This window comes from Lepidochelys olivacea (assembly GCF_965140295.1).
Source record: "Lepidochelys olivacea isolate rLepOli2 genome assembly, chromosome: 1".
NCBI classification, from domain to species: domain Eukaryota; kingdom Metazoa; phylum Chordata; order Testudines; family Cheloniidae; genus Lepidochelys; species Lepidochelys olivacea.
The window spans coordinates 149235637-149379815 of NC_140411.1; the positions used below are offsets into that span (position 1 = coordinate 149235637).

Genomic DNA, 144179 nt, shown 5'->3' on the forward strand with positions numbered 1-144179 from the left:
ACTGATAATTTATTTTTTGTATTTTTAATGTGTGTTTGTATGTAACTTATTTATAAAATAATACACAGACTGATTTGAAATAAATGGATGGTTATCTATACAAGAATATGCAAATGGACTAGATCGTAGTGTATCTTGTACTGTGCTGATTTCAGTATCAGTTTCTTTCACTCTCCTTCCACCTCCTTGTATTGCTCACTCTTTTTTTCCCGCTATTGTGTTCTCCACCTTTTCCGTTATATCTTGTATTGTTAACATCAGTAGGCGTTTACCTGAATGCTCAATATTTAGAAAGACACCAAGAACCAAAAAACCCAATAATTAAGTTTTCCCTATTGCTTTACAACAGCTCTTAGTCAATTCTCTTCAGTATTTTACTTGAATAGGCAGTAGCATTGTTAAACTGTGATAAATAGCTGCAGATGCTTTTATTTAAAAGAACATTTTTGTTAATGCTCTGTTGGGAGCAGTAAAAGGAAGTAGACTTTACTTATTTGCCCAGTCAGTTCTGCTTCCAGATGGCCTCATCAACATCTGTTGAAATTGGGACATTTCTTCTGAGTAAAGATTAAATAGCTTTGTTGAATAAATGGTCAGTCTCTGAACAGTTTTGAGTATAAACCTCCCGCATTTCTGCTAAATCTCATATGAAATGTGACACAACAATTGAGATTATTCAGAACGTGGTAAGAAAGCTCTATGTTGTACTAAGCTAAAACCATAAGAGTGCATGAATGTACCTTACTAGGTATTGCAAAACCCTCCCACTCAAGTTGAAGTAAGGCAATTGCTATGCAGGATTTGTGAATTAATTTCTTTTTATCTTGAGAGGTATGAGACTTGACTAAAAGCAAGTCCCTCACAGGTAGTTTCGCTCCCCACTTTGTTTCCCTTTTACTATTAAAAGTACTTTAAAAATATCAGATAACTGGATAACATACCACAAAGACAGTTATAGAAAAGTATATGGGAAAATATTAGTTTTATTTTGTTGGTTTGTTTTTATAGAAGTCACAGAATGGTAGTATAGCTACATGAGTTTCAGTCATTCAGCAAACACAAGAAGTTAGCTTGAAATAAACACACAGCCATGCAGGCCATCATAGACAAATAATATAAGAGACAAATATAATGGCAATCATTAAGAGTGTTTCTGAACACAGTAAACGTTAACCAATATTTTCAAAAGTTACCAGTGATTTTCAGAAAGTAAAATCATACTCCTTTCTGAAAATCAGACCCTGTCAAGGTACCTCAGAAGTTGGGTACCCAAAAACTGACAACCTAAGACACTTGTTATTCTTAAAAATCTTGGCCATATTGTCAAAAAAATTAACTTTAATAAGCAGAAAACTTCTGCAAAGATAGCTTCTTAGCTCAATAGTATTTATAGCATCCACAATGAAAATGATCCACATATTCAAAAATGTGTTGTACGAATCTCTGATTTAGGCTAGTCATTATTTCCAGGCTAAGCACTATCTCTAAGGAGAGAAATAGGACCACCACAAACCACAGTTTTCTCTATCCTTAGAATTTTTCCTATATTAGCAATAGGGTAGAATATCCTGAAGTGTTGGGGAGCCAACCTCAATGTAAACCATCATTAAACATTTGGATGAAAAATTACTATTTTTTTTTTTTTTTTGAAAACACAAGTCAATAGAAAAACCACTTGCTCTAGGAGCTTCATTACAAGAACATAAATGAATTACACTTGGAACTTCCTCTCTCGGTATAGGATTATCTAATTGTCTTGGTACTTGAGTGCCTTGTCTAATAATTCTTTAATGTTTTTTAATTAACTGCTTATAGGAATAAAGAGTTTTACAGTAAATTTCAAATTCAGCTACAACAGCTTTTAGTCTTCCTGTACTTTAATTTCAGTTTTGGAGTTTTTATCCACTTTTTGTTTTGAAAAGCAAGTCATTTGCCCCTTTCCCTTTTTTTCCAATGAGAGAACTGTTTACTACATTGCATGAGCTTATCATTTTTTTCCCCACAGAGAGAAGAATTTAATTGTACAAATTAATATCTTATGAATCTTCGAGGATCCACTCTTTATCTACTTAAAAAAAATAATAATAAAGAGATTCCTTACTGGAAGACCTAACTAGGTAATTATTTTCTGATTTGAAGAAGGGGCAAATAAAGGCACTTTAAACTCCTGCTTTGACAGCATCCCATTTTGTTCTATATAAAGTGTTGTTATGCTTATTAAGTAAAATAATATTCAACTTTCCTTGGCATAAAGTTTTGCTATTAAGATGGGGTTACTGTTATTATTGCTAGGAACTGTTTACACAGGCCCTTTACCAAAGAGTTTACAATCTGAATACACAAGACAGACAAAAAACGGAGAGAAAGGAGATGCAGGAAGTCTCTAGAAGAGCTGGGAATGAAAACCAGATCTCCTGAGACCGAGCTCAAAGGCCTAACCACTGGTTATCAAATCAGAGCAGGGCAACCATATTTCCCAAAAGGAAAATGGGACACCGCAAGGGGTAGCGTGAGGGCTCCATCCCCCCGCACAGGGCTGGCCCTAGCCACTTGCCCAAGGCCTGCTTGGGGCCCCCCCTCCATGAGGCTGGAGCTGGCATCACTGCTAACTCAAGCCATTTCTGCCCCTCACTTGAGCCCTGCCTCTCTCACAGCCCCCACACCATGTGGGGCAGGCATGGCCACTCGCTTGCCCTCCTCTGCACTCCACTTTAACTTGACTAGTTGGCAAGAGCAAACGGGACAAATCCACTTTTGCAAGTAAAGTCGGCAACTATGTGTTACAGTCTAATAGGTCTTCATTCTCCATTATATAAAACTCTCATTAATTGCTTTAATTTACAGTAGGATTCCCAAATGCCCATTCAAGCCAGGCTGAAGTTATTGCACTGACATAAAATACGCTTTTAAAGTTTATGAAGAAGTAATTGCTGTAGACTCAGATCAGTAACAGTTAATTCTCAATAAATGTTGTAATACTCATATGGTATGTTAATTTGCACTAACGTATCAAATTGAAATAGTTACATTTAATATGACAGCTAATATGTGTTCAAATACCACCAGATTATGAAGAAGATGGAAAATAAAGATCAAGCTGAACAGCAACTGAACGACCCCGTTAAGGAGTGCACTGGCTGCAGTGTTTTGCTTCCCTCAATGGATTCTCTTACTATCAAGGGCCCAATCTTAGTAAGTGTTGAGGCCCCTCAATGCCCATAGAAATCATTGAAGTTGAGGGAACTCAGCACCTTCCAGACTTGGACTCAGAGATAAAAAGGAATAGAAAATATTTTTCTTTGAGACGTAGAATAAAACAGTTGTACTTGTACTCTGTGTGAATCACAAAGGCTTAATTTAAATTCTATTGTTGCTAGGTGATAGGTTTCCAAGGTTCTGATTCAGGAAGGCACGTGAGCAAGAGGTTAACTTTAAACATCCAGCTAGTCCCATTGAAGTCAAAGGGAATACACACACACACTCACACATGCTAAGTATCTTGTTTAACTGGGGCCCAAATGTCTACACTTAATGAGCTTGTGCAGTGGCTGTGCTCTCCTTGCTCTATGGGCAGCACCATGCCTGCCTATTACATGGTTTTTCTAGAGCCTTCTCATTCTTGGATTGCAAGACTGTAGTATAGCTCACAATATCTCAGGAGTGGAATGGTGTTTTGTTTTTTAGTACAGAATTTATTAAAACCGAATTTTAAAAGTTCAAATATTTGTATCCAAGCTATTTTACTGAAGTATTTTGATGATTGTTTTCTTTATAAAGCCATTAGGCGGCACTATTTCATAAATATATCAGAACTACTTACATCAGAAGTTTTCAGCTTGTTCATCCTCAATAGCAATTTTCCAGAAGTCGTTCTGGCTATGTTAATATCTGTGATTATTTCCTTCTGGAGAGTTGTGTATCAGGGGGTCATGTCAGAAAGTGTGTGTCTGTTACAAGCTGTGGTTATTTAGGGCCAGATTCGGACACCCTTCCTACTGGTGAATAGTACCTTACTCTGAGTATTCTCATTGAAATCAATGGGACTATGCTCATGGAGCAAGCTGTTCTCAGGGTGAGCATTGCTATCAAATGACCAGGGAGGAGTATAAAATTATTGCTCAAGCATGCAGGAGTGAAATCAGGAAGGCCAAATCACACTTGGAGTTGCAGCTAGCAAGAAATGTTAAGAGTAACAAGAAGGGTTTCTTCAGGTATGTTAGCAACAAGAAGAAAGTCAAGGGAAGTGTGGGCCCCTTACTGAATGAGGGAGGCAACCTAGTGACCCCAACCTAGTTTTGGGCCCCACACTGCAAGAAGGATGTGGAAAAATTGGAAAGCATCCAGCGGAGGGCAACAAAAATGATTAAGGGACTGGAACACATGACTTATGAGGAGAGGCTGAGGGAACTGGGATTGTTTAGTCTGCAAAAGAGAAGAATAAGGGGGGGATTTGATAGCTGCTTTCAACTACCTGAAAGGGGGTTTCAAAGAGGATGGATCTAGACTGTTCTCAGTGGTAGCAGATGACAGAACAAGGAGTAATTGTCTCAAGTTGCAGTGGGGGAGGTTTAGGTTGGCTATTAGGAAAAAAAAATTTCACTAGGAGGGTGGTGAAGCACTGGAATGCTTTACCTAGGGAGGTGGTGGAATCTCCTTCCTTTGAAGTTTTTAAGGTCAGGCTTGACAAAGCCCTGGCTGGGATGATTTAGTTGGGGATTGGTCCTTAATATTTATGATTAACCACCTGGATTTGGTTCTCAAGCCTGCCACATACATCCTTTTCAAGCTACTTAATCTTTCCATGCCTCAGTTCCCGCTCTGTAAAATGATAATCCTTCCCTCCCTCTCAAGAATGTTGTGTGGATATATTTGTTAATGTTGTAAAATGTTCAGATACCATAGCGATGAGGGCCATAAAAATACCTATAACACATTATCTGTGAGGGAAGTAAATATGTTCATATCCTGGCTCATGGCTGCTGAAAAGAGTTGTGTGATAAGACTACGAGGACCTGATTCTGAAAGAGAATGATCACCCTCCTCCCGCATCTCAGCATCTCCAAGAAGCTCAACACTTCACAGAATGCAGCCCTACATCTGTGTTGATTTCAAAGGAAAATGTTTCAAAGGCACGTAACGTGCATTTATTCTTTTCGATGAGTCTCAAGATTTGTCATGCCTCAAAGTAAACACCAATTTTGCTTCACTTTGGATTGGTAAATCTTGATTTTCACCTCAAGACAAGTCAAGGGCTAAACTCACCAATGGCATCTGAGTTGTCTTCTCTCATACAATGATGGGGAATTTCCCATATCTATAGACTACAGCCATTTAACACATAAATGAACTGGAGAACAGAAGTCTTGTGAGACTTGCTGAAGGTCAAATAAGAGGTCAGTGGGAAAAGCAGGAACCAAATCTAAGTATTCTGACTCCCTGTCACTTTCTCTAGCTGCTACATCCATTGCTTTTCCTCACATTTGTATTATACTTGTATATTGAAAATATGACATGGCTGAGATGCACCATGGCACATTCCAGCACTTTAACAAAATTATATTTGTTTTTGTCAGGATTCTGAGCAGAGTGTTGTTGCTGATTGGTCACTTTGATACTGCAAGTTCATAATAAACCTCGTGGAATTAAACAAGTATGAATAACATAATGCCCAGCGCAGCATTGGATGCAACCTCAAGGAATGCTGAAGGAGCTCAGCTTCAGGATGACAACATGATGACTTCTCCAGACTGGAGCAGAGATGCCCAGGAAAATGATACTGCTCTGAAGGAAAAAGAGCAATCTGGCATGGCTGCTGGAACCAGGGAGCCAAGACTGAGGGAGCCACTGGGGCAGATAACTAGCTGGAGTTCGCAGACTTTCCTCAGTAAGGAGAATGAGGACGAATCCTTAAAATATTCCAGATATAGATTAGGAGGGTCAGCTGACAGTGTATGGTCTCTTGCTTCTTCTGAGCCTTTTGACCCACTTGAAAGAAAGCCATTGAGATCTAGCCAGAGTGTGCTTTGGCACATTCCTCAAGCATAGCTCAAGGCAGCACATATGGAAGACATAAACCAACACCAGATACTACTCAGGACATTGTGGATGATATAAATAGGTGATGAAGTTGCTTTAAAAATATCTGTTCAGCTGATTAGTAATAATAATAATAATAATAGTCCAGGTGCTACTCACAGCATGGCTTCCAGAGACATTTACCCCCAGATACACACTGGACCAGCAAGTCAGGGTGAAGCTGCCTACTTAGAACATTCTCCAGATACTGCACCTTGTTCGCTTGCACCCTGCTCAAGGTCAGAGGGGCTTCCAGAAGATGGGATGCCAGATGGACAAGCACTCAGCTTGGTTAATCCGCAGAATTTGCTTGATTCACGTGAAATGCTGATGTTGTCGGAGACAGAAACAGCAGCATCGCAATGCTCCTGTAATGGATCCTTTGCCGAAATGAGTCAGGAAAGTCCTGGCTTTATCCACGGGATTAAGGTGATTGCAGCATTATCAAAGAGCGCATATGGCAGTGGCACATTATCAGCTGCAGACAGAGTGTCTGACACTCATAAGGTAAAAAGCATCTATGTATGTGAGAGTGCTGAGAAGCAGTGTGTTTTCTACTGAATACAGGAACATAGAAAACAAAGTAGGGTTTTCATGGTTTGGGGGACTAGAAGTGGAATATAATGCTTTATTGTTAAAATTCAGATCACGTTGCTAGTGGGTGGAATTTCCAAAATCATCTCAAGGAGTTAAGTGAAGAGCTCCTATTGAGTTTCAGTGGGAGTTGGGCCCCTAACTCCTTTGACACTTGAAAACCCCACCCAATGATTGAATGTTTTTTCACGTGACTATTCCGTGGCCTCTGTGGTCCCCGCTCCTTGTGCACAGGGGAGCTCAAGAAGCCAATAACAACTGGCATTGGTTGACTGTCACAGCTAAGAGGCCAAGAATTGAACTAACCTCTTGTACCTAGTGGTAAGGTGAAAGGTGATCTCACCCAAACAGCCTGGACCAAATTCACGGGGATAGTTGCATTCTGTGCTGTTCCCTCTCACGGGAATAGACAAAGAACCTGAGACTCCAGCACTGCCATTTGTCAGCCCTAAATTCACATAAACATTTTAAAGTAATGGAACCATATATAAATCTTGCTATCACCTCCCCCTGCTGCCTCTGCCTAACTAGCTAAAATGGGTGTTTGTTTTTTTCTTATTTCTGGGTTTTTTTTATTTAAATGCATACATATATCCTCTTAAGTTGAGAAAATCCACTCATTAAAAAGAAAAGGGAAGGGAAAAAACAGCTTCTGTTCATCTCCATTTCTAAAGCACACAGCAGGAGGGCTCGAAAGAGAGAATGGGCCTTTACAAAGAGCCCTGCTGTCTCCCACACCAGAAGTGAAGGAGGATGGAGGTTGGGAGTGTGCGGGGAAAGCCAAGGATAGGAGAGGCACAAGGACAGATGTGGGAGCAATGCTCAACACACTTAGAATGAGGGGGAACAGGAGAGGGGAAAGCAGCTTTATAGTAGCTACTAATCGTATTGCTGGGGTCAGGTAAGGCTGCGGAATTTTCTTTGGAGTTAATAGATGCTTCATGGGGTAAAAATTGCAGATACTCTTGTTTAGGGCTATATGTGGAGTGGGTTTATTGTGTGGCTGTTGATGGGCATAAGGAAGGAGGAGCTGCTTTATAAAAGCAGTTCAGGGCTGCACTTGGGGTTAAGAAGCACTGCAGCATGTCTTCTTGTTCGGAGATCAAAGTAGGAATCAGGGCTTCTAATCTGCCAAGTCCTACTGCCTGCCTCATCATCCACCGCCTGTGCAAAGTTGGGCTCAGGGAGAAAATTAAACCGACGCTGATCGTACCAAAACAAAGCAACGTCAATCTATTTTTTACTTGACTATTTTTAGCAATGCTTACGTTAGCATGTGGTAACTGGTAGATTTTAAAACAATACTGTTATCAAGGGGTACAATACCATTGACAACCAGCTTCGTTATAGTTATTAGTACATGAAAAAAGGAACAAAAAGAGTTACCTTCAGCTTCACTCTGGCAGGAAAAAGATAGTTTACTAAACAAAAAGAGGCAACAGTGGAAAAGAAATGCGGGGCCTGATTTTCTCATTTACACTAAGATTCCTTTACATTCGTCTGGCAGTGCAAAGGGGTCTTCAGATGTGCTTTATTTACATTCAAGGCTACTTCAAGCCTCAGTGTACGTGAGAATCAGGCCCCTAAATTTCAAGTTAAAGATTTATTGAGAGTAAGGCTGTCAAGTGATTAAAAAAATGCATCGTGATTATTTACGTGCCAGATGCGCTAAAGATTCATATGTCCCTTCATGCTTCAACCACCATTCCAGAGGATATGCCTCCACGTTAACGATGGGCTCTGCTCGATAACAATCCAAAGCAGTGTGGATCAACGCATGTTCATTTTCATCATCTGAGTCAGATGCCACCAGCCGAAGGTTGATTTTCTTTTTTGGTAGTTCGGGTTCTGTAGCTTCCGCATCGGAGTGTTGCACTTTTAAGACTTCTGAAAAGTCATGCTCCCCACCTCATCCCTCTCAGATTTTGGAAGGCACTTCAGATTCTTAAATCTTGGGTCGAGTACTGTAGCTATCTTTAGAAATCTCACATTGGTACCTTCTTTGCGTTTTGTCAAATCTGCAGCAAAAGTGTTCTTAAAATGAGCAACATGTGCTGATTCATCATCCAAGACTGCTATAACATGAAATATATGGCAGAATGAGGGTAAAACAGAGCAGGAGACATACAATTCTCCCCCAAGGAGTTCAGTCACAAATTTAATTAACACTTTATTTATTTATTTTAAACAAGCATCATTAATATGGAAGCATGTCCTCTGGAATGGTGGCCAAAGCATGAAGGAGCATATGAATGTTTAGCATATCTGGCACATAAATACCTAGCAATGCGGTCTACAAAAGTCTCGTGCGAACTCCTGTTCTCACTTTGTGGTGACATTGTAAGTAAGAAGAGGGCAGCATTATTTCCTGTAAATATAAAGAAACTTGTTTGTCTTAGTGAGTGGCTGAACAAGAAGTAGAACTGAGTGGACTTGTAGGCTCTAAAGTTTTGAATTGTTTTGTTTTTGAGTGCAGTTATGTAACAAAAAAAATCTACATTTATAATTTGCACTTTCACAATAAAGAGACTGCATTACAGTACTTGTATGAGGTGAATTGAAAAATACTGTTTCTTTTGTTTATCACTTTTACAATGCAAATATTTGTAATAAAAACGATAAAGTGAGCAGTGTACATTGTATATTCTGTGTTGTAATTGAAATCCATATATTTGAAAATTTAGAAAAACATCCAAAAATATTTAATACATTTCAATTGGTATTCTATTGTTAAAGAATGTGATTAAAACTGTGATTAATCTCAATAATTTTTTTAATCGTGATTAATTTTTTTAAGTTAATCGTGTGAGTTAACTGCATTAATCAACAGCCCTAATTGAAAGTGATGGCAGGTATTGTAATTACCTGTGTACAATTAACTCAAAAGAAAACCAGTGGAGAGCACATACAACCCAGAGACATACTGTATATTAATAGAGTAAATTTGCCAAGCACCAAATGTTGCTGTTTCAGACAATACTGAACCTTTCACAATAGGCTGGATTTCCTATCATCCCAAACAATGTGGGCAGAAATTCTCCTATGCTGTAGGCTGACAATTACCCTGCACAGTGTCCTTTTAAATAGCTGGATAGTACACAAGTTAGAATTATAAATGTTGGAGCTGGTCAAAATTAAAAGTGGCTTTCACAGTTTAATGAGTCCTGCCCCTTCTCTGTGCACTGAAGTGATGTTCTGAGCTGATCAGATTTTGCACGAAGCAAGTGTTCAGACCCTCTGATCCCCCTGATATTGACTGACATTTTGAATGGCAGGCCACAACTGCAGCTGCTCCAGCAGTCTTGCTGGCTGGAGCCTCATCTCTTGTGCTCTGTATTGTTTAAAGCCTAACACAAAGGGTGACATGGATGTAAATGGAAGGCAATGCCCTCGCACAAGGAGCTTTGGGGATGCTGAATTTGGGATGCATGAGCACAGAGTGACTAACTAAAGACAATGAAGGTAAAATGAAAGAAACAGCTGTTAAGTTTGGACAGGGATTTAAAACAAAAAACCTGAAATACAGCCTTTGTGCACAAAACAATTAAAGAAAGGGACCTTCTTGATGGCAGCTTGTCTAAAATAAGCCTTGTGTGTGTAAAAACCAGATAAATCATTCCACTTGCTACTGAGAGTCTGACGTGGTATGATGTTTGTGTGATTATATGCTGATGCCTAGAAGATGTTTTTGCAGCATATAGTATTTACATACCCTGAATACTGATTATCTGCCAGAAAAATACATTTATAATTTGATCTGCTTAACAGTCATTACCTTCAGGGACATTTTTGGCTCAACAAAGCTTAAACGACTGCAGAAATTTCATTTGACCAGTTCCTTTTCTCATCTTGAATGCACTGTGTTGCTCCAAGATCCCACTTCTATCTGTTGAGTCTTTTATCAATATTTATAATTTAGTCTTTGATGAGATCTAATTTTAATGGCTCTCTGCTTGTGTAACTGTTTATTCAACTTTAAAAGTTTACCCTATACAGATATAGGTGACTGAAAAAGAAAATGTAAGCCGTATCATAAGGATATAAATGTTCTAAAATTATACTTCTGGTTTAGGTGTTCATTCAAATACATAACCATCCACAAATTATGATGTATATATTATAGAGGTAACAAGCTATTTGCCTGACAAATTGTTTGCCTGACATTTAAAATACCATATTTAACTGGGTCTAATGGTAAATGGTTCTTCTATTTCAGCTACATGGTATATTTTTAATATATAATTTAATATGTGAACTCATTCATTGTATCTGTGGTCTCAGCTGCTTTAGAGCTCTCACTTTGCTGCCAACAGCAGACTGTTAATAACTAAAATACCCTTTGTTATACTTTAAATACTAGGCAACAGAGACAGAAGAATCTCAGGATATATCCGTGCATCTGCTGCAATCCCTGGCTGAGAGAGCAGAGGAAATTAATCAGCTCATGAAGAAAGTGCAGATTGAAAACCAGCAGCAGTTGGAGAAATGGGGCCTGCTTTCTGCAGAAAATGAAAGCTTCAAAAAGGAGGTAAAGAGGATTTTACTCATTTTTTACTGTGACTTTTCTGTATCTCAAGTGTGTGATGCCTCATTCTGGTAAAAATAGCTGTGAAGTCCTGAAAAGAGAATGATGTGTTCATGCAAGGTTTGTTTTAGAATCACTGAATTGGAGAAATGTAGGGTGGGAAGGGACCTCAAAAAGTCAATAAGTCCAGCTCCCTGTGCTGAAGCAGGAGAAACTAAACCTAGACCGCCGATGACAGGTGTTTGTCCAACCTGTTCTTATAAACCTCCAGTGATGGGGATTCCACAATTCCCCCTTGGAAGCCTATTCCAGAGCTAACTACCCTTATAGTTAGAAAGTTTTCCCTAATGTCTAACCTAAATCTCCCTTGCTGCAGATTAAGATCATTACTTCTTTTCCTACCTTCAGTAGACATGGAGAACAATTGATCACAGTCCTTTTCAAACAGCCCTTAACATATCTGTAGACTGTTATCAGATCACCCTCAGTCTTCTTTTCTCAAGACTAAACATGCCCTCTTTTTTTTTTTTTAAACCTTTACTCATCATGTTTTCTAAAACTGTTTTCATTTTTGTTGCTCTCCTCTAAGGGTATGTCTATACTACCCGCTGGATTGGCAGGCAGCGATCGATCCAGTGGGGGTCGATTTATTACATCTAGTCTAGATGCGATAAATCGACCCCTGAGCGCTCTCCCGTCGACTCCTGTACTCCACTGCCGCGAGAGGTGCAGGCAGAGTCAACGGGGGAGTGCCAGCAGTCGACTCACCTCAGTGAGTAGGTCTAAGTATGTCGACTTCAGCTACGTTATTCACATAGCTGAAGTTGCGTAACTTAGATTGATCTCCCCCTCCCACCCCCCGCAGTGTAGACCAGGGCTAAACTCTCTCCTATTTGTCAACATCTTTCCTTAAGTGTGGCACCTAGAACTGCACACACTACTCCAACAGAGGCCTCACCAGTGCTGAGTAGGGCAGGACAATTACCTCCAGTGTCTTACATAGGACTGTTCTGTTACTACACCTCAGAATGATATCAGCCTTTTTCGCAACTGCACCACATTGTGGACTCTCATTCAGTTTGTGATCCACTATTACTCCAGAACTTTTTCAGCAGTACTACCATCTAGCCAGTTTCTCTCCATTTTGCAGTTGTACATTTGATTTTTCCTTCCTAAATGAAGTACATTGCACTTCATTGAATTTCATCTAGTTGATTTCATACCAATTCTCTAATTTATCAAAGTCATTTTGAATTCTAATCTTATCCTCCAGAGTGCTTGCAATTCCTCCTATGGTTGGTGTCATCAGCAAATTTTATAAGCATACTTTCCACTTCATTCTCCAATTTTGAAAATATTGAATAGGACCGGACCCAGGCCTGACCCCTATGAGATCCCCACTACATTCACCCTCCCAGTTTGAGAGTGAGCCATTGATAACTTTGAGTATGGTCTTTGAACTAGTTGTGCATCCATCCTTATAGTAATTTAATCTAGACTGAATTTCCCTAGTTTGCCTATGAGAAAGTCATGTGGTACTGTGTCAGCTGTCTTCCTAAAAATCAATATATATCACCTCTACTGCTTTTCCCTCCACCTACTAGCACAGTAACCCTGTCAAAGAAGAAAATATAGGATGATTGATATATATAATTTTTTTTAAATAAACAGCACTTTAAAAAATGAGAGAGACAAGTAGAACAGAGGGCATATTTCTTTAGTTTGATACCAGTAACGCTAGTTGATGTAGTGTCCTGATCTTGCTGCACTTTACACTTCTGCTGCTAAATGTCTGGGAAATTAGAGTCACCTGCCAATATTGCATAGAAGTGAAACCTCTGAATACATGCAGATAATTATCTGTGCTCAGGATCCCTTTCAACATGCGAAAGATATGAAATAAACGTATTGATATTGCACATGCAATTCTTTGTTACCCACATAATCCTTTGACTCGGTCTTTTGTGACCAGTACAGTTCAACTATATTTAATATTATGTCTGGGGAGAACCCAATATGACCTTAGAAATTGTAAGAGTTGGGAACAAATCTTTATAAACTACTGATGATTCCAGATATTTGTTCCCTTGTTCCTCTTTTGAAGATACCCAAAAAACAATAATAATATAATTGGAGATTTGTTGTTACTAGTCCTTTCTCTCCACTTTGCTACCCCCAGAATAGTCACAAGTAAACAGAGGGTTGCAAAACTCAAGGATGTGTCCATGTGTATATGGGAGGGGTTATATATTTGTACAATTGAAAATAAAACCATTTTTGTCTCAATAGCAGGGCAGTTAATTTTAGATTTGGTACTGTTGCATTGCATATACTTTAGTTTGATAGCTTTCCACTGGATGCTACATGTTCAGTGGGCAAATTTGATTCAATATTATGATTTTTTTTTTCTAACAAGCAGGGTGTATAATTGCACACACAAGTTTAACAATTGCACATGCAGATGAAAGACTGGCATGCAAAAGTTACTAGAATAGACCCTTTGAACTTTCAGTTACCTGATTCGTTCAGTCACTGCAAATGAATGCAACTTGAGCATGGAATGTCCCACATAAGTCCTTTGAAAAGAGAGAGAAGCTTTCAATCCTCGGTTAAACAAAAAACCTCTAGTACTACAGCATCCCCCATAACCTATGAGCAGTGTGCACCTACTACCAGGGGGTGCATTCAGACAGAAAATCCCAGTTGCACCTCACGTTGATCCACAGACACTGAACATTAAACCCCCAAGTCGTTACTCACTCACTCTGGCTGGGGAGACTGATTGTCCAAAGTCATGTTCTAATTGTCTAGTTGGGCCCTTTGGATGTGGTCAGCAACTTATTACACCATTTCCGAGTTGTGTCCCACTGAGATCTCACCAGCACAAAGACATTTTAAAAAACCCTACATCCATCATGCTTAATAAGCTAAAAAAATTTTTAAAAAAATTCTCTCCTTATCCTCTTCCCTGTCTGTGCTCAAAACAGACAGTTGAGGGGGCTGAGGAGCAAAGCAGCATCTAGATGGGGGTGAAGAAAGGCCTGGATTGGAGGACAGTGTTAAGTTGTTGTCTACTCCTGGAGTTCAGATGCCTGGCTGCCAGCAGGTTGTGGCCCACTGGTCACGGTCAACTCTGTCATAAAAAAGAGAAATTACAAAATTAGGAATTCTTCAATATCTCCAGTTTCATATTTGTGAAATGACGTGGTGAGTTGAAGGAGGCATTTGAATCAGAAACTGCTGCTGGGTAACAGCAGAAAAGAGGGACCCAAAGAGTCCAGAGAACTTCAGAAGAAAAAAATAAAAAGACAAATGTTATAAAAAACTAAGTTAACAATAAATAGATTCAAAATGGAGAAAACCAGTCTTTTACCATGAGCTGTGTTTCCATGGGAAGGATACATTGCACACACCCGCTTCACCTCACAAATAAAGGTCTTTTAGCAAGGATACCAGTGGGCAAATTCTTTCGACTCCCATTGAAGTCACTGGGAAGACTCCCATTGACTACTATGATGCAAATCAGGGCCAAAGTGCACTTTCTGGACCATTGAAGGCCATCAGTTTGTGGTCTCCTGTCTTGCAGTATACTTGTAACTGTGCCATCACCCAATCAATGCACACTCTGTTGCACAACTTATTGGCACTCTGTGCACAACTTATTGGCACACACAATGCCTGCTTCTCTAATACCCCTCCTCCTTCCCTGTTTCAAAGTAGACATGCCATTATACATTAACGTGATCACAGACATACATCCTTCAGAGCTGAGGAGACATGTTTATTTTGGCCCACCTGCTGTTGAAACTGAGAATTTGTCCTTGGTGTATATTACCCATTGACAAAGGGTTTTGATTGAGTGATACCTGGAAAAACAACTGACATAACCCCCTTTAATGACAATTTAATGCACTCAGTAACAGTAATGCTGTGCATAACATCAAGCAGGCAAAGTGAAAAAAATGTTATTTGAAGTACATTCAGTTAAGTTGATATAAGGATCAGTCCTTGAATAAAATCAAAATTATTCTTTTAGCTGCAGTATATTGTGAAGTAACATTTAAAGCAGCCGCAATAACAAAAGCTACTCTAAACGCCCCAACATACAATTAATTCATTTTTTTCATCCCATTTCCTTGCCTCTCTGTTTCGCTTATGTGAACAAATAACCAACTTCAACCGAAAAACCGGTTATAAATTGGTGGTACTCAGGATCACAATGTGCAGCCATGCAGCTAACACCAGCAAGGAGTTCCTTTAAAAGGGGCTGTAGCAAATCTGGGCCACAGAAATGAAATGCTTCGGAAACAGATAATCTGGGCTCTTCACTAGACAGATGGCAATGGCTGGAAAGGAGATAAAAATAGTTTTGAACTGTTGAGCTGCTGCAGATGCATGGTCAGAACAGAAGATGCGCTGCAATCCTGAAACTCAGGGCAGCTTCACATTTTTATTTACTAAGGAGCATAAGAATGAAGGAGAAAACTAGGGAGTGAAGAGTAAACGTATGTGTAATAGTAAGAATGAAGAGAAAACTAAAGCAAGTAATAAAGGGAAGAAAACTCCAGAAAGCTGTTAACATTTCCTTGGTAATAAATGCTATTAATGCTAAACAAATGGATTTCATTATCAGGAGGCAAGGAGTTTTAAGGAAAAGATGACAACTCCCAGTCACCTCAGCTTGGACCACAGCTCACCTTTAGTACTACAGCAGCAAATTGGTATGAAGCAATGTCATTTATCTGGGTCTGTTGTTCCTTTTCTTTGTCGGACACATTCACAAATTAGCACATCTTTCACCCAGCAATTGGAAGCTACAGTAGAACCTCAGAGTTACAAACTGACCAGTTAACCACACACCTCATTTGAACCCAGAAGTACACAATCAGGCAGCATCTGAGACCAAAAACAAACAAAAAAAAAGCGCAAATACAGGACAGTAATGTGTTAAATGTAAACTACTAAAAAATAAACGGAAAGCAGCATTTTTCTTCTGCATAGTAAAGTTTTAAAGCTGTATTAAGTCAATGTTCAGTTGGAAACCTTTGAAAGGACCATAACATATTGTTCAAAGTACGAACAACCTCCATTCCCAAGATGTTCATAACTCTGGGTTCCACTGTAGCTTAAAACAAGGAGCTCAGGTAGAATTTGCTAAATGACATATGGGTATAAAATATCACTAAAGAGTTTTAGCAAGACTAAAAAAAAAACAAGAACATTTAAGGTTGATCTGAACAAACTAGGATTATTATTTGTATTATGGTAGCACCTAGGTCCCCAACTGAGATCAGGGCCTTGTGATTCAGATTAAGAAATGATCCATGTTCCAAAGAGCAGACAAAGGATTTGGGAGGAAAGGGCTATGACATATAAGCAGAGTTAACGAAGGGATGATTGGGAAGTGTCATGTAGTTCCATGATTTATTGTTGCTGTGTTTCCCTTTCTTTCTCCCTCACGTTTTGGGTGGAGTGTTGGTTGGAGGACTTTGGAGGGAGGAGATAAGGTTTTTATGAGCCCTTGTGTCCGTAGAAGGGGGCTCTCCCTGCACAGTTCTTGGTCCAGGGACAATGTGGGGAAGGATAATCTCTATAGAGTCTAAAACTAGGCACAATAATGCTAAGGAAAAGGGAGGATCCCCACTGTACCTGTAACCTAGGTAATAGAGAGATTATTAATGATATGGAACAAGTTAATAGGAAAGATGGACATGTGGACTGGAGACATATGTTCAGTTTCTGGCTCCTTTGCAAACTTTCTGTATGAGCTTGGGCACAAAATCATAAACAACCCTGTGTCATTTTCCTCATCTCTTGTAAACCCTCGTGTAGGGGGTGTGCTGGTGGCAGGCTTCCATGATGCTGTGGGATTCTAGGCCATGCTACAGCCCAGGACAGGATGTTCAGGCACTGCTCTGACTTACCACAAGGGCTTGTTCAACCCTGGAGCAGCGTAGAATCTGAAGGACACAATGGTGGCATTTCTGTACTCCATATCCCTTCTGCCACGCCCTCCCTCCCGCACTGTTTCCCTGGTCTGTGCAGCTCAGATTTGCCAGGCTCTTCCTGGAGTTCCTGAGCTTTTCCTCTGCATAATCCAAAGAGCTTTAGGGCATTTTTGAAAAACAAATTCAACCAAGCTGTAGAAAATAAGAGCTTGTTACTTCCTTGTTGGGGTTTGTTCTGAAGTCATGAATCGTGGTTCCTGAGAGCATTTTAAAATTAATCTCTCCTTGTTCTGTCTGTTAAATGAAAATATTAAACTAAACATTTCCATTAAATTCTCATATCTTCTTAAGGTTCATATGCTGGCTAACACAAAATCTCTGGTACTGTAAGCAAGTTCTCTGGCCACCTATATCAGAGTTACTGCACCTTTATATTTACCTCAGGTGAAAACTTCTATAAAAACATTAACAAAAGAGAAGTCACATGAAGAGGGAGAAAAATCAGCCTCTGTTTTTAGATGTTACACTTTGAAACAGTCTCCATTTTGTAGGCTTTTAAAATGTCAACAAATTGACAGGTCATGTTGCATTACAAAACTGCTTCTAGGAAATCATGGTACTCCGCTATATTAGCTAAGGGCTTGTAAAGACTGGCTGATGTCCAGAGGCCAGGTGAAAAATTAAGACGTTATTCTTGGTTTCTGACAGACCTCATGACTGTCATGTTAATATATTTTTAAAACACATTTCTTTTTGCACTCTGGGGTCCAATCCGGCACTGGGCACTGCTGCAGTGCCACTCCCCACATGCACAAAACTTCCTGCTAGTAGATCTCAGTGCAGGGTCTAGGCCGGGGGTTCTCACACTGGGGGTCATGTGAGGGGTGGGGGGTTGCCAGAGGGCACGAGGTTATCATGTGGGGGGGTGGGTCATGAGCTATTAGCCTCCACCCTCAAACCCCGCTTCACCTCCATCATTTACAATAGTGTTAAACATAAACAAGGTTTTTAAGTTTATAAGTGGGGGGGTTGCACTCAGAGGCTTGCTGTGTGAAAGGGGTCACCAGTACAAAAGTTTGAGGACCACTGGTCTAGGCATACACGTACAGAAAATATATGTAGTTCTTTATCCAAGTACTATCTGAGAACTTACTCAGACCTCATCACCATTGTACCACACAATCATTGGACGGCATTCCCCCTCATAACTCTCTTCATGGTGTAACAAAACATTTTCCCCAGTTTATAGTTTATGCAAAGCCATACAAGGAGCCTGTGGCTTGTACGTGAACTCAGGTCTTCTGAGTCCCAGTCTAGTGTCCTATTCACTAAACCATGTATTTTGCTTTATATTGCCATATTAAATGCTATGGGTGGAGTAACGTGAGTCATGGAATTTAGTTGCAACTCTTACTAACATTAAAGGGAGCCACACATCAAAACTCTTAGCTTATCACATTGATCATTTATTCCTGGTACTCCACTTTGCCCTCCACTAACAAGCTGATCCAATATTTGTAAAATAACTGTACAAACAAAAAATGACTATTTAGAAACTTAATGGATTTTTTTCCCTTGAGCTTTCTTTTCATTATGTCTCTCCTCTAATACACAAATAAGGAATCATATGAGCAAAAATAGGGTACCAATTCCACATGGGAATGGGCAATTTTAATCAATAGAACTTCTTACTAACTAAGACCCTGATCCCCTAAACACAGACTTACTAAACTCTAGGCACATTAATAGTTCCATTGACCTCAATGGGACTGCTCATGTGCCAGAAATTAAGCACCAAGAGGAGCGTACACAGGATCGGGCCTCAAAAAAACTTCTCCGTATTCAGCTTCATGTTGTCTTTCATTCCATCTATATTGCATTGGAAAGACACTTTATGGTTGTTCAGTATTTATTAATCATAAGATTCAGCACTTGCTAAACATTAAGCGTTTCTCAAACTTCATTGCACCGCAACCTCCTTTTGATAACAAAAATTAGTACATGACCCTGAGAAAAGAAACCAAAGCCTGAGCCCAAGCTCCGCCGCCCCGGGGTGTGAGTGTGTGTGAGAGAGAGAGAGATAGAAGCGCCAACGCTGAAGTCCCAGATGCAGGGGGTTGTAACCTGAGCCCCACCGCCCAGGGCTGAAGTCTTTGGGCTTCGGCTTCAGTCCTGGGCAAGTCTAATGACAGCCCTGGTGACCCCATTAAAATGGGGTCATGACCCACTTTGGGGGCCCGACCTACAGTTTGAGACCCACTAACCTCTAATCCCTTTGCCAGAGATGCAGCTACATTTTAGCTGGATTTGGTGTCAGAGTTATTAAGACTTAGGAGTTCCCAATTCCTAATTAGATGCTCGGAGCACTAGCCCACAGCTCTTTCTCCTTAGGAGTGCATTGTCAAAGAACGAATGCAAGGTATGTTTCCCTTTTGACATATCCAAGTCACACACGCTGATACGTTTGTTTTACAGCAAGTCTTAAGAATCAGGTTGGTGATCTTCTGGGGGCCAGAGAGGCTGCTGTTCTGGAGCTGGCAAATGCAGACGAAGAGATTTCACAATTGAAAAATGAAATGGCTCAATTAAAATCTGAATATCTGCAGAAGATAAAAGAATGCAAAGAAGAAAATCTTCTTCTCGAGGAAATGGTAAGGAATCTCCCAGGCCAGAGAAAGCCTAGCTCAGGGGTGGCTCTGAGCCACATACGATAATCTTCAGAAGTTTGAGAGCCGGGACGCGCCTGCCTTGTGGGGAGGGAGGTCTTGGGGCTTCTGCCCTGTGGGGATGGGGGTCTTCTGCCCCACAGCTAACACCTTCTGGGGGTCAGGGCTTTAGCTCTGCTCCTACTGAAGCCCCGAGACTCCCCATCCTGCTAGGCAGAAGCCTGAGGCGACATGGGGGGGCACCTAGGGTCATGTTCCGCCCCCCCATCTTTGCAGAGTTTGCTGGCCCACTTGGTCACATGCTGCTGCCGGGCCCCCGCCGTGCATGGCAGCTTCTGAAGCTGGCAACCTGGGAGCTACAGCTGTGGGGAGAGGCAGCAGCAAACACCTGAGAGCTGCAGGGAGGGGCCACTGAGGGTAAAGAGCGTAAAGTTTGGGCTTGGGGGGCATAACTCAAGCTGTTGGGGGGGGAACCTTTAAATTGTGCCCCCCCCACTCTCAGCAGGTACCAGTTATCTCTGGCAGAAGCCCTTAGCCCCATCACCCTGCTGCAGGGCAGAAACCCCAAGCTCACCCCACCCCAGTTGGTATGTGGAGAATGGGGAGGTGTAAGAAGAACTTGCACTGGCTGTGCTAGCTCTGTAGTACAATGCGAACATAAAGCCGAGGGGAATTTGAATTTGGAGGCCTTGAGTTTCTCCAGCTTTCCCTTCTGGCTGATGGACAGCGTGTTACTGGCAAACTCAGGAGAAAGCCACAGCCAGCCCAGTGTGTGACCTTCTGGAAAGGGGAAGGGGGGGGGGGGGAAATGAGCAGAGCTGTAAGGGGACTCAGTCTCACAGGTCTGTCCCTTCTCACAAGAGTCATTTACATTTTACGCATTAAAATGCATACAAGTCTCCGTTTGGTTGGCCAAAAAAAGCAACACAATGAATGTAAACGGCTGTCTTGTATTATAGCAAAATGAACCAAGGAGAATATCTGGTTTATCAAACAGACTCAGGCCTGTGCATTCTCTTTCCTCCCACTCCCACCATGCTGGCTTTGCACTGCGTTTTTACCAACTTGCTGTTTTTTATACAGTACCTCTAGTCTTTACAACAGGACATCAAGCTCCATCTCATTGAACAAAACAAAAGTGATCTGCTTCACGTACAGTAATTAGGCCCTGATCCGTCAAGTCCTTACTCCCGAGAGCAGTCCAACTGAAGTCAATTCCTTCCTCGCATGGGATTGTCCCTGTGCGTAAGGTTTCTAGGATTGGGCCCCTAACTGAAAGTAATGTCTCAATATTGACAAAGTAGCTTCTTTAATAAAACAAACTTGTTTTTAGTAGTATTTATGAGCAATTGAGGAAAGGGCAATATGGTTATTTCAATTCCAGTTTTAAAGAACAGCACCGAAAGCTACTGGGAAGCATCTACACACACTGCTTTTATGGCTATAATAAAATTTGCTTTCAGTTTTAAAGGTAGGCAACGTAGTATGGGGATTTCATGATACACTTGGTGATCTGTATGGCTCATGAACACATGTACATTTCACTCCTTGGCTGATAGATTATTAGAGTCACAGCCTGCGCTTAAATGGCTTAACCATATTTTGCATAATGCCCTGCTATTACTCTATTAGCATCATTGTTGTTATTATATTTCTCCCGTTTTTTTATCTTATAGGCTTTCCTATACTACTGCAACTTCCCAAGCAATTATTCTTGCTGTGGAAAGCATGCAGGTAGAATTCAAAGCAATTCTATGCATTATTTTAACTCAGATCTGTATTTAAATGAGCATTACAAGAGCTCAGAGAAGATGTATTTGACTTCAAAAGCACATTTAAGAAGTTAGCTTCTGCTTTCTTATGTCTGTACTTTATATAATCTCAATCTCTCTCTCTCTCTCTCACACACAAATTTCTCTCTCCAAAATGTAAAATCTCTCCGCAGCTACTCTCCAGGCATTATCTAAATGCTATAGGCAATGAAATAATGTCATGCCTTTTTTATTTTAAAGATGAACAGGGTGAGCAAGAGACACGCTCCACTAGCAACCTACGAGCAGGACCTGCATGAAGAGATTTTTCAAATAAGACGCGAGTCCAGGAGGTTGAGAGAACTCTGTCACCAACTAAATGAGGAAAACCACAGACTGAAAGAAGAGCTATGGGATGTTAAGAGGGAATACGAATGGCTAGCGCAGATGGCAACAGCCAGAAAGAAGGGTAAAGCAGGCAGCCCAAAAATGTCATTTTACAGTTTATTTCTCAGGCTCTTTAGAGGCCTAGGAAAAGACAAGCAATGAAATGCATGACACTGATGCACGGCATTTAAAACATTTTAATGGTTCTACTTGAAATGGTTAGAGTTTAAATAAAATACTTCATGAAAAACATGTAGCTCCCCTCTACAGCATGTGATATCCCATCATTTTGGAAGTAAAATACAGAGCAGGGTGTTCTAAACTCGGTTCTGTATTTTCTGCCACCGTGAAGTACACCATCTTACCCCAGGCTCTAATAAGAACAAGAGCTATAAAAGAGTGTCTTGGTGAAACGTAATGCACACTTGTTTTGTTTCTAAGACTCCAGCTTTTACTGGAAAAACCAACTAGTCAATTTGTTTCAATTTCAGTCATTACTCTTCTTCCATATATTGTACCATGAATGTGGTGCCTTGCATAAGTACACAATTTACAACCAGGGCTGTACACTTCAGAACAATTTTTCTTGTTATGATTGGAACTCTGTGCCATACCGATCACACTTGAAACTGGGCAAGCATGCCTTTACAGGATGGATGTTATTCACAGTTTGAATTCTATTATGTACACTCAACCCCAAGGGCTCAGGATAGCCAACAGGCTCTCTCAAGACAGGTTTCGGGCCTATAGAATGGTCCCTAAATCTTACTCGGTTAACTTTCTGCTGCTCTCATTTTAAACATTCCACCTTTTCGAAGCAACAGTTCCCCTTTAGCAAAGTTTTGAGCCCCAGTCTGAATGATCTTTGACAAATGAGAGACTGATTGAAACCAACTGGAAAACTTGTACGTGTAAAAAGGGCAAAGCAGGACCAATCAATGGTCCTGCTTGAAAAGTCATTGGGATGGGAGAATGAAGGACACAGCTATGGAAGAATGAATAGACAAAGCAATGGCACCATTCTGTGCATATAGAAGCTGGTTCAAATGCTCATTAGAAAGCACTAAAAAGTTATAAATGAATTAGATACACTTTTTTTTAAAGATGAATTGTATCCCTTCTGTCATTTACTGAGGGGACACATTTGAGCTACTGGAGCCCTTATTCATAAGAGAACAGCTACTGAGCATTGCAGCATGCACACATTCCAAAGAGTCCACATATTTGTTGCATTGAAAGCCCTGATTCAGCAAAAGCCTTAAACATATCCTTAAGTACAGGGCTGAAGCCCCATTGGCAAATGAAGGCCAAGGAAAAGGTTGGAAGAAGGAAATGAAGGATGGAGAGCAACAGGAAGAGCAAGGCTTATATTGAAGGGATAAAAGGAAGGAACAAGACAAAGCAAACAACCAAATCAGCACAGTGCACCTGAGTGAAAATGGTGGGAATTTAGATAGATTTTTAGCAATTAGAGGTGTTTCAAATCCTTCAAAGATCAAAACCTCCTTCCTTTACAAAGTTTAAACTTGAATGTTCAGAAATCAGCCTATTTATTTTTTCATTTCAGTTTTATTTGAAAAATGGTCTTGTTAATGTAAAAATTGCCATCTTTCGCCAGCGCTTTTTGAATCTCTAAAAACTACCCTGAGAAAAACTGAGAAGTGAAAGGCAGGTAATTTGACAATAGACATATCAATAGACAGTAGGCAAAAAAATAAACTCTGCATTCAACTACCCTTTTTTAGGCCAGACCACAACATTAATTCCTTGGACTGATCTTTGCAAGAAAGACTCTCAGACTAGAAGTCTATCATCGCAATATGGGTAAGTCATGGGAGAAATGCATGTAATCTTTTTCTATTAACCTTACGCTAGCCAGGGAATGACACTATAAGCCAGCAGTACACATTAAGAAGAAATGAGTCAAACTGGACATCATGGAAAAAGCTGCATGAAGTGTAAAATAATGGTATTACCATAATCAACACTTTACTCCCCTCTTACCAGAACAGCAAGTTGCACTCCAGCCTTTACAAGCCCCCTTTGTATTTTGTTTTTGTACTCAATGCCCATCTATGCTGAGCAATTCTATAGGCAGAGTTTTTACTACCTAAACAAGTAGTGGAAATACATAATAGATGTATCTTATTCAGTTTCCCACCCACAGAATGTGATAAATTGTACCTTCTTGTCAAAAATCTGTTTTAACCAACCAGTATGTCAGACTCTGTTTTGGATATGATGTGCTAAGATTTGAGCAATTCTGATAAGATGGTATAATTCTCTCCAAGCTCCCATCTGCTTTCACCAGCTTTGGAAATCTTTGTTTTGATATGAGTTGTATACCTCCTCCCCCCAAAAATAAATCTAATGATCATGGTCATGATCCCTCATGTTCTTTAAAGAGCAATAAACAATCAGTGGTAGTGTCTTCCCATATCTTTGCTCTTAGCAGGAAAGAAGGTTTACAAACAGATGAGATGAATGGCATTCCCAGCAGCAGAATGGTGTCTGTACTCGAAGTTTTCAGCCCCCGTGCGTGTGATGGTAAGTGATGTTGAGTTCGGAAATTGCCATGCTGGGATTCAAATTTAAAAATGGGCCTTCAGTGGCTTGTGCTTCAGTAATAAAGGTGTGATACTGGGATTCTTCGCTGTATTTCCAAAAACTTGCCAATTGAAGTCTTACTGGATTAACACGCACATGCAATGAGCTCTGTGCGGGCTCCTTATGCACAGCTCATTACAGGGCTATGGTGTGAACAAGTTAAATGAGGATCCAACATAAAGGATCCAGATAGAGTGGCTATCATTTTATCTTTCTGATGAAGAACAACTTTACTACTATTAGTGTTTTCCTTACCAGCTGCATAAGCACTAAGTTTCCCCCATTTTTTAATTTAACACCACAAAGTCCAGGGGTTCTCAAACAGGGGGTCACGAGGTCATTACATGGCGGGGGGGGTCGCAAGCTGTCAGCCTCCACCCCAAACCCAGCTTTGCATCCAGCATTTATAATGATATTAAATATATTAAAAAGTTATTTTAATTTATGGGGGGGTCACACTCAGAGGCTTGCTCTGTGAAAGGGGTCCCCAGTACAAAAGTTTGAGAACCACTGATGTAGCCTAACGCCTACATTTTTAAGCCAGCCACACTGCAGTTAAGGTTAAATGATCCATAACCAGTGCTTCTGAGATGCCTTGGTCTATAAGAGGTGATAAGAAAGAACTTCTCTTTTGTCTTCTTACCTTCATCACTTTTATGTGCTGTTCCTGATAGCTGAAATATTGCTTAAGATCCATAGTCCTGTACACCAGTTTAGAAAACTTTGATATACAAGTGATTTATGACATGAGTTTAAGGATGATGTTTTTTTATTGTTTACTGCTTTCTGCATTAGAGTGTTCAAATGTAAATAAATAATAAAATCACATTTATAGGCAAAAATGATGTGTAACTGTGTCAGAGAATGGAAAAAATAGCCTTTTAAACAAATTGCTTAGCTAGTATATTCCTTTATTAATAAATAGAATAGTAATTTTACTATTAAGCCTCAGGTTCGTCATAATAAGCTTAGCTTTGCTTTTCTTAATGTGGTATCAAATTCCGCTTTCTGTTTAAAACTAAGATCTGCTCCACCATCCATGATGGTGGCTGCTAGGTGCTACACCATTACAAACAACATAATAATACAAGACTATTAACCCGTAGTGAATTTTTACTGCTCAAAACAGTAATTGCATCTTTGCAGTAATATCAAGAGCTGGTGAAGTTGATATGAGCAAACCTTTTTCTTTCTTTAGAAAGGCAACAAGAACGTTCTAAAAGCAATGCCTCCTCAGTGTCTATGAACAGCGAGTCTACGGAGATTCTGATCACTGGATACCATGATACAGGCTTAAAGAAAGAATCTAAGAGAAACTCAAAAGGTACATTGTTTTAACTACATACTGATTAGAGTTGTTCATTAAAACTCTCTCCAGGTCAATTGATGCTTTTTTCTATTGCATTACATAGAATTTTTATTTCCAATACCTTTTATATCAGTATATATTCTACCTGAACGGAAGAGTTAATTCTGTGGTCAGAACCCTGCTGGTGGTTAAATAATCTTGCCATATTTTCACATGCAATCTACTGTTGTATAAATATTCAAACAAAGCATTGTGACTGACCTTTATTCATACTTTTGGGAAATATTTGTATCAGAATGATCACTGCTTCTCAGCTGGGATTACAATAGTACTTCTTTTTGAAAAAGCTGAATATTCACAATAGCAGTCAAACATGTTCTCTGATATATACAGTAGGCCCTGGGGTTCAGATACTGCACTGATAGGTACCCTGAAAGTACTTTAGATATGGAAGTGTGTTGTACAAATAATATCAAGGAAGCTTTTAAAGTAAATTCTAATCATTTAACTCTTGTAAGTATTGTATTTATTTAGTTCTATTTTCCCTAAGAAAAACCCACAAGAGGGGTCTCACCCTGTGAGGACCCTCTTAGACATACCATCTTTGTCTACCCATAGAAGAGGCCAGAGACCATACATGGCTTGGGATCTTGTAGATCACAGTGGGGTGCTGCAGGAGGCCGTTCCCATCTGCATGGAAGTTTTGCAACCCTGCACCAGCCCTGGTTTGGTGGCTCCTTGGCAGCACAGCCCCAGATTGATTTATTTTTTTGATCAACTTCCTCATGGTTGTGGAGCTCAGTCCCTGCCCTTCCCCCAAGCCTTCAAGGGGGGGGGGGTGCAGTGGCTTATCCTTCCTGGAAAACTAACACACAGACGTTCCCCTACATGCATTGATCCCTGGGAGATGAGCTGTTAGGTAAGAAAGAATCTGTGATTAATAGGGATTGCACACCTGCTGTTAGAGATTACTTAGCTTTAAAGTGTCATCTGGAATTTCCAAATTCATAGATCACTAGCTTCTTTTTTCTTTTAATTATGCAAAGTTAGGGCTTGTGAAATGCGCTGGCTCTTGGGTTCGGGAGTCTGAATCTGCTGAATCTATATCACTAGTAGACAGGAGCAGTGGCTATTCAAGTTCCCTGCACTGTCTTGAAGTACTTCAGCAAGGTGCTAGAATCATAGACTTTAAGGTTAGAAGGCACCATTATGATAGTCTAGTCTGACCTCCTGCACAACACAGGCCACAGAATCTCACCCACCCACTCCTGTAACAAACCCCTAACCTATGTCTGAGCTATTGAAGTCCTCAAATCGTGGTTTAAAGACTTCAAAGTGAAGAGAATCCTCCAGGGAGTGACCCGTGCCCCACAATGCAGAGAAAAGGCGAAAACCCCCCAGGGCCTCTGCCAATCTGCCTGGGAGGAAAATTCCTTCCTGACCCCAAATATGGCGATTAGCTAAACCCTGAGCATGTGGGCAAGACTCAACAGCCAGACACACAGGAAAGAATTCTCTGTAGTAACTCAGATCCCACCCCATCTAACATCCCATCACAGGCCATTGGGCATATCTACCACTAGTAGTTGAAGATCAATGAATTGCCAAAATTAGGCTATCCCATCATATCATCCATTCCATAAACATATCAGGCTTAGTCTTGAAGCCAGAAACGGACTACTCTCTGTGTATGCGCACAGTTCCAGTTCATGGCCAGTTAGTCTTTGGACCCACCTTTGAGACTACCTGTAACTCTGCCACTTTTGATGATAGGATATTTAGTTTATTTAGACAAATCAAACATATGACCATTAGAAATTGAATTGTGTCCGCAGTTAAGTTCACATGGGTCAGCTGATAACCACTTTTGCCCTAAGCGGAATTGAACCAGGGACTGGTATTGAAGAACTTCATCTATCATTATGAGCCATTCTGTTGATGCATCAATGTATTACTTCCAGACAGATAAGGCTAAGTTGCCGTTTGTAACCAAGTTTGGTAAAAATTTCTGAGGATACCTTTCTAGTCTTCGGTTTAGAAAATCCATGAACTATGTACAACTTCAGTGCACCCTCTGACCATGCTGATTTTATTGCTGCTTTCAAGATGGTGCATGTGAGGAGATCCCAGAACCATGTGATGATGATGTGTCTGCAATCAGCCAGCACAATAGGACACGTCATCGGAACTCTCTACAGCATGATGCAGATGTAACAGGCAGACTCTCTGCAACGAATACCTGCAGTAAACATGCCATGAGCAGGTAATTTAGAATTAAGCATTAAGTTAAATAATTAATTGTGATTAAGGCAAGACAGTTTTGCTAGACATTTTAAAGGTTTCTAATCCGATTAAAAATCTATTCTAAAATAAACCCTACCCAAGCAGAGCTTTCTATTATGTGGAAAGGCAGAGACTTCATGAAGTCTACTACAGACTCAGCTAGTGCTAATCTGCTTTCCCAGAAAATGCTCAGCAGCTTTGGCGATGGGCTGTAGTATAAAACCTTAACATAGAGATGCTGATGAGCATATCCAGAAACATTTCAGCTGTTCAGGGACTGGTAGAATTAAAGTCTCCCTCTCAATTTAATTTTCTGTGAAAAGAAGTGTGTGTAAATCTGCTTAGCTTCCCACCCTTGCCCTCACTTCCTGAGGAATTCGGAATGTTGTGTGAGGTTGAGGGGCTGCTTGTATCGCCACTTTCGTAAGTCACTATATTGTTAAAAGCACTTAGTCTCCTGACACACATGCCAGTGGCCTCCCGTGTACAACAGCCATTGTTAAAACGTCAGCTAAAATCTTCAAGTCACTGTCCTCAAGCAAAGATCCAGCTGCAATGGTAATGATATGCCGTCCAGAATTCCCTGACGGGCCACACTTTGTGGCCTTGTCAAACCAGTGGGTGAAGTGGATTCAAGGGTTCAACACACGCTGCTTCTAGTTTCTCAACAGACAAGTTAATTTCAATCACTGTGGTGGAGCATGAGGAAAGAAGCAGCCATCACTCAAAACTGTAGGGCTTTGGTAGATCAAAACCAACACTATGAATTGCTTCTGGAAACTATAACTAGTACAAGACTACAAAGGACCTGTGTAAAACATACCATGCTAGAAGCCCTTTAAAGGAAGCACGCACCCACTTACTAAAGTTCTCAAATGGGCAACCCTGTATAAGGAACCACTGCTGTATGGCAGAGCATCAGCCGGCGGCAAAAGCTTGGATCAATGCAGTGAGGTCCACCTCTGACAGGAAATGTCACAACTTCCAAGCTAACTGTAGGTGAAAAGACCCTCGGCTACTGTGGAACCCAGGGGTAGTGGGGAATCCAAATATGAAGCTCACTTATAAGATAGGCATCCCCTTACAGTAGATGTTTCTTCACACCCATCAGTATCATCTTGATTCTCATCCACAAGGTGTTTCTGCAAATTTGCTCCTCTGCCCTCCTTCTAAGATAGGACCCCCTCAATGTTTATAACTTAGGTTTTTCAAACAAAGAAAAAACTAAATTGTATCTCACTTGCTTTGTGTGCTGTGCCCTTATCATACATCAAAATGTTCTTGTTTAACTAAAGAGTATGGCTGGTTTCACAACAGCCAGCGTGACTTAGCCTTGACCAAGAGGAAGAGTATCCAGGGCCATTCAGTCATTGGACGGAGGATATGGGACAAAGGGGGTCCTTTTTCTTGTTCTTGTTGTGAGGTGGACAGCTGTTCATTAGGAACGGAACAGTTATTTCACATAGGCCAGGAATAAAGAATCAGACGATGATATATTTGGTTACTACCAATCAGGGCTGGGATTGAAGTCATGGCCTCATAATAGATCGTGTTATCTAACAATTCTTTATGAGACATTTTTAGATATACTTTTGGTTTTAAAATATAGAAAAACCACTCAGCCTAATTTAATTTAGTGATTAGGACGGGTGCCGGGTTGGCTGCCAACGTCAGCGAAGTACTATAGACCAAAACCAGGATGGCACCGGCTACGCCAGGGAATGCTGACTTGTATCACTGTGCCAGTGCACACACTCCTTGTTCTCTGAGGACCACCTCAAAGGGCAAGAGGGTAGTACCATTTTCATGCTTATTCAGTCTGGTAGGACGAACAAGGTATTGGCGATCTTGTAAACAGCACAAAATTAAGGTAATATTTGACAAGTTATTACTGTTAGAGAAAAATAAGCAGTGTTCATGATACTTGTCGACTTCAGCTGAATCTTAGGCCAGTGACTTTAGCCCATTGCCAATTAAATGGCTGTATATTTGGGGGCAAACGTTTGTACATGGATGGAATTGGCATGATTGAGTACAAATGCTTCCAAATTTATAGGGAGCAAAACACACAAGCCACTAATCATTTCCACCTTCCCCTCCATCTTACAGCCTCTTAAATCAGCAAGCTTCCCATTCGGAACTCCAGAATATTAATTTCCTATCCATGAGCAATCGGCCCAGGACCATTCACTCAGGAAGTCTGTCATTTTAGGCATGAAGCTTGGAGGGGCTGAAAAAGAGTGGCACCTACAGAACCAAAGAACTTGTGCAGCTAGAGTTCTGATGTCGGATACAAAGCTATCAGTAGCTCTTAGGAGATGAGAGTTAGCTCCTGTTGGTCCAGGGATCACAGAGCGGCCACACATCCCTGCAAGAGTTCCATAGCCATCTCATTTTGCAATAGCAGAACTGGACAGAATGCCCATTGGGGAGCTAGCTGGGGCCAGCACTGGCTGAGGAAGCAGCCTGGCTAAGGGATGTGTAGCCTCACAGTTTCCTTTAGCAGGGTTCCTATGAAGACCCTGGCACAATTTAAAACTGGTCTTCTCTGATACAGCCCCAAAGGAGGAGCCAGTTCTGCTGTGTTGTCGGTATTCATGCATCAGTGAATGTAAATCCTGCCTCTGGCATTTGTACTGAATGATGGCCAAAAAAAAAACAAAAAAAACGTTGCCAGCCCTATGTAACAAGAATTCCATCTTCAGTGTTGGCTCAGGCTTGCAGCCCTTGTGAACTGCTGCTAGAAAAAACATCCGAGGACTTTGCCCAGGAAAGCTTTTGTAGGGTCAGTTTTCTTCACCTTGTGCCATGCAGATCATTTTAGCCTGTTACGGTTCAGGTGGCCCATGGAGTACCTATTCCCTGAGTACAATATCCAGTTTGCTGGCACTCCTCAGTGTATTATTTATACCCTAGGTGGCACTTACAGGGTGCATCAGATTTTACAAGCTGTTCAAACATGCACTATTGGTCCAATCCTTTGCCCACTTAAGTCTATGACAAAGCTCCCATTGACTTAGATGGTGCAGGATCAGGCCCAAGTCCTCATAACACCCCCTTGATAGGAAGAGTAATCACCTCCATTTCAGAGGAGAAAACAGAAACTTGTGGACTTGCCCAAGGTCACACAAAGTCAGTGGCAGAACCAGGATTATAACTCCAGACCTGACAGACTAAACAGGGGACTGAGAGCTATTACCCAGCACTGCCTCTGCACTCTGGCATGCAGTGAAAGGCGGCAGGCATTCATCCGAGCCCAGCCCATAACACAGAGAAGGCGTCAGTCATTAAATTTCTGGAGTGTCATGAGTAATAAAGGAGACTCTCTGTTGGGCTTCGTGGAGAGATCCAACTCTTTGAATAGCCCCAGTCACAAAAATAGGAAATTAATCACAAAACTGACACCTCTCCTGGGAGCCACATCTGTTCTGCTCAGGTCAGCAGCTCCCTCACTCAGGCTGATAAAGATGTACAGCATAGTGTATTCTGATTATTGCTTCTCATCTAGACTGGTGTCTTTTGGTCCCTTCCTGCAGACATGTAAGACACTGGCTGTGCAGATACCACATTACACTATGATCATTTGGGTTTTCAGGGCTGGTATAAGTTTCTTCATGGTGTGAACTGCCTGCTTTAAACGCCAATACGTTTTTGAAGGACCTAGAAAGAAAAATCTTTTTGCAGTCAGTAGATTTAGCTTTGTGCAAGCTGTCGATTTCTTTGCTCGAGGCTGAGTAAGGTTTGTCTGTGTGTAACAAAGTCAAAGCAGTTGATAAATCACAATCTCAGCTAAAGGCCTCTTCCATTCTTTTACTTAACATATATAAAGGGAATTCAGACCTGCACAGGAATCCAAATCTGTCAGGACTGGAATAGATGCATGCACTTTGAGTTTGAAGAACTGTATTGGTTCTTTATCTCTGACCTTATGACCTTTTACACATTCTCTCTTCCCCTCAGTCATGGTTTCTCACTACTCCACTTTTCTCCAGAGATTCTGAATTTGGGAATGAGGCCTCAATCCTAGTTTTAGAGAATTCTTGAACTACGAACAGTTAGTTCAGAATCTTGTCCAATAAAGTGTGCTAAGGGATTTGTTAATCCTCTGCTTTGGTGTAAACCAGACTCCAAAGCTGTTCCCCAGTTCGTTTGCACACTAAGTTTTTATCAGGCACAACGAGAAATACTTAGGCTGATGCTTTATTGAGAAATGGAGGGGTCTGAAACTTTGGCCCCTTGGAGATGAGGGAAATGGGGAATATGCCGAAGGGAGGAACATACATGAATATTTCAGGATGGTGACAGGACACATTAGGCTTCTGATCCACTCATCCAGGACATTTTGGTGTACACATCCACCATAATATGCTTAGTTCAGGTCCTCTCATCTGGAATGCCTTGCTAGGCTCCTGCTGCCTAAGGAGAAGGCAGGTGAAGTCAAAAGTGTTAACTTAGGATGGGAGTGACTCTGCTAGCCTTAAATTTTGCCAGATGGCAAAATCACTCATCACCACATCTGCACAGCCTTCAGAGGTCTTCCCCCTTCCCAATTCCCTAACTTTCACAATGCTTAACTCTCCTTTGATCCTTTTATGTGTCATGGTGCCTTCCACAGGGCCATTTCTATTTGGTTCACAATTCTGGGTGATCTGTTTTAAGGCATGGTGCTCCCATGAGTTTAGTGAGCTGGGTTAAGCCACAGTCTCACGAGTAAGGTAAATTCTTGACACTGCAATTGGTCCAGCAGGCACCAAAAGGAGAAAGGGAGCGAAGTGAAAGAATTGAGAGGCCTAACAATTAGTGACAAAAGATTTACTAGGTCACCTATTCCATTCCCTGACCGAACAGGATTACTCCATATAATACACTTCTAGCACTTTGTTGGATTCATTGTTAGTAAGTCCCAAGTAATGGGCTTTCCCCAACTCATTCCCAGTGGAGATGCAAATTATTATTTTTGCTATGGTTAGTAACTATGCAGGCAAGCAATGTTGCAGCAAGCAGTGATCAAGAAGTGCAGTGGGTCTGCTTATGCATTCCTATCCCTTTCTAGTGAAAGAATGTAACAGGAGAAAAATACAAAACAAATCTACCTGAGCTGCCTCTGTGCTGTGGTAGGGCAGAACAACCCTCCCTCCCCCTAGAAATCTTTGTGGATTGGCAATTGAGAATGAAGTTTTAAGAAATGTAAGAATTCTAACTGGAATTCACAGGGCATTTATCCAAGTGGATCACAAACACAAAGTTATTTGGTACTCTGAACAGAAGCCAGCAAACTGAGTTCTTCAGAATTTAAAATTAGTTTCACTCTTTTAGAAAAAGGTTTTGCTTTTAATTTTTTTCTTTTTACACCAGGACTCCTGTGGGTAAGGTGCTGTTACCAAGACGACCATTTGCACCAAGAAGTGTTACAGACTTGACAGTTGGAAATGTGGTGAAATTCTCCCGTCCAGCAGGGAAAATCAGTAAAGGAACTATCAAGTACTTGGGGCACCTGCTTGGGAGAGAGGACGTGTATCTTGGCGTAGAACTGGAGGGCAGCGAAGAGGGAAAACATGATGGAACATTTCAGGGAACACGATACTATTTCTGGTAAGATTAATCCTATAGTTACTTTAAACAAAAAAGCCTTTACTATTCCCCAGAAAAATATGTAATTTATGGTTCTATAAATATTAGGAATTATTTAATATATTTGTCACAGTATATCTGCTGATAAATAGCTTAGGTTTTATTAAATCAAAAATATGTATAACAAAGCAAATGTATTTTTAAAACTATTGATCCTGTTCTACTATAACTTTCATTTCAGTTATACCAAATAAGCAATGCAGATTTTATTTTGTCTGGCAGATGTTGGTGCACCAGAAGTGACAGTTCTTGTCTGTACCATTTACCTCTTTTCTGAATGGTCTACAGCAGGGGGTCAACAACCTATGGCATGTGTGCCAAAGACGGCACGCAAGCCGATTTTTAATGGCACGCTCCTGGCCAGACCGGCCCCGCTCAGCCCTCTGCCAAACCCAGGCTGGGACCCCGTCAGGCAGCAATGTGCCATTAAAAATCCTGCCTTTCCTGCTCTTCTCCGCCCCCCATGGGGGCAGGGTGAAGAAGCTTGGTCCTGCCAGCTGCTGCTGCAGGGCAGGCAAGCTCCCCCCCCACCCCCCCTCTTCCCCCAGCATGCTGGGTTCCTGCCCCTCCTCCTTTCCCTCCCTGCCACCGATCTGCTGATGGCCCTTGCCAGGGAGAGGCAGAGCCACAGCGCAGGAGCTGCTCCAGGGAGGAGACGAGGAGAGGTGGGAAACGGGGGTGGAATCAGGGCATATCCCCTCCAGCCCCCTGCCGTGAGCCGCTTTGGGCAGGGAGCGCCCCATGACCCCAGCCCACACCCCCAGCCTCCTGCCCTAACCCCTGCACCACCCTCACACCCCAGCCTCCTGCCCTGACCCCTGCATCCCCCCATGACCCCAGCCCTGACTCCAGCCCCCCCATGCCAACTCCTGCACCCCCTCACATGCCTCCAGTTCCCTGCCCTGACTCCTGCACCCCCTACACATACCCAGCCCCCCATGCCCTGACTCTTGCACCGCCGCCCACATTCTCACCCCCACCCTGAGCACCAAACGGGAGCTCCTGCACCACCATCCCCCATTCCCACCTGCACCCTTGCACTGAATGGGAGCTGCCCAGGTAAGCACTCCACACCCAAACCTCCTGCCCCAACTCTGAGCCCCCTCCCTCATTCTAGCTCCTGGCCAGACCCTACACCCCAACCTGCTCCTTCACCCCCAGCCCTGTGCTCAGTGCACTCCCACCCTCAGCTCAGTGCAGAGAGAGAGGAAGAGACTGGGCTAGAACCAGGGAGAAGGTAGGTACCCACTCTATGTGGGCAGGGCCGGGATCCCAGACCGGCAGCGGGCTGAGCAGGTCCAACAGCTGGGACCCTGGCTGGCAGGAGCCGGCGGACAGAACCCCAGACCGGCAGCAGGCTGAGTGGCAGCAGGCTGAACCCACTGCTGGTCTGGGGTCCTGGCCGCCGGCCCCTTGCCAGCCGGGGTCCCAGCCGCAGGGCCCGCTCAGCCTGCTGCCGGCCTAGGTGAATGGAACCCCAGGCTGGCAGGGGGCTGAGTGGGCCGGCGGCATAAGATCAGCATTTTAATTTAATTTTAAATGAAGCTCCTTAAACATTTTGAAAACCTTGTTTACTTTACATACGACAATAGTTTAGTTATATAATATATAGACTTCTAGAGAGAGACCTTCTAAAAAACGTTAAAATGTATTACTGGCACGCGAAACCTTAAATTAAAGTGAATAAATGAAGACTCGGCACACCACTTCGGAAAGGTTGCTGACCCCTGGTCTACAGAATTATTATGGAGTCAGCAAGTTACTGTCATGTTTCTCAAAACAAGCAATTTTAATAAAAGTATCCTAGATTTTTACCAATTAACTAAGAGTAGGAGGGTTCCACCGCAGTGAATAGTCACCCATTAAACAAATTGCTTAGCTAGCAAAGTTTCCATTTTGCATAATACACTGAATTACAATACAACCATATTTTAACAAGTATAGTATATGCTGGATTAACCAGTTACTGCAGCTTTAGAAATGATGACTCAAAAAAGTGGAAAACAGAAACCAAAATATGGACGACTTAATATGTCTGTGTAACAAGATTCCATCTCCAATGATCAGACAAAAATCCCCAGATAAGTTATCGGTTTCCAAGACAAAAGTTTCTTTGATAATTAAGAAGCACAAGAGATGACTATTATAGATTGTTCTTACATTTTTCTTGAACAGCAACCATTCCTGTAACAGTTAAGCCGCATCATCTCCTGTGACGGAACACACCCAAATGCCCTTCATCAACAGTATATAACATTTTTAAAAGTGAAGTTGGCCACTACTTAGAAAGCAAAGCAAACATCTCTTCTTCTGTCCTTGAGGCAGCAGTCACTCCTCAAAGTTTTCCTGACCCTAAATCACTTTATAAACTGGATTTCGATTAGCCCTAAGAACCAACAGAGAGAGAGTGCATTTGTGGGAACTTCTTCAGGGCCACCAGAATAATAAGCAGAGAGCAGGACCAGGTACAGAGTCACCCCAGGTATCCCAGTTACACAACTAACAGTGATGGGAAGCATTAATGGTAATCAGGGACACAAGACTCCTGGCTGTCCTGGATCGTCAGTGAGAATAGATGGGACCTCTACTCTGAGAGATTGTTAACATCTCCTTTGACAAGCAGGAACTGCCCCCAAACCTAAAGCATGCTATTGTCTAGTTAGTATAAACCACTATACAGACCGAAATACGTATGGCATCCAAAACACATGAAATCCATTTTTGTTCTCATTTCTCCTTGTTTGACTATTGCTGTCCCTTGTTTAGGCTTCAGTCCTTCTTTTGTAGTCTTGTTAGTGTGAGAAAATTTTGAAACCTCAAAATTCTGAGGTTTTTGTAAACAGGAAAAAAAAAATCACATTGTTCTGTGGTTTTCTCCCCCAAGAACAGTATGATTCTTGAGAGACAATGAGCCCATTTTCACTGACAGGTCATCTAGCTTTGAAGTAAAATGAATAAATTTTCAAATTTATTCAGGATAAAAATTGTAATGCATGGTCTGGCCACCTGTCCCTGCTTGTAAGGTAATAGTTGGTGCACTTACCAATCATTTAGCATTTCCGAGACAAGACCAGAAAAAAGGGGTGTCAAGCCATAATGGTCTTCCAAGTTCATAACAAACACAACATTATGCCAAATCAGCAGACTGAGTTCAATCAAAGGTGAAAAAACTGGTTTCAACTTTGGTTTAGGGCAAAGTCCTACTGTCAGTTCTGCAAATCTTGGTATCAGTTGAAATATTGCATATTTAGAAGTAACAAAAGTTTGGAATCCAGATCTTTCAGATCCAAAAGCAGAATTTTATTCTATTAGACAAACCAGATTTTGCTATACTGATTTGCATAAATGAAAAATTTTCACTTTATGTAATTAAAATACATGTGCTTTATTTGGAGAGAGGGAGGAAAGCCGCATTTTGTTCTTCACTACTGTGGGGTTTTTTACATGAGCCTTAAGATAGACCTTTTGTGAACATTAACTGAATGTTTTGTATGGGTTTTTCCCCCCTAGCAAACCTAACAAAGGAGTATTTGTGAACTTCAGCAAGATCATTATGGCATGGGAATAATGAATCCAGGACAACCTATAATAAAAAATACCCTCTCAAATGAGCCTATGGACTTTTACAGCAAGTTACTGGAATGCTATGCCCTTTGACTATCTGCACAGAAATTATATTGCTATACACAGTGCATTTGCCAAAAGTCTATCGATGTATTTCCTACACATTTTATTAGAAATGTTTATTTTAAAATGTTTTCTGGAACCTTTGTAGACCTTTTTGTAAAATAAACATGACGTATTGTCATTCCTGAAGGGAGACTCTTTAATGACTTGATTGGAATTTACTTACCTGACAACAACATAGCATAATCAGCAATTTAGCAAACCTTCTAAAGAAGGAATTACTTGTTAAAACAAACACCTGTTCCTATAAAACTTCACACAGCACATCTATAATATACCAGAAGAAAAAGATTCATGCAACTGAAAATCTGAAGTGTTTCACTGATAGGAATGTTTTATGGAAATAGCTTGCTTTTTGCCTCTGTATATAATTTAAGACCTGATCTACATTAGAAAATTTGAGTTAATTAAACTGGTTCAAACCTGTAATGTAGCTTAATTTAAACCAGGATGACCTTCACTTAAATTGGTTTAAGCTAAATCAATTGAAATAAGGGATAAGCCACTTTAAATGCATCTAGAGGTTTGCACTGGTTTAACTACACCAATTTAAAAATTAATTTAGTTAATCCAGTAAAAAATTTTTAATATAGACAAACCATAGTTATCTCAAAGTACAGGACACACACAAAACCAAAAATCAACCTTTGCAACATTTTAACAACTGCAGATATTTGCCACTAACTTCATTATTATTTTAATGTTCAAATTAAAAAAAAATCAACTATTTGTTCACGTTTATCAGCATGAAGTGTGCTCTTAAAGTAGCATAACAATGAACAGATACAATAAATGCTTTCAGGAAAAGATACTTGTTTTTTAATTTTGAGAAATTAAGGGCTTGTCAACACACAAAACCAGCATTTGTTTAACTAAAGGTTTGGTTTAAAAAACAATGTACTGAAGCCAGTGAAAATCCCACCATGGACAATCATATCAGTTTAAATCTTGTTTATATTATTTTAGCATCAAAGCTAAACCAGAGTAAACCAGATTTAAATCAATGTAAATGTCTCACACATAAAGGTCTAGTCTACACCAGGATATTTACCAACCTAGTTTAACCATTATAATTGTTTGTGTGGATGCAAACCAAAAAAAGTACAGTTATTCTAAGAGTGTTGACATGAGGTGTTATAGAAGTAATCATGGCGGTATAATTATACCAGTATAGTAATTCTGGTACATTTCCCTAGTAACAAGACCAAGTTGTACCATTTTAAATAAATTAGTTTTAAAACTGCACCTTTAGTTAAATTAGTGCAACGTTGGGTGTGCCATTGCTAAGTAATTAGAAGCGTTTGTAGCATGGAACAAATTCATATCTCATTCCATACTTCACATTCAGTACTTCAATTTCTATTTGGTGCCGATTTTCTAGCTCACATGCTAAGCTGATGCTTCATCTATTCACATTCTGTTGAAAGCAAAGTGTTAAAACTTATCTTGTTTCTTCCACCTTGCCACAACAAACACTGCAGCTGCAGTAAGGATATTAATGTTTGATTTGTAGGCTATGTGGGAGCAAAGTTTACCTGACCAGAGCTGGCTTCCTTTGACAAAACTTGATGGATGTGGGAAGTTTTGTCAATGCCACATTCTATAGGTCAGGCTCCTTGTAAGAGGTCATCTTTTTAGTGATTGTAGATGGGGGAGTAAAGCATGCAGGGAAGAGTGAGACAGCCTACAATGGAGTTATGGGGGACCGATCAGGGATATGGGAGGGGGGAAAAGGACTCAAGGTATGGGGGACCAACGATGATGGTATAGGGAGTGAGCAAAGCTCCTGAGGCAGCATCCAGAGGATGAGTGAAGGAGAAAGCAGAGGAATGTTAGTGTTTTCCAGACAGACTAGCAATGGTCCAAGTGCTCCATCAGTTCTTCTCCACAACCTAGCTAATCAGCAGCTCCTCACATACTAGACAAGGATGCAGCCCACAAACACAAACTTAACTGTGAACCCATAGCTAAGCTTGTACAGCGAGTATGAATTAGAGGACGTGAATGTGTGTGCTGCATATGTGGAAAGTAAATATAAGTTTGTCATGCAGCTAAAGAGTCTGCGTGTGGGCACTGTGTTTGAAAGTGGGGAAGACCTGTACACTGAGGTTATCCTAGTTGTTAATGTAGCCTAATTTGATGATTTCCTTGATTTTTATTGATTGCTGTAACACAAACCACACTTGAGCAACCTTAACGCTAAAGCAACCAAGTTTGTGTGTTGATATTATGTAAGGCAATCCCTTCCCTCATAGTAGGTTATCCCCCACACCTCTCCGCCCCAGTTATGCTACACTGGATTTTTAGAAGCTCAAACATTTCTTCATTTGCTACAAAACAAGAACCCAAGAAACTATAAAAACATTCATGTTGCTCCCACAGTGGAAAGTACTGCTCTCTTCACTGGCATTGGCAGCACCAGGAGGACCCATCCTTGCTCAGTTACAACATAATGGCTTACATTTTAGGCAATAGTCCCAAACTAGAGTTTTGAGCTAGGTTAAATTGGGGATCCAAAGTTAGCTTGGGATTAGTTAGCTTGACTGTTCCTACTGAAGTAAATGGTTAAACTCCCAATGAGTTCAATGGGAGAACAGTTAGGCCAACTCTGAGCACTTCTGAAAATCCTGCTCATGGAGCTTGAATAGTCCTCAAAGTATGGAAACCTTTTATTTAGAATTCAACAAACATCAACAAGCCACAATTTGAGACTGATTTTCATATAAATTAGATGAAATCAGTTGTCTAGCCTCGATACACTTAACCTGAGAAGCAACAATTAGTACCTACCTACCACCATATTTCATATAGAAGGGTTAAAAGGATCAGCTGAAAAGATTAATTCTTATAATACCTACCAGATCACATGACAAATCAATAAACTTTATAGTTTGAAGAAAGATACTGCGCTAAGGAAAGTACCTTTGCAGTGATTCAACAGTCACACCTGTCATTCTTAGGGAAAAATGACAAAAATTCTACACCATCATATACTTTTCCTCAAGAACTTGGTGGGGTGGGGGGGGGTGGAGTTTGTGGAAATCTACAATAAATGTTCAACTGCCATTAACAACAGCATCTTCTGGAATCAGAATGTTCTCTGGCTTGCTGCTGAAAGGAAGAGAGATCAAAACACTTTGTGAACATCATTTGTGCACAGTCCCAATCCTGCAATCTGATCTGCACAAACCACCTTTGACTTCAGTGGGACACCACACACTTCAAAGGTCTGCCCCATAAACCCACCTGCAAGTTTGGGGACCAATTCCAACACAGAACAGTTCAGAGGCAAATATATTGATTTACAAGGACACAAATGAAAGTTTGATATAGTTATGGGTTTATGGAGAATGCTACACTTTAACACAGAAACATGTTTAGTTGTCAAAGCAAGAAAATTTGGTATTTTGGAAATGTCTTCTACTACACATGAGAACAAATGCAGGATGTGATGTTTTCTTAGTTTATTAATTTATTTTTGCAGAAATCTGCAACTTTCCGAGTATGCACTTTCTGGAGGTACCACACATGCATAGCCTCTTAATGCTTTTGTACAATTTTATCTCTTGGTAATAATCTCATTCACAGCATATACATCTAAAATCTAGAGACATCGTATTTACAGGATTTAACAAGATCTAGTCTTGCTGTTTTAATGAAAAAATTTAACAGGGTTTCACACAGCAGGAAATATGGATTAGATACATCGGTGCCACCATAAATAAATAAATTTCAAGAACAGAGTTTTAAAAAATTCTTTAAGGTCTTGAAAATCCAAAATTATAATATTGCATTAACTCCAATGACCTCTTATTATTCAAACAAGTCAAGAAAAACCTACCTGTATTAATATTTATAGACAAGCAATGAGAATGCCCCAAACTAAAAAATATAGCAAGTTTCAATCATGGCCAACTTGAAATAATTATGTTAACATTTGGAAAGAAAATAAAATAGGTGCAGAACACAAGAAGCAATCTTGACTACAAGACGCTTTGTTTGCGTGCATGTCTTCTCTCTTTATGGGGTGGAGAGTCACAGTAGTATCACAGCATGTAAATTTTACAGTCTCAGAGAAGCAGTTAAGTATCTCTGAGTCTACCTTGAACTATGAAAGCCATTTTCACATTCCTGGGTACACCAATGAATATTAAAAAGGATCAAGATGACAATTTCATTTTTAACTTATTTGATAGTCTCATATTCTTTATTTTTTCCCCATTTTGTTTTGTCCCAATTTCAGCTCTTAAATATTTCTGAATTCAGTTTCAAAGGATTTTACAATCAATCTTAATGTCAACATGTGTTGCCATGGAAAAATTGAAATGAGAGTATAACTGGGATAGATACAGTAACTGAAAGCAAGCAATAATATACTTTTAAAGAAAACATGATTTAGTAGCACATGATTAGGAAGTACTAAGACTGAGCCCAGCTCTTTAAAAATTATTACACCTTCTCATCACACCTCCCATCTTAAGGGAAAACACACATACCACAGACACACAAATGCACAACTCAATCTGACCTTAGACTATATTTTACAAAGTATTTTCTTCTTAGCCCCTACTTGCCCTTCTTCCTCCCAAACAAGCAAGGTTGATAATTACATCAAATTTGAAGCATAGCCAAGTTTAGGATTTCTTTTGGTTTGCTATACCCTGAAATATTGTTCACAAGTCCCACTCTGACTAAAACTTTTTAAAAAACTGGTTGTAGGAATGGATAATTGATACTAATAGATGATAAATATAAAATAAGCTTTTATAAAAGTTAATTTAGATGAATCGTGAAATCCTTTTGAATACCTAAAGTCCAAGTTAAGTTACCAACCGATCTAGTCTAATAGGATGGTTGAGGGAAAGCTTATTAAAAATAAGTAGTGCATTAACAACACAACGGCATTAGCATCCTGCCATCCACATACCTATACAATCAAAAGTTTTATACAATACAGTGCATTTTATATGCCAGCTGACATTACGGTTTTGTGTGCATTAAATAAATATTACACAAAGAAACCTTTTTTGGCATAGTCTACATTTCAGCTGGAGTGTGAAAGGTGTTGCCTGCTTCCAAAAGCAAAATGAATGGATCTAATATTTAAATATAACTTATGTTCTAACAAACAAAAGATTCAAGTAGCATATATCGTTCTTTTACTGCTAATGTTTGTTCATTAATTTAAAATTTTCAATACTTCTTGTACAAACAACAAATGAACTGTAAAAAGCTCAAATAAAACTCAGCTTTGCTCTTAAAATCAACTTGCCCATTTGATGGCACTCTCTCTCACCCTCCCAACAGCATCTCCTCACAGGTTGCCTCTTTTCTGTCTTCTGCTAGCCGGTGACAGCTATAACTAAGACTAGAATGTCTTTGTAACACCAGAAACCATGCATTTCGGATTATTAGAGCTCACGGAATTAATGAGTTGCATGCATTTTTTTTTTTAATAAACAGCATCTACACTGTCTTAAAACAAAGTGGCACAACTGTTCTCCAGCATGCTACTGTTACTCTCATCTGATGACTGTCATTTTAGTTATTTTTGCTATTCCAGCAGAAACTAAAGCTGTTAAAAAGTCAACATAAATAGGATTGAAAATTGAAATCATACAAAAGAAAAGGCATCATCACTGAAGAACTATGACAGAATTGGTATTGTATTGAATACCTGAATATACATCAGATAATGATGTTGCTAATCTTTCAAGGAAGAAAAATGTTTTCGGTAAAATACTTCAGCTCATCTGTTTTCCACACTGTCCCTTCAGTTTTGCCACACTATCCATTTATACAAAACAGAATTACAAAAATTTACTCTTATTTTTAACTTCATCTGGACAGCGGGGATTTTTGTTTTCTTTCAGATATGAGCTCCTCATCATACAGTGCAAAATCATCATCAACTTAAAAAGAAATCTCAGCTCTGATGCCTTTGACTTCATTTTGCTTATTAATGATGCACACTTCAATTGATCTCAAGCAGACTTATTAAATAGATTTTAGGTTATGCTGAAGATTTTACGATTGAAGGAACATATTTCAATATCATACCAGATAAAAGGTAGTTCCTGATCTGAATCACAAGATAGCAATTTTTGCTACTATCTTTTTAAACTGCATGGAGGGAAGACACCAGAAAGGCAATACAGGCAAAAACAACAAAAACTCTCCCTTTCAAATGCCGTGAAAATGTTAGATTTCACACAACAAAGTTACAGTGTAAAAATTCAATTGCATGGTACCAGCTTCTTACCGATATGAAAAACATCCTAAATCAGTCTCACAATTTCACATCATAATCATTCAGCTGCCCAAATCCAGAAGTTCTGATTTCACAAATAATGACTGCTTTAGTACAGCAAACTGAAGCATTTAAACAAAACTGATCATTTAATATAATACAATACATTATATGCATAAAAGTACCTGCATGGTTTTTAGTTTGCAAGTGTTTTGTATTCTTCACTGTATTGCAAACATTTCCTGACCAAAATTAAAAAATGCAGCACGCAACTTTTCCAGATCTGCCATCTGCTATTTTATACAGGCTGATTTATTAACAATGTGCAAATAAACCTTTATTGAAGAGCTAACATTGATTAATTCTTTTTCAGCTAAATCAGGATTGGGGCACAAAGTACCTTCTGTGCTGTAAACATCAAGAATTCTTCACAAAATTGGAAGCAGAAAAGGCTTAAGTAACAGGGTGCAAACACTTCTCATACATAATCATGGCTGAGCTCAAATCTTCCAAACAGAATTTGGAATAGTTCTGGCATTTGGCATACATTCACTGTTCTGCTACAGGGCAGTCTTAGGAGAACGTTATTTATAAAAGCATAATTTACTTTTAGCTTTACCACACAAGGACCAAATAAAAGCATGCAGCACTCTTTTCACCAGTTATATGGTAGAATTAGTTCTTAGTTAATTACCAGTGTTGACACTGCTTGGTGAGCACTCTACAAGCAAAAGGGATCGTAGAATCACCTCCGATTCTACTTTTTGTAAGGCTCATACAGTACCTCATTTTTGCACCAGAAGTCAATCTCAAAACAGCAAATTTTTGTGTAGACTTAAATCACCCTGAAAAAAAGCAGCGATTACGAATACCCTTCTCTCTGTTTTCTATATGTTGTAAAATTTACAGTTGCATTTTCCTGTCTTCTTTTTCAGTAGTTTACAATCCAGAAGCACAGGGAGCCTTTGTTTTCCAGCTAGCTGGGACCAGGTAGGTCAGCAATGGCTTCAGTTTGTCAGGATAACTGTAAAATTTCACATCATTACTAAAAGTTCTATATTTAAAAATTAAGAGCCACTACGCAGTAACTGTAGCCACAGGATTAAACTGCAGCAATTATCTGTTTTCCTGTATACATTCTTCAAAGAGTGAATCCTTTTCTGGTTTTGGCTATCCTTTCTGCTTTGCTCACTGCAATGGCATAAGAAAAGAATATTTCCCTCCCCGCCCCCCAAATTTATTCTTTAGGGCAGTACAAGTGGAAACAGTTTCACATCTTTTCCTCCCCCCTTGTAATCTGAAAATAGTTGACTGGCAAAGGCCTGGCAGATGGACTGAAAGGTTCCCCATGTTTCCTTCTCCTATGGCTGTGGGCTCAAGAACCTGTTTTCAACCTAATGCAGACCCTTTCCAGATTCAGGTGTAATGTGGCATTTCACACTGCTCACAGCGGTTTAGCGCTGGGTGGTTCAGAAAGGTGCAGCTATCACAATTCCATGGAGCCCCTTCAAAGTCTTCATCTCTTGGCTGAGTCTGTGGAGTCTGTTTGGAGCTGGTTTGATGCTCTAAAGAAAAAATAATGTTATTTTTCAAACAAAACCTTCATAAGAAAGCATACCATGCAATTTTAGTAAATATTTAGAGTAGATTAAGTAGATTTCATCTGCTAGCTAGTAGTTTTCAGCTGTGTTTTACAGACATCTAAATGGCACTGTACAACTGGATTAGGATTTGAAATTCAGAATGTACAAAATACATACATTATGTATTTATTACCTACTGAGAAGGCAGTCCAAAGCTAATGGTTGTTAGCAGGGAACGACATGAATTCACCCCAAGGCCCATGTAAATGCTACTCATGTATGAGTCTGTACATGTATCAAAGGAAGGGAATTTTCTAAGAGAAAGTAGGTTTGAAGACTCCATGCTAAGTGCCAGGCATTCAGACCCAAAACTAGTCTGCAGTGGGCTGACAGCAAGAATCTTGACATCATGCAGGTCCATTGCAATGCACTCTTGCCCTGTGGTTGCCAGTAAATCAGTATACTAGAATTGCACGTAATACAACATATTTTGCTTTGGTTTGTACAAATATGCCACTAGTAGTGCCTACAAAACTTCCATTTAGGAAGAAGAGTTTGATGGTTCTTCCTTCTGTTGTCCTTTTACCTATTTAAACTACCTGCATCCTGCGTGTTTCATAATATTACAAAGAGATACTAACTTCAGAAGCCGGATAATTATTTTTAGTTTTTCATTTGATCAAAAACTCAAACTTCCAAAAGCTTTATATTTGTTCTTTGAGGCATGACTCCTTTTCCAATTAGATTATTCTTACCATCAACCAGAATTTAATAAAAGCCTATACTTTCACACAGCACCCAATTTACATATTAATTGTTTTACCCTAGTGACTTCTTCCAAAAGTCTTCTTTCCATATTTTTTATTAAAGGCTATCAGTAATTCATAACAAGAGATTTACCACAAACCCCCCCCAACAAATAGTCTAATTCACTTTCCTGCATCTAAAAGTTGACAGTGTAGAATGCCTCAGAGGAAGATAAATGCCACACACCTTTCCTACCCCTTCCTTTAGTCCAGGGGTGGGCAAACTACAGCCTGCAGCCCGCTTCCTGCCCATCAGACGTCTTTATCCAGCCCTCGAGCTCCCGCCAGGGAGCGGGGTCGGGGGCTTGCCCTGCTCTGCCTGCCCAGCGCTCCCCAGCCCCCGACTCTCGATTCGCTAGATGAGAACCATCTTTAGCACGCAGAGCCACACTGCGCAGGCGTGACGTCACCGCACTGTTTCCAGGATCAGAACCCCGCCCTTACATGGCTGCCCTTTCCCCACACGGCCGTGCACCCAATCCCCTCCCGGTCTTCTACGGCCCCACCTTTGAGAGCCTCGAAACCGCCCAGGGGCTGCACCTGTCTCAGCTAGGGTACCTGGTATGGCCACCTTGGTGTCACTGCCAGCAGCGCCCCCAGGTGTTCCGGTACCGCCCCTGTAGAACCCCCCCCCCCTTCACCCCACACCCCCGAGTCCTCCCTCCCCCCACCTTGGTAACATCCCTTAGAGAGTCCCCCCACGCTACATCCCATAGAGTCCCCCTCCCCCACCGGGCATTCATGGCCCGCCATATAATTTCCATACCCAGATGTGGCCCTCAGGCCAAAAAGTTTGCCCATCCCTGCTTTAGTCAGTGATAAATTCCATGGAACTAGCATCTATGAAGTTATAGGGAAGGAACTGACGAGTCTGTGTTCCTAAACAAGATAAAGAAAGAAGGCAACACCCTGACAAGCAGACAAACATGTACAATATACTTTGCTAAAAAAATGTTCATAGAGGAACGAGAGAGAGAGAGAGAGAGAGAGAGAGAGAGAGAGAGAGAGGAGTTTGTGGGAAGATCTGAGGGAGGGTATATTCCCCTGGGAATTTATTTAGGAAAATACCTGGATTTGGTTCAAGAGCAGTCTGCTCTTCAAGAAATGTCTCTTATGAAAGTCAAGGATAAAAGGCATTTCTTGCAAATGTGATTCAACAGTACCCTGAAAAGGAAAACTTTTGAGGTTGGGCAATCATTCCAACCTTCTTTCAGTCTGGTGATAGAGTTTTGAAGATATTCCTTTGCTCCCCTTCCAGCAACGCCCTGAACTGGGGCATGACCCAACTCACACTGGTGTCAAGTAGCTGAGTGTCAGCAGTTGCTCATAAAATACCCTCAACATTTATTAAATATATGTGTTTAAAACTGATCTGTGCCCTAGGTCAAATATACTTAGAAATCAAACCTTTATATTTCACCTTTTTCTGCAAAAATCTAAAACATGTCATGTTGTCAAGACATACTGGAGAAACGAATTCTCAGGTTTCATTTTTCTTAATCTCAGATCTTATCCATTTTTCAGACAATTAGTATTTTGGCCCAGGTTACTTGTTAACTGCTTCACTGTCATGTCTTTGAATTTCTTACAAATTACTTAACCTGAATTTTACCCTTATGTTGGCACTTTCTAGAACAGTAGTAAAATACATACTTAGAAGGATGTAAATATGGCCCAAGCCTATCAAAGTCTGAAAAGTTTAATGAACTACAAATTGATTGTCAGTTTTTTAAATTGCACAGCATTGTCAAAGTGCTACAAACAAAGTACTAGTCACTTACTGTATACAGTATTTGATGTACCATTTTTACCACACAGCACAAACTAATTTACTTTAGATATTGTACACATTCCATCAGACCCCTGACCAAAGAACTGATTTCTGGCACCACACTCTGCTAACTACCTATTTAACCTGTATACTTTGTCTGATAATGGCCTGACAGGTACAGTCCATTAAGAGATATGCCCTTGTCCAAAAAAACAGTTTTAACATTACTATAATTTCAGGAGCTTAATCCAGCTTCAGTTTCTATGCACTCTACTTTTCTAGTCAATACATCCCGAGAGAAGGGAGGATAGAAAAGCAAGCACTGATCAATATCCATTGTTCTCATTTCATTTCATTGTCACACACTATCTTTTGAAACACTACGCCTTGTGGAATAATTGCTTTGTGCTGTTTTCCTGCAAGGCATCAGGGTAAAAAAAAGCAAAGTTTAGGTGTACCTGTGGTAAATTTATCCAACTCTCTGCCATATCCTGACTCCTGCCCATTCTCTACTTTGTTTTCCCTCACTCCCTTCCCCACTGTTTTACTCCTGTTTAAAGCCATAAGACAATTTAGGGTTTGTCTACAAAGGCCACAGTTCAAATGTAAATACCTAAACAGGCTCCTAAATCTATATTTAGGCTCTTAAATAAGTGTCTTGATTTTTCACCCACCCTAGCATGCTGAGCAGTAACTCCCTGGTGTGGACACTGCGAGCGCAAACTAAAACATACCTAAATTTGGGTTAATTCAGTCCTCTTTTAAACAGGACTAAGTTAAAGGCTTAAAGTTAGGCTCCTAAATCTGTATTTATGATGTTAAATAAGCATTCAATTGGATTTAGGCTCCTAAGTGTCTCAATCACTTTTGAAACAGAGATAGTCTCCTTAATCAATTAGGCATTGCAATGCTGAGCACAGCAACACCAAAATACCTTTGAAAACCTGGGTCTAAACGACTTGCGGTCACTGGGAGTCTGTGACAAAAATATGAATTGAATCCAAATCTCCCAGATCTCAATTCTGCGCCTCAACCACAGGATCATCTTTCTTCTGCTAACCACCATAGTATTCTGCAATCATACTATCCACAGGACAAAAGAAGTGAAGTGTGAACAGCACAGAGCAAATAATACTGACTAGGTTAGCCATTGCAAAGTTTTCAGTTTTGGGGGAACAGCCTACAACATATGGACCACAGCACCTGTGGGACTCCTACTACTCTGAAATATTATTAATATTATGAAATTTACTCTCTGTAATTCTGTGGTGACCATTGAGCAGACAATGTTAATGAGAAAAACACAAAATACCAATTCAAATTATGAATCTGTATTACTGATTTAATTTATGTATGCCTACCACTGCAGTTATGTTTATAAAAATCCCAGTAATGAACGTTACGGGAAGACTGAGGCATCCTAATCTAAATAGGAGTTAACCCAAATTATTTATTTTAAAAAATGTGTTAATTGGAAGTTCAAGTTAATCTGAAACCAACAGTAAAATCTTATGTACTTTCAGTTTCTTTTCTATTAATGAGCAGTATTATATATAAACATATGATCAGAATATTAATTTTAAACATATTGATAGAAAATAGCTTTCAGTGCCAGTGTTATTGTTGCTGTATCAACATAGATCTGTTTAAGTGTCTTAGCTGCACAGCTTGTAAAAATGTATAAACACCACAAGTAGAATGTTTCCGGCTACTACTGACTGTATAAAAAGAATTGCTTTAACACTTACTGCAACTCATGGAAAATGTCCTTCTCAGTGTGAGAACTACTAAATAACAATGAGATATACGAATGGTTTTCTTGGCCCTCATTTAGCGACTCACCTTTTTTACATGGTTTTGGTGGCACAACAGGACCAGGTTCTATATTATCATAAAAGTTGCTCATGGCTTTCGGGTCAAAGTTACCTGGTAAGAGGAACAGAAATATAAACAATACTAAGCAAGGATATTAGAGAGCATATGCACAACAAGTCCCTTTTTACATGAAGCATGTTTACAGCTTATTGTATCTTTCATATCTTTCTGACTCATACCATATTATCCCATTGCAGCATTTACTGGGCAGGCATACTACTACACTGAAGAAACTAGCAGACTTGCCACATCTCCCTGAAATTCTGCCACTCTTCAGAACTAAGTTGATCAATAAAAGCTTCAGTATTCCACAGACTGCAATGATAACTAATAAAGGTTTAAATAAGCCAAATAATGCCTAAGAGAAAAAGGAGATAACGCTTCACCCCACCCATCTTATTTCCTATGAGGATGCCAATTGTTTAAGGAACTATATACCTAAATTGAGATCTCCTTGACCATATGGAAATGGAATCAAAATAATTGTGCCTAAAAATGGTACTGTTTTGTTAAGGATGCCATACTAAAGTTCTAACATTAACTTTTTTTTGAAAATAAAAAAATTAATAGCAGCTGCTCCAAACTGCTTCTAAAAACATCTTCTCTTGAAGTTCAACTTTCAGGGTTGTATAAAGAACTCTCCTCTGTAGTGTTTTAATTTTTCCTCTGATATTTCAGCTGCTCTCCTAAATTTTCAGTTTACTTGCTCCAGATTAGTTACACTGTGTCTCTTCCTCTTCTGTGTCACATTTCAAAAGGTGGAGCTCTTAATAAACTGGCAGAGGAACGTACTGCAAACCTACTGTAACTGCAGATGCAAGAGAGAAAGGGTTGTGAACAGGAGCTGCTTCCTGATTGTTGGTTAGAAAAGCAGATGAAAATCAGTTTGGGTTTAAGTGAAGAGTAGCACTCATTTCTGAACAGTTCTCTCTGGTCATACCCTTCTGGGTATGAATCCCAGGGTGTTTCTGTTCTTCATTTTCATTTATCCTGTGAAGTTTCACTGGTCTTTTACATTTCCTATATTCTCAGCTGGACCTGGCACACAGGTTTAATTTTGTGGTTAGCAGTGATTGTGTATATGCCTAATTGTGAATTTGACACCTGTCAATCCCATTTCAGTGTTGGTGTTCTGATATGCAATTTATTTTAAATATGCTCATTTATAAAATGGTCCCCACAGAGAATGAGTTGTCTGCATGCTGTGAGAATTCGTTTTTCAGTTTGCTCTGAAAGTTTTGCAAGTTGTGTCCTTTGCTAGAGGACATTCTCATTCCATATTCTTCTAGCCTTTTTTTTTTGCGTGTTTCTATGGATCAGGTTTGAAACATCCAGATAAACGTTTAAAAAAAGGGGGGGGGGGCGCTAAGATTCTGTTTGCTCTGCATGGACATCCAGGATCTCATGCCATTTTCTGTAAGAATTGCCACTGGAGCTCCTGATATCCTTCCCAAATTTCATCTCTGGCAGATGGGCTGGATGAATTCCAGTGGTGTTGTATAAAACCTCCTGCTATGAGTTGAGCACTTTCAGCTCCCTAGGGAGGAACTCAGCAATCCAGGAACTACTCAGCAACTTGCAGGATCAAGCTCTTAGTGAAATCTGAGTCATGTTCTATTTCTTTTAAATGAACTGATGCTAAGTCATTCGGGTATCGTTACCAGTGTTTAGACATTCGAGAGGTAGTTTATTTGCTCATGACACAAGTGTTTTGTTCTAGTCATCTGAAAGCTTTCCTCTATGTTTATTTCATGTTATGTTCTATTTCAGCTTTTACTGGATAAGAGGTTTTCTCTGCATAGCTCCAGTTTTGCTTTCTTTTCATAGGGCAGCTTCTATTTGGACAACAAAGTTTATTTCAGTGTGTTGGATTGTTTCATAGATAACTTAAAATGCAATTTCTTTTTCAGGACAGAGCTTCTAGGTGAAGGCCCCAGAGATTTACAATTTAAACTGATTTTTGTAATACATTTACCACAAATTTCCTTCAGTGTTTTTGAAAGTATCTTTTAATTAGAATTATTTGTATTTGTATAGTCACTATGGTCTTTTTTATCTTGTAAGGCTGCTCCATGTGTCTTCAAAATACAGATGTGGCAAGTGTGCTCCCAGTTTGGAAGTGGCAGATGTGACACAGCAGGCGCACACGTAGCAATTTATTTACTACAATTTATTTAGTGTCACAATAAGTCACAGCAAAGAGATACATTTGCAGCAACAATGAATATATCATGAACTAAAGAACTTGAGTATGGAACCATTATCAAGGTATGTCCATTTTTCGATTCAACTATCTTCACAAAGTCCTTTCAAATTGCTATTTACAAGTAATTACTTAATTTAATTTGGGCACACTTTTATTGAGAATTTTATTAACAAAAACCACACTATCCAACCAGCTTATAACTGACAAAGAAAAAAAGACAGGTTGTGTCTTTCATTCTGAAGTAATGATTTGATATCAGTAAAACCCAGTTTTGATAAAAAAAGGAAAAGAAAAAGCCAAAGATCTACTCACATTTAAACACACACCACATTAAAAAACTTATGTTTTACAAAAAAGAAAAAAAAAATCAAGTCTATACCTCTAGACTGAAGGAGGTCAACTTCTTTCAGAGTACAGTCAACATTTATCTGGAGCTGTCTATTCAGGCTTCTCAATCTGGTCATTTCCTCAGGCTAGTAAGAAAGGACCCAAAATAGCAATTGTAGGAAAGTCAGCATCAACTCTAATGTAGATATAACAATTATTATATATGTCTCATATGTTAACAGTTCCTATTAATAATGTGACCGGGGCAGGGTTGCCAATGATGAGTAAGTGCAGCTGAAAAAAATCCATAGCGAATGACATGATTTCAAGGGAAATGTTTAAAAGATATTTTTAAAATGAGTTCTCCATTAGGTATTTTGGTGATAAATAAATGTATACAAATTAGTTTTAATATTTACCAGAAAGCAAATTGTGCTCGACTTTTAAAATGATCAAGTTACAAAATCTATGATGGCAGTTAAAGTACTCCTATCCCTTAGGCCAGATGCATATTGCCCTGAGAATCTTTGAAAGGTCAATGACCAAATTTTGTCGTCAGTTGAACTGGTCTAACTCCTAAAAAATCAATGCAGTTGTTACCCCAGAATTTGACATTCCTGTATGAACCCCAGAATTTGACAGTACTGCAGTCAGCAATTTTGTATGTTCAGCCACTGCCAGCTGAAAACCTAACATCACATAGTTAGGAAAATCTTAGGCCCTAAGAAGCAAGGCCAAATAATGGCATGTTTGCAGTTTTGCGATCAAAATAATAAATATAAAATAAATAATAAATGTATTATTTGGACAGCCATTCTTGGTCTTAAGTGCCTCTAACACCATTGACATATAAATGTTATTGTTATAACTAAAAATGTTTTAATAATAAAAAATAAGTAGGTTTGCTAAAATTAGGGGTTATTATGGTGACCCACTGAAAGTCACTATAAATTTGTGTTTTGTTTAAAGTTGGCTGTAAAAAAAAAAATCGGTGAAAAAGTTTGCTTTGGAGCAGTCCAAAGAAGTTTTCTTTGGATAAGAATCTGGCATCTCCGGCAGTCAAACAAAAGAGGGGACCCCCTAAAGCTAATCCTTCAAAGCCATTTCTTAACTTCAGGTAAATATAAATGTTTTAAAATGCTCTAAACCTACTGCAACAGCATATGTATGTATCTGAACTTAAAATCTAATAAATAGTTTTAAATAAAAGCACTCTTGCTTGTATCAATCATTTATCAAACAAAAAAGATAAACCCACATTAATTTATTCCTAATACCACCTAAAAAAATATACAGTAAAGTTACCACTGCTTTGGGTTCCAAAAACCCTGGGTATAGTTACTCCAGATTTTTATCCTTCTAAACTGAAAGCAGCATCTGACCTCTAGTTTGTATTAATATTAACAGCTGCAGATCAGAAGTTACATTTCCCTCCTACCTCAAGATTACATGCGTTACACCAAAACTTTTAGCCCAACATTTCTCAACTGTACAGTGCTGCATAGAATGGATAGTGGGAAGTAAGGGATCAACTGATCCATTTCTGACATTTGCATATATTAATGAAAGTGATACATATGGACCTGTCCATACCAGAAACCATACCATACCATGTCCATACTAATTACTAACAGCAGGAATTAACAATGAGTACAGCTAAACTGAGGAGAGTAACTCCCATTAACACACTTGAGAATATCCAGGTGTGACCAGCCAAGTGAATCCCTAGGTGCCCTCAGAGCTTCCACACCAGAGGGTAAGAAGGGGGAGGTCTAAGAGGTACAGATATATTCCAAGCAGTGACAGCAGCCTGGCATACTGAAGCTCCTTTTCAAAAATCTCTGTCCTACATGCATAACCAAACTGTGCATGCCAAGTCTTAGGTATAAAAACTAGACTTCCTCATTAATCTCCTGGGCACTCACAGTATATTTAAAAAAAGAAAAGGAGTACTTGTGGCACCTTAGAGACTAACCAATTTATTTGAACCTAAGCTTTCGTGAGCTACAGCTCACTTCATCGGATGCATACTGTGGAGAGTACACAAGATCTTTTTATACACACAAAGCATGAAAAAATGGGTGTTTACCACTACAAAAGGTTTTCTCTCCCCCCACCCCACTCTCCTGCTGGTAATAGCTTATCTAAAGTGATCACTCTCCTTACAATGTGTATGATAATCAAGTTGGGCCATTTCCAGCACAAATCCAGTATATTTGAAAGCAGTCGTCATTCTGGGGTACAGAAAAGCAAACACATATAGGTTTCACTGTATGCAGAACAAAGTTTCTGAAAGTGTAGCCCATACGTGTTTCTTAAAGTACCAAATATCTGTTTATTCAAAGGAAGAACTGATCTTGCAGACAAATCACATAGCAAAGAGCAAAAATCACTTGCCAATTCAAAGAGTTTAATCTCCAAAACATCTTACTACATACTGTACTTTGTAAGCTGCTTGCATGAACAATAACTGAACAAGGGAGCTTAAAAAAACCCTGATGTTTACAAATACAGATTTCTTACTGTTGGGATTGAGGTTGTACAGCTTACTCTTCTAAGTCGCCTCTGCATAAGATTGTGTTCCATGCTATTGACTTCAGTTTTCAGCCGCTCAAGTTCCTCTTTCTCAAGCTTCAGTTCTTTTGCTAATCTCTCCATCCTTGCTCGCTGATGTAATAGCAAGGCTAGAGCAGTATAGGGAATAAACAGTCAATATAATGCACTTAATTAAAAAACAGAACTCTTACTTTGTGTGTAATATACACAAGTGACCTTTCCAAAATAATAGGTGAGTATAAACATGCAGCCACATATCAGTGTAAAGATGCTTCATGCCAACTGAACTATAGTTTAGGACAGTAAATTCTTCCAGAATAAAAATAATGGCTTTAGACAGTAATTTGAAGTTCATATTACCATTTTGGTCACTGCTTCTTTTTTTGTATTTGGTCTTTCTCCACTGAAAAATACAAAGGCACCTGTACAAGGAGACATCTTCTCAGGATGAAACAGCAACCTAATCATACTACCACTGCACTGTCAAGAATAAATACCAGAGGCAAGAATTAGAGTCTGAAAGACCACACCAGAACATGACCTCACAGCTGCTGTTTAATAATGTCATCTGATTCTCAGAAGACCTCACATATTAGCAAGAGCCAAGCCTGTATTGATTTTTGCAGTTCTATTAGAGACTATACAACGAAGTTTTTAAAAATTGCTTTTGCCCTTTGGAACAGTAGAAGGTTTAATTTCCAGTATTATAAATTCACTCATGTTCACAGGCAAAACTAAGGAGCAAGGAGAATCCCTTATTAAAGGAAGATAGACATAAATTAGTTACAAGAATCGTAAAGACCTTCAGGACCTTTAACTCTGTAGTTAAAGTTGAGCCATTCCTCCTAAATCTCTTTCAGTCGTTAATAACTTCCTCAAAAATGTATGCCTTTGGGATGAAATTTGTCATGTTCAGTCTCAAGCTACAAGACTTCTGTTGTCATGGGTTCCTGAGGCAGTTGCTGAGCAGGTAAAGATAATCCTACTAGCTAGGAATAAATATTCAATTTTCTCTGACAGACTAGGCAGGATTTTCCTCAATATTCTTACTTTGATGTCAAATAGGAGTAAATACAGGTCACTGGTCTGAGGTTTACCACTTTCTGATCTACTTGTTTTTACTGATGCTCAACTGAAGAGGAAAGATCCTTCTTGACAATGGCAATTGACCGGGGAAGGCAAAGGGAAGAGATTTGCTGCTGGTATGCAGATGGGTAGACTGTCCAAGTAATGGGTTTGCCAGCAGGTTATTCCTATGTTTCTACTGTGAAATAAACAGAAAAAAGGAACGCACAAGGACACACTACTGAAGCTTGCAAAGTGCTATTACATGCAAAGCACCTGCAGTGTCTCTCCTTCCTGATCTCCATTCAGTGCAAAGAGAAATTAAAAATGTTAAACAAAACACTGTATGAAAAATACAATTATATACTAATTGGAAGAAAGGAAAAAACTCCACAGATGGAGCTAAGTGCAGACATGACAGATCTTACTGAGGCAGGGTAGAAAACAGAGAGGAAGAGCCAGGAGCATAAAAATACGGTATTTTTATTGGCTGACACTTTTCTACCTGAAGCAGAAATTCTAAACTTGGATTTTGTATGGACCCTCACATTTCAGAAGCCAGTAGCAATACAGGGATTGAAAACAGGATATCTTATTAAATAACATTAAAACAACAAAACCAGCAACAACCTTTCATAAAAACAGTGTGTGTCAGTTAAGAGAAGAGTTTGAAAGATCATAATTACAGTATTAATTTTAAAAAATTCACAACAGTAATGATACATGGCTCACCAATTCCTGGCTTTATATATTCATTCATCATCCAGTTTATACCTGACATATACAATGCCCTCTCATATGTGCTGCATCTTATTAGGATATAGCATCATGCAATATAATATATCACACTAAAGAAAATCAGTAGTGATGTATATATTTCTGTAACTTTTTCACCATGGTAGAGACTGATAGAAAAGTCATACACATTAATTTGTTTCTTAAATTAGCAAAATCCGAAGATTTTAAGTATATTCCTCTTTAAATCTCAGTTGTGCTACATAAGTGTGTAATGTAAGTTTGCAGAGGCTAAATATTATTGCTGTTGATATTTATATTGCAGTAGCACACACAGTCACTATTGAAGCCCCAACATATAGGAAGATACAGTTCTCTGCCCCAAAGACCATACAAACCTAAGAAACTCAACTGTCCAAATGAAGGAAACTAATTCCCCCCCCCCCCCCAAAAAAAAAGAAGAAAAAGAAAATAGTATCTAGGGGGAAAAAACCACAGTGCAAAAAAACTGAACAGCAAATAAAACCTTATTTAGCAAGTAATTTTGCAATCCAGAACCCATTTTTTGTCTTAGTCACATGAAATCAGTTATATTTTTCCTGTACAATTGAGTTAATTTATGGAACAATAGTTACTCTGCCAGTTATTAAAGGTTGTTTGGAACTGCACGCCATGAGAGACTGTATGGCCCCGGCAGATAGGGCCAGGTTGGCAACGCTGCCTAGAGTAAATACTAACTGGCTCCACCTCACTCCTACTGATCTCTACCGTTCACAAAGTTTACTCCTGCCTGCTTTCAGTCCAGGAATCAGCAGGGGATGTTGTGTGCACGGAATGGAAACCATCTGGTACAGAGCAATTCCATGTTAAGAGGTTAAAGATAGCTCAGAGGCGACAGTGGAAATGAGGGTCAAATACTGCAGGGCAGAGTTAGAGAGGTGAAATAATGTGAAATAGGAATAAAATGAAGTGAAAAGAAAGGATAGGAGGAGGAGAGAGGAAAGGCAGATAAACTAATCTCATTAGAAATCTAAGTAAAGTATGAAGTAGACGGTTTGAATAATTGCTGCTAATTAGCATTATGACAATTAAAGCTGACTGGCTTGAATGCTTGCAGACTAAACTTTCTCTGTGCAAGTGAGTTCGAGTATATCAATCAGTTTTCAAAAGCTGCAACTCTGAAGAAAGCACTTTTCTGCTCAAATGTTTGGGTAGAGTTTCCACACAATTCTCTTTTACTTAAGCTGTAGTTACTTGGTATTTGATATTAGGGCTCTCTCAAAGTATTTGTTGCCCCCTATCCATAGAAAAACAACCTTCCTCTTTGCATCCAAATCCTGCTGAAAAACCATTTCTGCCATGTCAGTTATGATAAATTAAAGTTTTTTAAAAGTTTAAAATAACTAAATTATTCTACATTTAATCAAGATGTGGATTCGTCTTACTGTGCAATCTTAATATTTTATCCCCTGACTTCTCTTTCCTTTCCTCCTTTTTGTTTATTACCCTTGCTGGCTTGTTGGTTTTGTCTTGGTACAATGTTGTTGGTTTTGTGTAGCAATGAGAATAATTTTGCTTATTAAACAAATAAATACATCTGTTATAAGTTATTCAAATGTATTTTATTCAAAGGACAAGAAGTAATGGGCTTAATCTGCAGCAAGGGAGATTTAGGTTAGATACTAAGAAAAAAACTAAATTATACAGGTATTTAAACTCTGGCTTGCAAGGGAAGTTGTGGAATCCCCATCATTGGAGATTTTAAAGAATAGGTTAGACAAACACCTGTCTGAGATAAACTACGTTTCTTGGTCCTGCCTCAGTGCAGGGTGCTGGACTTGATTGCCTCTTGAGGTCCCTTCCAGCCCCACATTTCTATGAGTCTATGAAAATTATCTAATCCGCATTTAAATATTTGCCTCAAATTTCAACACAACTTTGTAAATGAACTATACAGAAAAGTGTTTGCCTTTGTTAGTTTTAAAATATACAACTTTTCAGTTTCTTCAAATGTTGTCTTGTTCTCTTATGGAACAAGATGGTTTGTATGGCCATTTATAAGAAATCATTAGAATTTGACAACAATCTCATCAATTCATATTTTCCATGTTACATTTTAAGAACTTCTAGTACATCAAAATCTCTTGGATCACACAGGCCGAAAGTTATCTATGTTCTTCTGAATAGGTTCAGTGTCTCTTGAGACACAGCTAGTAGAGTCCTGGACTGTAAAATGCAGTTTAATTTGCTTTTTAAAATTGCAGTAGGCAGTTCAAGAAATTTACCTTGAGTATAAGCGTAGTCATCTGATCCAGAACTGGAACTCCTCTGGTATTTATGGATTCCTTTTTCGCCTCCAGATCCTGGTATTACTGAAATGGGCTGAATAGGTTCTGGTGCTGCAGAACGTTCCTCTTGGTCCACTAAATTTAAAAGATTCTCAGTCTGCACTCGACCTACTGTGATTTTAAACACTGTTGAGTTTGGCTGAGATACCATTACCCGGGGAGACTGCGTTAGTGCACCTGTAGGTCCAGTTGGTTGTGTGTAGGTAATATATAATGGATTAACATTAAATGTTGGTTTTGGTTGACCTGACATACCTCTAGAAGGAGAGCCTGAAGGTGGAGTAGTGGCTGCATACAGCGGGTGCTGGTTTCGTTGAGATGGTTGATTATTTATTGGTGAAGGACTTCTATTCATTGCAGTCCCAGGTCTTTGTGGTGGCTCAACTGTAATTTCTATCTTGTTCATAGAACCTTTGGATAAGCTAGGTCCACCATAAGGGAGATAAGATACTGAGTGACCACCCTGTTTTTGATAACTCTGGGGCGATTGTTGATATGGATGGGGTGGAACAGTTGAAGGACTAGGAGGCATAAACACATGTGAACTCTGATGACCTATTTGGGTAGGCTGTACCTGATGCTGAGGAGAGCCAAAAGGAGAAGGACACTGAGATGCAGGTGGTGATTGATAAGTTGGCTGAGGAATCTGGGGCTGTTTAGGAGAATACTGTGAAGGTTGGTAGTTCTGTTGATGTGGATAAACAGGTAGCGGGCGTGGAGTATAATGTGGAACTGGGCCTTGTGGAGAAGAATGCCACTGTGCATTCTGAGGAGTCTGTCGTCCTGAAGAACTTTGAGACGTCTGCCTAATATATATAGAACCAGGAGTCCCATAAAGATTGCTTGGAATCTGTGGAAGAATTTGTAAAGCTCTGGGTACTGTTTGTCCAGAGGGGAGGTTTTGTGATAATGTAACAGTAATAGGATTTGTATTGTACCGAGGTATGTGCATATATGTAGGAGGATGAGGGCCTTGCATAGCAGATGTGTTCATTCCTGGTGGCATGGAAGATGGCTGTTGAGGTGGTTGCGGAGGAGGAGTAGCTGCATTTCTAGTCTGGTCATTCATGAAAAATGGATTGTAATTAGAAGAAGCTGCCACAACAGCTGGAGCAGAGTGTGGTTCTTGAACTAAGCAGATCAGCTGTTTACCCGCTGTGCATTGTGGATCAATATGTCCATCGCTTGAGCTATGTACCAGTGTACGACCACCATTAAGTTGAGCTCCTTCCCCTGCATGGTAGCTGGAAGGGGGATGAATACCCAGGTTAATGTGCAAAAGGCGATTCCTGTTCATTCTGCTGTCATCAGGGCTATGGTACTCCATATATAAGTATTTGTTGCTCTCCTGCGCAAGGACTCGACAACATGCTTCAAGGTTGTTGTTGTTCTAGAAGTAAGAATTGACACCAATTATCTTCAAATTACATTAGTAACTCCAATCAGTATATTCAACTGAAGTTCCAATTAAGCTTAGCTTGAACACATTTTAGGGATAACACTTCACAGTAGCTGGCATACCTATGACTCCCGAAATAAATTAAAGATAATCCCTGTTAGACCATGCTATATACGAAGTATGTGGCTCATGTTACTTACAGTGAAATCTTATGATAACATAAGCTACTGAGTGACCCACATAAAATCTAGCAAGTCCAAGTTAAGGGAAATAGAATTTGGTAATGGTTATAGCTTTGGCATTCATTCCTGAAATGTTTCTGTTTCTTTAGAAAAGGATGTACATATATTTAACATTATTTCAAATGAGAAAATACTACAAATTAGAACTATTTCACAGCTTGAAACTGAAGTGTTCAAAACAATATTTCAAAGAGGATTAGCATATTACAGCCATCCAGTCTCCATGATTACTGAATTTGCAATCCTAATATGCATCTTGTTTAACTTTGGTTTGTTCTTCCCATTAGCTGTAATTTAAAATAAACCCCAGTGTTAAAAATTTAATTTTAAAAGTGTGTTCACAGTTTGAATGTATTCTGTCTAACTTTCCTTGCAACTGGCCTCCCCTGATTTCTGTCCTTTATCCCTTAGCCTAAATCACTTCGATTTACTCTTTTGATCACCTTCCTCTTTCTAGAAAATAGTTTCAATGTAGTAAACAGCCACAAATACTCACCAGGACTGAGATGTTTAATACAATATACAGAGACTTGGAAGTATTTTCTAAACAGAGTTTAAAAACTACTTACAAATAGTCTGAAAATGGTGCATACTAATATTTTATCATCAGTAATGCAGATTGAAATCTGTCCTTTGTGAAGAATGTTTTTTAAAGATAAACTACCAATATTCTGTGTCAAATTTAAAAAATTAAATCTGAAATATTTTGCCCAAATTATTAACTCTTACTGGTTTGGCTGTCAAACTAGAAAAAAAGGCGCTTTTAAATACAATTAAGGATGCTAAAACAGTGTACTTACCCTATGACATAGTTTATAAAACCCAAGCACTTAAAAGCAAGGAAAAGTTAAAAATACAATAAATCTGATATTAGCCAACTGATAAATACATAATTTAGAACCTTTAAAATGTTTGGAAATTAATAGCCATTTTCCAAGACTCCTTATATTCTGACACTGCATCTTCAACTATTACATTTTCTTTAAAATAAATAAAAAAGCACGCTGAAAAAGCTTGTGCAGCCCTCAGAGGAATGAAGAATCCAAACCCCTTCAAATTTAAGGAGGGGTGTAGTTTGGACTGCACACCCTGGACCTAAAGCTACGTAAAGTTTTGGTTCTGAGTCAAAAACAAAAAGGGGCTTTTTTCCCCACTTCAGTTATGGCCAAATTCTTACAACAGCTGTTCTAACGCTATCTTGGCCATCAGAAAGTCACTCAAGATGTGGAAATGTTGTGATTTCTACTATTTTTCACAGAAATCTTACAGATTTTTTTCCACATTTTTAGAACAAAATCCAAACAAAAACTGTGGTTCAGCCTTGAATCTAAACCCTAATCTAATCTGTACCCGATTGCCTTTAGTCACATTTGACAATTTCTGACCATATACATTTTATAAAAATTGATCCCAAGATTGGTATTTTCTACAGCATACCATAGATCTCAATAGGTCAAAAATAAAACACAGTTATCAGGAAAAAAGTAAATGTATAGATTCATCAAGATCTCCTCTGCCACTGATGCTACATTTTTGAAGGGTTCCAGCACTGAGGAATCAATTCTAATTAGTAAGGAGTTTCACATTTTTGATTAACAGCCATCACTGTAGTCTCTGATGCTTACTGTCTTACGATAAATATATATATTCTATCAATAGACTTATGAGTTACAAATAGCTCTCCTACTTAGGTGATCTGCGAATGGTCTAGGCAAAGTCATCTTTATTCTAGCACTATATTTCGGATGACCTCAGTAACCAGAATAAGAAGGATGTACAGCATATTCTCAGCTAAAGATCTCCTTCTCTCTCATCTTTGGCCCTGTGAAGTCCAGCCCTGTTCACATCTTTGGCTCTGACACATCACACCATGCACCATTCTTTTAACACCAATTTCCATGTCTGTATTTTGCTGGATAACGGAGCTGTCGTAAGTGGCAGGTAGTACAGCATTAAAGCAGGGTCCCCGTGTTCCAGCCCCATAATTACAGATGCAACAGAGCAGCATCAGACACCAGAGAGCACAGCTAACTGCTGCCAGACAGCCATCTGTTACCTAAGCAGAACGCAGTAGAGTCCATGGCGCCCTCAGGTCACATAATGTGACAGACACGAGGGGGAAAGACAGCAGCTAGGAGACATTCCATGGAACACACTATCACCTGTCTAGAAATACCCCATATTATTGGTGTATCCAAGACTTATATAGTTTTAAGTATTTGGAATATGTGGTGTGATGACAGGTCAGCCAATGACTATTGGTTCATCTGCCTTTTTAATTGACATATTGCATAGCCTTGGGCCAGGTCTACATTAGGGACTTATGCTGGCACAACTATGTTGGTCAGGGCTGTGAAGACGTGTGATCCCTGACTGATACAACTGTGTAGGCAGAAGTCCCAGGGTAGGCATAGTTACATCAGCTGTGTTTTTACTAGCATAGCTTATTTCAATCATACAGAGTGGTTTTGCTATACCAGTACAAAGAGCAGCATTGCCAGATTACCTGCAACTATACCTAGAGTGCTTTGCATACCGATATTCCCATACCGGTAAAATGCTCCTAGTGTGGACATGGAAGCCTTTTATATACTTCAAAGACTACAAAATAAAATGTTGGAATACAATATGTTAAAAAGAACCCTGTATTCAGATGTCCAGAGTATGTCTGGATACTGTACTTCGGAGACACAGGGGTCCTTTAGCTTTGTCAAATTACAGACATCGGATAGTTCAACTGGTTCATCCAAGAGATCATCTACTTACCAGTACGGAAGAAATGACTATGTCAGAGTAAACGAAGTTCTGTATTACAAGAACATCCTGCACTTCTTATCTGAAAGCAGCTCAGAACTATAAAGGGTGGAGATACTGTATGCATTCGTTTCAGCAGTAATGAAATTGCTGGAGCACTTCTACGGTTAAGCTGTGTCCCCATTTTGATTCCTCCTTAATGGCACTGCTTGGGAAAAAGACTGCAATTTGACTTGGCAAAGGGGAAGTACGAAAGCCATTCTGACCATCCAGGTGGCAGACAAAAGGGGCAACTCCAAAGGAAAATGTTTAGCCTACTACATAGAACCCAACCCTCCTCTCAAAGGAAAAAGGAGGGGATATTCAGGTAAAAAGTTCAGGTAAAAAAGTTACCTCTGGTATGCCTTCAGCAGTAACTACCCCCACCTGCTACTTTCCTTGTCCCTATATACTGTCCTAGGTCAGGCGGTAGGGGGTGAAGAGCAAGGAGAAACATGTGAGTGGAGGCACTGCTTCCAAGGAAAGAAGCAGGCATATCAAAGCCACCATCTTTGGCTCTCACTAGCACAGAGATTCCCAAACTGTGGGACGCATCCTCCTAAGAATGTTTGGAGGGGTGCAGTGGGGCCCAAGTCAGCCCTCGTGGGGGGAGGGAGTGCCACCCAGTCCTGTTCCAGCCCCAGCTCTGCTCCAACCCTGCCCCCAGCCTTGGCTCGGTTGTGACAGGTAAGGATACCAAGTCCATCTCGCCCAAGTGGGAGCAGTCAGTATGAGGTGTACTCCTTGTTATTTTTACTAGGATTTTTGACAGTAGAGCCAATGGGAAAAGGCATACAGAAGGTCCTTGTACCACGGAAGGAGTGCTTCCCCATCCCTGCTCTGGAACAGTATTGTGGACATTTCTTGTTCAGGCAAGTGGTGAACAGGTCTGTGGCCAGTGTCCCCACACTGCTTGAAAAGGTCATGAAGTACTGCTGGGTACCATTCGTGGTCGTGTGGAACTTGCGACTGAGATGGTCTGCTATTGAGTTTTGTGTTCCCAGAAGGTAGGCACGAATAGCGTGATGTTGTGGGAAATGCACCAGTTCCATAGCTTTACCGCTTCTGCACAAAGGGAGGGCAACCTTGTTCCTCCCTGTCAGCATATGTAATACACACATTCTGTGTTGTCTGTTAAGACTCTAGCGTGCGTTCTCTTGATCAGCAGGAGGAAATGGACGCAGGCATTTCTGACTGCCCTGAGTTTAACGTGGAGGGACATCTCCATGGATGACCATTTGCCTTGTTTTGTAAGGTTTTTTAGATGTGCACCCCATTCTAGGAGGGATGAGTCGGAGGTGAGAAGTAACGATGGGGAAGTTTACAAAAAGGGAATCCTGTTGTAAACTTCTGCTGAATTTTTCCACTGAACCAGGGAGTTTTTGACCTTGGTGGCACAGTGACACAGATGTGTCTAGTCTGTCTCTATTTGGTCTGTAGACTGAGCTGAACTACATTTTCAGGCACCACATATGAAGCCTGGCATGAGGTATAACTGCTGCACATGCTGCCATATGTACGAGGAATTGGAAGCAGTGTCTGGCTGATATTTGAGGGCTGTTTCATACTCTCTTTAGGAGCGTGGTCCAGGAAAGGAACCTGTGCTGAGGCACAAGCGCTTTGGCCTGTAACGAGTCCAGGTCAGCCCCTATGAAAGACAGGTGCTGTACGGGGGTGAAGGTTGATCTTTGGACGCTGATCTGAAGACCCAGTTCCATGAACAATCTATTACAGTCTTGGTAACCCGGCGGGCCTCATTAAAGGAGTGGGCTCTGAGGAGACAACAGGTCAAATAGGGGTAGATCATGATCCCCCTGGGAATGTAGGTTAGCAGCCACTCCTGATTGAACCTTGGAGAATACTCTCAGAGCCAATGATAGCCCAAAGGAGAGTATTCTGTACTGATAGTGGTCTTATCCTATGGTAAATCTGAGGAACTGTCTGTGGGATGGTAGGATTGAAATATGGAAATAGGTGTTCTGAAGGTCAATTGCTGCAAATCAGTCTCCCTGTTCCAATGCTGGAATAATTATTACCAGAGTAACCATCTTGAATTTTTGAGCCTTGACAAACCTGTTGAGTGCTCTGAGGTCTAGCATGGGTCTCCAACTGTCATTCTTCTTGGGTATCAGGAAATAGCAAGAGCAAAAATCTTTGCCTCATAGATGCTGGGGTACTGATTCTATGGCTCCTAATCGGAGGAAGAGATCTATTTCTTGTTGTAGTAAACTCTCATGAGAAGGGTCCTTGAAGAGGGATGGAAAAGGGTGTTGGGGCAGGAGAGGTAAAGTTGGATGGAGTACCCATTGTGAATGATTTCCATCCATCTGATGTTATACATTCCTAGGTGCTCCGGAATGTGGCAAGGCGGTAGGCAAATGGGCAGTATAGGTTGGTCAGCTGCAGCGCTTAAAGGGAGTGGTCTGTTGACACCTCAACCAACACGTCAAAACTGCTGTTTTGAGGTGGCTGGTTGTGCTGTGGAAGACTGTGGGCTCGATGGTTTGCACCTGAAGAATCTAGATTTCTTTCTCTGAGGTTTGTAGAAGCTTTGAGTTGGGTATTGGCAGGTGTGGGATTTATGCTGGGGCTGCAGACTAAATTTTCTTTTTTGTCCAAGTATATAGATCCCTAAATGACCGGAGAATAGCCTTGGAATCTTTAAGGGTGTAGAGGTATGTGTCAGTCTTTTCAGCAAACAACTTGGTGCCTTCAAAGGGAAGGTCTTCAATGGTTGTCTGCACCTCTTTAGGGAACCCAGAGAGGCGTAATCACAACGCATTTCACATAACCACTATAGTGAAGATGGACTGGGCCGCTGTATCAGCTATATCGAGGGCTGACCAGAGTGTTGGTTTGGCTAATAGTTGCCCTTCCTGGATGACAGCTCAGAACTGGTCACACTCTGACTCTAGGATCTGATCAATAAAGGTGCTGAGCTTGGAATAATTAACACAGTTAATAATTAACATTTGCTGTTAATGCTTGATAATTTGCATTTGAAACTGCAATGTGTCAGAGGAGTAGGCCTTTCTCCTGAAGAGGTCAAGGTGTTTCCAATCCCTATCATAGGGGACAGATCTCATTTGGTGCTGGCAACCCCGGGAGTTTACGGCATCCACAACAATGGAGTTAGGGCGAGGGTGGGAAAAAAGGGGTTCTGTCTCCATAGCAGGGAGATTTTTATCAGCCCATTTACACATAGGCATCACCGATGCTGCAGTTTGCCATATAGTTTTTGTGGGGTCCAGGAGAGCCTCACTGATGGGGAGGGCTATTCTGGAGGACGAGGAAGAGTAGGATGTCAAGGAGTTTGTGGTGAGTATCTTTTACCTCCCTTAGGTGTATCTGCAGCATGTCTGTTGCACTTTAGCCAAGTCCTGGAAAAGCTGGAAATCATTGGCTAAGCATTATGGCGGGGGCATGACTGCCTCATCTAGAGAGAAGGAAGCTATGTTGGTTTTCGATGTAACCTCCTCTTTGAATCCTCCCTCTTCTTCCTCCACAATCTTCTCTGGAGGTTCAGTGACCGAAGGAGAACATCTCGGGGGCTCACGGATGTAAGCTGGAAACCCAAGAAGTGTGTGGTTGATATGATGCCCAGGAATCCCAGTAGGGCTATTGGAGCAGTGGGATAGAGCCTGGTGGTGCCCATGATTGGCTGTACAGGGGCTGATGGTATGCCTGAGGAGCCCCGAATCATAGAATATCAGGGTTGGAAGGGACCTCAGGAGGTCTTCTAGTCCAACCCCCTGCTCAAAGCAGGACCGATCCCCAATTAAATCATCCCAGCCATGGCTTTGTCAAGCCTGACCTTAAAAACTTCTGAGGAAGCAGATTCCACCACCTCCCTAGGTAATGCATTTCAGTGTTTCACCACCCTCCCAGTGAAAAAGTTTTTCCTAATATCCAACCTAAATCTCCCCCACTGCAACTTGAGACCATTACTCCTTGTTCTGTCATCCGCTACCACTGAGAACAGTCTAGATCCATCCTCTTTGGAACCCCCTTTCAGGTAGCTGAAAGCAGCTATCAAATCCCTCCTTATTCTTCTCTTCTGCAGACTAAACAATCCCAGTTCCCTCAGCCTCTCCTCATAAGTCATGTGTTCCAGTCCCCTAATCATTTTTGTTGCCCTCCGCTGGACACTTTCCAGTTTTTCCACATCCTTCTTGCAGTGTGGGGCCCAAAACTGGACACAGTACTCCAGGTGAGGCCTCACCAATGTCAAATAGAGTGGAACGATCACGTCCCTCGATCTGCTGGCAATGCTCCTACTTATCCAGCCCAAAATACCGTTAGCTCTCTTGGCAACAAGGGCACACTGTTGACTCATATCCAGCTTCTCATCCACTGTAACCCCTAGGTCCTTTTCTGCAGAACTGCTGCCTAGTCATTCAGTCCCTAGTCTGTAGCGGTGCATGGGTTTCTTCTATCCTAAGTGCAGGACTCTGCACTTGTCCTTGTTGAACCTCATCAGATTTCTTTTGGCCCAATCCTCTAATTTGTCTAGGTCTTTCTGTATCCTATCCCTACCTTCCAGTGTATCTACCACTGTGTCATCTGCAAACTTGCTGAGGGTGCAATCCACGCCATCCTCCAGATCATTAATGAAGATATTGAATAAAACCGGCCCCAGGACCGACCCTTGGGGCATACCGCTTGATACCAGCTGCCAACTAGACATGGAGCCATTGATCACCACCATTGAGCCTGACAACCTAGGCAGCTTTCTATCCACCTTATAGTCCATTCATCCAGCCCATACTTCTTTAGCTTGCTGGCAAGAATACTGTGGGAAGACAGTGACAAAAGCTTTGCTAAAGTCAAAGAACAACACGTCCACTGCTTTCCCTTCATCCACAGAACGGGTTCTCGTCATAGAAGACAATTAGATTAGTCAGGCATGACTAGACCTTGGTGACTCCATGCTGACTGTTCCTGATCACTTTTCTCTCCTCTAAGTGCTTCAGAATTGATTCCTTGAAGACCTGCTCCATGATTTTTCCAGGGACTGAGGTGAGGCTGACTGGCCTGTAGCTCCCAGGATCATCCTCCTTCCCTTTTTTAAAAGATGGGCACTACATTAGCCTTTTTCCAGTCATCCGGGACTTCCCCTGATCGCCATGAGTTTTCTAAGATAATGGCCAACGGCTCTGCAATCACATCCACCAACTCCTTTAGCACTCTCGGATGCAGCGCATCCGGCCCCATGGACTTGTGCACGTCCAACTTTTCTAAATAGTCCCGAACCACCACTTTCTCCACAGAGGGCTGGTCACCTCCTCCCCAAGCTGTGGTGCCCAGTGCAGTAGTCTGGGAGCTGACCTTGTTCGTGAAGACAGAGGCAAAAAAAGCATTGAGTACATTAGCTTTTTCCACATCCTCTGTCACTAGGTTGCCTCCCTCATTCAGTAAGGGGCCCACACTTCCCTTGACTTTCTTCTTGTTGCTAACATACCTGAAGAAACCCTTCTTGTTACTCTTAACATCTCTTGCTAGCTGCAACTCCAGGCGTGATTTGGCCTTCCTGATTTCACTCCTGCATGCCCGAGCAATATTTTTATACTCATCCCTGGTCATTTGTCCAATCTTCCACTTCTTGTAAGCTTCTTTTTTGTATTTAAGATCAGCAAGGATTTCACTGTTTAGTAAATATGGCAGGCGACCAGCTTGGCTTTTCTTTCTACACATTGGGATGGTTTGTCCCTGAAACCTCAATAAGGGTTCTTTAAAATACAGCCAGCTCTCCTGGACTCCTTTTCCCCTCATGTTATTCTCATAGGGGATCTTGCCCATCAGTTCCCTGAGGGAACAGGCTTCATAGGAAGTATAGAAGGAGGATGACTAGAAAGTAGAGGTGCCTGGCAAGGTACCGGAAAAGACTCACGTGCTTGGAGAAGACTTGATACCGAAGCTCCAGTGCCAAGAAGGGAAGACTCTGGTATATCAGATACGCTGAACTCTCTTGAGTGCCAGAACTCCTGCAGTCAGGGATCTCACCAGTGCTGGATGGCTCACCATTGACAGTGCCAACGGTACAGAGCATACCAGCAGGATCTTCTTAACCATGTGCTCCCTGCTCCTGTTTTTGTGTATTGGTACCATTGGCTCAGAGTCTATGCCCATCAGGTCTTTAGGCGCATCAATACCTGCTGCTCTAGACCCTCGTAAGCTATGGGTACCATGCTTGGATGGCCTTGGTGTCAACAGTACTGACAATACAAAGCATGCCAGAGATCTTTTATGGCTAGCTCAGGGCTCACAGCTCTCTCTTTAGATGTCTTACGAGAGGGGTCCATGGCTGATTTCTTCGACCCATAGTCCCTAGATGTCGAGGGCTGCAGAGAAGACTCATGCATTCTGGGCGACTCCTGGCACAGATCCAAAGAAGACTGGAGGGCTGCCTCCATCAGACATTATCTTCTGTTTGATTTCCCTGTCCTTTCGAGACGTGGGTTTAAGTTGTTGACAGAGACCACAATTCTGCAGCATGTAGCCTTCCCTGAAGCAGCATACGCATCAAGAGTGTTCATCTGCCACAGGGATGGCCTCTTTGCAAGAAGAGGCACTTCTTGAAGCCTGGTGAGTTGGGCATACCCTGTTGAGGGAAGGGATCCCCAACAAAAAAGGGGGGGGGGAATTAAAAGTTGTAGTTTTTCTTTATCTTCTAAAAAAGAAAAACTAAGACTGAAAAAGACGAACTAGCTACTAAAAATGCTAAAGAAAAGGAAGACGTTAACGATCTCAAATGGACTGCTGATGGCTCCGACTCTAGCCAGAGGCAGTTGAGAAGGAACTGTGGGGGTTTAGCCTGCACATACTGGTTAACCTTATGGTGGGGCACAAAGGGAGAGAGCCAGACACTGATATCAAAGTTTTCCAACCAGCAGCACAGGGACACAAGCACCCCTACAGTGGAGCACCCATAGGGGCATTACTCAAAGACAGAGACAGTTTCTTTAAGAAAAATGGCAAGGGCCTTACTGCTAATAAAAAATCTGGTCTTGTGAAAAATCCAGTAACCCACAGTTTCAATTCAGGTATGAGTGCAACACCTGCCTACATTGAATGGCAGAAGAGAAAAAAGGAGTTTTCCACTCTCACATCCTGAGATGACAGAAACTTGAATAGTGTCTTTCTGCTCAGCCACAGGGAATATCCACTCTCTTTTACCCAAAAAATAAACAAATAAATAAATAAATATTTCAATAGAATGTAAACTCAAAAAGTTTGCTGTTCTCCAAGTTCCTGTTACCTTTTAGAAACTTAAAAATCCCCAGAAGACAACTATGAAATTGAACTGATTTCTAATCAGTCTATTACAAGGGGGTTCCTTTTTATGCTACAACAATAAATGTACGGTAACTGTTACTATGCTACTGTATTCTGCTGCAGCATACCTGGAGCATACACTGAGACACCACCCCTTCTGGAATCTCAGGGAAACGTTGCCGGAGGTCATGGAGTACCTGCACATCAAGTTGCTGACTACCCTGCGCCATGCCAGACTGATGTTGTTCTGGGATTCTCAAGAATGGAAGTCAATAAGCCTTCCAGTGGATATGATCTTCTGATGCTTCAGGCATTTTCTATTGGGAAAAACAGACAACGATCATCATATTTATTAAAATACATCCTAATTCATCCAAAGTAAAAGTGAAGCTAACTACATTCTCCCTCCACCAAATGAAGTTTGCGTATAGACAACCTGAACTGTTTTTTAGATTCACAGATTGAAAGGGGCATGGAATAAACACAGAAACTGAGTCATGAATTTCTAATCCCAGATGTGCATTAGACTCCCTCAGTTTCCCCGTTGATAAAAATGGGATTAATATTAATTTACTTCTCAAAGACATTTTGAATAGTTAAAAGTTTGTGGTGTTTGAGGATATGATGAACTATACAAGGGTTCATTCATTATTTTAATAATAGAGCTATGTGCTAACAGTGACAGAATAGAAGTCCAGGTGGTACAATTACCAGTAGTATTTTAAATTATGTATTTTAGCTAATAATTAGATCTCCAACTCCCGCAGTGCACAAACACCACCACCTTTAAATGTATACCACTAACTAAAATTAGACAACAGCTGAAGACATCAGATAACAGATTTTGTAGCTCAAGTCTACAAGTTTCTAATAAAGTATCTGTTTAGACACTTCAGTAGTTCAGGCATAATATGTACCCTACCTTAAAACTGCTCAAAATACAGAGCAATGTTCTCTGGATTTAATCTCTTTCCTTCTCATATCATCTACTAATTAGAAAGAAAAAAAAAATACAGGCACCATTTTTGTGACCTATATAGGAAAATAATTCTTGCTGACTCAAGCAATTAGCCAACATTATCTAATCTTGCACACCAGGAAACAAAGCCATGTCTGCTTCTATTCCATTATGTTAAAAAAATAAAATATTTTCAAAATAGAAATAGGTGTTAGTCTCTAAGGTGCCACAAGTCCTTTTCTTTTTTCAGTAGGAAAAGAATATTTTCAAGCCTTCAAGTCATGTGAGCATCCAAGATATCTCTGGGGAAAGAAGAGTGACCAAGAACATGCAAAGTGATTTTAGGATTACAGTAAGTATTTATCTTGGGTATTCATAAAACATTTATCACCTTCATATTTAAAGGCAGAGAGAAAAGTGTCTACTTTCGTGTCAGGATTCTTTTATCTAGTAGTATTATAACAAGTAGTATTTGAACCAGAATAAAAGTGTACAAAGGACACATGCATCTTGAGTAAACAAGGTTTACCCATTTTGACTAATCAACACAATACTAGCCTGAAATACTGTCGCTGAAGTCAAAATACCAAGCCAAGGATGCCTTCTACAATTCTGGCCAGAAAGTAACTAGTAATATTAAGTACTTACTATAGCTACATTTCAACATACTTTACAAACATTAACTAACCCTCAAAACCTTCTTGTGAGGGAGTTAATATTATTCTCATCTGCCAGATGTGGAAAGGAGACAAGGGTGTTCTATAGCCTGGGTTGCTGACTTAATTCTTTGCTCAGAGTAAGATTATGCACTATCCAGCACAACAAATTCTTCTGAACGTTTCCAGACTTCATTATGAGACTATCATACTTTAGGGTGGACAGAATCTTGCATGTGATTTGTAGATTTTTTTCCAGATTTATAGATAATTTTTTCACACTTTTAGCCTTGACACTGTAAGCATGGCATTAAGAATGTTAAAAAACACCTAGATAGGAATCTTAATTGAAAGTAAATTGCATGAGCCTTTGCTACCCACCTCACCAAAGGATTCTCAAGACTGAATTAAGCTTCTCCCCATACCCCCCAAAATTTCAATATTTCAATATAGCCACTTAAGCAAGAGACTATAAATTGAATATTACACTTTATATTGCACATCAGGATATTTTTGGCAGCTATAAAGTACATGTGTTTATAAAATAATTACTTCAGTGGTAGCAATAGTATTCTCTCCAAAGGTTTGATGCTCACTGTATTGGTACATCTAATTTTGAAGCATGAACTTTTCAGCAGAATATGAGCACTTAAAAACTTGTTCTGTGAAACACTGCCACACAAACGTCAGTGTCATTCCACAGTGAAAAGCTTAGCTGAACTGGGCAGAAAAACAGACTATTCTATTTTATGACTTGTATTTGTACTGCATAAAAAATATGCATTTCAAAAAAATGCATTTAAATGCATTTCAGAAATGCTATGTGCCGAGGTAACAGATTCTTCCCAAGCACTCTGAATGGTCTTGACAACAGCTAGTTTCTTGTACCATGCAATGGTCTTCCTGGTTGCATTATATGGCTGTAACATTTGGTCTAATTTTATTAACATGTCTAATCAAAGGTGTGGAGACAGTGAATAAGGAAGTATTATTTATCCCTTCATATAACACAAGAACCAGGGGTCACCCAATGAAATTACTAGGCAGCAGATTTAAAGCAAACATAAGGAAGTACTTCTTCACACAGCACAGACTGTGGAACTCATTGCCCGGTGATGCTGAGAAGGCCAAAAATGCAGCTGGTTTCAAAAAAGGAATAGAAAACCCCATTGAGGATAGGTCCATCAATGGCTATTAGCCAAGATGGTCAGGGGCACAACCCCATGCTCTGGGTGTCCCTAAATCTGATAGCCAGCAGCTGGGACTGGATGACAAGGAGATGGATCATTCAATAAATTAGCCTGTTCTGTTCATTCCATCTGAGGCATCTGGCGACAGCCACTGTTGCAAGACAGAATACTGGGCTAGATGGACCACTGGTCTGACCCAGTATGGGCATTCTTATATTCTTATGACTACTTTATGTGGAAACTGCCACTTTTGGCAACGTACCCAGACCTGAATAAAAAAAATTATGAAAAGGCATAAAGATCTTTTCATGAACAGATGTGCCCTTCATAATCCTACAGAAACTAACACATCAAACCAACCACAGAGAAAGGAACTGTGACAACTGTAATGCTTTAACACAAATTTAATTAAAATTGCATCAGTTAACTTGGTATAAAATGTTTGAGTGGACAATGTCAAACTGTTTAAACTGAGATTTAACATATATTCTGGCCTATCCACATTTTGTTTAGACAAGCTTGTCCTGGTCCATATTGAATGGTCAATGGCCAACAGCCCTGTCTGTGAAGAGTTATCCTCAATATAGAACCATATTTCCTCGGCAGGGTTTAAACCTAGCTGTGTTCAAACTGAGTTATAACACTGTTCACTGGGCTCTGTATAGGTGTCAAGGTTCCTCCCCCACTCTGAACTCTAGGGTACAGATGTGGGGACCTGCATGAAAAACCTCCTAAGCTTATCTTTACCAGCTTAGGTCAAAACTTCCCCAAGGTACAAAATATTACACCTTGGACAGGCCGCTACCACCACCAAACTAATACTGGTTACTGGGGAAGAGCTGTTTGGAAACATCTTCCCCCCAAAATACTTCCCAAAACCTTGCACCCCACTTCCTGGACAAGGTTTGGTAAAAAGCCTCACCAATTTGCCTAGGTGACTACAGACCCAGACCCTTGGATCTTAAGAACAATGAACAATCCTCCCAACACTTGCACCCCCCCTTTCCTGGGAAATGTTGGATAAAAAGCCTCACCAATTTGCATAGGTGACCACAAACCCAAACTCTTGGATCTGAGAACAATGAAAAAGCATTCAGTGTTTTACAAGAAGACTTTTAATAAAAAATAGAAGTAAATAGAAATAAAGAAATCCCCCCTGTAAAATCAGGATGGTATATATCTTACAGGGTAATTAGATTCAAAACATAGAGAACCCCTCTAGGCAAAACCTTAAGTTACAAAAAAGATACACAGACAGAAATAGTTATTCTATTCAGCACAATTCTTTTCTCAGCCATTTAAAGAAATCATAATCTAACACATACCTAGCTAGATTACTTACTAAAAGTTCTAAGACTCCATTCCTGTTCTGTCCCCGGCCAAGACGACTACAGACAGACACAGACCCTTTGTTTCTCTCCCTCCTCCCAGCTTTTGAAAATATCTTGTCTCCTCATTGGTCATTTTGGTCAGGTGCCAGCGAGGTTACCTTTAGCTTCTTAACCCTTTACAGGTGAGAGGAGCTTTCCCCTGGCCAGGAGGGATTTCAAAGGGGTTTACCCTTCCCTTTATATTTATGACAATAGGTAACTAAACTATGTTTAAAAACAGGTTTAAAACTGTGCTTTAGTCCAGTTAGAAACTTATGCTAGAACTTTTTAACCCAGTCTGGCCAACAATGAAGACATCCAGTGATCACTAGTGTTGACCTGACAGACATTTTACCACTATCTCATCTAGGCAAACAGTAGACGAAATAGTAAAAACAGCTGTGACTGATTGCACTATCACTTCCATCAGTCCTAGAGCAAAAGTGGGACAATTTTCTGATACTCTCAGGGCAGAAACAGACTAGCAGCCAAACAGCCATACAACCCAATTCAACTGTGTTTAAGCAACATTTAAATGCAGTTGTTAAATATGGTTAAACTTTGCAGAGTTGGTCAGTTGTGTTAAAACTGAATTAAACTGAACTGTTTAAAAAGCCATGTTTACACTAGTTCAAAAACTAAGTTTGACACTAATATGCAAACTCTTCTGTAGGAACATACAGAATCAGATGAGGGATCCATTAAGTCTGCTATCCTGTACGCGACAGTGCCCACAACCAGCCCCCAAAGAAAGCTTCTTCCTAAACGCCAATAGGTAAAGAGGTTGGTTTGTGCCCCTGAAGCTTAACTGTTTAAACTCTTTCCAAAATCTTGGTGTCTATTTTGTTTATTTTTTAATATTTAATTTTGGATATTCTTCTCATCCATATAAATGGCTAATTCCTTTTTGTATGATACGAAGCTCTGGCCTCTCACTCTTTACCTCACCCCAAGAACTCTGTTCTCTAGGGCCTTTCCTACACTATTTTTTTCCCCTTTCTTTTAGTCTCTAACCACTGTCAAGATAAGATACTTCATTATTTGGAGCGTTCTGTCACTGAAATTAATATCCATTAAAGCAGAAACATCAGGTCAAAGGTTTGTTCTCCTGCCACATTTGATGCATACTATTAGTGAACGCTACCACTCACATTCCATACTACTCGTTGGGATCAATAGGACAATCTGAAGAGGTGAAATGTCTTTAAAATCATCATGATATGATGTAAGCAATACAGTCTGCCATAAAGGCACTGTACACAGCTCAGTTGCTGGATACAGAGTTCAGCTCTGTCCACAGTGGTAATGCCACAGTAACTCTATACCCTTTTGACTTCAAAAAAGTAGAGAGAACATTGTCTGAACCACTTTCTTCAAAGGTCAAGAGAGTGCTCATTGATGGGCAGTAGCTAGTTGGGAAGGGATCCTCTAAAAGTCTCCAGATCTGATCTCCAATTAGCTCTATACGACAATCACCACTTACCATACGGGAAAAAGAGTAGGGCGACTCTCAGAAAAGAGGAACTCACTGCAATCAAGCTTTGTGTTTCCATTAAATTCCTCCCTCCCCACATGTTAATACAGTGCTAGGGTTCCACTGTCATAAAACAGTGAAATTAAAACCCCTCTGTAAGATAGAGGGAAATTATCTGAAATCTAGAAAGATGATTTAAACATAAAAGTTTATGCATCAGATATGTTCTGTAAAGTTTCTGTAATCAATTGATACCAAATGTTTCTTGAAGGTGCTGCCAGGTATGCTAAATTTACTCTGTTAGCGGAGACATCAAAAAGTTACAGTACTCAGCAATAAAATGCTGATTTGTTAGCTTGACATTATTTAATCAAATTTGAAATTAATTTAAGCATTCCTTCAGCATTTAGGAAGCTCGAAAGTTACTGAGTTTAAGATAAAATGGCAACGACTGCTGCAAGGATGAATTATGTTTTGTGCATTTTTTTATTTAATTATTCAAATATGAATTCAGTAATATTGTCACTGTAAGAGACATCTGTTAAATTCTTGTGTTACTGTTCAGCAATGTCAGTTTGGTCATATTACTGAGTGCTACTTTAACAAGTGATTTAAAATGTTACTTTTACCATATACTGTATATCTGCAGGATGTTTTGTTTAAATTATAGGGGTTTTTTGTTGTTAAAATCAGTTTTCCCCGTTGCAATCCAATTCTGAACATTTTTATGTATTTATAGTAAGGATACTTAATTGCTGTCAATGTGTCAAACAATTTTGATAAAAAAAACAAAAGCAGATTTCATAGAGCACTATATATAAGGAATTGTGGATAGTCACTGATATTATGCTTTAAAGTCTGTGACCAAACAGGGAAAAGCAGGTTCTCTCCTAGACAGGAGAAAAGGTAGCTCTCTCCCTGCCTTCAATGTAAATTAAGGCAGCAGGGAATCAAAACAATAGATGCTCCATTTGCATATGAATCAGCAGGAAGATGGGAGGTCAACAGGAAGGGAAAAACAGCAGGAATCCTTCCTGCCTCTTGTAACAGGGTCAGTGAACTTTGGGAGATATAAGCAGAAACAAAAAGCCTTGTGGGAGTCAAAGGGCCAGGGCTCTTGGAATCACAGAACATTGTATCCTTCATCCGAGGCGGCTGAGGTCTCTGGGAACTGAATACAAGTGAGAAATCTTCTTAGACAAAGATTGTAACTTGCTGAAATTAAGTTTTAATCTCAGAAATGTATTTTTACTTGTTTGTATGTACTTATTTTTATCTTTGTAAATGTTTGTATGTACTTATTTTTATCTTTTGACTCATTGTACTTGGTATCATTTAAACCTATGACTATTTAATAAACTTGTTTTATTTTTAAAATAAATTAAACCAATTCAATGCCGTGAATGAAATAAGAGTGTTTGTCACAGTCTAATTAAATTAATGAGCTGCAGCATATCGTCTCTTTAAAGGAACAATGAACTTAAGGTTCTGTAAGTGTTCAGGGAGAGGGCGGAACAGTGCAAGGCAGACAGTTTTGGGGAAGTTCAGGACTCTGTGTGTGTGGGTGGCAAGTGTTGGGGTTACACTGCAACAAAACCAACTGAGTCATGGAAGCCAGAGGGTGACCTGCACGCTTGTAGGTTGGCTGCTGGTGTCAGGGTTGTCAGTCACAGCAGCACAGCACTGAAGGCACCCAGAATTGCAGGGCAGACAGTGACACAAACCCTTTTTGGTCTGGGCTGAACCCCAAGGTATCAAAAACTCCTTTGAAAACTCCAACCAAATTCTGACAGTGCACAAAAAGAAGGAGAATTCCGCTCAACATCTCTTAGCTGTGTTGGCTCTGCAGGACTAAAACGGAATAAAAGTGGTAAATGTGCATTTTTACGATGAAGTAAACAGATATAACTCAATACATACAGGGAGAAAATCTGATGTCTAAGATGTTGCTATTTTTATATAGTATCTTTACAGAGCAAAAATGACATTGATTTCAGTTGCATATTGAAACTTATTTGGAAGTTAAATAAGCTACCCCTTTCCATAATTTTTTCTGCTCTCCATTGCATTAAATGCAAGATGTAGGCACATTCAAGATGTACCAGATGTACATTTGCAAAACGCTGACTTAAACAATCTAGGTATGTTAGAACTAGGATTACTGCTATAAATGATGTTAAAACAGAATAGATCATATTTATTTGTATATGGAAATAGCTAACTATTCCAACCGTCTTTTATACACAACACACTGCTGCAATGTTAATCCTTAATTGTTTGTATGTTTCCATATCTCAAAGTCTGCCAGCTCACAACTCAGTTAACCCTGTTTACAGATCAATGACTGGCAGCAGCATGCGATGGATCTGCAAATTTTGGGTGATATTTATTCCACTGTTCCAAGTTCTTTATTCTTCCTGAAAAAACACAAATCTGAATCATACAGAAAAGTACCAAATACTAATCCCCTACCTGAACAACAAAGAAAATGCACAAAGGAAAGCCTAAATGCCTGATGTTGAGGAATGGAAAATATTTTAATAATGACTGAGAAGATTGAGATCAATGGAGTAGAAATGAAAACGTATGTTTAAGCATGTAAAATCTGATTCAATTAATCCAGAGCTATATAGTAGTCCTTCTGCCAAAAAAATGATATCTTGTGGAAAGATGAGATATTGTCCAAAAAGAAATAGCAATTCTATAAGTAAAACGAGATCACAATCAAGTCAACAAGCTACTAGCCATTAAGATCTCTCTCCTTTGTATCTGATCTACAATAGTCATTCATTTTTATCAATTCATTTGTTTTTTCATTACCTAACCTATTATGAGATTGCAACCATATCAATCTGAATGCTGTTCAAATTATGCTTGCTTGATGATGAGCTGGCTGGACAGCCAATTTTTCACCATTTTGAAGTAATGAATTGTGAGAACTTAATCTACAAACAAATGTAGGGTGGGTATCTGGATCTTCAATTTTAAATCCTAAAAGGCATACAATTAGGATTATGTTCCATGAGCAATATTTCAGCCTTCTTCCTGATATGGGTTCAACCTGTGTGTCTGGATCAGTCATGATACCTAGATAAAAATCCCACACCTTCTTAAATAATTTCCAATTTGTCCTTACGTGTTCCGTTAATTTATTTTTAGTGTGGAAATCAGGTTTGGAGACTGAGTCAGCAATGTCAGTCTCTAGCTAGTAAATCCCTCCAAAGCCTCCTTTAACTGCTTTTGTAAATTTACAGCCTTTCTGTGGAGCAGTTATGTAAAAATGTGCTATATGCCCACATATGAGAAGCTTAGAATGACTGAACTTCAGATGTTTTCCTCTACTTCCACTTTAATTTCATCACATGAAAAAATGGCACAGACCTCCTTCCTGTGCTTTTCTCAGCATTCCTAGACATCATCTTTTGCAATTTGGCTGGTGTTCTGCTTTCTTTTCAGATGTAAAATTAATAGCATTAAGTGGGATTTTATTCTTCCCTTTACAGATGATACTTGTAACCAATATCTGGTCATTTCTCATGTTCAACCAATCTTCTTGCCCTAGTATCTAATACAATTCTTTTTGTTCTTCCTTTGATTTTCTCCATTTCTTCTAACAGCATACCTGAAAAGAATGCATCAAGAGCGAAGTGCTTTGGTCATTTTTAAAAACTGCTCATCTTGTGCTACATCAAAGTCAATATTAGCATAAAAGAAAGCTGCAACTCTTTCTCTCAAGTTCATGTCTTTGTCCTCTAGCAGTTTAAAAACTGCTCAGAGGCCTAGAACAAAGACTTAAATGATCACTGCACCTACATTTTAATGATGGATCTAACTTATCACGAGTCTGTTCTTCCTTTCAATAAGTTTTATTCAGTGGCACATTAGATCATGAAGAATCCAACACAATTATTTTCTGTACTCTTCAGAGGAGTATTTTTTTCAACCCTGACCATATTTACTTTGCACTTCAGTTCATCCAGTTGCTTTTTTCCTACCCCTTTAGACTTGTGGAGTCAGAAAAAAAAATGTATTGTCTTACGTAATTACCTTAGGTAATTAAATACATTTATATTAATTAGCAGCTTTCAAATGTCCTACATTAGAATGGAATAGCAAATACCAGTGACTTCAACACTTTGAAGACTGAAAAACCCAACCAGTTTTATTCAATAAGCATGTTCTCAAATGCCCTGGTTACCTCCAGAATTTTCTAGGTTCCAACAAACCGAGCGCTCTGCCACCAACCCCCCACTCTCAATCAAAAAGAGATCACTTAACCCAGTACTCACCCATCTCTGCCTAATTAGTGGGCTCCACATTCCCCTTTCCCTCTGTGTTTCTAGATAATTCTATAACTTGTTTCCTAATAAGCACCATAACCTTGATGCTCTCATCATATCTCCCTTCAACTTTTTAGAATTGCACAAGTTTTTATTTACAGAAAAATTTCTAAACTTCTCAAATAAAAAAACTTTCCCAATATATCTTAATTTCTTGTAAATACTTCAGAATGATATATAAAGAAAGCAACTGTGTGTGTTTTTTCCCCAGAAATCAAACAAAAATGATTATAGGTTGGGGTTTTTTTTAAAATGGCCCTTGTAACTACTGATGTGAAATCATATCCAATTCTCTAAAGCTGAAAGGAGGCTAAGGCAGACTCTAGATCACATTCTCTTCACTGAAGCAGCAGCTAGCACAGTGCTCAGCATTTAGTAAAGAGCGTCACTCCACTATTATAGTGTAGAAAATGCAGCTCATTGACTCAAATATATATTGAAAATAATCTGGAATCCATTTTAAATATCAAAGTAAGTAACAATTTGAGATCCTATAAAAGGTATGTTAAATTAACTTAAAGTTACAGTAACAGTCATAAAATAAACATCCCTTAATAAAATCCACCATTAAAAGACAAGGAGTCTTCTGACTGAAACCCTATATTTAAGGATGAGTTCTTAGCTGAAACCAAGTTTCTAACCTGGACTTCACTCCTAAACTAAAATGAACACCCAGGATTAAAATGCTGGAGCAAGACTGGAGCAAGCTTCTGAGCTAAATTTAACTACCAGGCTGAAGTAAGATCCCAGGGCTGGAGACCAGTTTTTTAGTCCCTTAGCTCCGCACTTTACTGGTTTTTGCTAATCAGCTCTTTCCATACGATTTCAATAGGAAACTGCAGCACTGACATCTAACGGATTGCATTGTGAAAACTGTATAAATACCACCATTTACAAGCCCACTCCCATGACTCAAAACAGAATCCAACCACCAGCAACAAATACATTAAGTTAATCCTTTCACTGATCTACTATGCCCTGGGTTTCCACATTCTGCAACTTAATTCTTCACAGGGAGAGTTCCCCCTTGATTTTGTAAGAGCTAGTCTACTAGAAGTGCTACCTTGGTGCAGCTGTGCCGCTGTAGCGCATCTGGTGAAGATGCTCTATGCTGACGGGAGAGAGCTCTCATCAGCATAATAAATCCACCCCCATGAGAGGCAGTAGCTATGTCGACAGGAGAAGCTCTTCCACCAACATAGCATTGTCCACACCGGTGCTTTCCTCAGTGCAACCTGTGTGTCTCAGAGAAGAGGTTTTTTTCCACACCCTTAAGTAATGTAACTTATACCGACAAAAGTGCTAGTGTAGACATCGCCTTATTCATACTCCTGAGCAATGTAAGTTATACCAAAGTAAGTGGTAGTGTAGACCTGAACTTAACCCAATGGTGGGCAACCTGTGGCCCGCAGGCCGTACACGGCCTGTCGGGGTAATCCGCTAGTGAGCCGCGAGACAGTTTGTTTACATCAACTGTTCACAGGAACAGCCGCCCGCAGCTCCTGGTAGCCGCGGTTTGCCGTTCCCAGCCAATGGGAGCTGCAGGAAGTGGCGGCCAGTGAATTGAAAAATACGATTTCTTTTGTTTATCATTTTTACAGTGCAAATGTTTGTAATAAAAAATAATAATATAAAGTGAACACGGTATACTTTGTATTCTGTGTTGTAGAATAAATCAATATATTTGAAAATGTAGAAAAATATCCAAAAATATTTAATAAATTTCAACTGGCATTCTATTGTTTAACAGTGCAATTAATCACGATTAATTTTTTTTGAGTTAATCGTGATTAATCAACAGCCCTAAAAAAAGCAATAATTTCATCCCGATAACAAATTCTGACTGACATATGACAATGACCACCTTGCCATCTGTAATGCCCAATTAAGCTTACAGATCTTAACTTAAATTAGCAATAAAGAAATTCATATGTTATATGATATTGCTTTGATTTATGAATCCTCTAAGAATGCAGGTAAAGTCCTAAAATAATGTATTCTCAACCAAGTCACCCAGTAGAACACTGTACATTCTTTTCTCAGAAACACCATACATAATCAGTTCTCTGGTATTCCAGTGAAGCTGAAGAGTAAAAACAGTGATCTTAAAGATGAAGCCTAGACATTTAATCTTAGCACACATAATCTAAGCATATTTCTTGTAGTCTATGTAGCATAGGAAGTCTTCAGAAAAGGCTGCTTTAAGTGTAAGTTTTTTCCAAGCAATATCTAATCACTTTTACAGATCAGTTAAGAGGTCAGATTCAACAAGCAATCTGAAACGATACTACTATTTAAGCCAGGGGTTCTCAAACTGGGGGTCGGAATCCCTCGGGGTCACAAGGTTATTACAAGGGGGGACGTGAGTGGTCAGCTTCCACCCCAAACCATGCTTTGCCTCCAGCATTTATAGTAGTGTTAAATATGTAAAAAAGTGTTTTTAATTTATAAGAGGGGTTGCACACAGAGGCTTGCTATGTGAAAGGGGTCACCGGTACAAAAGTCTGAGAACCACTGATTTAGGCATTACAAAACACAGGATTCCCAGAAACTGCCTACTGGCAAAGAAGTGGGTTGTTCAGAGGTTTGATTTACTAGGGTAAATAAATGGGAAAATATTCTATTGCACTAGGAAGTTTGCTTGTTACAGTGTAAACCAGCAGTTCCCAACTGGGGGTCCGCGAGCTCTTTCGGGGGGGGACCCCGTAACTGAAACCAAGTGCCCCGAGTTCCAGCACCGAAGCCAGGAGCGGCATAGGGCTGAAGTCGGTGGCCCCCCCCTACCGCAGCCAGGAGCGGCGCGGGGCTGAAGCTGGCTGTTTTTATATGAAGGCTGGTGAATGGGGAGGAAAGGTTCTGCTGGCTGGGATCTGTTTTGAAGCCAGGTGTTAGGGGTGAGGAGATGAGGGAATACTGCCTGACAGCTGAGCCAGAGGTGTGGCTGTTGGGAAGAGATGGGAGTTGAAGGGAAAGAAGCTGTTCAACTCCTCCCCTAAGTTTCGCCACTGCCCAAATCATGCTCTGCTCCAGGAAAGTTCTGCTTTAAAAGATTAGGCTGATCACCGTAGGTGATTCCACATAAGTAATAGCATACCCATAAAACTCTCTCAGCTCCCTTGCTGCTTTGGTTACATACTTCTAAAAAAAAAAAAAAAAAAAAAAAAAAAAAAAAGACTACCCACCATAAACTGTATGCCAACAACAAAACATCAAAAGACAAGAAGGAAACTAGCTCAGAAGACAGAATTAGAAAGCAATGAATTTAAATACAAGTATATTACTATTTTTGGTTTGTTGCCTAACAGAGCAGAGCCCAAAAATGAGTAAGTTCTTGGTCAAATGTCTAGTCTATACTCCTAGGCAAGATGTATCATTTCCCCTCACGCTCCTCAATACTCCAGCAACCTTGTAAAGACAGTTACTACTACACATTTTACAGTGATTGTAGAAATAAGTGACCGGGAAGGAAAGGTTGCCAGGACATTAAAGCTTTTATAAATAAGTACGACACCTAGGTGACAACCTCATTCCACTCCATGAAATCTGAACATAGCTCAAGTTAAATTCTCTTTCAAGGATTAACTAGGCAAAAAAAAAAAGGGGGGGTCTTTAACATTTCATCCCAGTCATGTCTACTATCTATTCAGTAGTCATCTGCACCCAATTATAGCCTTGTAAACATGACTGGCATGTGACCTGGCTGCAGATGCAATCATGTAATCTCACACTCTAATCCTTTGAACAGGCTCTGGAACCAAGACTGGCTCAACTTCAAACTTGCCTGGAGTGCCACTATTAATTAGGTTGACTATTTAAGTAGTTTAAGTGATCTGGCTCCATTGACAATGGGAAAAATATAAAGAAGTTTTGTATGTGACATTTTTATTTATTTAACCACTCTATTTAATGATTACATTCAGTGTAACCGTAACAAAATTTCGTTTTCTCCAAAACTCATGCCAGATAAGTCTCTTTACCCTCCCTACCAAAAGGTGAAGGCAACGACAAACTTATGGAAATGTATCTATAAAAGTGTTTGCCGACTGGAACATCTTGAGACTCCAGCAACTGGATACAAACAATGTGGTTTCATGTGTACACATGTAGCAGCTTTTCTGTCATACCTACCACACCACCTAACCATGGTTATTAAGTGTATTCTGGGAAGCAATGCCATATGTCAAGGCATATGAGTATTTCTTTTCCAAGAGTCCCCAACCTGCCCTAAATTATCCATCTAGGATTAAAGGATGGCTTACACAACTCCATCTCCTGCCTCAATGATCACAGTGACCAGTTGTTGTGGAGACATTCCTAGCACTGCAGGTTGCTACATCCTCCGGATTCTGGAGTTTGCTGCTTAACAGCTTGGAAGCAGACTGGGCAGAGAGTTACACTATAAAGAACAGTCTCAATTGTAACCTGAAAACAAGGTAGAGGAACACACAGAATTGTGTCCATTTAAAATGCCAAACTAAATCACAAAGAAAGCAGACTTCCGGCAAAACAGAGCTCAGCCCACTGCTGGGAAAATACAGTAATGATCTAAACCAAGTGCAACTGGTCGAGACCCCAAAACGCAACTAATCACTTTTGACTGTATGTGTGGCATTAGCAACTACCTTACAATTGAAATTCACTCAGATGAGGAAGACTGTCCTTCTGGACATGAGTTGTCATAGCACTTTGGAGACTAGCCAAGAATGCAGACTACCACTTGAAAGCTTTGGCATGGGAAAGACAATGAGAGAAATAGTACTGCAACAAAGTAAATGTTACTGATTCATCATTAAAGTTAGCAATGCCAATCAAGTCATTGAGGGCCGTGAATGATGTGAAGACTTCTTAAAGTATGCTGGGGCTACTAATGGAATTCATGTCCCAATTCTTTGTTCATTTCCCCTCTCAATCTGCAGAGCTCTACAACCATAAAATAATGCTGTGGTGGATCACAGAAGGTGCTTCACTTGCTCACCTGTCATGATTCAGGATACCAGAATATGAAATAATTAGACAATGAGCAGGAAAGAGTAGATAAGGGTGCCACTGATGCAGTAAAACCAAGAAATGTGATATTTCTGTGCTAAATGCCTTGGGGACCTTAGCTTACATTCTGTTGCCTTGCAATACTACGATTATGAGATGCTAACAATTAGCAATTAAACTACTACCTCTCTAGTGTCAGAAAGGTGTTTGAGTGCATCCTGAGGGTCTATGTAGATGCCTATTGAAGCAAAATTATATTGACCTGACATATGTCTCTAGTCTTAGCTAAATCCTCCATAACATTTGTGAGCAGATGGAAAAATGCACAACCAACACCACAAAATGGGATATTGCCTATTATCCTAGGCAAATTACTACAATTGTTGGACACACTGTACGGTATGCATGATGAGGGATGCCACGTGCCATTATTTTTTTCATACCGACACTGCAGTAGTAGAGTGCAAAGAGGACACAGATCTCCATGTTTCTGTGCTTACGCTACATGATCTTTTATTCCTTTTATCTTTTTATAGATTAATCGGCTGTTATTTAATGACTGCTGTATGTAATAAAAGGATGATGACTGAAAAGTGTTTTCATGGATTCTATGCAGACAAATCATACTACAAAATAAGGTTGTTTTTCTTCATGAAACACTGATAAACAAGTTTTTCAAAACAGAGCCCATGTTGGAAATGGAAAAGAATGTTTAAAGCACAAACATGTTGTTTACTTACAGCTGAGATCACGTTCGGGGATAATTCTTGTTGTCCTCACAATACTCATAGAAAGCAGGGCTGCACTTCTGAGACAGGTAGGGTCCTTCATTTTAGAAGAAGGAAATGACTCACTGCCACTGAACTCATTATGACATTGATGGGAGATGGGGCTGGAGCAGTGTGGGGTCCCCATCTGTGGCCTGGGAGCAAGTTGTTTATTCGCACCACAAGAGTCATTGCCTTAAACTATTGATTCCACATCCTCTAAGAGGCATCCATCTTTTCCTGCATCTTCCTTTTTTTCCAATCTCTTCCCAGGCCTCTCTGTTCCTTTCATTTATGGCCACCAGACCAGGAGAGCGGACAATGTCATCCTCATGATCCATCAAGATCTAAATGGGATCCACAAATATCTTCTTTTATTGTTCTTCCTCTTCTGCCACAGAATATTAAAATCCTCTGAAGCTATCAAAGGGAATTTGCTACACACAGATTGTGCCTGGACAAGCATGACCTAAGAAGTGCTAGGAACAGATGCATACTCAGGTTGCCCAATATACTGGGATGTTAAGGGAAAAAAGTTGGGAGCATTTCACTAACAATATAATATCAGCTTCAAAACTGATACTCCTTTCTATGGGCCTTTTATCCCCTGATAAGAATCATGACCATGGCATATGTCTGTCCCCCTCAAAGATAGCCATTTTAAAAAGTCAACTGTATTTTTTTATTTCACTTTTTTGAAGTAACAGAAGGAGGTTTAAAATCACCAATACTAGCCTTGCATCAAGCAAGGCCTTTAGACAATGGCATTTTAAAGTTAATCATTTCAAATCTACTAAATAAGTAAGATACTAACAACATTTTCCCTTTGTTACTAATGAATGTTTCTCTGAGCACCTATGATCTCCCACCAGGCAAAGAGCGATCCCCACCTCTATGCTGTGGGACCAAATTTATAATAAAAAATAAGCTTCATTGCAATTTAACAGCCCAGATAATCCATTTGGGTTCAGAAAGACCATGTGTTGTTGCTGTCAGAAGATTTCTGCAGGGCCTCAAAAAAGATGCAAGCTAGGATAAATTTCTACATCAACCAGACAGCGAAGGAATAAAGGACTCCCCAGCAACAATATACTACCACAGAGATTGGCAACCTTTGGCACGTGGCCCGTCATGGAAACCCAGTGGCAAGCCGGGCCGGTTTATTTATCGGCAGCGTCTGCAGGTCCGGCCAATTGCAGCTCCCACTGGCTGTGGTTTGCTGTTCCAGGCCAATGGGGGCTGCGGGAAGACACATTCCTCGGCCCGCGCCACTTCCCGCAGCCCCCATTGACCTGGAATGGCAAACCGCGGCCAGGGGAGCTGCGATCGGCTAAACTTGCGGACGCCGCAGGTAAGTATACTGGCCCAGCCTGCCAGAGGATTTCCCTAACAGGCCGCATGCTAAAGGTTGCCGATTCCCGTACTACCATATAAACCAAATGCCAGAAGCCAGAAAGTTGTATGGCAATCCGGTGCGAACTGGCTTACTTGCTGGTACACACAACCTATAGCTATTGAGTAAGCAATTCATGTAATATATGATGTGGCTGGAAAAAAGAACCCCGAAGTTAACCAGGCACACTGTCAGCTTTGCCAGCTTTCAGGAACACCACAATTTTGGCCCGTTATATGCAATCTCACCGTGATGCAGATTTCACCTGTCACATTACTGGAGAACAGAACAGGAAAGTTTACAATGCTATGCAGTTTAGCAGAAGATGTACTGAACTGCAATCCCATAGAACATGAGTTCTAGTCTCAGCTCTTCCACAGGCAACTGTTACTGTTTTTGTTCTTAACGACTCTTAAAATGAGCCATGGTTTCATCCCTTGGGAAGGGGGCAGATAATGAACAATGGTTTCATGAAGCGATGGGGAAGGGGACTATGCACTAATTTTCCAGTAAGGTAAGGGAACTTGCACAATGTCACGTCAGATGGTGCTAGGAGTAGAGAATACAGAACCTAAGTCCATAATAGAACAGAAGCAACTCTTTCATTTTGCCTATAGTCTTTCAGATGAAATGTTTCAAATTGGGTACTTCTGTAATCCACAGTAACACAGCGTAGATCATACAGCTATAAGGTTCATGACTCTGCTGTTACTTCCATGCTAAGATACCTGGCTGTTTAGGTCAAGTGGTGGAGGCACCTACTTTTACTTCTGGGGATTCAGTCCCCCAAATTACACAAGCAGAGATGGTGTATTACTCCTGAGGGAATTCTGCACCATTGTGCACACGCAGAATTCATGTGTCCCATGGATTTTTTTTATTCTCCACAGAAAATATATTCTGCGAGAGATGCTCTACAGTTACACCTTCCACCCACCAGGGGCTACTGTGACACCAGAACACAGGCAGCCGACTCACTGGCTGCAGTCAGCCAGCAGCCGATAGGGAGAGAGCAGAGGCTGCATTCCTCACAACACCCAGCCTGCAGGGCCAAGTGCTGTGGCAACGGGTTATGTGGGATGGAGTGAAAAGAGAGTGGGGTACATGGGGCTGCTGGGTGGGGTGTCACAGACTGGGGGTGCAGGGACACATGGGGACAAGGAGAGGAGGGGTGACTGAGTGGGGGTGCTGGGACACAGGGAAAGGAGGAGTGGCTGAGTGGGGGTGCTAGGGCACGTGGGGACGGGGGCAGATGTGCCTGACTGACTGGGAGATGCTAGGGGTCATCTGCCAGGGTCTGCAAGGGTAGGCTTCCCAACTCCCTAACAATCCCTCCCCTCCCCAAAAATTGTTCCATACTTCTCCCACCCACACACAACAACCCTCCAGGTTCACTCCCAGGCTCCTTCCCAGCAATGACTTCCGTCTCCCTCAGCTCCTCAGTTACCCTGACTCCCCCAAGGCTTTGCACTGCTTCTGAGGGGTTAGGGAAATACATTTCTGTATTGTACTTTTAATGAATTACTACTCAAAGTTCTGTATTAATATGCCTAATAAGGAATCTATTTGTCATACAACATTTCCTGAATCTTTTTTGTTGTCTGTATTATTAGACATACTTCTTGACAGGTATTTTGAAATAAATTACCAAAATAATTAAAACTGGCATGATTATATTGTGTTATTTTGACAAATAATATATGCAGTCAATACTACCTCTATTAGCAGAACTGCTTACTATCTTAAGATGCTCAGATACTATGGTGAAGGAGAACTTGTAAAAACCTATTATTTATAGGTTTATTATAATTGTTTTTATTTAAAACCTATAAAGTTTCATTTCCCCCCACTACTGGAAGTTTAACCTAAATTAATGTGTTGGCTTTGCCTGCCCTCTTATAGATGCAGAAGACTCTACTTGTTCCATGGCACCAGCAAAGCATAGCATTTCAGAGCCCAGAGACCAACTTATTTCCTCTGGAGTTATTTGTGTAGCTCGTCACAAAGAAAACACTAAAAGCAACAGCAGTAAGTGGACAGATTAAGAGTCTCCTACTTCTGAAATGGATACTATGAAAATCCTTTCATTGAGAGAATGGCAATTTTTCTGTATTTTATAAACAAATGTTACTTATAGCATCCTTAGAAGTCGTCTTATAGCAAAAGACACATCAAGCCTTTCCATTATAACTTATCAAAAGTTTATATATAATCTCTGCCATATATAACAACTCTGGATTGAAACTTGGCAATATTTCAGTCCAGAAGCAATTAAAAACGAAATCTAAAAACCAAGAGTAGAATTAGCAGGTCAATACTCTGACTGCACTGAGTATTTCTATATAGCTTAATATATTTCTATTTAATTAAAATTGCAGGTACAAAGGAGCACTATAGTATAGATGACAATCATTAAATATGAAGGGATCTCAACACTACTAAGTAAAACATCAATCAGCACATTTTTATTAAGGAGGCAATCAAATACTTGAAGATATCAACAGATCTGTGCTAGAGGAGCTGTTAATTGATACGCATTTCAGTTTAGAATATGAATACAAGTGGGAGAATGGACATATCCCTAAGGAAATTTATAACACAGTTCAGGCAGCATCCTCAATAGTAAGGCTGCCCAACACTTTGTTATAAGACCCTATTTTCAGATACTTATCCTTTTGCCAAATTATTATGCTAGAATTTTCCATGCTGGATGTATGCCTTAGTCAACTTCACTTTTTGGGGGGTAAGTTTCACCTTTAAAAAAAAAAAAAAACAAAAAAAAACAGCCATATACAGGAACAAGATTAGGGAAAAAATAAGTTTTGCTTGTGTTAAAAAACCAATTGTTTCACTGAGAAACTATTGCCTCCAGGCTTTGGATCAAGGGCTTGAAATTTGGTTGGGGTGGGGAGGGAGTGTCACCCTGGTGTTAGAGCTGCACCCTTTGTAGTCCCCATGAATGTTCACCTAAATTTCACCAAATTAAGAGTCTCTAAAATAAGTCAATCAATCACAGCTTGCACACACTCATTAGAGGCTTACCAGAGTTTGGAAGCTAAACTCTCTGAAGATCTCATTTGCAATCAGCATGCTCCATTCCCTTAGAGCTGCTTTGTGCCAACTGGACTGCACATATGTCATTCCCACAGAGTGACTGAGCATGCTCCATACTAGCAATGCAAATGATGAGCAGGAGTTTCCCTGCAATTGCTCCTTCTGGTTTCTGTAGTACCGGGCACAGGCATTAAGAGCTGGGAGACCATCTCCTCTCCTTTCAGTGCCTCTGCTTGCTGGCACCAAGGCAGCACAGAAGAGAAGGAAGAAGCAACCACACTGGAATATGGAGTGCTGAGGAAAGTGGGGAGGGATCAGGGCATAAGATGTGGAGAAGAAGGGAACTAGAGAGGAGCACAAGGAACAGAAGAATCTAACCACTAGAGCACATTCCTTTCCAGAACCTAGAACTGAATCGGAGTCTCTACATTCGTCTGCTATGACGAAAAGCTGTGTAACCCAAAATGTGTCACACCCCTCTCTAACAGCTTGTCCACATATAGAACAACAGCCTATTAATGTTACCAGTTATTCAATTAGCTCAAAGTGGTAGAGGTCTATGCTGTGGATGTAAAGGCCCAAACCCTGAAGACGACCTAAGCTGGGGTCAATGTGGTTCCACATCACAGAATTTCTGTGGAGGGTTTTAAAGTTTTTTTAATTCAGAAATTATATAAAAACATGTTAGAAGAACATTAAGGTTGTAAAGTAAGCACTTAAAAGATAGCAAATGCCAAAATTAGGGCTATGCAATTTTTATTTGACTCTTGTACATGCATTATGATACAGACTATCACCTGATCACATACTTTTCCCCCCCAGGACCCCTGCATTATTCAATGAATGGGTAGTTATTCAATGTATAATTTTATCCTCTATTCACTGTGTGGCCGTATACCTTATTTACCACACACACATATCCTCAAACCCTGCACCGAATACAAATATATTAATTTCTATGTTTCTATGGTACTCTGACCACAGTATCATTAAAGAAACATTAAAGAATTTAGCTTCACAACACCCAGTTGTAACTGGTGGTGAGATCTCCATTTTACATATTGGGAAACTAAGGAACAGAGATTAAGATAAAAAGCATCCACTGATTTTGCGTACCTAACTTCACATACCACAGGACTGATTTTCAGAGTACTTAGAATATGTATAGCACTAGCCGCATGGCTTTCCTCTTGACAACTGAAAGGCCTGCAGCTAGCAACCCGGATTACTGAAGAGGCACACCTGAAAGATCAAGTGATTCCATTGTAAGAGCAGCAGAAAGCTGCAGAGAAGGGGTGGGGAGAACAGGAAACTGCAGGGAGTGAGAAAGACTCCTCCAGGGGAATTTGGAAGTCAGAGCCAGAAGGCTGAGCTCCAGCCAGATAAACCCTGGGAGCGGCAGCTAAATTGGAACCCAGCTCTGGGAAGGGGGCTGAGGACTCCCTACCTAAGGGGAAAGACACTGAAATGGGGGGTGAGGCCAGGAGAGCCAGACTATGTAAGGACTACATAAACTGGACACCAGGAAGGGAATGTTTTGAATTACCTTTGGACTGGGTGTGTAACAGTATAAGCAGCCCCTTGAGGAAACTGAGGCAGCCTGCCTGTAGAGTAACCCCAGGCACATGGGAAGTGGATTCCCTGATACAAGCACACATGTTCAAAGCACAGTTTCAGTTGGCTTCAGTTGCAATCACGAGCACTCAGCATTTCTGCAGATCTGATACCAGATGTCTCAGGTTGGGCACCCAGAAAATGAGAAATGTGGACTTAGTGGCAAACTGAAAACATTTTGGTTTAAGTGGCTTGCTTAGCTTCACACACAAGAACTCTGTCGCAGAGGCAGGGACAGAATCTAATTCTCTAGCATGGCATTTAACTGCAACAAATGAGGCCACAGTCTTCATGACAACAGTTTCCTTCAATATGCAACCTCCATTAATTCCCTGAGTACAGTCCATCCTTTGTGCTGAATAAGGCATAGGTGCTATGAGAAAAATAGGATAGAACTTGAAGTTTTAGGGTCCACCCAGACCAGGAAGGCAGTCTCTCACTGCCTGCCCTACTGTAACTTTGGGTCCTGACACCAATCACCAGCCTACAAGAATAAGGCCTCATCCTGGTTCTCATCAAACTTTGCAGGCTGACATCAACACTGATTCAAGTTCCAGGTCTCCCCAAATTCATCCTCTCCAAGTTCTTAATTAACAGACACTTGGACTATTCTCCTCTTGTTCATCACTCCCAAAGTCCTGAAACTAGCCCCCCAGTTATCATATCACTTTTGAACATAAAATCCACAAAGTTTACACACCAGAGATCTGCTTGGGATGAAAACAAACAAAAAAGCTTATTTAATAGAGAAATCACATATTCAAAGATGAAATAGTAAGTGGAACGTAAGCTTACACAGAAAACAAACAAAAATGCAACCTCAGACTTTACATGATCATTTTAGAAGAGGGATTTTATCTAATATGGGTTCCCCACTGACTTAAAACAGTTTCTCAGCATACCCCCTTGGCTGTAGCAGCGATCCTGCCTCAAGACTATACCCCAAGTTCTGGATGTTCTTCAGTTCAAACCTTTTCCATTTTAAAAGATTTTACTCCTGGGGGAATTCTGTGCCACTGAGCAATTCAGAATTTTGCAAAAATTAATGTTGCGTACACAGAATAGGGTGACCAGACATCCCGATAAAATCGGGACTGTCACGATATTTGGTTGTTTGTCCCACGTCCTGACCGATGTACGGCATTTGTCCTGATATTTTGCTTCAGCAGCACTGGCTTTTTTTTTTGCTTGGGGTGGCAAAAAACCTAGAGCCGGCCCTGGAAGAGCCTGTGGCTGCCCCCTCCAATATTTTGTTCTTGTCATCTGGTCACCTTACACAGAATTTCCTCTACCCCCCCACCCCCACAACATGGGCTGCAGAGATGTTGGCCGCAACTAGGGGCCGGTGGACCTGGCAGAGCACAGCTCATAAATAGGAGACAATGCCAGCGGGAAGGAGAGAGAGGGGGAACTGGAGGGTTCCCATCAGCTGCAGTTCCTGGCATTCCCTGAAGGAAGGAAGTGGCAGCATACAGTAAACTCCATGCAAGCCCAGGACCCAGCATCAGAGTGCTTCTCCCTCTGAATCCCTGGCCTCTGGGGCATAGAGGGTGAGAGTGTCTTGGCAGGGGGAGGGGTCCCACAGCTGGGCTCTGGGAGTGGAGGGGAGGGGGCAGAGAAGCAGGAACTGGGTTGTTTACCTCTACTCCTGGGGAGATTTTTGTGTGGGTCTATCATTAGACATATTTGCTGACAGGTATTTTTAAATAAATTACCAAAATAATTGAAAAAATGGCATGGTTATATACTGTTATTTTGACAAATAAAATTTTCAGAATTTTGCAAAATTTTAAAATATTGTGAACAGAATTTTTATTTTTTTGGCACAAAATTCCCCCAGGAGTAACGTTTGTATATTTCTTTCCTTTAGTCACTATAGATATTCAAAGGGTGTGGGGGGAGAGGGGGGAAAGGGGTGAAATGATCCCTCCTTTCTTAGTTTTTGAATACTGTGGTTTTCTTTTCATTTTCAAGCTCTTCCCATTTGCTTTGATGGTTTCTTATTGTTTTTTCCTGGGCTGTCAATGGCTAAGTGCTTGAAGCCATGTCTTAATTTCTAAGTGCTTGACTTTGCAACTTTAACTTTTTCAATGTAGATTTGAATACAATATGAAAACCAGATTTGCCTTTTAACATCTGCAGTTGCCATCACTATGTTGTATTAGATAGATAGCAAACAGAATTTAAACAATTAAGGATACACTTTGTTAATTATCATGATACAATGGTAACAACTCTGCACTGTGTTGTGAAAATATCAATTTTTTGTGGTCGTACACACTTCAATTCCATACAATGAGACTAATGGGGATTTTAAAGAATCAAGACTTTGAATTTCACATTTTCTATATAACATACTTCCAATTTTTTGTAATTTGTTTAACTCTTGGGTTTACAAACTAGAATATACTTACAAAGTTACAGTGATTGTTATTATAGAGTCATCTCACGAAAGGTTGACTTTTTAGTTTTGATGTATTGAAGCATCTGTCAGAAAATGCAACAGTTTTGCCAACACCTAAGTAAAAGAATCAATGACTAATTAGATGTGCAAGTGGGGCTAGTTTGTAAAATGTTAGTTTTATTAATAAAGAACACAGTCACTTAAATAAAACACTTAGTGAATGTTTGAGAGCTAAAAGACATCTAAAGTTTTGATGGCTCACCATCATTCATTCCTCTGAGTTTTTGGAGGACATATAAAATGCTTTTTGAACACTATATATATATACACACACACACACACACACACACAGACCGAAGTAGACTGATTCAATACAGGAACCAGTCAATAACAGTTACACTTCATTTCCTAAAACAAGTATATTTCCACCATACAATATTAATTCTTTATTTAAAAAAATATACGTTAAACATTCCATTATTAATGGATAGTTAAAAATTAAATGTCTTCTCCTTAGCTTTATTCTTTTTTCCCTCTTCTCCATCATAGTACAATCAATATTTTAAGAGTGCCTACACCCTTTTATATACTTAAAATGTGAATTTAATTCCTTGAATTTGTATGGTCAATTTTAGTTACTTATGTGTGCAAGTTAGATATGCAATTGCAGAAAGATTCGGAACCTGCAACTGCATAGATGGCCGGATTTTAAAATATTTTGCCCCAAGTGTAAGCTTAATATAATAGGGAAAGGTATCCAAAATTATCTAAAAAAATATTTTTTTTTTAGAATAATAGGATCCACAGATCCACTACAATAGGATTGCAGCCCTGGAGCAAAACCAGCTCCGTCAGGCACTGGCAACGGAAGACTGCACCACCTCCTTAAGTTCCTTCTACTTGAGACAACTTCCATAGCCAGGATAATTCAAATCTACTTTCCGAAATTACAGATTGTGTTAAATATACTCAGGGGTGGGGAAGGATACAAAAATTTCTCTTACTGCAGAGCATGATAAATTCCACCTATTGACAATAAACCTTAATCCTTGGATATCAATTTCTATTTCTATTCTGGATGATCCATTTGTCTCCTGAGTGGGCCAGATCTCTGAGCCTTGCTACCTGAAAAAGGAAATTTCTACATAAGCATGGATAAGTTTTCCTATTCTTCATGCTAAAGTCCACAGATCTGTTGCAACAGGATTTGCATAGCAGTGTTCCTCCAGGGCAGAAGGCAGGATCATCATGTAAATATGGACATCCAAAACAAGGTATAGTACATACAATTATCTACTCCTGCTCAGGAGTGGAGAAGACTTCTTCCAGAAGTAAAAGGGAATTGGCTGACATTGGTCATCCTATGTGCAAAATCTGGTGAACTATCTAGCAAATCTCAATACAGAAGACATGACTACTCTGCCCTGAGACTTTCAGTGATCTCAAGGACTAGACTTTGATGCTTAACCAAAGAAGGAATACTTCTTGGGAAGGAACGTTGGTGACAGTTGAAAAGATTATCTGTCTGAATTAAAAGTACAATATTTGGGTCTCATTAGATAAAGTTCCCAACTTCAAATAAAAACCTAATCTGATAGAAGGTAATAGCCATATGGAGGCCTTCTCTAATGGATAGGAAGTATAATGCATTTTATCTCGGTAGTGCTGTAAGGAACAGAATGAGGTTCCAAGGTCATACCCTATGTCTTTTTCAAGGTTTATGCACTAAGGAAGAATTTAATGTTGGGATATGTACAAAACTTCCCCTTCTTGAACATGTTGAGAACATTATGCTACACAGACTTAACCTTTTTGCTTGGACACTTATAAATCCACAATAGAGCCTTCCTAGGAGAACTCTACGGAAGTTATACTATGGACTTTGCACCAGCCCACAGAATAAATTTTATCTGTACTTCTCCACTGGGGTCCATAAAGCAAAAAAAATCTCTTCCTCCAAGTATTCATTTTAAAACCTGTCTGCTCCCAGATGGAGGACAGGTCTTGCAATATGTTAATTTGCTAGGTTAATCATACCTGAGAGCCAAAGTCTCTTCAGCAAGAAAGACATGAACACTCTCGCTGCTGCTCTTTGTATTATTCTGCAGAGGGGTGGAAAAGGAAAGACGACAGAGATCTCTCCCAGTTTTGCAAGATGTCGTTCACCACCTCATATCCGAGTTCCTTACACATAGTGAGATCTCAGAGCACTTGATTTAGGATTTCCAGATTCAAAGAGTTCCGTCAACAGCCCACCAAATTGGATTATGATGACATTTCTGGGTGCAGCAGCCACTCTGTTAATATGACTTCCGCCATTTAAATCTTGGTGTTCATCTCTTCCTCAGTGGGCAGTGCATGTTGACAGAGGTTGAAGTTTTGTTCTATACTAGACAAAATTTCAAGTTGAGGTCTTATCACAGACTTCCCAGGTATTATGAAAACGCCATCAGAAATATTGTCTATTATGACTGAAGAAGGAGCAGAGAGCCCTGAGACCTCAATGAATCACTGTGTCCCAGCAGGTGGATACTGTGTTCTCTCTTTCTGGTACCTGAACTGAATTAGAAAGACCCCTTAAAAGAAAAATCTGATTTTCTTCATTCACTAGCTGTGGGAGTAGAGAATACAGAACCCCAGCTAGATCCCTGCCACTGGATGAGATAGGGAGGAAATACCCAGATTTACTGGATAGGTATCATATGAACTATCACTGAAGCATGCTTGTGTATCAGATCAAAATTTTAAATAGGCTCTAATAAGAATTTGATTTTTGTTTTTGTGACATCTCTTGTTAACATTCTTCTGACAGGAGACCTTGTATTTGATAGTATTCTTCGTCAGCCCAGGCCTATGCCTGGGTTTCTTGGTACTATATCTGTGTTTGTCGTGAATTCAAGATATTCCAGATCATTGTGTCTTTGCTTCAAGCTTTCTCGCTGTACAGAAACCTTGAACTGAAAAATTGTCTGGGGAGAGAAATGAATTTTCTTCTCTCCTAAAGCCAATATTATTGCTACCATGATACTGGAGAGACCCCCTTGAATGACAGCCAAGATCAAATGGTAAGGATTGAAACTAGGAATGGAAAAAGGCTCCTGTTCACTTGCAAACATAAGAATGGTCTGAAAGTGTTAAAATAGGAATGCTTTGAAGACAAACCGCTACTAGGGACTTTAGAGGTTTCACATAGGGCCTTGCTCAGCTTTTCCCTGATTCTCTGAGGGTAGAAATAGGATGGGAAGTGGATTGCATTGCTCCAATCTGAAGTACACAAGGGATGAGAACATTAACATTGTGGCCTTTCCCTGGGTTGCTGAAACTTGGAACGGAACAAAAAACTGTTCCTGAAATCCTTGCATGGCTCTTTTGGGTACCCCCTCCGGACAATGTCCAGTTACCTGATTTGAGCAAAAACAAAGGTAGCCTTTTTCTTCCCAAACTGGCACGAATCAGGGGGTCTATCTCCAGATAGAGCTTGTTAGGAAACCCTCAGATAGCGCTGAGGCAACAGAAATTCTATACTGAACCTGCACTTGTTCTAACTACCACTTGCTAAGAGGTATTTTCTCCTGCTGTACCTCATGAACTGCTTCAACTTGCCATATAACCTTTATTTCTTTCTACTATGTCTGGCAGGAGTTGGGATTGTAAAGCAATACTCCAATGACTCTGAATAGTCTCAGCTTTCCCTAAAGTTTCTCATTGTAACAGGTAACTGATTTTTCCGAGTGCTGATGCCAAGGAGGACCAAACCCTCCTAATGTCTGCATGAAACAGATCTGAATCCTACTTTTTTTCTTCACTCCAGGGAGAAGGAAGCCCTTGAGGCCATGTGATCTTTAGGTGGCACTGAGCCTTGCAGCACTGGCCACCCCCTCGCTTGAGAAAACATACCGGGGCACGCAGGGTGTCACATGACCGTTTAGATTTGTTTATTTTTGTTGGCATGGTTCATGAGCTTTCATGCCCAAATGAGGGGGCTGAGATGCTGTCTGTCTGGATTTGGTTGCCTGTGAAAGGCCACTGTTTCAGGTAAAATTCTCCCCCCAGTTAAAAAACACCCAGTCCCTGACCACTTGACAAACAGCCATATTTATCTTCCGCAGTGATACCATGTTAAAACATTGATTTTTAATAACTACTCCCCCATTTCGCTACCCACTCTCACTTTGGCCAACACTGGTATAGATACACATACTATGACTCTCTCATTCTTCATGTTTTGATGAGCAGCAAAATATTTACTAATGTTGGCATTTAAAGTATTATCCCTGTTAAGTGATAATAGAAGAGGGTGAGTTCATTGCTTCAGACTCTCTGCAAACTCAGACATCATTGTAATTTATGTCATGATTTTAAGATTTTCTGTGCCATCATAACAACTACAGACTTTCATTAAAACAGCAGAAAGAAAACACTCTGGAGAACCATGAAAGCACTGTCCTTTCATCCCTGGCTAGCACTTTGTTTCCCCACACAAGAGGGCAGGTATCACACTCTGGGCAATAATACTTTAATAGGTCTTCAGTATTAGCAGTATGTTAAGCAGCTACTGAATTCATCTAAATATTAATGACTGCTGGAGAAACAAAGTATTGTTTGAGAGTTCCATAAGGTATCGGTCTTCTTTCCAATAAGTGTTATGTTCACACAGTCATTTTTAAACAACTATAATCCAAAAAGTCACTTGCAGAATTTAACCAAATGTAAACATTGTTGGCCTTCCCAACATTAACTAGAAAAGTGAAAAGGCTTTCCTAACTCAAAGTAAGGAGGTAGGTGAGAAGAGTGTTAAATGAGGCTCATAACAGCCACATGCAAAGTCACAACCAAATCATCTGTAAGTTTTCCCACATTTACACATTTTAATTCTGACCCTATAAACCCACCTGCATCAAATGGAGCCTCCATGAAGTCAGCTCGCGTGTACAGGAGCTTGCACCATCAAGGGAGCTCTTCATTATTGTGAAAATATCCTACTTTTTCAATATGATATGTGCAAAAGTTAACCTTAAAAGTATTTTAAAGATTCAACTCAGAAAAATTAATCTAAAATCTAGGGCTGTCTAATTGCAGTTAACTCACGTGATAAACTCAAAAAAATTAATCACAATTAGAAAAATTAGTCGTGATTAATCACAGTATTAATTGCACTGAAACAAAATATCAATTGAAATGTATTAAATATTTTGGATGTTTTTCTATATTTTCAAATATATTGATTTCAATTACAACACAGTACAAAGTGTACAATGCTCACTTTATATTATTTTGATCATTTTAGAGTGCAAATATTTGTAAACAAAAGAAATAGTATTTTTCAATTCACCTAATACAAGTACTGTTGTGTAATCTCTATCATGAAAGTTGCACTACAGTACTTGTATTAGATGAATTGAAAAATACTATTTTTATGTTTTACAGTGCAAATATGTGTAATCAAAATTATAAAGTGAGCACTGTACATTTTGTATTCTGTGTTACTGAAATCGATATATTTGAAAATGTAGAAAACATCCAAAATATTTAAATAAATGGTATTCTATTATTATTTAATCATGCAATTAAACAGGATTCATTATTTTAATTGCTAGACGGCCCTAGTAAAAACATTTTTCACATGGATGCTGTGACAAGAAAAAAAAAATTCAGTTGGATCTTGATTGCAGGATCAAGGCCTGTGTGTGCAGATGCTTGCTTGCTCGCTCAGAGCCCATATTGACTTTAGTGGTGCTCAGCATGGATGCCAGGATCTGCCTAGAAGAATTAGATTGCAGGAGCAGGGCCTTCATTTCTTCTCTGGTTCTAAAGCATCTACTCTGATTAGAAGAGCAATTTGCTACACATTTTTCAAAACAAAAACACAAGAATCAGTAACTATATTCCAAGTGCTGTCATTGCCCAAAAGACTGCAGTTTTCCAAATATGTATTAAAGTTTTTCCTTCTGATGTTTACAATAACAACTTCTAAGAATAACTGAGCATGAGAACCAAGAGAGACCACAAGTAAATAAGTGGTCATTTAGCTTAGGTCACAGTTTCATATTCAGAAATACAGTGTTGTCAAAGCCCATCTTTCTTATTTGTATCTTTTGTTAAGCACTATATTGTGCACGTCAAACCTGGCAATAATTGGCACACTCCACTGTGAAAGACAATTACAGCAAATATCTTAAATTGTATGCAACATGCTGTAAATTTTAATAAAACTTTTTAAAAAATTAGGAAATCCATCATCATGACAAATCCCAAAGGGACATGGTCTCACAAACTGAGCTCCACCCGGATCACTCTCTGGCAAGGTGCTTGAGGTGGTCTGGTTATATATTCAGTTTATGTCCATCACTGGCAATCTTGTCATGCCACTAAAGCTTTTGACACCCTTGCAATTGCTGGTCATGTAGGAGCATTTATTGGTATACACACTTCAGAATTTGTTGATCCTTTGTTCTATTAATGTATCCATATCAAGAAAGCCACTGAAACTAAACAACAGTTGATGGAGGCGGTTGCTGCATTTGACTTCAACTATCTCATTTCTGAGCTTGTTCTTGATACAGAATAGCTCATGAAGATGACAAGAATCAGAAACATCAATCAAGTGTTCTTCAGCCTTCCACGTTTCACTTCCATACGACGGAGTTGGTATAACTGTGGCTCTTTAGATTGACTCTCTAGATTTAGATTGATGAGATTACTGGTTCTGTGGATGAAGGGAAAGCAGTGGATGTATTGTTTCTTGACTTTAGCAAAGCTTTTGACACGGTCTCCCACAGTATTCTTGTCAGCAAGTTAAGGAAGTATGGGCTGGATGAATGCACTATAAGGTGGGTAGAAAGCTGGCTAGATTGTCGGGCTCAACGGGTAGTGATCAATGGCTCCATGTCTAGTTGGCAGCCGGTATCAAGTGGAGTGCCCCAGGGGTCGGTCCTGGGGCCGGTTTTGTTCAATATCTTCATAAATGATCTGGAAGATGGTGTGGATTGCACTCTCAGCAAATTTGCGGATGATACTAAACTGGGAGGAGTGGTAGATACGCTGGAGGGGAGGGATAGGATACAGAAGGACCTAGACAAACTGGAGGATTGGGCCAAAAGAAATCTGATAAGGTTCAATAAGGATAAGTGCAGGGTCCTGCACTTAGGACGGAAGAACCCAATGCATCGCTACAGACTAGGGACCGAATGGCTAGGCAGCAGTTCTGCGGAAAAGGACCTAGGGGTGACAGTGGACGAGAAGCTGGATATGAGTCAGCAGTGTGCCCTTGTTGCCAAGAAGGCCAATGGCATTTTGGGATGTATAAGTAGGGGCATAGCGAGCAGATCGAGGGACGTGATCGTTCCCCTCTATTCGACATTGGCGAGGCCTCATCTGGAGTACTGTGTCCAGTTTTGGGCCCCACACTACAAGAAGGATGTGGATAAATTGGAGAGAGTCCAGCGAAGGGCAACAAAAATGATTAGGGGTCTAGAACACATGACTTATGAGGAGAGGCTGAGGGAGCTGGGATTGTTTAGCCTGCAGAAGAGAAGAATGAGGGGGGATTTGATAGCTGCTTTCAACTACCTAAAAGGGGGTTCCAAAGAGGATGGCTCTAGACTGTTCTCAATGGTAGCAGATGACAGAACGAGGAGTAATGGTCTCAAGTTGCAGTGGGGGAGGTTTAGATTGGATATTAGGAAAAACTTTTTCACTAAGAGGGTGGTGAAACACTGGAATGCGTTACCTAGGGAGGTGGTAGAATCTTCTTCCTTAGAGGTTTTTAAGGTCAGGCTTGACAAAGCCCTGGCTGGGATGATTTAACTGGGAATTGGTCCTGCTTCAAGCAGGGGGTTGGACTAGATGACCTTCAGGGGTCCCTTCCAACCCTGATATTCTATGATTCCCCCAAAATATCCCCCCAAGCCCTATACCCCCTTTCCTGGGGAAGGCTTGATAAGAATCCTCACCAATTTGTACAGGTGAACACCGACCAAAACCCTTGGATCTTAAGAACAATGAAAAAATCAATCAGGTTCTTAAAAGAAGAATTTTAATTAAAGAAAAGGTAAGAGAATCAGCTCTGTAAAATCAGGATGTTAAATACCTTACAGAGTAATCAGATTCAAAACAGAGAATCCCTCCAGGCAAAACCTTAAGTTACAAAAAAACACTAAAACAGATATACACATTCCATCCAGAACAGCTTACCTTACCAGCCATTAAACAAAAAGAAATCTAACGTATTTCTAGCTAGCTTACTTACTAACTTAACAGAAGTTCTGAGGCTGCCTTCCTGATCTGTTCCCAGCAAAAGCATCACACAGACAGACAAACCCTTTGTCCCCACCTCCCCTCCAGATTTGATAGTATCTTGTCCTCTCATTGGTCATTTGGGTCAGGTGCCAGCTAGGTTACCTTAGCTTCTTAACCTTTTACAGGTGAAAGGGTTTTGCCTCTGGCCAGGATGGATTTTATAGCACTGTATACAGAAAGGTGGTTATCCTTCCCTTTATATTTATGACACTTATACACCAGAGTAACTCAAGAAAGAGAAGGAAGGATTTTTTTTTGGCCTGTTTTATACCAAAATCCAGGATACCTCTTGTGCTTTATTGCTTCTTGCTCAGATAGTGTGCCTGAACTAGACACATCCAGCTCCTTACTGAATTCTTTGGCAGAGGGCTGCAAGATTGTTTCCACTTGTGTGAGGACTTCAGTTTACTTCCCATTTCCATGCAGAGTCACAGAGATGGGGAGATTGAACAGAGACTATTCTAATAGATCCCTTTGAGAGTCAGAGGTCTGGAAGTGCCTTGATTTCTCAGAACTTGCTTTCCTTGAAGGTTTGGTTCCCTTCTTAGGTCCTGCTTGTCCAGCCTTTTGAAGAATGTCTGGATTGTAGGTGCCCCTGTTGAGGCACCGGAGGAAAAAGGATTTTTGCTCGGGGAAATAGTTCCCATACTTAGGGATGCAAGCTACTGGAGAGAGATTGCCCATAGAAAATGAAGCTTTACGCTATGAAATATTTCCCACTTCTAAATGCATGGATATGAAATTAAGGGCTTAACGGAGAGATCCCAGTTGATGGACTGATGACCTATCACTTGCACTAAGGGGAGGAAGGCCATTGGGGTGCACTACTTCAACAGGTGGAGATGAAGGCCCCTTAATAGTATTTCATGCGTCTGCTGAAGGTCCCTTAATAGTATTTCATGCATCCTTGGGGCTCCATATGGTGGTGCTCTCCCACTGTGGATAGGGAATAGGCAACAGTAGCTGTACTGTAGGCCCAGATTGCTAAAGCAGGTTTGTGCAGTTTTGGCTTTGTTTTGATAAGCCACCCAGTCAGTGTTCCAGGTCAGGGAAGCACATGGGTAAATTTTTCAAAAGTTCCTGAGCCCCATTTTCAAAATAATGAGAATTATTTAGTAGCCTACGTCCCATTGACTTTCAATAGGACTTAGATGCTCAAGTCACTTAGGGTATGTTTATGCAAGGATAAAAAACCCATGGCTGGCCGGGGTCACCTACTCAGACTCACGAGGTTCAGACTCTGGGGCTGAAAAATTGCTGTGTAGATATTTGGGCTCAGGCTGCAGCCCAAGCCCTGTGAGGCCATGTCAGTTGACAGGGGCCAGCTGCGGGTGTTTAACTGCAATATAGACATACCATAAGTTGCTTTCGAAAATTTTACACTGCTCCACCGATCCTCCTTTCTCTATTCCCACTTTATCTTTGCCACATCAGATGGGAACAAGGGACAAGGAGGCTACTCTCGTCTACTCTAGGAAGTGGCTATGGTCACTAGGCCCTGACTGCAGAAAATCTGTTCATGTGTTCTACTGGATACTTCATAAGAGTGTGTTTTAGGGGTACACAGTGCACAAGAAGAAGAATCTAAGATACTTACTCTTTAAATAAAGAATAAATCCCCTTAATATCTTCTTAGGAAGTCATATTTCCAGGAGTGCATCTCTGCTGATTCACTTGCAGCATCTGTTTGAGACAAGGTCATTTGCATGAGCTCCAGCCAGAAGCAGAAAATGTTTCCATTTTAGAGAATGGGAGGAAATAACTGAAGCAAGAAAGAATTATTATGCTGCATAATTCTGGAATGATTACAAAAGGTGGGTAATCTTTTGAACATATAAGCACCGATTTATTTTGTGTTTTAACAAGTTATATACAGAGCTAATAACTTAAATCCAGCATCATCAGAAAAGCTTTAGAATACTATTGAGTAGCATCACAAAGAAGAGGCAAGTTTACTTTCCTGATTGATGAAAAAAAATACCACCAGAAGGTTATCCACTACAGGCGGTTAGGATTCCATCAGCACTACTGCCTATAACACGGAATGCCACATCAAATTCAGCTCCGTGGCAGTAAGTTATTTCATAAAACTGAGAAGCAAATGTGTGCAGCCAGTATATGCTTAATGTTTTCCTAATTTTTCTGCAATTTTAACATTTAGTAAGATGTATACAATTAAACATTTCCCTATTATGCTTCTCATAACTCCATCAACTTCCCATTTGTTAATAAATTTAAAATTACATGTCTAGAAAGCTTAGCTAAATACCAGTAATGAATTGCAGTAACATCTTTCAATAATATACTCTATAAAACTATCTTCAGCACGCTTACTGCAAATATTATAACTCAAATATTTTGTACAGTACGTGCTTACTGTTAATACTGCAACCACCACCAAGATATCAGACAATTAACATATTCAGTTGCAAATTTCCATAGCCAAGTGATTAGTAAAATACACTTTCCAGACTAACTTCCACCTTCAAGTATTTTATTAATATTTCAGTATAACTGAAAATTGAATTACTACTTATCTATGCCACATAATTCAGTGCTGCTCCCATGCACACAGAGAGATGTTGCCATAAAAGCTGGGTCTCATATGCAGCATATGACAAAGGGTCCCAAGTACTGATATATGACATAAAATGTTATGAAGTCACTTCTATAACACAAAAAGCCCAGGAGTTGGGGGAGTGGGGAGGGAGAGCCTTAGTAAGTCCAAATATTCTCCTTCCACACGAGTTCTCATTTTCTGAACAGAGCAGGGTGAATAAAAATCAATGATATTGAAAAAAAATTAAAGTAAATTGGATTTTTTTATTTAAATTGGATTTTTTTGATAAAACGCTTTTTGAGGAAAAAACCTAACTAAAGATAGTTTTAATTAAGATATATCTGAGTTATAATGTATCATCATGGAAGACAGATTATAAATTCTAATTCTATAGTATAAACAATATATTCATATAATGTTTAAGAAAAGTTTTGTAAATGAGTTCCAATAGTTCATGGATTAGGGACCCAATTTTATGGGGTTCCAGGGGCTTCTGTATAGATTATTTAGGTTAATCTTTCTATCTACCCAATGAGACTCAGTGCTCAGTCTAGAAGATACCATCCAAGATGCTTAGTTTTGCAGTTCTTACTCAAACTGTGGATTTGTGTCTCCAGAGGTAACATGCTTGTTAACAGCAAAAATGTTTTAAAATAAATAATATATAGACGTGAGAAATAACAGACCTCAACCCTACTGTCCCTCTGAAAATGTGTGTACACAGAATCAATCTCTTACCTCTCTCTAAAGTACAAAGTTTCAAAAATGAATAGAAGATTGTTGGGGATGGAAGAGATCTGGACAAAGAGAAGAAGCCCGGAAGGAATGTCACAAGGGTTTTGAGCAGCATATTCCCAAAGTCTTGCAGTCTTTCTGAGTGAAGCCTTCATTGATTTGAGATCTACTATATCATTCTCTCACTAGAAGGGAAAAGGTATGGCAGCAGGCTGTAAAAGAGACCCAGTTTGGGAATATTTCAATTAAGTTCCTCTACCTGTGGGTAAGACAAACATGCATACAAAATGCAAACAGTGCCACAACGAAATGCAAGGCCTGGTTGCCTCAATGAAACAACATCATGAGAAGTGTTCCTTCTCAGGAGGAAGCTGTGTTGAAGAGGATGAAAGGGACATGTCTGAACATGCAGGATCTTCAGGTTGGTAAACTTTTTTTTATTTCATACTACTTTCTTAAGGACTGCCTATCTTCCTTCTGGACTATTCTTGAATTCTCATGTTTGAGCAAAAAATATAGTTGTTACTCTTTGGTACTATCATTTTAGATGCAGTTGGGATAAAAAATAAATAGCTGAAATAGGCAGATCTTCCTTTTACAATTTCACCTTTAAAGTAGTACTGAGTGTCCGTGAATGCAATGAGTAATACTAAATGAGCAGTAAGGTAATAATAATTAAATAACTGCATTGACTTATTTTGTTCAGGAGAATCCATCATCAACATACAGGATTCTGAAGACTATCCACATTCAAGATCTATAGTTTCAGAGTTATCTGACAATGATAGCATTTCAGTCATACCATGTATGTCACATGGCCATAATATATCACTTGTAGCAAAAAGAAAAAAATATCTCCATCATCCAGAAACAACCAGAGATAAGTTTGTGATAAGAACCAGAAGATTACAAAAAGAGGTAATTGATGAAAAAATTGCTCAGTTTGTTTATGTAATAAACTCTACTTTCCGTATGATTGAGAACCCACACTTCATTAACATGGTTCAGTCATTAAGACCAGGATACTAATCCTCCCAACAGAGCAGATGTCGCAGGCAAATTGCTGGATAAAGTGTATGAAAGAGAAATTTAGCAGTGTGCAAAAGGTCTAGAGGGTGAAATTGTTAACCTGAGTCTTGATGGGTGGAGCAATGTCCACAATGATCCTGTCATATGTGCTTGTGTGACAACAGAAGAAGGAAGGTCTTCCTTTCAGAAACAATTGATACATCAGGAAATGCGCACACAGCTAAATACTTACAAGTAGTACCAGTAAAAGCTATAACAAACTGTGAAAAAAAATTCAAATGTCTTGTATGCATCTTGGTCACAGACAACGCTGTAAATGTATCCAAGATGAGAAGAAATTATTTAGAAGAGAGTGAAAAGAGTCCCAAGCTAATAACATACGGTTGCGGTGCTCATTTGATGCACCTCCTAGCCAAAGACTTCAGTGTTCCAGAAATAAAGGCTAATGTTGTTGAAATTGCAAAATACTTCCGTAACAACCACTTTGCAGCAGCTGCTCTGAAAAAAGCGGGAGGAAACAAGCTAACTCTCCCACTGGATGTGTGATGGAACTCAGCAGTGGACTGTTTTGAGCACTACATCAAGGGGTGGCCTAATCTGATGACAGTTTGGGAACAAAATCATGAAAAAACAGATGGCACTGTTATAGCCAAAGTTCTCAACATTGGGCTTAAGAGACATGTTGAACACATGCTGAGTACCCTGAAGCATACTTCTGTAGCCTTGAACAAAATGCAGGGAAATAGCTGTTTTATTGCTGACACTGTTGAAGTTTGGAAGGAACTGAGTGAGATCGTAAAAAGAAAAATATGCAATGACAGAGTTAAATTACAAGCATTAAAAAAAAGAAGGGGACAAGCACCATCTCTAGCTCATTTTCTTTAAAATATTTTCCATACTCAGTACCAGGGTCAAAATGTAACTGCTGAAGAAGAGGAGTTGGCTATGACATGGACATCCAGCAATCATCCCTCCATAATGCCATCTATAATAAACTTCAGAGCTAAGAGTGAACCATTCAAGAAATAGGTGTTTGCTGATGATATTTTAAAAAAAGTCACACCAGTGAACAAGTGGAAGTCACTTAAGCACTTGGATTCAGAGACTGTTGAAGTGATAATCTCACTTTTAACAGCAGTAGCTTCTTCTGCCACTGTAGAAAGAATATTTTTTTCCTTTGGACTAATTCATTCCAAATTGGGAAATCGTTTGGGACCTGAAAAAAGCAGGAAAGCTTGTTTTTCTTTTCCAGATTATGAACAAACAGGAAAATGAAGGTGAAAACGACTGAGTTAGCTGCAGAACGCAATATTTTATGTTTCTCATGTTGACCTGGCTGAAGTAGTTGATTTAATTTTTGTGGGTTTTTAAAAATATTTCATGTAACTATTGTAACAAAAACAAACCTGATTTTAAAAAACTTGAATGTTTAACTAAATTCAAAAATTCATATGCTTGTTTTGTTAAAATCTTGTATGTTTGCTGTTGAAGAAAAAAAATCCAGAATACATTACGTTGTTTTAGTTAAATAAAACAATTTAAATGCCTGTCTGGTGATGTTCTCCTCCTAATACTGCATGGCAAGAAAATCCTCCAAATATTAATGATTAACCTTGTCATAAACCTACAGCTAAGGGTAGCATAAAATCCCTCCTTTACCTGTAAAGGGTTAAGAAGCTCAGATAACCTGGTTGGCACCTGACCAAAAGCACCAATAAGGGAAGAAAATACTTTCAAATCTGTGGGGAGAAGGTTTTTGCTTTCTCTCTTTGTGTGTGTTTTCTCTGAGACAAAGAGAGAGACCAAGCAAGTAATCTAGCTCCTACAGAATGATACATTTAACTTACAGAAAGAGTAAGTAATAGCAAGGAAATGTGTTAGAGTATCTTTTGTTTTAGCTTGTGAATTTTCCCTGTGCTAAGAGGGAAGTTTATCCCTGCTTTTTCTAACTTTAAAGTTTTGCCTAGAGAAGAATCCTCTGTGTTTTGAATCTTATTACCCTGTAAAATTACCTTCCATCCTGATTTTACAGAGGTGTTTCTTCTACGTTTTTTTTTTTCTTTATAAATGACTTCACAAATATCTGCTTCAGTTACCTTTGGTAAATGAAATAACCAAACAATCATTCATTTTCTGATATAGCTGTAAAACTAATCTGAAAAGTTTTCAAACTAAATCACTTAAAAATATATAGTGTGTACCTTCTAAAAAATGAAACCAACATCTAATACATATGAAGAATATGTATTAAGGTTATAACAACAAACAAGAATGCACTTTTATGTAGAAATCCATGATTAAGTCACGTCTTCCTGACTAGTGATTTAAATCAATTTGACTTAAATCAAATCCACCCTGCTGGGAGCCCAGCTCTGAAGCCACCGCCAGCACCAGTGCAGAAGTAAGGATGGAATAGTATGGTATTGACATCCTTACTTCTGTGCTGCTGCCTACAGAGCTGGGCCCTCAGTCAGCAGCCTCTGGTCGCCCAGCTCCAAAGGCAGCAGCGCAGAAGTAAAGGGTGGCATGGTATAATATTGCCACCCTTACTTCTGCGTTGCTGCTGGCGGGGCGCAGAAGTACGAGTGGCAATACCGTAAGCCCCCTAAAATAACTTTGTGACCCCCCTGCAACTCCTTTCGGGTCAGGAACCCCAATTTGAGAAATACTGGTCCCCATGAAATCTGGTCTTTTGTGTGCTTTTATCCTATACTATACAGATTTTAATAGGGAGAGATCAGATTTCACGGTCATAAATTTGGTAGGGCCCTAGTTATGATAAGGATGAGGACTAGAAATATCACCAGCCCTATTAAGTTTGTATAGGTATCACTGAAATGTATCATTTTGTTTTACCAGATAGTTGTTGTGATGCTTTGAGGCCACAAAAAACCAACTTTATGTCTTGAAAGCAAATATTCCGAAGTAGTCATTTTAATGTGTTGATGGTATCATTGGTTATCCCTATTTCTATAACGGCACCATGTGACTGCTCCACATCACACCTCATCTTGAAGACGACACAATCAGCCTTCAAATGATGTATGATGTGCATGTGTGTAGAGAGGATACATTAAGTCGACCAACTCAATAGTGTCTGCCACTCAGCTAACACATTTATCACAACCACTGTACAAAAAAGGGAAATGACCAGAAGTTCTTTTTAATACATGCTCATACTATTGGGAATTTATATTTCCTAGCATAATGAAAACATAAATCCACATATTTTACAGTTTTGATGTTTTTTCCTAGATCACATATTATAAAAAAGTAAATAAAAAATAAAGCAAATGGAGTGAGCCAGTTTTTTTACAGCATTTTATCTGGACTGATAAAAGCTCTGCCTCTAGGAGATGCCTGTAAACACATGTAATGGCTGGGAAACAAAATATTCAAAGCAAAGAAAGAATAAAAACTTAAAAGTCGTTTGGAGAATAAGATAGGGAGATTAAAGCACTTGTGTTTATTTTAACAGGAGGGGAAGCACAAAAAATATAGAAAGGATATAAAAAATTGCTGCAAGAGTTTTTTCCTGGACGGCATTCATAAAAAGAAAAAAGTTTGTGATTTTTTTTGGTGCTTTCCTGTCAACGATCTACTGCCACTTTCCAGGCATCTAATCCCTACAGCAACTGAGAATATGGATAGCAATCTCTAGGGTGGACTTCAAGTAGTCCACAACAATCACTATTCAGGTTTTTAATAAAGTGCTCTAAGAATCTTCTCATTCAGTCACACAACCAATCTTCCATTTTTATACTATACTGTCAAACTACTCAACTATGATTACTGTGTTACCTTGGTCATTGTAAGACAGTTCACAGGGGGAAATAAAAAAAATCCCAGCTTGTTGGATCAACTTATTTGGTAAAACTTGACACAACTTTATAAAGTCTACTTACTTTGCAAATTATATTTGCAAGCAATTGAACTTTACTGCACTAATTCTACCTTTTTTTAAAACTTGTTTTAAATTTTGGAAAAAAAAAAGTCTGCACACCTATTGGATCTGAGTCAATTAAAACATTCAGTAAACTGAAGAGCAGACATATATAGTGGGATCTATCAGGTCTAATACATGCAGAGGTGAAAGTAAGCCAGTCCAGTCCAGTGTACCGGCAAGAGCTAGTACGTTGTGCCGGACGGGCTTCCCTGGTGATGATTTAAAGGTCCCAGTGCTCCTGCCACTGTGGGGAGCCCCAAACCCTTTAAATCACCTCCGGAGCTCTCTTTAAAGCGCCACCGGAACTCTTGCAACAGGGCTCGGGCAGGGGCTCCCTGCAGTGGCCAGAGCACCGGGCCCTTTAAATCCCCGCCTTAACTTGGCAGCCGGGCTCCAGCAGGGATTTAAAATGTCCGGAGTTCTGCAGCGGCCGGAGCCCTGGGCCATTTAATTCACCCCTGAGCTCCCAGCCGCCTATGCAGCAGGTTGATTTAAAGGCCCCAGGGCTCCCAGCCAAAGCCCTGGGGCTTTTAAATTGCCTCTTCCGGTTAAGGCCATGCCCCTTCCTGTTGAGGCCACGCCCCCACTCAGGACTCCGGCATACCGGTAAGTCCTTTAAGTTACTTTTACCCCGATTATACGTACAAGAGGGGACAGGATCAATGAAAAAGATTGAGAGAAAAAGAAAGGTAAAACATCAAAGACTCAGTGCTCCAAAAATATTGGATTATAATGCCTATACCAGCATCATACAGTTCTTCTTTATCCACCATATCTACGTACTCTTCAACTTTAGCATATTTCTTGCAGCTTTCATCTTAGTGGGATAAAAAACTGAATCAGTGGCAAACTTCTGAAATCAAATTGCCTGGCATACATTAAAACAGTGGTTCTCAACCAGAAGTACATGTAGCAAATCTAGTACAAACTAAAAATTTCATATAATCACTTGCTTATACTGCTCTATATACTACACACGGAAATGCAAGTACAATATTTATATACCAATTGATTTATTTTATAATTATATGGTAAAAATAAGTAAGCAATTTTTCAGTAACAGTGTTCTGTGATACTTTTGTATTTTTATGTCTGATTTTGTAAGCAAGTAGTTTTTAAGTGAGGTGTAACTTGGGGGTAAGCAAGACACATCAGACTCCTGAACGGGGTACAGTAGTCTAGAAAGATTGAGAGCCACTGCATTAAAATGTTAACATCAGAGCCCCATCTTTTAAGTATTGATTGATACTAGAATGAGGTTACAGCCAAGATATCTATTTCATGAAGAATAAGCAGACAGAACAGGACATTCAATACCACAGAGGTTTCTGCATGTATGTCAGGCCAGAATTTGTTCAATTTAGGACACGTATGTGACAAATTTGCAGACAGTTGCTGGCATCTTCAGCATTTGCTCTCCTTTGCAAGACCTGCTTTAAATAAATTATCTGAGGTTCAGTAGAATCTATTGAGGATCTTGTTCTGAAAATAATTGAGAGAGCACTTCTGACAGTCATATAAATTTCTGCCCCAGGCTCCAAGAGAAATTTTTATTTTGCCTAACTCTCTCCTTATTTAGCTGTAATCCCTCACACATATTAATTGCATCTATTTGTATGCAATCTCAGCAAAATGGTTATCAGTCTTTCACAAGAAAGCCTCATTTCCCACATTCTTTATACAGACAAGATAGCACAAAATATATATAGTTTTTAAAATGTGGAGCATGCAGAAGATATGTACTACACAGCCATTAAAAGGGCACCCTCTACTGAAAAAAAGTTATTAACCTCTAATTTTTTGCTACTGTTTGTTGCTGAAAATAAACACCCAATATTAGTTTGGTTACACTGTGCTAGGCAGCTTTACTACTTCCGCTGTATAATTTGCCCATTTGGTTTTTGTGAGCCTTCCACATACCAAAGGGGGAGAAGAAAATATAACTGCAAAACCACAAAAATTGGCAGACATTTTTGTTTTCTACATTTGGGTCATTACCCCCAATGAAAACGTCAAAAGGTGCTCAAGAAAAAAATAATATGGAGGCTCTGATACACAAAAAGGAAACCTCTCCACAGGTTTTATTCTCCATGATGTATGTATGTTTTATTGGATTACTTGACAAAAATCAATGTCTTTCTTGATATATTAAAGTTAGACACATTACCTAGTTCAACTACAACAAGAAATTATTCCAGATTCTTATTATTAATTAAAGCTCATCTTACATTGTCGGAAAGATGTTTCTAAAAGTAAAAAGGTCATTAGACTCAACTACTGTACAGCATGAGAAAGTGTACACAACACATTTAACATACCCAAATTTTATTAAATTTGGAACTGTATTACACTCATTTGTTTTGGACATTCACTAAAACTTTTCAGTTTTATATTTCAAAAAAATCTAATCATAGCAAACACTGAGTTGGTGTTTGATTGTTGGCTGTTATGGAACTGTTGCTCTAAAAGTAAAAACTTTTTTTAAAACATGTTACCCAACTTAGAGATATAAAGGTTACAAGTACAATTTTATTCTGAACTTCTCAGTAAAAATGGCTTTAGGAAGTTCATGTTTATTATTTATTGTGTTTCCATATCAAAGGGGTCATAAAGTGACATTGACAAGCCCTAACACCACACTACAGGACTCAAAACCTTGACTGGTTTGTGTCTGGATGGTGTCCCACCACCAGAAATACAGTTTCTGCAGGCCAGACAATAATGGGGCTACTCAACCTACTTCAAGTTAAGTATTAGTGTAAATCTTTGCATGATTGGGGCAACTGTCTTGAAATCATGGCCCTCAGTTACATCCTACGCAAGTCCACTTAAAGCTACAGGGTTAGCAGAGGCAATATTGAAAGTAACGTTTGGCCTGCAGAATCTTTATTAAGTATGATAATGCAAAAGCAAGAAAGGAATCTTGCCAGATTCCAAGACAAGTTTCTGCTTATGAAAAACTGTTACTTGTAAACCGAGAAAATATGATATAAAATCACAGACAAACAAAACACTACTTGCTATTTTTACAGAATTGCTTTTCAGATTAGAACTGTGTTTTAAGCTTGAAAAAAAACAACTGAGGCAATAAAATTACTTTCTATGCACACTTAAACTGAATATTGATAGATTTTTAGGCCAAAAGAGACCATTATGACTACCTATATATGGCCTCCTGCATAACACAGGCTACAGAACTTCACCCTTTAAATCCTGCATCATGTCCAGTAAATTACCAGCCTGAATTCGAAACATATCTGAACCTGTCATAATTAATAATTTCTTCAATACCTTCTACCACTATAACATGCTACTTTTCTTGGATACTGAAAATTCTTTGCCAAGACCACCTGTGATAAAATATCCCAATATGAAGTTGTTTTGTTACAGTTCAGCTAAACTAAGAAACCTGCTTTTTAGGAGACTTTCTAGATCAGTGTTTCCCAAACTTGGGAAACTGCTTGTTCAGGGAAAGCCCCTGGCGGGCCAGGCCGGTTTGTTTACCTGTCGCGTGCGCAGGTTCGTCGATTGTGGCTCCCACTGGCCACGGTTCACCGCTGCAGGCCAATGGGGGATGCGGGAAGCGGCGTCGGCTGTGGGACGTACCAGCCGCTGCTTCCTGCGGCCCCCCATTGGCCTGGAGCGGCGAACCGCGGCCAATGGGAGCCGCGATCAGCTGAACCTGCCGACACGGCAGGTAAACAAACCGGCCCTGCCTGCCAGGGGCTTTCCCTGAACAAGCAGCATCCAAAGTTTGGGAAAAACTGTTCTAGATCAATAAGCATGGACAAGTTTATCAACACCTAAGACGAAGTGTCAGTTTGATAAAATCACTTTTAGCTATATAATTTAGGCTATCCAGACTTTTCAATGTCACCTACTTCAAGAGCTCCTTCAGCATCTTTTTCATCTTATTTGCAAACCAATAGTCTCAGGGCTTGTCTTCACTGCAGAGTTAACTTGAGTTGTAACTTGAGTGTTTCCCCTAACTCAAGTCCCAGCCATGCAAAAAAACATTAACTCAAGCTGACTGGCCTGATAGGGGCATAGGCTCCAGTTAACAACTCTCAGCTGTTAATACAATAAGACTACATCTACACTACAGCTGGAACTGACGCTCTCAGATTGATCCACCGGCAGTCGATTTAGCAGGTCTAGTGAAGAACCGTTTAACAGCAGATCGCTCTCCAGTCGACCCTTGAACTCTACCCCGAATGAGAAGAGTAAGGTAAGTCAAAGAGTGTTTCTTCCACCAACCCCCCCCCTCCCCAAGGTGTAGACCCCACGGTAACTTGACCTAAGGTACATCAACTCCAGCTACTTTATTCACGTAGCTGGAATTGTACAGAATAGGTCGACTTACCACGGTAGCATAAACATAACCTAACACTTGAGTGGGGCTGCGTGACATTTCACTGTGGCCATTCTCACTCTGCAGTCACGACACAGCTTCAGTCAAGTCAATAGTTATTTTTTCTTATAAGCCACACCACTATTATAAAAGGCAGAAAGGATCCCTTGGTAATACACAGCAGACAGAATAGTAGTATGCCATGCCTGCAACCTCATTATCATGAGTTCAATTCACAACTTAACCTGCAGAGTATAAAATAACATGAACAGGAGAGAGGGAGAATTTTTATTTTACAATTAAAAGCCATAGTTCCACTTTATAATATAGATACTTAAAACATGAAATATAAACACAATTTTTCTACCACATTTATAACTTGTTTTATAAAATGAGCAGAAGCTTAGCATCATAAATCTCAGGAATTTTACTAAATAAAAAAAGCTTTTTATGTTATTCTACTGTAAGTATCAAAATGAAACTTTTTAAAAAAGGCATGTTTTGCCTTGTAAGAGTGTTTAATTTAAAAAATACTCAAAACTTAAACTGCTCATATATACCAGTTCTAGGCTACCAGTCTACCAACTGACAATTCATACTTTTTTTTTTTTTTGGTAGTACTGTATGCCAGAGCTAAAAACATGAAGATTCTCTACTGATAGTTGATAAATAAGCAGTGAGATTTGGCCTATTAATATTTATGTAAAATGAAAAATGAAAAAAAGTCATTGTAGAAAATCATGCTGACAAGGCTTCAGCAACCAACATTCACTGCATAGCCTACTGTAATCATTAGAAAAGCAACTACCATTTTTAAATGATTCATCAGTTTAAAACAGGATATAAATAGCAAACGATGTTAACTGACAATATAATTGAACACAATCTTCCTAAACGTTTTTACGTAGACTTACAGAAACATTAGTACAGTGTCTTGCTTTACTTTATTAAGGACAACTTTTCAACTTGACCCATCAAGGCCATGTCACTTTTCCAGAGATAAAGAAACCATACAGAATGTTTCTGAAACTTTAAAATTCTAAAACTTTAAGATTATTGGGGCATATTTAACGAGAGCAAAAAAGGGGAAAAAAATCTGAGACGGGGGGGAAGTTGATGTAGGATTATAATTCATGTCTAAAGGGGTATAAACATACTGTCAAACAGCAATTTCAAAACAGCCGCAAAGCATCTCTACTAGGCGTAATTAGGGTCTGTCTGCCTCTCTGATGTGTGTGACTGATTACAGAACACAACACACAGGAGCTCAAGTCTAGCCCGGAGAGAGGAGTCCGGCCAGAGCACAACCAGGCCATTGTTACCTCTTCTATGCCCAGAGCCAAAACCACAACAGCAGCAGGCTGCGGACTCAGCATGCCGAGGAGTGGAAAGAGGCGGTGGCAACTCTCCCACCCGCAAAGACTTACACCAGAAACAGCCAGACAATAGCTGTGGCCCCACGCAAGACGCCACCTCCCAGTCCCAGACCCGCGCGGCATCACCAGGCAACCCCCACGCCGCCTCCAAACACACACAGCCAAAGTTTTGCTGTCCAGAAGGGGGGGGGGGGGTGGAGGAGGCACCACACACCCATCGCCCCCCCCCCTCCCCAGCCCGTCAGAGGAGCGGTGGGTGCCCCGGCTGGGAGCCGACAAGGAACCGTCACCGCAGCCCAGCCCCCGATTCCCCCAGAAGCCCCAGCCCCGGGGCACCGATGTCCTCGCCCGCCTTCGCCCCCGGAACACCCCCGCCCCTTACCGTGCGCTGGGGGGGGGCGGCGGCGGCAGCAGCATGCCCGGCTCCCCCTCGCTCTCCACGGGGGAGGGGCGGGGGCTGCCGGGACGCCCCCCTCCTCCTGGGTCCGGCGGGGGCGAGTCCCCCCTGTCCGCTCGCGGAGGCGGGGGGTGGGAAACTGGTCTCCGGGCAGCGCGAGCTCAGAACAGGGGGCGGGGTGGGGGAGGGGGGGGCTGAGGAGCCCTGGGCGCGGCCGTAAAGCGCTTCCGGGATCCGGGCCGCGGACCTGGCGACAAGGGGAGGGGCCCGGCCCGCTCTACCCAGGCGCCAACATGGCGCCGCCCAGGCCGGCTGGCCGCCGGCCCAGATATCGCGAGACCTGACGAGAAAAGGGCTGGCGCCGGCGGATAATTAAACATGTGAGGGGTGGGTCAGGGGCTGGCCGGGCTCGCGCGCGATTGGAGCGTCGGGCTAAGAACGGTGGAGACGCGCCCTGCCCGCGCGGCGTGACAGCAGCTGCAGGGGGCGGGGCCCGCCGGGGGATGCTGCAGCCCGCTCAGAACACACCACGCGAGAGCGAAGCCGCTGTCAGGCCCGGCTCGGCAGAACGTGGGGCTCCCGCGCTGAGCCGGCCCCTGCGGAGCCCGGGGGAGGTGCCGGGTTTTTCCCATGTCGCGCTGGCGGGGAAGGGTCGCCAGCTCTCTTCCCTTGGGTGCGCGCCGCAGCCCCCGCTGAGCAGCCCACGTTAGCGGAGCTGTGGTGATAAGGGTTGGGACGGGATGGTGACCCATGGAACGGGAGGGGTCTGGTTTGCATAGCGGCCAGGCCGAGACTCCAGACCCAGGCTGGTGGAACTACCTCACTCAGGGGTGCGAAAAACCCGCCCCTCTGGGGGGCAGCGTTATACCGTGTGTGTGGAGAGCGCTACGTCAATGGCAGAGCTGCTGCTGCTGATCCCGCCACCACCTCTGGTGGATTAACTCCGCTGGCGGAGGAGGTCTCCCGTGCCCGTGGCAGCGTCTTCACGAAAGCACTTCAGCTGTGCCGCGGTAGCAATGTGGAGGGAGACAAGCCCACTGTTTATAAGGTGAACTCGCCTACGTTGACGAGGGCCATCACTTGCTGCTGCGCGCAGCACCTTCTGGCCCTGGTGTGTGGATCTGGAAAGGAGCTCTTTGCAGGCCAACTTGCCCTTGATGCAAATTTTGAGCTTGCTTTTAATTAAGTCTATCCTGCATCTGTTCCATTTGTTGGACCATTTATACCTCATTAGAGGAAGAAATAGCTCAGTGGTTTGAGCATCGGCTCTCTACAACTGTGTTTTAGCCTGGTGTGCTAAGTGCAGATGGCACAATTTAGAACACGTTTTTCAGATTTTTTCCCCCACACTTTTAAGTTTTCACTTACAGATTTGGAAATGTCATTTTCTGATCTTTCAGTCGCACCTTGATTGTTGCAGAATTCCTTGTAGAGCTGATCCATGGTAATCATTTCCTTCGTTCTGAGTGCTTCTGTTACAACTCAAGGTTTGACAAACAAAGCTTCTTATAGAGGCCAATACCTTCATCGTTATGATGTTAGAAGAGACCCTGAACCAATTATCAATGTATAAATGCAAAGTCATAAAACTTAACGAAGTCTTGCTTTACCTTCACTTTTTGTTGTGGTAGTATTTTTTCCATCAGTTGTTTGGCTTTGAATAAAAAAAACAAAAACAAAAAAAAACAGTCCTCTGTAGGTTTGGCATCTTCATCTTAACATGGCACATCTATATACACATCAGTAATGCATAGATTGGATTCCTTCAACTGAGTTGAAGACACAAGCCAAATTGTGAAAAAAACATATGTAAATGTCCCTAATGCAGGAATACTCACCATCGTTGGTGAACAGTTTCTTTTAGGCTACTGGGCAAGTCTCCCCTAGTGACTTGAGGTTGGCTTCAATTGCTTGCCAGTTTCTCAAAAGTCAGTTGACTGCTGGGTTAAGGGATAGCCAACTTCTATTCACATATCACTCTACTTCTTTCCATTCAATTTCAACAAAGAAAACAACCTGAATTCTTCTTTGAGCTTTGTGGGGACAGAAAAATGGTTGTAAATTTTCAATAAAATCATTTTTGTTTCAACTGATAGCCAATCACTCACATTTGCAAGTATTGTGGGCTGTGTGTATGGGGAAGTTCATCTCCGAATGCAATCGTTTTCAGCACATAACAACTGGTACACCAAGTTGAGTTTACCATAGTTCATATTTGCATTATCATCAGAGTATGCAGTAATACAATTAATGTTAAGCTGGTGTTTATCTAGGCTGGTCTTTATAACACAATGAATGCCTCTTGCAGATTCATCATAGTCTTCATAAAAATTGAGCAACTTGACTGAACACCATGTGATATAGTAAAGTATTGCAAGCTCCTCAGAAACATCTTTCTGTTCTCTTTACTTGAGGTGTCAGTTGCTATGGCAAAATACACAGGCTGTTTTGGTAGAGAGGGTAATAAATCCCATAAACAATCCCTCACAGACTTTGGGACCGAAACATTAGTCACTAATAGCTCTGCCTTGTTTCTTCCACAAGACAATTTAACATTGACATCCCAAAAATATTTCGCTAGCTAGCTTATTGCCGTAGTCCATGCTCTTCCAGCTAAGGCTGTGTTTAACTGTGTGGTAAACAGCTGCAATTTCACACTGCAATTCTGTCTCTTTCAGTGTTTGAAGAGACAAAGAATTTGCTAATATTTGTCAGACCTTTAATTTGTATGTTTTTCTCCTATAAGTTTTGCTTATATGCCTGATGAATTCAGATGAATTCATCAGTGAATGTATGGCAGCACAAAGTACAAAAGGTTTTACCAGACTTTCTACTGACAGGTTTTACCCAGCTGTATTTTTCTTCCTATTGACATTTTTATATAGTCTCTTCACTTTCTTCTCTTTAGGCCCAGGACTGTCTGAAGTTCCCACTCATATTGCAAGGCAGCCAAGCTGCTGCATCTGGTCCCACTGGACCCTTCTTCTCGTGGGTGGCTCCTCCCATAGATACAGAGCTGCAGGAACTGAGCCTGGACGTGACAAGTTGGAACGCTCACCGCACTGTCCTGGCCAAATTCCAATATGCAGAATTACATTCGGGATCCCTAAATCTGCTCCTTCCTCCCCTCTGCTGGAGTTGCTATTGCATAATTAGCTTCCCGTTCACATCCTGTCCTAAATCACTATATGGTATTGTAGCTGAACGGCTGACATGTTCCACCCCAGAGCAGATGCTGTTTGAAGGTGAACAAAATCCTTCCTGAGACAAATCCCAATGCCCGCTTTTCAGGAGAAACTTCCACTGAGGCCGGTGAGAGTTTTCACTGAGTGGCAGTTATAGAATGATACTGAAACCAAGGTCGTAAAAGACCTTGAAATTCTCCAGAATGGCAGGCACGGCATATGTGGAGCTTAGGAAAGGGACTTTCCTCTACCCTTCCCAGCTGAAGAGCTGCTGGCGCCACTCAAATTTGGCTGTCCACTCTCGGTCCATCTACAAATGGTGTTGTAACTTAGTGCACGGGTTGAAATACGGGAGAAAAGGAGTCCTGTACTGATTTAGTATTGGGCAGCCAATTTTTCATTAAAATTACAGATGGCCCTTACAACACAGGTCTTTTGGGAATCCAACCCTGGGAGAGGCAGGGAAGCAGGTGCTGCCCCCAAGGGTAGGAGGCCATGGGACAGGGTTGTTGCAGAGCAAGCTGGGACTGAGAGGTGGCTGGGCCAAACCTGAGCAATGCTGTGACCCCATGCGCCAAGTCACAATTCTCGGAATGGGAAGCCAGGCCCTGTCCCACAGCACAGGAGCTGCAGAAACTGCTGCTGTAGGATGAGTTTTAAGTCATTTTATACAATCTCTTATTTAGTGTTATTTTGCATTTGTGGAAAACATGGGGCTCTAGCTGCAGTAATAATATTTGTCCTCCTACTTATGTTGTGTGCTGTAATGGGGCCAAAGGGTTTGCATAGGCAAAGAGTCATCATGAGGTTCTTGCTATTGCAGGGTGCGTGGTGGCCACCTAGGCCCAAAGACATAAAGAACAATTGTGTGAGAAATACAGGATACGGTTTAATTTCTAAAGGGCATCAGCCCACGCTGTCTTATTCTTGATATAGATCCATACATACCACTTGTTTGTCAGACTGTGAGCCCTATGGGGTAGGAACTGATCCTTTTGGCTTCTCTGGCATGTGCCTCACATTTTCTGCCACTGGGGTTTAGGTTCCTGTTAAAACTGAGGCAAGTTAATTAGTCCCACAGTGAATCAGCAGCAAAGCCAGGATTAGGTATTAAGAGTTCATGCCTTGCTCAGGCACTTAGCCAAAGGGTTTTGACATGTTCACACTGTGTGGACCACATCTTAAAAGGAAAGTTTGTCTTGTTGATCCACGTCCTCTTCTATGCAAGAGCGCACAGACCACTTCCTTTCCTATTCATGTGGCAACTACAGCAATTGATTACATGGAAAAGTAATATTAGGAAAGCATTGAATATATATTTTAGCTTCTTTAATGTGATTCAGCAGCTGGAAACAAGGAAAGCTGGTATTGTGTCATCAGCCAGTTCTTTTCAAACAGCTGTTTAAGAACTAGTGCATTAAACTATGGTCTGAAATATGTTTGTGTGTGTATATATTTTAAAAAGTAAAATATACTTTGAAAAAGTAGGCATCAATACTTACTATTAAAACAGGTAACTAGAATGGAATGGAATGGTAAAGTAGAATGGAATTCACTGTTCAATCTAGTTACAGTAAACCAAACCTTCTAGATGAAAATACCCTTGAGTTTATTACTTATGGCAGTAATTATCACCAGCCTTTGAAAGGCCTCAGGTTGGGATTTAAATTCTATATTCCCCTCATTTTTAAGAAGAGCAAAAATCTAGTTAGTTCTGCTTCCCTTTCCTTTTACTGAATAGCAGTCTGAAAGACCCATTTTCCTATTTTGGAAGAAAGCAATTTCATGTATGTTCATGTCTTAGAATCACAGTCAGCAAGGTTAGTTGATAAAAATGACATTATGCCATTCCATTTTTATTTTCTCTCAATGATTTCTGTATTTAGTCCTGGGGAAAATCTGCACCATTGCACATGCACAGAATTTATGTCCCCCACAGATTTCTTTGCTTTCCTGTAGAAAAATGACTTTCTGATGAGGAAGCAAAGGGAAGCCACAAGAATGGTAACGCGACTCTTCCCAGCACTATGTTTCAGGTGCCCAGGGCAGCTAGCAGAGCGGTAAATCACTGTGGGGCAGGGGCGGAACTGGGGAAGACACGGCTGGTGGCTCCTACCCTGCCCCAGGTTCAACTGATAGTCCTGGCAGGGCCGGGGAGGACAGGACTTCCTCTTCCCCTGCACAGCATCTGGAGCCAGGTCAGACCAACTCCCAGATTTCTCCCGCAGCTGCAGGAAGCTCTGCAAACTCCGCACCCTCCCTCCCCTGCTTCTTGCGCCCATAGGTCCTCCGCTACAGGGGGAGGGATCCCTGTACAGGGAGCTGCTCCCCCATGCACCGAACCACCATGCATCTAGACGCTGTCATACCCAGACTCTCCCGCCGAGCCTCACCCCTCTGCACTCAGAACCCCCTTCCTGATGAGCCCCACTCCCCCTACACCAATCCAACGAGCCACCCACACCCAGATCCCTACCCCACTGAGCCCCAACCAGCTGCACCTGGATCCCCACCCCACTGAGCCCCACTCCCTAGCATCTGGACCCCCCCACTGAGCCCTCCACACCCAGACCCCACACTGCTGAGCCTCTATTACCTTCACCTGGACCCCCCTGCAGAGTCCCATTACCGTTGCACTCAAGCCCTGTCAGGGTTCCCTCCCCACTCAACTCTGGGGTACAGATGTGGGGACCCGCATGAAAGACCCCCTAAGTTTATTTCTACCAGCTTAGGTTAAAACCTCCCCAAGGCAAAAATCCTTTCTTTGTCCTTGGATGGTATTGCTGCCACCACCAAGTGATTTAGACAAACATCCTGGGAAAAGGGCCACTTGGAGTTCCTGTTTCCCCAAAATATTCCCCTAAGACCCTTCACCCCCTTTCCTGGGGAGGCTTGAGAATAATATACTAACCAATTGCCTTTAATAAAAGTACAGACCAGACCATTTATCTTTAGGGCACTAAAATCAATCAGGTTCTTAAAAGAAGAACTTTATTATAAAGAAAAAGGTAAAAGAAGCACCTCTGTAAAATCAGGATGGAAGGTAATTTTGCAGGGTAATAAAAAGATTTAAAACACAGAGGATTCCCCTCTAGGCTCAACTTCAAAGTTCCAAAAACAGGAATAAACCTCCCTCCTGTCATAGTGAAAATTCACAAGCTAAAACAAAAGATAATCTAACGCATTTCCTTGCTTTACTTACAATTTTTGTAATCTTAGATGCTTATTTCAGGTAGGGTTTTAGGAGAGGTTTTTTACCTGCCTGGTCCCTCTCTCTGTCTCGAGAGAGCACAACAAAGAGAGCCCAAACAAAACCTCCCCCCGCGCACAGATTTGAAAGTATCTTTTTTTCTTATTGGTCCTTTTGGTCAGGTGCCAACCAGGTTATTTGAGCTTCTTAACCCCTTACAGGTAAAGGAGGGATTTTATGCAACCCTTAGCTGTATGTTTATGACAAGTCCACAACAAGCCCCTGTGCATCCAGATCCCCCACACACCCAGTCCCACACTGAGCTGCCCGCACCCAGATTGCCCAATACAGAACCCTCTCAACCCACATCTGGATCCCCCCACACTAAGCCCCTCCACACTTGGATCCTGCCTTGCTGAGCCTGCCTGCCCACACCTGGAATGGAATCATAGAATATCAGGGTTGGAGGGGACCTCAGGAGATCATCTAGTCCAACCCCCTGCTCAAAGCAGGGCCAATCCCCAATTTTTGCCCCAGATCCCTAAATGGCCCCCTCAAGGATTGAACTCACAACCCTGGGTTTAGCAGGCCAATGCTCAAACCACTGAGCTATCCCTCCTCAGGGAGGTTGATATTTTCTGGTTACTAATATCTGGCAGTGTTTGGGACTGTTCAGACAATAAGTTTAAGTAAAATCCCCTAAAAGACTTAGTCAAATCTTAACTTTTGTTTATATCCCTCTTTCCCTTTTGAAGTAAGAGCATTACAGCCAAGACAGATGCCTTAATTATTTTTCTATTTCAACTTTCAGTCAACACATGTGACTTTGAGGGGACTGAAGAAAAAGCTTCTCTCTTGTCTAGGTGTGATCATGGGTTAAAGAGGTTCTGTTTTTAAAATGCAGATCACAGGGGTTCTATCATGGAAGAATAAACGCAGCAACACAGAAGTAGAGAGATCCAAGAAAACTGTGAGAAAGTGAAAGAGATTCTTAAGATTGCGCTGGACCTAGTTTTTTTGTTTTGTTCCTCTGCAGGATTCTTCTCCATCCATCATACTGAAAGTCAAAAGCAACTGGCATTTGATATGATATGCCCTACAGATGGATACATAATATAACACATAATATCATTTCATAGTAAATGAGTGGGATTATTCACCACTCTTAATTATCTTTGCCATATCTCTGTTGTGCCTCAGCTCAAAGGAGTATACAATGTCAAGCATATATATACTGGAAAGATTCACCTTGGTATTCTTCAGTTCTGTAATTAATTTTCCCAGAGTGGCAATAAGCATTGACAGCACTATGCTCTGGTTTTGAAGGTATTCTTTTCACACAGATTATCAAAGAGACACTGCAAAGATCATCAGAGGTGGTGCCAGCATGCCCCTTTAATTGGGCTTTGATTCATGTTTCAGAAGAAAAAAAAAATGCAGAGCCTGTAAAAGCTCCAGGCCCCATTTTCTCGGTTACATTTTTTTCGTTATGTCTATAGTTTTTGAGGTTTTGCTTCCTTATACATTTTTAGCATTACATGTTGAAGGGTGGAGGCATTATAGAAATATATCCCCTCTACAAACAAATACATACCCCCCAAAACATATGAAAAACTGAAATCTTAGTTATTCCAGCATGTTTATTTTACTGATATTAACTAGCATTATTGCCACTATTTTGCTACAGGCATATTCATCAGCACTACCTTGTTTTGAAACATTGACGAATCAAGACAATGAAACATCTATAAAATAAGAAGCATGGTGGCTTATAGAGTATTTTCTGATTATATGAGCAGGGTGGGTAGTATGGAAGAGGTCTGAACTACTGGCAGTCACGATGTTCTTAAAGGGGCCACTAAACCTAAAAAGACATGCTTCTTGCTTATGTCTCAGTGCATTTTTATACTCAGGCTCACAGGTATTTGTAATAACAATGGGAAAAGGACGTGTGGGCTTGAGGATTTGTTATGGGGGAGGGTGAGCTTGCCTTTAACCTGCATGAGACTTACGTTTGGTTTTGGTGTGATATGACTGACAGACTTCCCTTTTGCACTTTTCATTAACCTTGGTGTCCTGGTCAAATGCCCTTCAAACTCATGTAAAGAGATTCTGAATTTTCCCTGTAGTTTCAATAATTTAAATTGGAGATGTTACTCTACTGTTCCTGTTCTAATGCTGTTGTGTGGTATTATGGTGCACTATAAAAGTAGGTGCCACCTTTCCTCAGAGGTGGCGGTACTTCATCTGTGGGGGGGGGAAATGAGTTGTGTGTGTGTATCCATCTCACCACCTGTGACCTAGTCAGACTGGCAAAATGACTTATGACTAAACAGATATATCTAGATGGATGGATATGTAATTTTGTAAAATATATTGGTAAAGCTTTTTGAAATCCTCATGGATGAGCGGTATTATATATTTGTAAATCATGAAAGAACATCACATGCCCTGTTCTTAGTCACATATCGTAGGTGACTTTGATGGATTGCAATCCATTCAGTGTCGGACTATCATTTTTACTTTTTCTTTAATGGGATTCAGTTGTGACTGAGTTGTTCTCGTGGTGACACTGCTTTTTCCACGCACGAGATTTTTCATGAGATGTGAAAGTTTAGGCATTTGAAAGAGATCGTATTTTCTGAGTTGTTCTGACTGCCTGTCTAAACTAATAATCTCTTACCATCTATAACCTAGTCAAACTGGCTCGACAGCTTAGGAATAGACACAATGCCATTTTAATATGTGAGCATGAAAATAGGCAGCCAGCAGATCAACACATCACATACAGTAGCATCATGTCTGCTTGGTGGGGAGAGAAATCTCAGACAGAAACACCCAAACCTGCCAGAAACACACAAGCTGTATAAGTGAAATGCCATTACAAATCTAGTCTTAACTGGAGTACTTTTAAGAAATAACTTTTCAGGCCATGTAGAAAGGTGCTGCACAAGAAATAAAGGGGAACATTATTTGGCTAAGGACCAAATGTTTCTCATCGTTTCTCTCCCTCCCCTACACATCCTGCAAGCATGCAGGGCCTAAAGTATGGTGCAACCAGTGTGGGTCTACTGCAGGTTTGGGAGCAGAGTGCTTAGGTTGTGAACAGGATACACCTTCAGGTTAGGGGTTGTAAATCTTATGCAAAGTCTTATAGAATTTAACAGCAAACATTTTTGAACCGTTCTATACAAATTCAATTGAGAATTTTAACCCTGCTGTAGAATTCTATACAATGGCTCAGAAGGGAAAAAAAACCCTCCTATTCTATTCAATTCTGTTGTGTTTTTTAGTCATTTCTATCAAACTCCAGTGGTTTCATTGCTATTAGAGTCTAATGGGGAAGGCCCAAAGAGTGGTTTGTTGGAGGGACATGAGACTATGCAGATTCAATCAGCCAAAAAAAAAAAAATCCACCGAAGAGGTACAGAGCCTTTAGGTGCTGTTACAGTACATGGGCTGAAATAGTGGTTGCAGAGTGGCTACATGCATGCCCCATATATTTTGCTAACTTAGATGGAAGATTTTGTTCTAAGCCACTTTGCAAGGGCCATTTACTCAGCCTTTTCACAGGAGACCAGCATTAGTCCCAATATAATAAGCTAAAACTAAATCTATAATAAGCTAAAACTTGATCCTGAAGATCTCTACCATCCCATCTCCAACTTCCTTTTCCTGGGCAATGATTGATAAAAAACAGTAACCACAACATGTAATGTCAGCCAACATCCTGGATGCCTTACAATTGGTAGAGAGCAGGACACAGATATAACTCTAGTGGCACTAAAAGATAATCTCCTCATGGCCATGAACTAAGATCTTATACTGCCAGACCTCTTTGCAGCCTTTAATACATTCCAAAAGGTATTACTAACACACCTATATGACACTGCAGGAATAGATGGGCGAGGACATAGTGGCTCTATTCATTCGTCTCTAGCAGAACTTATAGTGGTGATGGGTAACCACTCCTTTTCTTCAAAAACCCTCACCTGTAGGGACCCAGACAGTCCCCACTTCTCTTCAATATCTACAAGAGAGCACTGGGAGAGATCATGAGAAGCCACAGGCTTAGCCACCACCAGTATGCTGCTGATACTTAACTATACATCTCATTCTCAACTGATGCAGCCACCATCTCGACTAACATGTCAGAGTGCCTCCAAGAAATCAGCTCTTGAATGAAGGAAGCTGGCTCAAGCTGAATCCAGGCAAAACCAAAGTGATGTAGTCACAAAATAGAAACACATCAAAGAACTAGCCAAGACGTTGGCCACTGAAGGCTTCAACCTCCATTCATCAAACCTGTGTGAGGCCTTCTCACAGAGCTGGGATGAGCAGGAAAGGTTAGTTTCCAAAAATGCCTCCTTTCAGGTCTAGCTTACCTGGAAACTTCATCCCTTTCCCCTGGCAAAGACCTGGCCACAATAATATATGAATTTGTCAGCTCCAGGCTGGATTACTGTAACTCACTGTATCTGAATGTTAAGATGCTGCACAGGCTCTAGCTGGTATAGGAAGAAGCTGTCCATCTTCTATAGAGCCACCGTGAGCACATCATGCCCGTCTCTCCACTTCTGATGCCATTTTAAGGGCTTGGTTCTTATTTTTCAAAGCAATTAATGGATCAGGCCAGAGCTATATAAGCACTATAAGGTGGATAGAAAGCTGGCTAGATTGTTGGGCTCAACAGGAAGTGATCAATGGCTCCATGTCTAGTTGGCAGCCGGTATCAAGCAGAGTGCCCCAAGGGTCGGTCCTGGGGCCGGTTTTGATCAATATCTTCATTAATGATCTGGAGGATGGTGTGGACTGCACCCTCAGCAAGCTTGCAGATGACACTAAACTGGGAGGAGTGGTAGATACGCTGGAGGGTAGGGATAGGATACAGAGAGACCTAGACAAATTAGAGGACTGGGCCAAAAGAAATCTGATGAGGTTCAACAAGGACAAGTGCAGAGTCCTGCATTTAGGACGGAAGAATCCCGTGCACTGCTACAGACTAGGGACCGAATGGCTAGGCAGCAGTTCTGCAGAAAAGGACCTAGGGGTTACAGTGGACAAGAAGCTGGATATGAGTCAACAGTGTGCCCTTGTTGCCAAGAAGGCCAATGGCATTTTGGGATGTATAAGTAGGGGCATTGCCAGCAGATCGAGGGACGTGATCGTTCCCCTCTATTCGACATTGGTGAGGCCTCACCTGGAGTACTGTGTCCAGTTTTGGGCCCCACACTACAAGAAGGATGTGGAAAAATTGGAAAGCATCCAGCGGAGGGCAATAAAAATGATTAAGGGACTGGAACACATGACTTATGAGGAGAGGTTGAGGGAACTTGGGTTGTTTAGTCTGCAGAAAAGAAGAATGGGGGGGGGGGAATTTGATAGCTGCTTTCAAACTACTTGAAAGGGGGTTCCAAAGAGGATGGATCTAGACTGTTCTCAGTGGTAGCAGATGACAGAAGAAGGAGTAATGGTCTCAAGTTACAGTGGGGGAGGTTTAGGATGGATATTAGGAAAAACTTTTTCACTAGGAGGGTGGTGAAGCACTGGAATGCGTTACCTAGGGAGGTGGTGGAATCTCCTTTCTTAGAAGTTTTTAAGGTCAGGCTTGACAAAGCCATGGCTGGGATGATTTGGGGATTGTTCCTGCTTTGAGCAGGGGGTTGGACTAGACCTCCTGAGGTCCCTGCCAACCCTGATATTCTATGATACATTAAAGACTAAATTTTGATCTATGAACCACTGCTCTGCTGAGACAATGCAGATCACAAAGCCCAAGACGAACCATTTGAGAGCAGGGACAAAGCATTCTCAGTTGCTGAGGCATGGGGATCGAGCTATGGCACAATCTTCCAGAGGAGATCAGGAGAATCCAGTTCTACCATCTTTAGGAAATGTTACAAAGTGTGCCTCTGTGAGAAAGCCTGTCCACCCTAAGTGATGCTTATAGTATAAACATCCCTTCTGTTTCCAAACCCCTATCAACCCCTTTCAAAAAACACAAACAAAAAACCCCAACCCAACCAGAATTTTGTCCCCATAAAGTGAGAAGGGCCAGAGACTCCATGAAGTCCACTAGGGGCTTTGCTATTTCATGAAAGTGTTAGCCTACGATAACACTTTTAATTTAACAGAAGATTAACAAGGTTGTGGCCCGCCCTAAAGGAATTGCCAGGGGGCTTTTCTCCAACCCTAGAGCAAGCTAGTCTTGCTAACCCCTGGAGGGACACAGATACAGCCTTCTGCTCCAGGACTGACACACACAAGCAGAAATTCTTCGAAAACAGAAGGCTTATTTCTTTAACAGAAATTAAAAAAAAGTTTAATAGAGCAAGCAAAGATATGTAGGATTTAACAAAACATAATAGAATTATATTTAAGAACTATACAATAAAGCGGCACAGCAAAATAAAAGACAGATTATATGGAATATTTCCATATCACATCTGGAGGATACAATAATTACTTTTAAATGTTATATTTTAATATTACCAGTCTGTGAGCAGTGATCAGTATGCCGCAGAATGGGGTGGGGTATATCTCACTCAAAACACAGGTATCCAGCTTTATTGACAGACAGACTCAATCATTCCTTAGTAATACATAGGAAAATCTGACTTACACTCTTTCTTCTAAAATTCTCCCTGTTACATCGGATGGGCCGTCTGTTCTGCCAATAAGATGTTACACAAGCTGAACGTTCCACCTTTATCTTCAACTGCAGCTGCTGCTGCTACCTCAGACGCTGTGGTAATGGCGGTTGCTGCCTGCAGGTAGTTGCTTGGTTGTTATGGAAGCTGCAGTGACGCTTGTCTCAGAAGCCTTGGCGGCTGCTGCCTTAGAGGCTTCTGTAGCTACTGGGCTCTAAAGCTGCTGCCCTCTGGAAGAGTCTAGTGCTGCTGCTGCAGGTAGCGGTTCCGAAGGCCGTTGCCAAGGCAACCTCAGAGGTCTGCTGCTGCTTTTCCAGACTCTTCTTAGGATGCTGCTGCAGTTGTCCCGGCTGCTGTTCTTGCTGCTTGTCGAGGCTTCTGATCTTCACAAACCCCCAAAATCCCACACATAAGCCTCATGGCTGCTGGCCTTATAGACTGGTTGCTCTCTCAAGGTCTGCTCATTAACATAATGTACTAGCCTGACTTTAGTCAGACAGCTTCTAGATATTAGTATAATTCTTCTTCCTGTCTAAATCCTCCCCTTTTTATTAACATATTTGTACTTCCTGTCTCCCCATGACATCATAGCTATTTTTAGATAGGAAAAGCTCCCTGATGCCATCTTGGATTCTAGATCTTTCTAAGTTCTTCCTTCTGACACCATCTTAGAGTCTAGATCTTTCTAAGCTCCTCCCCCTGACACCCTTGTTTGCTAGAACTTTCCACTGTCATTCCCGTCTCTGCCATTTTGGTCCTCCATGTTGGATTTTCTAATTTTGAACTATCATTAATTTCTACTGAATTACTGCCTTAATCTTAAAAACTGACTACTGTTTTATGCAAGTCAAAGTGCCCTGATACTGTCGCCACCTTAATTATGTCAGTTGGGAAAGGTAAAAATTGCTATGATATTTAAACCCCTTTCCAAGGTTTTTCTGCAAGCCTTTATTTAAGGTGCTGCAAGGTATCTCAGAACATTCAGCGTGAAATCTCTTGTTACAGAAGGTGCTCAGATACAAGGATTATGGGTGGCAGTATAAAACCCAAAGAAATCAAGCTACTCGATGCTATCACAACCAAGCAGTGTACAGGTACAGGCAGGTCAGCAGGGTGCAGAAATATGTTCTCATTAGCTTTCTGGCAGCTTTTTCATGAGTAATGGGGCAATGAAGGAGGAAGAGGAGATAGGAGCGCTGTTGAGTAACACTAACACAAATGCGATAGGTGGTATTCTTCCAGCTAACAGTTTCAAAACCGTAGCATTGTGATTGGGAGAAGAGAAAATGAATATGGAGTATTGCTGACAAACAATGCACGAAAATAGCATCTTGTAAATATTGTTTTTCACCCTGAGATGCAGCTTTCCACTGATGAAAAAAGGGAGGGTGATACATTCTCCCTCATGTCGAATAAAAACACTCACTCTGTTTAATTTGTGCTTACCATTTTGTTTGTCATTAATGCTGTTGTAGATGAAAATAATCATGGTGCCTTTTCCTCATCTACTCCTGGAAATGTTCTCTTCATCAAGCCACTCAATCAAATGTAAAAATGCGGCACTTGTTCATTTCTGAACAGAGAAAGTAGTGTACAGTCAAATGGGAGAAATCATCTGCAACACTGCAAGAAACACTTTTCGGGCAGCCAGCTTGTTTCTTTCATTTTTGATGCAAAAATAAAATGAAGTAACTATTTTTATTGGTGTTCCCCACCGTATGCCCAAATGCGTCCCTTTCACAATGCAACACACAATGGGTGAAGGAGTATTAATGATTGACCCAACAGATTCTTATCTAAAAGCCCAATCCTTCACCCATTGAAATCAATGGGGGCTTTGCCACTGGCTTAAGTGGGGGCTGGATCAGCACTTTTAGTGGGCAGGAGTAAGCCACCAACTTGAGGGTTAGATTGTATTGTCACAGGCTAATGATCCATAGAAAATTCTATCCCCAAACTATGATGGTTAGAGTCACCTCTTTCCATGACAATCTGTCTCATTCTAGACCTGTGCACCCTTGATCCTCCTTCCTCTGCCTGCATACACCCATTCCCTCCAAATGCATAGAGCGAAACTTCATGTTACTCTGAGCAACATGCAACATCCTTGGACTTTTTCTCTTGCAAATACGTCGATATGTATATATGACCTATACCATGAGTAGCAGCTATTACCTCCATAGCTGCGGCCCTGACTCTAAGATGACCATACACATGTGACTTGACTTCCTGTGGAGCCCTATCTACAAACTCTTTTTGTGGAGGCACTTCTACATGCTTGGCCAGAGGAGTGAACATACAACCGTTTCTGCCTTCAATTTCCTTCTGCTATTTCTGTCTCCTGTCCACTCTAGTTTTCCTGCCCCTTTCCTCTTCTCAGCACTGTTCAGCAGAGGGGAGCCTGTAATAACTACAGTTGGAGCTGGACAAGGGTTTATTTTTAAATTTTGACAAAAAAATCATTGAAATTTCAAGTTTCAATGAAAAACGGACAGTTGACAAAATGTTCACAACCTTTCTCTCCCCTCCCCCGCACACACTTTTTTTTTTTTTTAACCTGGGTAGATTTTCAAGGGTTTAAATGGCACTCATGCACCAGGCACCTAGAAGCCTTTGAAAATCTAAGCCACGGGGTCTCAAACTTCATTGCACCGCGACACCCTTCTGACAGCAAAAACTACTACATGATCCCAGGAGGGGGGGGACCGAAGCCTGAGCCCCTTTCCCCCAGGTGGGGGGGACCAAAGCCCCAGGCAGGTGGACTGAAACCTGATCCCTACTACCCAGGGCTGAAGCCCACAGGCTTGGGCTTTGGCCCTGGGACCCAGCAAGTCTAACACTAGCCCTGGCGACCCCATTAAAATGGGGTCATGATCCACTTTGGGGTCCCAACCCACAGTTTGAGAACCACAGAATAACCCCAGCTCTCCAGTACATCAAGTGATGTTATTCATCCTTGAACAGATTACTGTAAAAAATTTAAGAAAAACTGCAGGATTTACACATTCTAAATTTGAAAAGAAAAAATTCTAAAAGTAAGAAGCCTTGACAGAGAGATGGCTTGTGAGCTGGAACACACAGCATGGCAATACAAGACTGATAGGATTGCCTTTTTTGGTATACCTAGTACATACGAGTACAAAATCCATAGTCCATTTTTATCAGTTTGTTTAAATAATACCGTTTCAGACTCACTCACGTTGGGCCAGATCCTGGTCACATTGAACTCATGGGCCACTTGCACATAAGCTGGCACCAGGTGCATAAATTACACCTCATTGCACAAGTTACTCCTCCTGCAACCCAGAAGAAATTCACGTGAAAGGGTGGGCAAGCCGCTTTACATTGCAATCAGATACCACTGCAACTCTGTCAGTGGTAACTTCCTAAGGGGTGTAAATCACTGCCCTGGCCACATCCCCTCCCTGGATGATACCACCAGTCTCTTGGGACCCTTCAGCAGGGAGGAGATTGAGACTAGTTTGTACCCTCTCAAATTCCTCCCCCATTGCAATCTTTCCACCAACGGGTGCCTTTGCCAGGATTTACATAAACAAAAATAAAACATACCAAATTCTGTCTGAGTGAAGCTGCAGGACCCACAGAACTCCTTCTGAAGTCAACATGATTTACAAGGACTGTAATTTATGCTTGGATTCTCCAACCATCTGGTTATATTTAAGAATGAGGTGATTATAGGACAATAGTTGTATATACTCAGTTTTGGACACTTAAAAAGATAAAGGTAACAGTATAAAGTGATTATAATGTATAGATATTTAAAACTGAAACCAGTCACAGGGGAATTTGTTTTTCTATTTTGTGGATTTCAAAATCCAGAAATTTATTGCAACAAATTTAACCACAGACATAAATGGACTTTGTTGGATGCTGGGTTTGGGCCTTAATCACTGATAGAAGAATTAAAAGCAAGAAATATTCTATGAATGAGAATTCAAAATATTACTAATCACATTTTTGTTTTTGTAGAAAATCCTTTTTATTTAGTTTTCAAGTGAACTCCCTCTCATTTGAATTATGACAACATGAATATTGTAATTGTGTGTAATTTTTAGTTGCCAGTGACACATTCCCTAGATATGAGAGATACCTGTAAGTGTCATTTACTTGTTTTCAGTTCTCTCTCTCAGAACCATCTGTCATTGTGGGCGGAGAGATTTATCCACGTTTCTCTAGGATACTCTCAGGAGGCCAATACCCCTGAAATCAAATGACCACAACAGCGTCTAAAAAGACCTGTAGACTTATTAAAGTTTGTTAACATACCAAAACAGCAGAGTTGCTCTCTAGGTCTAGGTTACTAGAGGCTACGTTATTTGAAATTTGATGTTGTGTATCTAGTAGTCCAAGAACTCTCCTTTTACTATCTTGACTGAATCCTGGAATCTTAACTAAAACAAGGGCTTTTGTCCACTCAGTTTAAGAGTATATTGGCATGAGGAGCCCTGTAGTTAAGACTGAGATGGACATTCTAGTCTAAAAACCTTCTTTTCATCCGTTTATAACTTTCTCCAAAATGTTCCTTTTTGACTGAATTATGTTTTATTCTAGCTCTTTTTTTTTAAAGTGTCAATTAAAAGTCCCAATCCTGCAACTGGGTCCACACAGCCCAAACTGCTGTACCTGTATAATCCCTGTTAACTTCTGTGGGGCTCCATGCAGGCCCAGGGGCTCTTCTGCTCATTACATTTTGCTGGGCCCAAATGCAATATATTATTTGCCAAACAGTACATCATATTGCCTAGATTTCTGTGATCAGGTAATGAAAGATCTTAGACCAGATCCTCAACTGATGTAAACCAGCACAGCTCCACTGAAGCCAATGCAGAGTAATGCTGAACTTACCAGATGAAGATATGATCCTATACAAGAGGGAAGAATAAATGGTATGTATTTAGGGCCTCATTTTCCATTGTCTTGCACCTTGTGTAATCATTTATACCTGTGCAGAGTGAAATCAAAGTGTGTGTAATGCTCCCAGGACCAGAATGGTAGCATTTTGCCCTGGGTGTAGTCACTTGTGTAAGAAAATGGAGAATCAGGCCTTCACTTTGAATAATTGGACAAATATCTGCCCCAGTTACACCAGTGCAGCCTCAGGGAAGTTACATGCATGTAACTGAGTTCAGCATTTGGCCCACAATTTGTGAGGTTGTGTGTTATTAACTTGTTTGAATGATCACGCATTTTGCCACTGTAGTTAAAATACAGCTCCTCCTGAGAAACTGTCAAATCAAAGTATTTCTTTTGGTCATAGGTTTAGCTAAAATTTGATCTTCCTTGCAGTCTGAAATGGTTCAGCTGCTTACTAAACAATACTCTGTAGGGCGTCTCTCTTACTCTAATCCAAACTCCCACCCCAAAGTATTTTAAGACGGTAATGAACATGGGTAATTAGAGGCATTCCTGCCAAAGTTTGTTTAGTTATACAGTCTATATGTTCTTACAGGTTTCAGAGTAGCAGCCGTGTTAATCTGTATTCGCAAAAAGAACAGGAGTACTTGTGGCACCTTAGAGACTAACAAATTTATTTGAGCATAAGCTTTCGTGAGCTACAGCTCACTTCATTGGATGCATTTTTTCCACTGAATGCATCCGATGAAGTGAGCTGTAGCTCACGAAAGCTTCCATTCAAATAAATTTGTTAGTCTCTAAGGTGCCACAAGTACTCCTGTTCCTTTTATGTTCTTACAGTCATTGATTTGTATTGTTTAAAGTTGCCCAACATTTTTTGTTAATAATTTAATTTAATTTCTATGCTTAGATGGTTGCTCTTCCCACCCACTTCCCACCTGCATTTTGCAAGATACTCAATTAGTCACACAATACTCACCAAGCAGAATCACACCCTATTTGAATATGCTTTGTTCATCAAAATCCTTGTGTAGGATCTTGAAGATCTACTGTATGCTTACAAGCAAATCCTTCCTGTGATGGAGCAGCTGCCCCTCACTGGTTGGCAAAGGGTTAATAGCAGCCCTTGGAGCAGCTGCGCAGAACCCAGCCAGGCTGGGCCCTATCAGAACAGCTGTAGGGCAGAGAGGAGCGCAGTCTCTTCCTAGAGTGTGAGGGAGAAGAACTAGCTGCCTGTAGAGAGAAGTACCTGTCACAGAGCAGTATTGGGCAGAGTCAGGGGAGCAAGCGGAGCTCCAGCCTGGCTGGCTCCCAGACTGTGGCCTTAATACAGGGGCTGAGTAGGTGCTGGGGCTACAGGGAAGTGGCCCAGGGAAAGCACGTAGGGGCAGAGGGGAAGGAGAGGCAGTGAGCGGCTGACAGCTATAGGGTCCCTGGGTCGGGGCCCAGAGTAGCAGGGGGGCCTGGGCCCCCCTCTTGCCCTACTGGCTGCTGAGGGAAGTGGCCAGCCAAAGAACTGCAGTTTGCCCCTGAGCAAGGGGCTGGACTAGTGGCTTCAGTTTGCCACTGAGGCAAGAGGCCAGGCAAAGGATTGCCGGTTGCCCCGGAAGGGTGGAGAAGACAACAGAGTTGGGGCACTGCCGGAGGACCCATGCCCTGAAGAGGACACCAAGGTCCGGGAGCAATGCAGGTCCCCACAGACAGCAGAGATGGTGGAGAAGCAGTGATGGAAAGTGAGACACCACAAGAGGAGGGTGCCCTTCTGAGGGGCAGAGCTAATTCCCAAGCAACCAGCAGGAGGTGCCACAGTGGTGAGCACAACCCATTACACTTCCCTTCAACACATGAGCCTAAATGTTAGGCTCTCTCAACTGAGGGGAGCCACTCCATGACCATTTTTGCAGGCTGAAGGGTGCAGCATGACCCAAATGTAACTCCTATCTTCTAAGCTGTGTGGTCTACTGGATAGAGCACTGGATCAGGACTCGGGGGTCATGGATTTCTTGACTTTAGCAAAGCTTTTGACACGGTCTCCCATAGTATTCTTGTCACCAAGTTAAGGAAGTATGGGCTGGATGAATGCACTATAAGGTGGGCAGAAAGCTGGCTAGATTGTCGGGCTCAACGGGTAGTGATCAATGGCTCCATGTCTAGTTGGCAGCCGGTATCAAGTGGAGTGCCCCAAGGGTCGGTCCTGGGGCCGGTTTTATTCAATATCTTCATAAATGATCTGGAGGATGGTGTGGATTGCACTCAGCAAATTTGCGGATGATACTAAACTGGGAGGAGTGGTAGATACGCTGGAGGGGAGGGATAGGATACAGAAGGACCTAGACCAATTGGAAGATTGGGCCAAAAGGAATCTGATGAGGTTCAATAAGGATAAGTGCAGGGTCCTGCACTTAGGACGGAAGAACCCAATGCACAGCTACAGACTAGGGACCGAATGGCTAGGCAGCAGTTCTGCGGAAAAGGACCTAGGGGTGACAGTGGACGAGAAGCTGGATATGAGTCAGCAGTGTGCCCTTGTTGCCAAGAAGGCCAATGGCATTTTGGGATGTATAAGTAGGGGCATAGCGAGCAGATCGAGGGACGTGATCGTTCCCCTCTTCGACATTGGTGAGGCCTCATCTGGAGTACTGTGTCCAGTTTTGGGCCCCACACTTCAAGAAGGATGTGGATAAATTGGAGAGAGTCCAGCGAAGGGCAACAAAAATGATTAGGGGACTGGAACACATGACTTATGAGGAGAGGCTGAGGGAGCTGGGATTGTTTAGCCTGCAGAAGAGAAGAATGAGGGGGGATTTGATAGCTGCTTTCAACTACCTGAAAGGGGGTTCCAAAGAGGATGGCTCTAGACTGTTCTCAATGGTAGCAGATGACAGAACGAGGAGTAATGGTCTCAAGTTGCAGTGGGGGAGGTTTAGATTGGATATTAGGAAAAACTTTTTCACTAAGAGGGTGGTGAAACACTGGAATGAGTTACCTAGGGAGGTGGTAGAATCTCCTTCCTTAGAGGTTTTTAAGGTCAGGCTTGACAAAGCCCTGGCTGGGATGATTTAACTGGGAATTGGTCCTGCTTTGAGCAGGGGGTTGGACTAGATGACCTTCTGGGGTCCCTTCCAACCCTGATATTCTATGATTCTATGATTCTGTTGCCCAACTCTATCACTATCCTGCTGGGTGTCCTGGGGCAAGTCATCACTTCTCTCTGCCTCAGTTTTATCACCTGTAATATGGGGATAATGATACTGACCTCCTTTGTAAAGTGCTTTCAGACCTGTGGATGAAAAAAGTGTTATACAAGAACTAGGTAAAATTAATTATGTGGGGAGGGCTGGAGGATCTGCAAAGGGTCAGTTCCTCTAGCCTCATCCTGCTTTGCCTGAACTGCACAGAAAAGCACCATAAAGTGGAGTTCCACACCACATTCAGGGGTCCATGCACCATGATCTCCTTCCCCAAAGCCTGCTTCCTTCTTGTACTACAAAGGTGCAGCAGTTTTGCTGCCAGAGGCCCTGCATGACCATGAAACAGGAGGCAGGATTTGGCCCTAAATAGTAGCTTTTAGGTACACAGCTGGCATGCCATAATTAGAATCTCTAACTCAGAATGTTTATATGCTTTGCCATATTAGTTGAATGCACTTTGTTTATTTACATGAAAATAAGAGTTGTATAAGCAAGGCTAATCAGAAAAGGTTAGTATTTTTTTGTGATGTCATTAGGGTGAACCACAACAGACATGAAATAGTTAAAACTTTCACACTGATGCTCTCCTGATTTCTTGTTTCTGAAAGGAATATTGTTAGTATGAATGTGTTTTCTAAGTGAGCCTTGACTTCATAAATGGCCCCATCTGCAATCATTCAGAATAATGGGCCATATTCGGTGCTGCACCTTGCAGAAGACTTAGCCCAGGTGAGGACGAAGATGTCTTTCTGCCATCTTTGAATTCTAGACCCGCCTGAACCTGCCTAAAGCAACCTAGGGCCCACAGCGGGTCACTGTTGTGCATGTATTCATGGTTATGTTCATCCATATACAAGAAGAACAAACAGAAATTGGCATTTAGTGCAAAATGTTGCTGTCATGGGGCCAAATTCACCCTCAGTTACACTTCTGTCCCCTTGGTGAAGTCACTGGAGTTGCACAGGCATGCATAAAGACAGAAGGACATGTTACTTCTAAGCTGGCCTTTATTCCCCATGGAAATGACTGCAGGATTCTGTTTCAGGCTTGTGAAATCCTTACATAAAGAATCAGTCTTAGTATGTGAAACAATTCCATTCCTCCCACCTCTACAGACATAACCCATTCATGTCCACCATTATTAAGCCACTGTTTACATAATCAGCTTAAGGATTCTGTGAAGAGTAAACTATAGGGTTAGAAAAATTGCTTCTCACCTACCTGCCCATTTAAGGCATCTTTCATGCTGGCAAGAAGGATATGTCACCTCCCACAAGGCCATATACCCCTCCCATTGTGTACAGTATTTAATTGTCAATCAACTTTCTGAAAAAAGTTGATATTTTAAATGTGACTTATGACATCTGTTGCTTTTCTTAGACCTCCTTATCCTCTCTGGTTTCACTCCACTTGTTGTTTGGCTTTGCTTCAGACTGGATAATGAAGAACTGTATTAGCAATGCAAATACTGGTACTGCATTAATATGTGGCAAATCCCCAGACTTTGCTGGTGACATTGCGCTACTGAGCAACACCCCCCAGAAAAGTTAAAAACAAACAAACACTGACAACTTGGCAAAAACAGCAGACCAAGCAGGGCTCAATTATTTATGCTAAAATATCCTTGAAACCCAGATGTCAAGCAGTAACATCACATTAGAAGGAAAAAATATCAAGGAAGTAGAACAGTTTGCCTACCTTGGCAGCTCTATATTTGCCAAGGGAGATCTCAAGAAAGAAGCAACATCGAGGATAGGAAAAGTATCCACAGCATTCGCTGAACACAACATATAGAAATCAAAGATAAACAGCACCAGAACAAAAACACTTTTTTTATTCAAATATAATCTCAGTGCTAACACATGGCTGAGAGAGCTGGAATTCTACTAGTGTTAGTAAACTAGATGCCTTCAAAAATAAGGGCCTAGGAAAGATTCTGGGAATTAGGTGGAAAGATATCACCAAAGAGATCTGAGAAATCATCAATCAGCAGCTCATTTCCACCTGACTCAAAAGAAGCACTAGACATATTTGGGGCATGTACTCTCGATGGCAACATAGACTCCCACATGAAGCTATCACGTGGAAACCAACTGGTGTGAGAAAAGAGGGAGCCCAAAAGAAATCTTAAGAAGAACCCTGAGCACAGAGGGCAGAATAGTTCTTCTCTCTACCACAGAGCAAATGGAAGCAACAGCAAATGATAGAGAGGAATGAAGAGTGGCTTGAGAATGGTGTTTAAAAGAAAAAAGTAGATCAATGCATGTGTCTTCCTATGCTGTCTCAGCATCTGATTCTTCTCTCTCCCCGTAAACACTTGTTCATCTCTCTCTCCCTTGCTTGTGTTCTCTACCGCTTGCCCTAGATTTTAGGTCTCTCCACTCTTGTCCCATCAGAATTTCTGTATGACACCATGGTTCTCTTTTCTTTCCCCATGACTTTCTTCCTCTCTCCATCTAACAATTCACACCCATCTTCTCCTCCTCATCTACTCTCACATAGGGCTTAGGAATTTTAATGGACAACTAGTAGCTAGAGAATTACATCCATCAGGCAAAGGAGTGTAGTGCAAGATTGAGGGGAACACCAGCCCAGTGAGAAGCCAACCCCTACCTCCAACTGCTGGGAAAGAGGAAGCTGCTGAGATTATCTACCAGAGTGCTGTTGCTGGATCAGATGGGGAAGGGTGGGGGGAAGAATCCATTTTTAATATCAGCAGTAAGTGGAACATGGAAGAAGGAGCATTTGATCTGTTTCCTCATTCCCACCCAAGAGCCTCTTGGCAACTGCAATTCATTTACATTGATTTATAACAATGCATGTCTTCAAAGTTATCTTTGCAAGGAAAAGGTGTAGAAACTTATTTAAACTGAAAGTGGAGATCCTCCTTTATATTCATAATCAGTGGGGCCTGCAGATCAGCTATGCCAAGACTTGCAAGGATCTTAGGACACACTCAGAGCACAGAAGCAGGCATAAAGATGTTCTGGCCTGTTTCATATATCATCTGGATTTCTCCTCATGGCAGCATGGCAAGGAATGGATGAGATTTGACACTTGAGTACTGTTGTCAGAAAGGTAAACAGCTGAGACAAGGTGTTTTTTCTTAAGCCAGACAATGTGTTGCTAAGTCAGGATTTTGGAACTTGGTAGTGTGTCTAATGCAAATAAGATTTAATGTAACTGTCTCGCTCTGAAACACGAATGCTCCTAGCAGATTCCAAAAATAAATTCAAAACACCCCTGTGCTTATAAAACAACCAACCACATCCCATATCAAATCAAAATAGTTGTGCATGTTTGTACATATGTCACTGGCAATGACAGACACTGGGCCAAATTCTGCTCTTGGTAACACTAGTTTATCTTGGACTCACCCCCATTTCTATATTTAAATGTTTGGGTCGTTCTACAAATACCCTTGCAGGACTGCAGAAACAGCAGACTATACAGTTCCCCTCTCTTCCATGAGATTTTGTGATGTGGAAACATGGATATTTTTACAGAATTAGGTTTCTAGCAATCAACGTGCTCTCTGATTCTTCCATTGATGTTACAGCCCAGTGCGTATAATATCACAATCAGGTGGCAAGTATGTGGACATGAATGGGTTATGTCTGCAGGAGTTGTCCATTTATAAATGGAGACCTGCCTATGTCAGACATACTATCATCATTAGAAATGTTGATTCTAGGTTAGAATGGAGGTACATTAGTGGCGCATTGTGAGGAAACTTGAATTTCTACTGCCTCTTCTATAGCTGTCCTGGAAATTAAACAGAAGACTTCAATTCACTAGAGATGTCAGTTCAGAACTTATCATAAGCACCAAAACGCATTTAAAAATACCCATATTGTTTGTTAATTTCTAAGGCAATCCTCTCATCATCATCTTTAGCTTTTCTAATCCAATTTTATACCCTGCCAGTTTTACTTGATATTTTTGGGTTCTTCTCCATTTTGGAATCTAAATCTGAGTGAGGTTTACAGCATTAATTGGCATGTTGTGTGCGTGTCATTGAAGATAATGGCATAGTACATATTTGCTTTTTGTGGCATGCCACTTACGCTGTGTCAAACTAGCAGTGACTAGTGTGGCTTCAAAGGCATGTCACAATCAAAGAACATGTGGTTGACATATTTACATCTTCACTGACATTTATGGAATCTGCTACAAAAATGATGCTCCACTCTTTTTTTGAAACAAACATCTTTGACAGTATACATGACTTGTTTGAGGATATAGCGCAGTGAGGGGCTGCAAGATACTACACTGATCTTTGCAGTAATACTGAAGTAAATGGTCATTGTGCAGTAAACAGTAACTAGGATGAAATCTGACATTTGTCCTTTCTTGTATCATAGGCTGATAATTTGTGCCCCTATTGCAGCTGCAGAGAAGTATATTCTCACTGGCTTCTCATCAACAGCTATTTACAAGGTCTTCCATGCTAAATAAGGCCCCAGTCCATCAAAGATTTTGCATGCTTAACTTTAATGAAACTACTCACATACCTGAAGGTACTTCAGTGGGTTGACTCACTTGTTGAAAGCCAAGCACATGCATGTGTCTTTGCAGGATCGGGATCTAAATACTCCTATTTTCCTTATTATGCTTGTTAAAGAAATATCCCCATTCCTCTTGTTCAGTACTTTGAAAATAATTCATTCCTACCTCGTCAAAGGCTTGCAATGTGAAACATTCATTTTCAAAGCTATTTAATTCAACTATTTGGAAAATACAATCTGACTAGTAAACTAGAAGCCTTTAATATTTTTTCTAAGTATGTAATGTTTCGAAGTGACTGGAACTTTGGGAAAAAAGTCTATGGGTCTTATACTGTGGCCATAGCTGAGGTCCACACACAGCCCTCAGTCCATGTGCAGAATTCCCACTGACACACTATAAATGGGTCTCCCTTGTTGGCTCTGTACAGTCAGGGGCATTGTTCAGTCACAGACTCAGGAAATCATCAGTTCACATTTGAAGTTTACCTTTAAGGCTTAAATCCCCTTTGTTGGCCAACCACTAAATGACAACATAATCCTTGAGTACTTCTGACATTACATCCAGCAGAAGACCATAGAACATCTATGCAACAGATAACGAATTGCTCCATTGCACACGCTGATTTGTTACTATAAGGCTATTTCAACTATTTTGGTTTTTATTTTAAAGAAAACTTACAAATGAAAAAGTTACCTGGACTTTGCAGACAGATACAGGAGGAAAAGGTATAGCGGTAGGTCAAATTGGATCTTAATCTGGAAAATGTCCCAAATACAGTATTGTTCAGTCTCCCCAGTTGGTACTTTGTGTTATGCTACCTTATAGAAATTGTCATAGTTGTATCTTTAAAAGGACAACAGCTTTGAATATTTGAGACTTTGCTGATCTACAGTTAATAAAAGCAAGAATAAATTTGAGTTACATATAGCAATAAATGAATTAGACTACTGATGAAAACAGCCTGCCTGATGAATGAAAGTAAGTGTC

At 40.7% G+C, this 144179-nt stretch overlaps 2 protein-coding genes across 8 annotated transcripts; one reads left to right on the top strand and one right to left on the bottom strand.

Moving 5' to 3' along the window:
* The first annotated feature begins 7488 nt into the window (after nucleotides 1-7488).
* LOC311514400 (uncharacterized protein) lies at nucleotides 7489-37495 on the top strand. Of its 3 annotated transcripts, none has more exons than XM_084616962.1 (11): nucleotides 7489-7570; nucleotides 11030-11197; nucleotides 15828-15915; nucleotides 19618-19793; nucleotides 21821-22028; nucleotides 23692-23770; nucleotides 24399-24493; nucleotides 25752-25877; nucleotides 27969-28125; nucleotides 33501-33737; nucleotides 37287-37495. In XM_084616962.1, the coding sequence occupies exons 2-11, from the start codon at nucleotides 11114-11116 to the stop codon at nucleotides 37342-37344; spliced, it is 1308 nt and encodes a 435-aa protein (XP_084473088.1). In that variant the 5' UTR covers nucleotides 7489-7570; nucleotides 11030-11113; the 3' UTR covers nucleotides 37345-37495. The 3 variants fall into 3 exon arrangements, with proteins under 3 accessions (XP_084473088.1, XP_084473086.1, XP_084473087.1); XM_084616960.1 differs by lacking the exon at nucleotides 7489-7570 and adding an exon at nucleotides 10021-10131; XM_084616961.1 differs by lacking the exon at nucleotides 7489-7570 and adding an exon at nucleotides 10021-10131 and having other exon boundaries at nucleotides 24402-24493.
* A 3415-nt stretch (nucleotides 37496-40910) lies between these two features.
* Nucleotides 40911-117780, bottom strand: TAB3 (TGF-beta activated kinase 1 (MAP3K7) binding protein 3). 5 transcript variants are annotated; one of them, XM_084642933.1, is made up of 8 exons: nucleotides 117578-117780; nucleotides 104796-104881; nucleotides 70823-71011; nucleotides 58923-60375; nucleotides 54832-54965; nucleotides 52334-52427; nucleotides 49716-49799; nucleotides 40911-45278 (listed from the first exon to the last, which is right to left on the bottom strand). In XM_084642933.1, exons 3-8 carry the CDS (start codon nucleotides 70922-70924, stop codon nucleotides 45130-45132), a joined length of 2016 nt encoding a protein of 671 aa, XP_084499059.1. In that variant the 5' UTR covers nucleotides 70925-71011; nucleotides 104796-104881; nucleotides 117578-117780; the 3' UTR covers nucleotides 40911-45129. The 5 variants fall into 5 exon arrangements, with proteins under 5 accessions (XP_084499059.1, XP_084499055.1, XP_084499056.1 ...); XM_084642929.1 differs by having other exon boundaries at nucleotides 54805-54965; nucleotides 117578-117778; XM_084642930.1 differs by lacking the exon at nucleotides 104796-104881 and having other exon boundaries at nucleotides 54805-54965; nucleotides 117578-117778.
* Nucleotides 117781-144179: the final 26399 nt, after the last annotated feature.

Bases quoted from the DNA above. Each gene is read 5' to 3' on its own strand.
- LOC311514400 (XM_084616960.1), top strand. The intron at 11,198-15,827 runs GTAAAGAGGATT...TTTCATTATCAG, and splicing joins ATGAAAGCTTCAAAAAGGAG to GAGGCAAGGAGTTTTAAGGA. The intron at 28,126-33,500 runs GTAATTTAGAAT...TTTTTACACCAG, and splicing joins AGTAAACATGCCATGAGCAG to GACTCCTGTGGGTAAGGTGC.
- TAB3 (XM_084642930.1), bottom strand. From the start codon at position 70,924: ATGGCGCAGGGTAGTCAGCAACTTGATGTGCAGGTACTCCATGACCTC. The intron at 54,966-58,922 runs GTAAATTTCTTG...ATACTGCTCTAG, and splicing joins TGACTACGCTTATACTCAAG to CCTTGCTATTACATCAGCGA. The intron at 52,428-54,804 runs GTAAGAAATCTG...CTTTCTTACTAG, and splicing joins GTACAACCTCAATCCCAACA to CCTGAGGAAATGACCAGATT.